The sequence below is a fragment of the Gorilla gorilla genome, chromosome 1 (assembly GCF_029281585.2).
Source record: "Gorilla gorilla gorilla isolate KB3781 chromosome 1, NHGRI_mGorGor1-v2.1_pri, whole genome shotgun sequence".
Lineage (NCBI taxonomy): Eukaryota > Metazoa > Chordata > Mammalia > Primates > Hominidae > Gorilla > Gorilla gorilla.
The window spans coordinates 114,323,444-114,467,622 of record NC_073224.2 but is presented as its reverse complement, the minus strand read 5'-3'; the positions used below and the strand labels follow the sequence as shown (position 1 = coordinate 114,467,622).

General features: G+C 44.3%; 1 long non-coding RNA gene and 7 other non-coding genes across 8 annotated transcripts; 4 read left to right on the top strand and 4 right to left on the bottom strand.

Annotated features, from left to right (window-relative positions):
- Positions 1-13,280: 13,280 nt before the first annotated feature.
- On the top strand, positions 13,281-13,352 carry TRNAH-GUG (transfer RNA histidin (anticodon GUG)). The gene has a single exon. It is a non-coding gene; the product is annotated as a tRNA-His (tRNA).
- A 21,288-nt stretch (positions 13,353-34,640) lies between these two features.
- TRNAH-GUG (transfer RNA histidin (anticodon GUG)) lies at positions 34,641-34,712 on the bottom strand. Its single transcript has one exon. It is a non-coding gene; the product is annotated as a tRNA-His (tRNA).
- Positions 34,713-60,685: 25,973 nt separating this feature from the next.
- Positions 60,686-60,757, top strand: TRNAQ-CUG (transfer RNA glutamine (anticodon CUG)). Its single transcript has one exon. It is a non-coding gene; the product is annotated as a tRNA-Gln (tRNA).
- An 89-nt stretch (positions 60,758-60,846) lies between these two features.
- On the top strand, positions 60,847-61,967 carry LOC109023167 (uncharacterized). The gene is made up of 2 exons (XR_008670225.2): positions 60,847-61,236; positions 61,400-61,967. It is a non-coding gene; the product is annotated as an uncharacterized lncRNA (long non-coding RNA).
- Positions 61,968-66,513: 4,546 nt separating this feature from the next.
- On the bottom strand, positions 66,514-66,669 carry LOC115932682 (U1 spliceosomal RNA). The gene has a single exon (XR_004068896.2). It is a non-coding gene; the product is annotated as a U1 spliceosomal RNA (small nuclear RNA).
- A 27,518-nt stretch (positions 66,670-94,187) lies between these two features.
- LOC115932636 (U1 spliceosomal RNA) lies at positions 94,188-94,350 on the bottom strand. Its single transcript, XR_004068865.1, has one exon. It is a non-coding gene; the product is annotated as a U1 spliceosomal RNA (small nuclear RNA).
- A 26,032-nt stretch (positions 94,351-120,382) lies between these two features.
- LOC115932640 (U1 spliceosomal RNA) lies at positions 120,383-120,543 on the bottom strand. Its single transcript, XR_004068868.1, has one exon. It is a non-coding gene; the product is annotated as a U1 spliceosomal RNA (small nuclear RNA).
- A 16,147-nt stretch (positions 120,544-136,690) lies between these two features.
- On the top strand, positions 136,691-136,854 carry LOC115932676 (U1 spliceosomal RNA). The gene has a single exon (XR_004068893.2). It is a non-coding gene; the product is annotated as a U1 spliceosomal RNA (small nuclear RNA).
- Positions 136,855-144,179: the final 7,325 nt, after the last annotated feature.

Here is a 144,179-nt window from a genome sequence, read left to right as displayed (position 1 = left end):
AAAAACAGCTAAAATCAGTATAGTCCTTTATGTGATTTCTACAAGAAGCAAAAGTATACCACAGAGATAGAAATCAAATAGTGATTGCCTAAGTGGGGATGGGGTGAGGATTGACCAAAAAGGGGCTCTCAAGACTTCTCGGTCTGTTGAAAATGTCCCATAACTTGACCTAGGTGATGGTTTCTTTTGTCAAAGTGCACTGGGCCATGCACTTAAGATTGGTGCACTTTGGTCTCTGTGGATTATAATTCAGTCATTTACTGATAGCAAAAGTAAATAAATAAATAAATAAATAAAAACAAAATTAAAAATTGGGGTTGGAGAATGTCATTGACTTTAGATTTTATTGTATTCTATAGGTTTTACTTAAAATATCCAGTTGGAGTGTGAACTCTCATCTTCTCTTGTTCATTTCTGATTTGGCCTGAAAAGGCCCCAGGGATTCTTGAAATATCTGAGCCAGAAAAACGGGTACAGCCACATCATGTCAACAGTAAAACATTCCAATAAGGCTGACTGAGAGGGAGCACCTCATCTTTTGGGTGTTGTACTTGCTCAGAGAGGAGGCAAAAGTCTTTCAAGATAACCGGACCCCTAGGCGTGCAGGGTAGAGGTTCCTTCTATTCTCACCACTACAGAGAGTTCCTAAGTCACAGGAAAGTTGTGACCTCTCTAGTCTCAGGTCAACGACACAGCCTAGGCTGAGGTTGGAGGCGAAAGGGAAAGAAGAGCACTACACCTTAGAATGGACGTTGCCATGACTGGGATTCCAGCCAAGGCTGCTGCGGCCACAGCGTAGAGTACTAACCGAGATACGATCACCGCAAGCCACAGGAGCTGAAGCGCGCCGGGCTCCTTCTTTGAACTTAATGCAGGGCTGCTTCCATTTTGTAGACCTAAGGGTCCGCGTAGATTTCGTTCGTTCTTAGTGTTGCTCCGTTTTTCCTCCCTTTCTTCCCCATTCTGCTACAATAAAAACAAAACAAAACAAAAAAATTTCCATAGTGTAGAGAGCATTTCTGTAAGTGTAGAGAACAGGATGTGCCATTTTTACATTACAGCATTTATTTAATGCTTCTAATTTGAGTACATTCTGCAAAATTATCTTCTGTGGGAGCGATACCAAATCATATTCCAATTTGTTTCCCAATTCTATCAATGTCCCTTTTGTCATTTACTTGCCGGCACAACAGACTTTCTACACATCGATGTATGATACTCCACCGAGGGTAGACGCATCCTCCTGGCTTAACTGAGGGGGTGTACAACAGAAGGACATGGTGGACATCACACACAGATATTCCGTGGCATAGGATGAGCTGCTAAACTTCTAGGATGTTTTAAAGTCCTCCAACATCTGTAATTGTTTTCTGTGGTGACCAAGTCACGTGGGTCTGGAGAAGATGGGCCACAGTGACCTCTTTGACAGCTTTCTCTCAAGTCGCTTACATAAGGACAGCAAAATCACAAAGGTTTCAGATGATTTTTTTCTTCTCCCCTTTCCTCTTTTCTTCATAAATCTTGATTTTGCTTTTATTTGACCAAACCAATCTAATGCCCGTTCTCCCTCCTATACAATGGTAAATCAACCTGCAAATAGCTATCCCTTTATTATTCTTTGATAGATTTCTGCAGTGGCTATGTCCATAAAAATTAGCCCATTTGCGATACATCATTGGAGCCAACAGAACCCCGCACCCAACAGGCACCTTGTGCAGACCTGGACCCTTAGAGGTATTGCTTCATGTTCCTTCATTCTTCTATTGAAAATCATCAGTAGAAACTGAGCTCTTTGGCTTTTACCCACTACTATGGCTATAGTACATTTTCTCTCTCATCTTTCTCATTTTTGTATTATGATTTTCTGCCATCAGTGGCTCCAGTGTGGGTTTCTGGTTTTGATGTTATCAAGTGAACTTCTGGGATCATTTTATGACCACGTAACAGTTGGTATTAAATTATTCTCTTGATGAAGATTTATGTTGTTACCAGTTTTTCCTTAGTATAAAAATGAGTTTAACAAGAACATTTTTGGTAGAAGCCTTGTTGGATGTATTGTTCATTTAACGGGGGTAATCAATAAATGTAAGTGTGCTTCCTTCTCAGGTAGGCTTAACTCGATGAGAAACTGCCAATTATTAGAAAAACTGTTGTGCTAAATTGCAGTCCAACTAACATCACACAGCAATATCTTACACACTCTGTATGAGGAAGTGGGAGAGGCAACAACTTTCAAAATCAGCTTTTCTATGTTTCTTTTCATTTTCTTGTGAACCCTTAATGGCATCTTTGAAGGTGGCTATGGTCACACCAAGTGTCACCACCAGCCTATTCAAGTTCTGCCGCAGAGCCATGGAGTGATACACAAGGGCAGCCCAGCCAAGTCTCAGGCTCATAAACACCAGGCAGGAATAGATGCCTATGAAATGAGAAGGGTCAGATGATTCTTCCTCTCCTGCCATGTCTGTGCCTCTCTTTGCAGCTGCTGTGTTGCTAAAAACAATTACTCTCACTTATTTTGACAAAGATAAAGTCAGACATTCGTCAAAGCTGCGAAAACAGATTTTATTCAGTAACTACTGACCATAGGGGAAGGGGCTGAGCTCCATCACATTTGTGCAGAGGTGATGGCATTCTAATTGGAGAATGAGGCAGGGGAGAGGGCAGGGGCCAGGGCACAAGTGAAACATTACAAAAGATTGGTCATTGTAAGCTTCTGCCTCATCAGGGCAGCTGTGTCTGCCAGCTGGCAATATTAGACGTTAGGATTCTAACCTCCCACAAAAACCGGAAGACAGAGATTCAATCCTTCCTGAGGACTACACCTCAAAGGAATGGCTTTCAAATCTGGCAGAAAGACACACTGGAGTCCCTAGGAGATACATGCATATCTCAAAGGGATTCCCTTCTTAGTAAGCGATATTAGAAAGAAAGATCCTGAACCTACCATCATCAGCAGGTACTGGTTAGAACTAAAGTATGTTGCCACAGTACCAGGACATTGACATTGATACAAGCAAGGTACAGAACATTTCCATCAACACTGGGATTCATCATGTTGCCCTTTTACAGCCATGAACCTGTCTCTTGAGTGCTGCTCCTCCTTCCCTCCTTAACCCCTGGCCACTACTAATCTATTCCCCATTCGTATAATTTATTCATTTCAAGAATGTTACGTAAGTGGAATCCTACATGTCACCTTTGGGATTACCCTTTGTCCACTCAGCATAATTCTGTGGAGATTCATCCAGGTTATTGTGGCTATCAATAGTTTGTTGTTTTTTAAAAAAAGTATTGAGGACTATTTGATGCTATGGATATATAACACAATTTGTTTAACCATTCACCTCATGAAAGTTGTCTATACATTTTTTCCCCAATTTGGCTATTAAAAACAAGGCTGCTATAAACTTTAAGTACATGGATTTTGTGTGAACATAAGATTATATTCCTCTGTGATAAATGCAGGGAATACAATTCCTAGGTGGTATGGTAGTTGCACATATAGTTTTAAAAGTAAAAACTATACAGATATTCTCCAGAGTGGGCTGTAACCATTTAGATTTCCACCAGCAATGTATGAGTGATCCAGCTTTCTCTGAATCCTTGACAGCACTTGATGTGGTTACGCTTTTCTTTTGGCCATTCTGATAGGTATGTAGCAATTTCTCATTGTGATTTTAATTGGCATATACCAATTTAAACTAGTTGCTACTAATGTTCTGATTTTAACATATGAATTTGGGGTGGCTGGGCACAATGCATCTCATAACAATGTGTATTCTGGTGTGGTTGAATGTTCTAAAATTGTCAATGGAAGTCCCACTGGTTGATCATGCTGTTGGGTTCTTCTATATTCTTGTTGATTTTCTGTCTGGTTATTGTATAAATTGTTGAGAAAGGGGGACATTGAAGCATATAGCTATATTTGTGGATTTGTCTAGTTCACTGTTCAGTACTTTCAGTTGTTGTTGCATAGACATTTATGACTTTTGTCAGGGGAGGAGTTGGTGGATTGGTTGTTTCCTCATTATATATTTTCCCTCTCTGTCTCTGATTAGTTTCTTTATTCTGAAATATACTATATCTGACATTAAGATAACCAGTCTTGCTCTCCTTTGTCTAAGGTTTGCATGATACATCTTTTCCCATCCTTTTGATTTCAACTTGCCTGTATCATCATATTTGAAAGTAGTCTCTTTTTAGCCAGGATGTAGTTGTGTCATGTCCATTAACCTACTCTGCCAATCTGTGTCTTGTAATTGGTATATTTAGGCCATTGATATTTAATATGATGATTGATAGGGTAGGGCTTAAGTCTGCCATTATATTTTTCCTTTTGTGTTTGTTCTCTCTGGTGTCGTTTTCTGGATATGCTTTCTTTTTCTTACCTTCCTGTGGTGACTTGAACATCTTTGAGAATGGTGTTTTGCCTTACCCATAGTGTTTTTTGAGTATATCTGTTTGCATATCTCTCAGTTTCCCAGATAGTCATATGTCCGTACATCTATATCTTACCACACAGTATACTGGTGTCATTGTTGTACCAGTTTGAATGAATGATAGATGAGTTACCTCCCTTGTGGGCCTCTTTACCCTCCCAGTTTATAATTGTTTCAAAGATTTTTCTTTTTACGGAGAGTTAGAACCACATCAAATGATGCTATGATTTATTCTGAAGACGTCAACCATAGTTTAGAAAACTCAAGAGAAGAAGGAAGGCCTATTTTGCTGTTTGTTTTTTTTTTTAATTTTCTTTCTGATGTCCCAAGGTTCCTTCTTTAATCATTTCCTTTCTGTATAGAGAACTCCCTTTAGCCTTTCTTTTAAGGCAGAACTGCTGGTCAGAGATTCCCTTAGCTTTTCTTAATCTGAAACAGTTTTGATCTTCCCCTTAATCCCTGAAAGATGTTTCTACTGGAGAGAGGAGTCTGGGCTGACAATCGTTTTCTTTCATGGCTTGAAAAGCACCTGGCAACTTCATTCTGCCTCCATGGTTTCTCATGAGAAATCCATCTTCACCAGAATTGTTTTTCCTTTTTAGGTAAGATGTCACCTTTCTCTGTTGCTTACAAGATATTTTCTCTGTCTTTCATTGCCAACATTTTATTTTTTCACCTGTCTTGCTGTATATCTCTTTTGATTTTATCCTGTTTGCGGTTCTCACAGCTTCTTGAACCTGTAGGTTTATATCTCTTGCCAACTCGGGGAAGCTTTTAGCCATTTACTTCCTTATGTTTTCAGCCTTGTCCTCTTCCTCTTCCCCTTCCAGACACAGATAACAACATGAAAGTGAGACCTTTTGAGGTAGTTTCACAGGTCCCTGAGGTTCTATTCACTTTCTCACCCAGTCTATTTTTTCCCTGTTAAGATTGTGTAATTTCTATTTTTTCATGTGCAGTGGATGTATTTCTTTGCTCTGCACCATTCATTCTGCTGTTGAGCCTATGTGCTGGACTTTTTATTTTGGTTGTTGTATTTTCCACTTCTAATACTTCCATTTGGTTCTCCTTTAAGTCTTGTATTTATTTGCTAAGGCTATTTGTCCATTTGTTTCGAATGTGCTCATAATTACTAAATCATTTTCATCAGGCTTGCTGGCTTTAAAATCTTTGTCAGACAATCCCAACACCTCTCTCATCTTATTGCCGGTGTGTATCGGCTGTCTATTTTCATTCAGCGTAAGATTTTCCTGGTACTTGGTATGATGAACGATTTTCAATTGAAACCTGGACTTTTGGGTATTATGTTATCAGACTCTCGATTTTATTGAAACCTTCTGTTTTAACTACCTTTTCCTGAGTCTGCTTCGGCAGGGGAAGGGGAGTGGCGCCATCTCATTGTAGCCAGGTGTGTGTAGAAATCCAGGTTTCTCACCTGACCTACCTCTGTTGACACCCTGAGTGGAGGGCCCTCGAGGAAAGAGCGCTGCGGATGAGGCTCCTTGGCTTGGGCGAAGGGCGGGCAGGGAGGGTCCTGCGGCTCCTGGGAGGAACAGAAGGGTCGATAAACTGTCAAAGCCAGGAGCCCTGATTGCCGGCGCCAGGGAAAAGGCCCCGAGGCGGTGTCCACAGCCCTGGAGGGATGGCGTCCACACTCCTGCCCGCCTGGGACTCGGACGCTCAAAACCCGCCTGTTGCTGCAGCTTCTGGGAGCCGGAGAGTGTTAGCCTCGCGAATCCCGCACACGGGCGGGAACTGGATACCCCGCGGGAAGAATCGGGATCCCGTAGCCCTGTTATGGGTCTCCAGGGTCTTCATTTCGGGAGCAGGCGGGGAACCCTCAGCCTGGGCCTATTGCGATCCGCAGTCTTCTTACCTGAGGGATCGCAGGTGCTTCCCGGGGCCTTTTGCTAGAACTTTCCTGGGGCCGCGGGAATGTCCAGATGCAGTCGAATTTCATCTGTCACAGGCAGCAATACGCAGTTGCCCAAGGCGGCGCCTAAGATTTTCGTGGGTATGTCCTCAATGGGCGGTGCTCGGGTCGTTTAGCTAGAGTAGGGTCAGCAGGTTCGCCTCACACACGAAAGGTGGCTTTCATAATGACCTTTTCTTTTTCTTTTTCTTTTTTTTTAAGGGAAGGGAGGGGAGCTGAGGGGTGGGATGGGGGAACCTAGCTGCATCTTTGATCACAAGAAGCACGGGAGGAGTTCCATTACTACCTGAAACCCCGCTGAGCACTAGGAACCAGACCTGGTTTGTCCGCCGTGAGTTGGATCGGGAGATGAGGGCGCCAGATGAGGTGGACTTCATGTTAGCTTTAGATCCAGAAATTTCCAGTCTTCTCATCTACCACCAAAATCTTCTTTCTGAAGATTTCAAGCTGACAGCTACAATGTCTCTGAAACCAAGGAGGTCTTTCTTGTGAAGCCCACTTGGCTTCCTCGCGCCCCGAGGACAGTGGCGGAACCGGTCGAATTGTGTGGCGGAACAAAAGAAAATGAACGTAAATCTGCACCTGGAGCTCGATCCAAAGACCCATCCATTCAGTTTCATGCTCTACTAATTGAGCTAGTTGGGGGCGAAAGGGGACTCCTACACATGTCTTTATTGGTAGAGCCCCTTGCGCCAGTTCAGAGATCAGGAAGCAGAGGGATTCGGCTCACACTCACTGAGAGCCAGGTCCGCACTTCGGTGGCCAAGAAACTGAGGCTCGGAAAGAGAGCAAGTTCTTGGCTCTGCCTCACACCTTGCTACAGCTAGGCTAGAATGGAACACCTGCTCAGTTTCCTTGTGGCCTGTCCTCAATACAGCCCAAGGCAGCGGCCAGGCTGGCAGAGGTGAGAGGTGTTGAGCAGCTGCGCAGTGACTGCCTGGAGCCCTGCAGTCCTGCAGCCCGCTTGGGTCACAGACAGCCACTTTCAGTTGGCCTCTCCTCCTCTTACAAAGTTAATCTTTACCTTCTCTTTTTTCCTCTGAAAAGGAGATGGTTTTGTGTATCAGCTTCCTTGGTGGTCTAGTGGCTAGGATTCGGCGCTTTCACCCGTGCGGCCCGGGCTCAATTCCCGATGAGGGAATACATTTTGTAACATCCCCACATTGTGTGTGAAGATTTGATAGAGAAACACACAGGTGATGATTAAAATGCAGAAATATGTTCCCAGCAGCAATATTTGTAATAAAGAATAGCAATATTGTAATAATAAATGTTCATCAATTAGGAAATGTTATATGTTGCGATCACTCCATACCCTAAAAGGATATGCAATTATTTCAAAGATGGATGTAGATAATAATGGCCATGATGAGGCCACCGATGATAATGGCTAATGCTCTTGGAGCATTTACTATGCCTCAGGGCATGGGTTCAATGTTTTACTGCCCTGTCTTATTTAAACTTGGAACAACCCACTCAGAAACGCATTCCTATTGGGCCCATTTTAGAATGCAGAAATGGAGGCACAGGAAACCTGAGTGACTTCAGAGTCACACCACCATGGAATGAGGCTATCTGATCGTGTCTATGGCTTCATGGACAGAAGTGTCCAAGGTTCTCTTGTTCTTCTGCTAGGGATTGTCATCTTCTCAGAGATGTGCAGCCTGAAGAATCAGCGAAGGCAGGTGCAACGAGGAGGGAGGTACAGAAAAGAGGCGTATATTGGGGTTGGGGTAGGTAGATTCTGGAGCTCCAGAACTGAGCTTTTGCCTAAAATGCACCTTTTGCGAACAGCATTTATTTTTCTAAAATACCCTTAAGCCTTCAAGCAGGATTTTCATCATCTAACTTGAAGCAGATGGGCAACAAAGACCCCATATATCTGGATGTGGAAGAATGAAGGTCAGAAAAGAATAGTTACAAGGTTAACTACGCTCCTGCATGGAACAGGATGAGTAGTCTTTAGTTTTTTGCCAATGACTGCCCTGATTGCTCCACAATGAGGCACGTCGTGCCTGGAAGTCTGACGACATCTGCCTCAGACACCTGTCTATTATTAAATGCCCCCATCCCCAGGCTGCGCATCTAGATGCCTGAGGGCGTAGTGGCATGGAGGCCAGAAGTTGTGTGGTTGGGCACATTGTTACCAGGCTGTGTGAGTGGGGGCAAGATGCAGGAATGCCAGATCCAGGATATTCTCCCCGGCCCACACTACCTCCTGCACTTCCCCTATCAGAAGCGGCCCCACGATAACCTCTTGGTCTGAAGTCACCCACTTCCCCATCCTTCGCTATGCTTCATTTGTTGTGCTCACCGCTCATGTTCCCTGTGCCCGAATAGGGAAACGCTCATGGGAAGGACATGAGCTGGTTGTGTTCCCACTGCCCGGTCCGTTCTTGATGCCTCCAGATGTGGGCTTTGTGGGGCAAGACTTGGTCACCATGCAGCTACTCGCCTAGAGTGAGGCTTGACACCTCGTGAGCACCCAATATATGCTCAGTGAATGAAGGCATTCCAATGCAGTTTTCTGAGAGACATCAGGAATTCTACTGGATTTCTCCCTTTTAGTCCTTTGAATAATTCGGGTAATGGGAAGATAGAAAAAGCTTTTCAAACCTGGGTGTTCTTTGTAAGGTTTATTCCAAGTCTAGAGGGCACCTTCTGGAATGAGCTCCCCTCTCTGTAAGGGGACACCCCCTCAGCCTGTGGGACTCTGTAGGCAGAGGAGAAGGTGAACCCTGAACATTGAAGAGGAGGAGAAGAAAGTGGGTAATACTGGGGGCAGCCTGGGGTATGAGAGACAGACAGACAGACATACAGACAAGACACAGGCACACACACACAGATGGAGAGGTTGGAAAGGCAGGGCTGCGTCAAGGAGGAGTCGGGAAATGAAAGGACCTATATGTCCAAGAGCCAGATTTAGGGTGTAAAAGTTGGAGTTCAGTTTTGCTGAAGAGAGTCAACAAAAGAACCAAGGCAAGGGGAGCCAATAACTCCAAGGATCCAAGTCTGCATAAGAAGCATGGTCAGGTGCAGGATCCTATGGCTCCAGAGATTTGTCTCCAGTGGATGAGTTTTACAGAAAAACAAAACAAAACAAACACGGTCAAGGAACGAATAAGACAGAGGTAGTTATTAGCATGCTAATTCACCCTTGTCTAGGAGGGAGAACAGTCCGTAGATCGTTTGCATTCAACAAAAGCAGGATGCAATTCATAAAGAAAAGAGAGGAGGAACAAATGTCTAGAAGGAGCCATTATTTCCCCTCCTATTTGATAAGCCTCTTGACAGGAAGCAGTTCAGGGTCCCTCCAGCCAGTTTTCTCTGGACTTAGTTAGGTCACCAGAGAACACAATTACAATTATTGGAAGACTGTCTAAACATCTTGGAGGTTTAGCTGTGGAACACGTGCCAGACAGTATCTCTGGGGAGTGTCCACCATGTCTTTCTGCTGCCCCTCCTGGTTAGGTAAGTCAGGCAGGGCACCACCCCGTCACTGGTACATCAGACTGGTGTATGGAAACTTTACTGTGCTGGCGAGAGCACGAAGGAAAAGGCTCTCTCATTGAGTTGGAAAAATATATTGGAAGATAAATTGGCACACCTCCTGTTGAAGTCAAACTAAGAACACGTAAAGAGATGACTTCGGCTCCCAGCAAAGTTCGAGTAACAGATGCCTGATTTACTCTCCTGCCTGAAATCTGCCCACTGCTCCTCTCTGTAAACAAACAGGTGCCTGTAATCCCAGCAGTTTGGGAGGCCGAGGTGGGCTGATCCCTTGAGCTCAGGAGTTTCAGACTAGACTGGGCAAGATGAGGAAAACTCATCTCTTCCAAAAAAATTCAAAGAATTCGCCAGGACTATAGGTGTGCCTGTAGTCCCAGCTACTCAGGAGGTTGCAGTGGGAGGATTGCTTGAGCCTGGGAGGCAGAGGTTGCAGTGAGCTAAGATTACACCACTGAAGTCCAGCTTGGGCTACAGGGTGAGACCCTGTCTCAAGGAAGGAAGGAAGGGAGGGAGGGATGGTGGGTCCGGGTGCGGTGATTTACCACTGTAATCCCAGCACTTTGGGAGTCTGAGTCCAGTGGATCACAAAGTCAGGAGATGAAGATGATCCTGGCTAACACAGTGAAACCCCCATTTCTACTCAAAATACAAAAAATGAGCTGGGCGGCATGGCACATGCCTGTAGTCCCAACTACTTGGGAGGCTGAAGCAGGAGAATCACTTGAACCTGGGAGGTGGAGGTTGTAGTGAGCCGATATCACGCCAAAACCACACTATCAGAGATGATAAATTCGCTGGATGGGATTAACAGCAGATTAGATGTTGCAGAAGAAACGATCAGGGAACATGGAACCATGAATAATTGAAAATATGCAAAATGAAACTCACAGATAAAAGAGATTTTTTTAATGAAAAGATTATCAGTGAACTGTAGGGCAGACTTAAGAGGTCTAATTTTTGAGTAATGGGAGTCCCTGAGAAGGAGCAGGGAGGAAAGGAAACATTTATTTTCTTTCTTTGTTATTTTTATTAGGAATGGGGTCTCAGTATGTTGCCCAGGCTGGTCTTGAATTTCAGGCCTCACTCAACACCTCCCAACTTGGCCTCCCAAAGGTGTGAGCCACTGTGCCCAGCCAATTTCTGAAGAAAAATAGCTGGAAAGTTCCCAATCATAACAAAAATTATAAATCCAGTGACCCAAGGAACTGAGGAAACCAAAGCGCAAGAAACATGAATAAAACCACTCCTAGATACAGCATAATAACATTGCTCAAATCCAGCCAGAAGAAAAAGACATTGTACATACACAGGAGCAAAGATGAGGATTGCATCAGCTTCCTTTCTGCTCTTGCCGGCCTCTACCAGGAGCAGCAATGCACGCGAGCAGACAGAGAAGCAACATCTTTAAGGTACTGAGGGCAGGGGAAGTTAATCTAGAATACTATGCCAGAAAAAATAAATTCCCAAAAGTGGAAGTGAAATAAGGACATTTAGAGATGTACAAAAGCTGACCGAATTCACTACCAGCCAACCCACACTACAAGAAACATCAAATGAGTCCTCCAGGCAGAAGGAATCCAATACCAGATGAAAATCCAGATCTCCACAAGGAAATGAAGAACACCAGAAATGGGTAACTATACTAGGTATTTTTTTATTTTGTAAATTTCTTTTGTAAAATTTGACCATTTAAACAAAAGCAATAACAATGGGTTGTGGGGTTTATAACATGCGTAAAAGCAAAGTGCATGTCAGCAATAGCGTCAAGGCCAGAAGGCGAGGTATAATATCACTTGAAGGTTGACTGTGATAAGTTAAAAAGGTTTGCTATAAGCCCTAAGGGAATTACTAAAATAACAAAAGAAAGAGTTATAGCTAATAAGCCAACAGAAGAGAGAGAATAGAATGATATAAAAACTTTATGAACAGTATGATAGAGTAATTGTTCTTCCTGTAGTAATTGCACCTCTATCCTAAAGAAATATTTAGACCAGTGGCTGAAAATGCCCGTACAAGAATGACTAGAGCATTATATGTAATTGTAAAAAATCACAGAACCAATTTAACCTCAAAAGCATATGGAAAGGGCTAAATGAATGACAGTTAAAAAGAGAGAGAGAGAGAGAGAAAGCGAGAGCAAGGCGCGGTGGCTCACTCCTGTAATCCAGCACTTTGGGTGGCTGAGGCGGGCGGGTCACAAGGTCAGGAGATTGAGACCACCCTGGCCAACATGGTGAAACCCCGTCTCTACTAAAAATACAAAAATTAGCTGGGTGTGGTGGTGCGCGCCTATAATCCCAGCTACTCGGGGAGCTGAGGCAGGAGAATTGCTTGAATCAGAGAGTCAGAGGTTACAGTGAGGCGAGATATCTTGCCACTGCACTCCAGCCTGGCCACAGAGCGAGACTCCATCTCAAAAAAAAAAAAAAAAAAAAAAGAGAGAGAGAGGGTTCCCAGAATCCTAGCGGACCTTGATTTACGTCCTCATGTCGTACGCGACACACGGAGGAGAGGAGGGTAAAGTTAGTCTCCCTCTGCCTTTCCATGATACCATGTGCTGGATAGAAGAAAGTTGCCAGCGGTTTAACCATTTTTAAAATGCAAGAAGCGCTCCATAGAACAGGCTCGAACCACCCACCTCCGGGCTTGGAAACAAGCACACCACCCGACTGAGACACACAGACAGACGACTCTCACTCTGGTATCACCATGCAGAGCAAGCGCCCATTCAACGTTAGGAGGAGCCACCGCCTTTTTTAGAACAACTGTGCAGGCTCCAAAGCCTCGGAAAACCTGAGAGGCGCATCTTGCCGGCTACGGTTGAAACCCGTGCTTTGGATGATTCCGAAGCTGGAAGGGCAGCGGAATGGCCTTCGCCCCGTCCTGACCCTCGCAGGCGTCAGACCCAGCATCCCAGGAAACTCCCGGGTCCGCGACTCCCTGGTCCTGAGCCGCGTGGGTCCAAGGGAAGCAAGCAGAACGCCCCGTGGACTCTAGTGATGGCTCTTCCCCTTCTTGGCTCCGCCTTCACCCGATTCTCTACTGCTGCTTGCGCTCCCCTCGCTCACCTCGGCCTCCGTCGGTGGGGCGGGAGAGAGGAGGGGTGAAAAGCAGAAATACGGAGAGGCCCCAGAGAAGCAGAGGAGGTGCGGACCAGGACAGAGAGACCTCCCGAGAGAGGCTGGTGCAGGGAGGCCCAGGCTGGAGTGGAGGAGATGAGAATTGTTCTCATCACCTGTGAAGATTGGGAGGAAGGGAGGGAAAAGCAGAGCGGGCATGAAAGAAAAGCGCGAGTCCTCTGTGGCTGTCTGGGAACGAATCCGCCTAATAATCGAAATCTATTGACGTCAAAATGGCTAGAGCAAGCTCCACCACCGCGGCTTAGCCTGTGGCTCGCCGTGATCGTATAGTGGTTAGTACTCTGCGTTGTGGCCGCAGCAACCTCGGTTCGAATCCGAGTCACGGCAATGTCGTTAGTCTAGGCTGTCAGCTGCTTCGTTTTGCTCCCGCAACCTTCAGGGTAAGGAAAAGAGACCTCACGAGACCTAACACCTTACTAACTTGGCGTCGAATCCAAGGGAAACCCTGGACGTGCTCCGTCCTGTTTCTGAACCTCACGCAGCAAATAACCCAGTCGGCCCTGTTGGTGGCTTACACGAAGGCAATGGTGTGCTCAGAACCGTTTTTCCGGTCACTGGGGGCACGTCGGGGTAAGGAAAAGAGACCTCACAGCTCACTAACCTGGGGAGGAGTCCAAGGGAAACTCTAGACGTGCACCGTCCTGTCTCTGAGCCTCACAGAGCAAATAACCCAGTCAGCCCTGTTGGTGGTGGCTTACACGAAGGCAATGGTGTGCTCACAATCTGTTTTCCAGTCACTGGGGCTGTTACACACGAAACGACAACAAGCTTTTAATGACTTTAAACTCCAGACTCTTTGTTGTGGCCTACAATGGCTTGTCTCCGTGCCCGTCACCAAGTTTGTATGCCAACAGCAAAGTGTGGGGAAAGGCAATCTGGTGCCAGGGGTCTTTCCACCTCCACTCTGCCAGGTAGGAATGGGCCTTGGGCCTAGAGCACTTCCTTCCCAAGAGATAAGGAGTCCTCACAGCCTGTGCTAGACTCACCTCCTTGTGTGGGAGTATCTTTCCCCCGATCAGACTTAGTGTGTACCCCTTTGTTCCACTTAAGCATGTGCATCAACTGGCACTTGGCCAGCTGCTTTATCTGCCCCCCACTAAGGGGAGGAAGCGGGGGTCCTTTCTTCTGCTTCTCAAGAGGCTGTGTGTGCAGGCCAAATGGAGGGACCTGCTGGCCATGGGGGACCAACGCCTACGACTGAAGCGGAGCCCACACCCTGCTCTGTCTCCTCTCTGTATGAATAATGTGTTGTTCTTCCGTCCAGTCTTTGACTGCCTTGTATTTCCTTGGCGACTCTGATACCAAGAGGCTAGGGCCAGAAGTGTTCAGACTCCTGCTGATAGGAAACAGATGCCACTTGCTGGACAAGATGAATGAAGATTGTTCTTGTGTAGGTCTTTTTGTGGACACGTGCATTCATTTCCCTTGAGGAATACCAAGTACTGGAATTGTTGGGTCATAGGGTAGGTGTAATATTAACTTATTAGAAATGACCAAATGGTTTCTTCCAGAATGCTTTCTCACCAGCAAGGAGAGTTCCACTGGCTGAACATCATTGACAGCATGTGATGTTTACTGTCTTTTAAATACACCTGTTCTGGTGGATGTAAAACGGTACCACATCGTGGCTTCCATTTGTGTTTCCTTTAATGAGTAATGCTGTTGAGTGTATTTACTAATGTCTTTTCACCGTTTAGCAATCCTTCTTTCCGAAGAAAGGCTATTGAAGCATTTTCCCTAATTGGCTTTGCTTTTTATTACTGATTTGTAAAAAGTACTCTCTGTATTCAAGATTTTTTTTTTTCAGGTAAACACAGTGCAATTATCTTCTCCCAGTCTGTGGCTCACCTTCTCACTTTTTCATGGTGATTCTTGATGAGCAGAAGTTGATAACTTTGGTGAAATTCTACTTTGCTTTATTTGTTCCTGTTATCTCTTAAGGCAGAAATATATTCTGCTACATTCTCTTCCAATAACTTTAGGGTTTCGTTTTAATTTCTAAATCTATGGCATATCAAATTCATCTCCTGACCACAGCAAACTTAGCATCTGCTAATGTCCTGATCACCAGAAAACTTCTGTATACTGTCAATACACTGGCAAGTGTTAATTCTCTGCTGTTTGACAGCTATGGGCCCTGTGCCTCCCTCCATTTCTTCCCTACTCCTCTCTCCCTCCATCTCCTTCTCTGTCCTTCTCTCTCTTCTCCAGTGCAGCTGAGAATCCCAGAGACACCTGAAACAGAGAAGTGGACAGGTCCAGTGTAATCTATGTCCAAGAACCCAGGTTCTGTGTTGGAAATCTATGTCAGCCCTTGCTTGACCTTGGTTAACTATATTAAATTTTATGTGCCTCAACATTTTTCTATGGAAGGTTGGGCTACTTTGCAAACTCTGCCTGACACTGCTGTTGTCAGACGTGCCTGGATTTAGTGACTGCTCAATCAATAATGTAATCACTAGAATTATAAAAATCATTATTATTGTCCTCTGCCTTATTTGTGAACAATCACTCTCCAGATTGTTTTCACTTTACCTTTGCTTCTAGAACTTCACGCGGATGGAATCACGGTGCATCTACTCTGTTCTACATGCTTCTTTCTCTCTGCATAATGTCTCTGGCTCTATCCATTGCTGAGTGTAGCAGAAGTTCATTCCTCTTTCACTAATGAGTAGTATTCCATTGCAAAGAGACAGCACAGTTTGTTTGTCATTCTCGCCCCACCTCCACCCCGATAATGAGCGTCTGGGTATTGGCTATTCTGAATAAACCAGTATTGGGTATTCTGAATAAGCCGGCTTTGAACTTTCTTCCCACAAGAGATTTTGAGGGCATCTGTTTTCATGTCTCTTGGGGAAAACCTAGTTGCCTAATTGCTGGTACCAAAGAGTGGGATATGTGCAAGTTCATAAAAACTGACAAAACTTGTCCTGAAGTAGTTGTGTCATTTTACATTTCCAGCAATGACGTGTGAGAGTTGTGGTTGTTCTTCATCTTCTCCAAGATTGGGTGTTTCCTCTTCTTATAAATTTAGCCATGCTACTGGAAGTTATAGTGGTGTCTCAATGTGCTTTTAATTTCTATTTTCCTGATAGCTAAACATATTGTATGTGCTTTATTGACCATGTGTGTACCTTTTATTCTTATGTATCTGTTCAAGTCTTTTACCCATCTAGCATACTTGGGGTGATTGGTTTTTGTTGTCATTGTTTTTGTTTTTGTTGTTTTAATTACCAGGTAAGAAGATCTCACCATACTTTATAGTTACAGGGTTTGGGGGTCAGATAGGTTTCATGATTATTTTCTCCCTGTCTGAGGCTGTCTCATTTCTTCACTTTCTTTGTTGCCTCTTTTGATGAGAAGATATGGCTAATATTGATGAAGTCTAATGTATCAAGTCTTTCCTTTACACATTTTTTTTCAGTGCCCCATTTAATAAATCTCTGTCTACCAACAAGTCACAAAGTATCCATGAAATGCTTTATAACCTTAGCTTTTAAGTTTTGGTCTATAATGTGTCTCAAGTTACTTTCAAGTGTAGTGTGAGGGAGAAATAACCTTGTTTGTCTCCCCCTTCTCCTTTATGAAAGGCAATTAATTGAAACTATTTCCTTTGCCCCATTGAACTGCTTTTATTGAAAACCTATGGCTGGTCATGGTGGCTCATGCCTGTAATCCCAGCACTGTGAGAGACTCAGACAGGTGGATCACTTGAGCCCAGGAGTTGGAGACGAGTCTGGGCAATGTGGCAAAACCTCATGTCTACTAAAATGCACCTGTAGTATGAACTACCCGGGAGGCTGAAGCAGGAGGATCGCTTCAGCCTGGGAAGCGGAGATTACAGTGAGCTGAGATTGGGCCACTGCATGCCAGCCTGGATGACACAGTGAGACCCTGTCTCAGAAAACAAAAAGGAATTAACAAACAAGCAAAAAACCTATGTACTGTATAGCTGTGGGTCAGTTTCAGGTCTACCAAGTCAGTCTGTTGATGTATTTGTGTCTCCCAATGCCACTTGCACACTGCCTTGTTTATAACAGCTTAGAGTGAGTCTGAAACTCAGGTTGTGCAAGTCCTCTGGTTTTGTTCTTTTTCACACAGCATAATAAGCTTTGAAATAGGTCATAATTCATGTAACCATCACATAGATCAAGATATGCTGTCACTTCATACCTCTCATTTCAGCGTGGGACACAAGCCCGTGCACATCTATGCTAATTGCCCCCTTGGGGACAAGGATCACTGTTATGGGAAGTCAGGGTCCCCGAATGGAGGGACCAGCTGGAGCCAAGGCAGAGGAACATAAATTGCAAAGATTTCATCTTAATATGGACATTTATCAGTTCTCAAATAATACTTTTATAATTTCTTTTGCCTCTCTTGAATTTCTTAATCCTGTTATCTTTGTAAACTGAGGATATACCTCACCTCAGGACCACTGTGATAATTGTGTTAACTGTACAAATTGATTGTACAACATGTGTTTGAACAATATGAAATCAGTGAACCTTGAAAAAGAACAGAATAATAGCGATTTTTATGGAACAAGGGAAGACAACCATAAGTTCTGACTGCCTGTGGGGTTGGGCAAAAAGAGTCATATTTTTCTTCTTGCAGAGGGCCTATAAATGAACATGCAAGTAGTAAACATATCACTAAATTCTTTTCCTAGCAAGGAATATTAATATTAATACCCTGGGAAGAGAATGCATCTCTGGGGGGAGGTCTATGAGTGGCCACTCTGGGAATGTCTGTCTTGTGCAGTTGAGATAAGGACTGAGATAAGCCCTGGTCTCCTGCAGAACTCTTAGGCTTACTAGGGTTGGGAAAACTCGGCCCTGGTAAATTTGTGTTCAGACCAGTTCTCTGCTCTCAACCCTGTTTTCTGTTGTTTAAGATGTTAATCAAGACAATACACGCACCGCTGAACATTGACCCTTATCAGTGGTTCTGCTTTTGCCCTTTGCCCTGTGATCTTTGTTGGACCCTTATCAGTGGTTCTGCTTTTGCCCTTTGCCCTGTTCCCTCAGAAGCATGTGATCTTTGTTAGACCCTTATCAGTGGTTCTGCTTTTTGCTCTTTGAAGCATGTCATCTTTGTACGTACTCTCTGTTCTTACACATCCTCTCCTTTTGAAACCCTTAATGAAAACTTGCGGGTCTGAGACTCAGGTGGGCACCACGGTCCTACTGATATGTGATGTCACCCCTGGCACCCCACCTGTAAAATTCCTCTCTTTGTACTGTCTGTCTTTATTTCTCAGCTGGCCGACACTTACGGAAAATAGAAACAACCTACATTGAAATATTGGGGGTGGGTTCTCCCAATAGATCCTCCCTTCTACCCTCTGGAGAGAATAAATCTTCAGTTGTCTGCAGGGAGGATGAACACACAAAAAGTCCACAACACTCAGCACAGAGTCCAGATTTTGGTGGTGGGTTTGGTGGGGAGGAAGCTAACATTTCAGGCCTTTCAAAATCTTAGGAAAAGTTTTGTTTATTTCTAACTGTGAAATGTACAAAGCTTTGGGTGACTTATAATTTCTTTTTCTTCTCGAAAGATCACAGGAGACCTAATATTTGTGTCCCCCCAAAATGCCTTGGTTGAAACCCTAACCTTCCCCTGTCCACCCCTGGAAAGTGTTAAAATTAGGAGGAGGGGCCTTTGGGAGGTAATTAGATCCAGAGGGTGGAGTCCTCCTGAGTGGGATTAGTGCCCCTATGAAAGGGACACTAGAGAGCTCTCTCAGCCTCTTTCAGGCCCCTGCAGATATAGTGGGAAGATGGCAGTCTATAACCAGGAAGAGGTTCCTCACCATAACCCTACCATGCTGGCACCTTGATCTTAGACTTCCAAACTCCAGAACTGTGAGAAATGTCTGTTGTAGATGAGCCACCTAGTTTATGTTACATTATTATAGAAGCTCCAACTAAGACAGAGATGGAGTCCCATGGAGCGTGTCTAATTTTTGATGCTGGTCATTGCGTTCTTCAAGTGGGATGTTGCAAATTAGAAACTGAGGGACAGCTGACCTTTCCTGCATATGAAAGAAGAGAGTGGAGGGGCAGAGATACAGAATGCGGAAGAACAAGCTGGAACCAGAAAACTTATTTCAGGTTCTGGCACTTGAATGTCTGATTTTAGAAAAACAGAAGATACTGGTAGGTGTATCCAGAGAAGAAGACCTTCAGTGGAAATGGCAGATATTTAAAAGCCATTCAATTACATCTTTCACTTGTTTGTATGTAGTCCCTCTTCTCTCATCTTTGTAAGTGTGGCACAGGTGAACTGGATGTGTTTGTCCAATGTGTTTTTGGAATGCATGTGTAAATAAAAATGACTGTGTCATACTTCACATATTCATCCCGGAACCTCCTAGAGTTCCCTTAGGTTCCATCAACTGTACATTGAAAGTACAACAGGCCGATCGTCGGGATTAATTTTCACTGGACATTTCTAGGAAGAGGGAGGAGGAGGAGGGGGAATGTGACAGTCTCAGCAGCAGTTACTATATACTCTTACCGAAGTGGTTTTCCTATGTGCTTCCCAACAGATTGGCCTTTTCTTCAAATAAGAGCAGTTGGAATAACAAAGCTGTTCAGTTGTACCCTTGGAATCCACGGAAATCCTGGGTAGGGAAGCTCCAGTACCACCAACTGGAAAGACTGGGAATGCCTAATAGCTGGTACTGGCCATTGTCGTAGGCTTTGTCCACTTTGACAAACTGAAGACGGGGACTCGACTCACCTTTGCCAGCCACGGGAGGACCTTTAGACGAGGTTAGGTCGACTTCCTGGTAACTTTAGATCCTGAAACCTCACAGGATTTTTCTTCTCTTCCCCTTGATCTCTCTTCCGCCTACTCAACAAGACAGGACTCGCCGCCTTTCTTTCCCATCAGAAAGGGATCCCTTGCGGACAGGACCGAAGTGAGTAGCTGGTTTTCCCTACTTGTCCTTCCGGGCCTGGGTGTCTCGGGAGCTCAGGCTGACAGGAGACCTAACTACCGGCGAGTGAGAGCAGCAGGAGCCTGGAGGGGCCCAAGCACCGGGGTGGAGGTTTGGTGCCGGGGGTTGAGAACAACAGTTAAACTCTCTTCTTCCCCTGGCACCACGCACCTGCCCCCCGGGATGCCGAACGAAGTGGTCCCTAAAGCTCCTCTGCAGGCCCAACCGAAACAAGCCTGAAGCTCCAGGATGGGCGAGAGGATCCTCTTTGAGTGAAACCAGCCTTCTGCCTGGCTGGCCCTGGTCAACACCCTGGGAAGAGGCCGATTTGGCGGACAGAACGGAGGAAAAGACCTAAAGGTAGAATCTCATGATGTCGAGATGTTAAAACCCTCCAATTTTAAGGTCCGACTGTGAGGGGAAGCTAGGGGGTCTCGAGCTGGATCGACCCCTGAGCCTTCATCTGGAGAGTCCTCTGCACAAGCTCAGAGGACAGGACTATGTGCACCAATGGTTCTCATCAGGCGGCAACTTCACCCTCACACGCCTCCCCCATCCCTGCTGGGCCACAAGACCACGACTAGGGGAAGCCCGGAGGGAGAATGTTAACCCCTGGCATCTATCTAGTCAGCAGAGGTGAGGGATGCTGCTAAACACCTTACAATCCACCGGAGGACACCCCCCCCCCCCACCCACGCCACCCGGAAGTAGCCATTCCCTGGAGGTGGAGAAACTCGCCGGTAGATCAATGCCCACGCACTTGGCCGACAGGAAATCACGAATTGGCAACCAATTGGATCTTGGATCTGAGGAAAAAACTCCAGCGTCAGAGGGAACTCTCGGAGCTTTGCCCAGAGCATAAGGAAGGAACGTACTCCTTCCCTCAGTGATGGATCCTCACATCTGGGGGAAATCATAGACAATTTCTTTTGTAGGGCGAACTCTGCTATACAGTTTATGATGTCAGGGTGAATACTTTCTTTGGGTTGCAGTCAGAAACTGTAGATTTTTAAAAATTTAAAATTCATTATTGTCTGTCAGTATTCCAAAGTGTATACAGAAAGCTATTGCACTGTTCAGGAGATGGCTCTTAACATTTTGGAAATTCAAGGTGATGAATGTCCAGATAAGACTATCTCTCCTGGTACAAAGTTTGACAATGCTGAACATTTTTAAAGGTTCTTTTTGATATACAAAGTGCACCAATGAGTGCTTTTTAATTCTTACAATAATTCTGGGTGAGGTAGGTATTTTTCCAATTCCCATTTTATGCTTCGGTAGCCCTTTGTATTTATACTTCAAAACACTTGGCTCACTTGTAATTATGTAAGAAATTAGTTGTGATTATTTGTTTAATGTGCGGGAGTTACAAAAGGCAAGCTTTAGAACAAGACAGACCTGGTTATGATTCCTGGCTCTGAAAGCTGTACACCCTGTGACCCTAGACAGGTGTTTTAATGCCTTGCTGCCTCTGTTTCTTGCTCTGTAAAATGTGAACAATAACAGTATTGGCCTCATGCTTTTTTTGAGTTTTAAAAGTAATAATGTGGACAAAGATCAGTGGAGTGCCTGGCATGCTGAACCCATCCCATGACTGTTAGACGTAGTTGTTATGATTTGTATCAATCCATTTTCACACTGCTATAAGGAACTACCTGAGACTGGGTAATCTATGAAGAAAAGAGGTTTAATTGACTCACAGTTCTGCATGGCTGGGAGGCCTCAGGAAACTTACAATCATGGCGGAAGGGGAAGCAAGACACTTCTTATATGGCGGCAGGACAGAAAGAGAGAGAGTGATGGGGGGAAGTGCCACACACTTCCAAACAACCATATCTTGTGGTTAATTAAAAGGTACTCATTGGTGTGCCTTGTATAGAAAAAAACATACACTCACTATCATGAGAACAGCAAGGAGGTAGTCTGCCCCCAAGATTCAATCACCTCCCAGTAGACCCCTCCCCTGACATGTGGAGATTACAATTCAAGATGAGATTTGGGTGGGAACACAGAGTCAAACCATATCATGATTGTTCTATAATAAAGAGATGCCCACATGTGTTTCATCAGGGACAGTGCTCATTAACCAGTTGTCCTGCCGTAATTATTAATAGTATCCCCTTTGCTTTCAAAAGTGTCCTAGTTTACAAAAAGTATAGAAATGGAGGACTGAATAGTGGTTGCCCAATATTGGAAAAGGGTAAGGGTAAAGGGTGCAGAGGTGGATGTGGTTATAAAAGGCAACATGGGAGATCCTCGTAGTGAAGGAACTGTTTAGTATCTCCACTGTGGTGGTAGATACCCGAACTTAAACATGTGAAAAATTGCATGAAACTAAACACACACACAAACAAGTACAAGTTAAGTTAGGAAAATCCAAATAAGATTTCTACATTGTATCAATAGGTATATCTTGATTATGATATTGCAAGATGGTACTATTCAAGGAAACTGGGTAGAGGGTACATGAGATTTCCCTGTATTATTTCGTATAACTCCATGTGAATGTACAAGGATCTCAGGATTAAGAAAGGTATCCTAGTTTGGAAGATAAAAAATATATCCCAGTAGTAATATCCACTGTCCCACCAGGACCTGACTACCTTCTATAAAAAGAAGTGCCTTTGTTCCCCTCAAGTTCCTTTATTTGGTTTTATTCTTCTTCACTGTACCTGACTCCACTTGGCAGATTACATTTATTTTTTCATCTTTCAACAGCTATTTACTGAATGCCTACTAGATGCCAGGCTTGAGATCTAGCAATGAACAAGATCTCTGTGAAACTTACATTCCAGTAGGAGAAATAAATAATAAACCAAAAATATAATCGGTAAATTATTTAATGTGCTGGGAAACAATATGTGTAATGGAAGAAATATGTAAAGTGATGGATTAGGGTTCTCCAGAGAAACAGAATCAACAATTGACTCATGTGATTATGGAGGCTGAGAAATCTCAAGATCACAGTTGGCAAGCTTGAGACATAGGAGAGCCCATGGTGTGTTTCTGATTTGAGTCCAAAGGCCTGAGAACCAGGAGAGATGATGGTGTGGTTACAGTTCAAAAGCTGGCAGGCTTGAGGCCCAGGAAGAGCCAGTGTTGCAGTTCAATTCCAAAGGCAGGAAAAGGCTGATATCTCAGCTGAAGCAATCAGGCAGAAGGAGCTCTCTCTTACTCATGGGCAGGTCAGACTTTTGGTTCTATTCAGGCCTTTAAGTGATTGGATGAGGATCATCTACTGGGGAAAGAAATAAGCTTTATTCAGTGTACTGATTCAAATGTTAATCTCATCCAAAACCATGCTCACAGACACACCCAGCATAATGTTTGACCAAGTATCTGGGCACCTTGTGGTTCAGTCAAATTAACACATATTAACTACCTTAGCAAGATGAAAAGCAATGAATGCAGGATGGTGGTTGAAATTTTAAACGTTGGTTATATAGTCTCATTGAAAAAGGAACATTTGAGTGAAGACTTGAAGGGGTGGTAGAATAAACCATTTATTTGCTTATTGGCTGTCTCCCTCTATCAGAATGAAAGCTTCATGAAGCGAGAGACTTAATTTTTATCTGTTATATCCCTAGTGCCTGGTGCAGGGTAAGTACTCAAAAATATTTGTTGAGTGAATGAGTAATGATTGAGGATGGGGACTGGTTTGTATCTGGTTATATCTCTTGTCCTTAGCACAGTACCTGGCACATCCTAAGCCATCAAAAAGGGTTGGTTATATGATTGTCTTTGAATTCTATGATTGTTTATAATATGCAGTAAACTTCACTGAAGACACTGACTCACTTGTTTTGTTTGATATTGTGGCCCCAGCACTGCAGCACTTAGAACAGTGCCTAGAAAATACATAATAGTTAGTGAAAAATTGTTATTGACCAAATGGGCACAGATAAGGAGACTGAGGCTCAGAAGTGTTAAATGAGTTGAAAATAGTCTCACAGCCAGGAAGCAACAAAGCATGGGGCCTAACTTTGTCTTTTTAATTCTCAAATTACAATATTTCATCTATATCAAACTGCTTTAAAAATTGTCCTGGGGTCTCTCGTTTGGCCATGGCCTTTCTTTCACCTACACCATCTCTCTTCCTTGTCCACTCCAGGCTGTGTTGTGTGGTCATGTCTCCCTGAGTGACAAGCAGGCTGGTTATGTGGAGTTGTCAGCACACAAGCCTCCCAGAGGATGGCCTTCTCCTCCAGGTGCCACAGTGTCAGGGGACACTCTCTTACATTAGCACAAGCAGAAGGTAATGCAACCTTTTGGTGGCCATCGACTTTGTCAGACAATAGTGCTGTTCAGTTTGAAAGACTCCACTGGGAAGTTGCAGACTTTTAAACTAATTTGGTGTTTATTCAACTTTGCAATCACTTCTATGTACTATCTGTGTTTCACACACCACAAAACGGTGCTATACTGTGCAACTGAATTAGTTGTACAGTGACTCAAAGGCATTAAACAATGACTTTGATATTTTAAGTACTGACTGGGAGGGATTTTTAATTCCTTCCTCATAATGAAAACAGCAAAAAAATCCAGTTACACAACCCTGGAACACTTACTCTCTTTTCTATTCTGGGTGGACCCCAGTGAGACAGAAAAAAACCTCTGAGCACTTAATTTGCTTCATGGCAGAAGAAAAATTAAACAAGCATAGACGTGCAACCTTAATGACACCCAGCAACACTAGAATAACCGTTCCCAGCTTCTAAAACCTGATATTTAGTATAATGGGTAAATCTGGTGGGAGCTTTTCAGTGCTGCTGAGTCTGAAAAAACAGCTACTTTGTGAGGAGGGGTGGGGGTAGAGGCAGGGAGAGTGTCTTGCTTGTGCTCTCTTGTTAGGAGGGTCTCAGTGCAGAAGCCAAGCCAGAGGGGTGCAGGCAAAATACAGCACTGGCAGGAGAGTCCCTGAAGGCTGTGACCCTTCTGCAGACAACAGCATCACTATGCTAGGCACAAATGTGTCAGTTCTGCCAGAAACAATATGGGATTTTTCATACAGTGCCTTTCTGGAGATGGTACTGACAGAAAGGAAGAAGAGAGGGGGAAAAACAATGCAACAAAAAACAAAAACCATAGCAAGTGAATTAGTACCATGAAACTATGAGCATTAACTGGTTATAGTTCAGGGCAAAGCACCTCAGTGATGATTCACATCTGACAATAAATACAGGAGTAGCTGTTGAAAGCTTGTTTGATTTTCACAAAGAGGTTTAAACAAACTTTCACTTGTTCATTAGTCTTAAGCCACACATTTATGGCAGGGGATGCATTAAACCTAACATATGTCTGTGACCAAGGTATTTGGTGGTTTTAAAGATGAAGACACAAAGCCGTGCATATAGTTTATGCAGAGCGGCCTTGAACTACCCGTAATGGAGTGAGATACAGTTATTATGTATTAATGCTGTGAATCTTCATCCAGAGAGAGAAAACAAACAGGCGAGAAGGAATGCAGCATCTTTGAAGATAAAGACTTAGCGGGCCCCATTCTGCAATTGGTATTGAGTTTGCATAAACTCATTTTGTTGTTGTTGTTGTTGCATAATTTTTTAAAACGCAACTGGTTTAAATCTGTTCCCTGAGGTAATTTACGCTAAAGCAGCATTCTAACACCATAAATTCCCTGCTTATGGCAATCTCTGGTTGGGTGTCAGGTCGGTGTAAGTTACTGAGCAAATGGCCGCTTCAAAATTTTTAGGGTAATTGCCTCTATAACTCGTTTAGCATAGGCCTTGTCAGGAAATCTCTAATTGTAATTGATGCCTCTGCTTCCTTTTCTCCTCCTCCTTTTTAACCACATTGTTGTACTAAAAGCTTCACTCTCCAGTGCAGAAGAGCACGGGGCTTTTCATCTTTGTAGCACTCGGATTTTGTTATTATTAAAGCCTTCCCTCATGAAAACGTGATGTCACCCCCGATGGGGTCCAGTAGGTGGTGGTTGGTTGGGTGTACCTCTGCCCCAGCCCAATCTCTACCCTTGCCTAGGAAACCTTCATGACAGAGAAGGTAGATCTTGATGGGGTTGGGATAAAATGAAGAGCAAGTTACCACTACTCCAATTCTAAGTTTTGCATGAATGCTGGGTTGGCTGTTGATTTCTACCAGAATGGTGTGAGCAAAGTCAACAGCATATTTTTCTCTCTTCTCTCATCTCATGTGTATGGGTACGATGCCTTGGTAGGAAGGGTATCATTGGGATTGTATATTACAATATTCATGGCCAGGAGCTTCTGTTGATTTGTGTCTACATACGGGGATTTTTCATGAAATTGCATAAAGCATGTTAAAGAATCAACTCCAAAATCCAATTTGTTAATTATCTTGCTTAAAATATACTTCAAATATATCACATTTGACATCATATGTCATTGATAGTAGAGGGAAATAACACTTAAAATCAATAAGTGTTTTTAATTTATTTTGCTTATTATGCTTGTCATAATATTTTGACATGGAGGGCTGACATGTCAACGATGCTGTTATCAGGAGGCAAGGCAATGGCATTAAACTGTCTCACCATCTGTGCTACTGTTTCAGCATAAAGTGGGCCCATGGGGAAAATATAGCTAAAATCTCCAATGAAGTGTCTGCTTATGAAGTAAATACAGGTCATCACTGAATAAAGCAGCCTGAGCTCAAAACAAAAGCTGAGGGAAAGAAATCTACACTCTAATCTATTATCTTTTCTCCCAAAGGATTCAACAATAAGAGCACTAAAAATATGCGACTGCTGTCTGTCTGCCAGACTTGTGAAAAGTGTTCCACATATTTTATCTCGTCTCCTCTAAGAGGTGAGGTACTTTCACATGGCAAAACCCAGCTCTGAATGAAAGTCTGTGTGATTCCATGCCTGGCTCTATTCTCAGACACCAAAGCCATCACTATTCTGGATGGTTTGGAACGAAAATGGATTCTGATTTCTGGATCCTCTCCTGGCTATTACAATCCACATCGCAGGGGGCTGAGGCACCCCTCGCGATATGGGGAGTCATAGCAACCCCCTCTCCCCCCCTGGCTATCACAATCCACATCGCAGGTGTGTGAGGCAACCCCTGCAATATGGGGAGTAATAGGAACCCCTCCACCTGCCCCGGCTATCACCATCCACATCGCAGGGGCGTGAGGCACCCCCAGCGAGAAGGGGAGTAATAGCAACCATCTCTCCCCCCCTAGCTATTACGATCCACGGTGGACTCATAGCCTGTTTACGATTTTGTGAGTATATATCAACTCCCCCTCTGGAAATTATGAACTATTTCACAGACCTGTGTACACCCGTCTGTATTGGGAGTAATATCAACCTCTTTCTCCCTGAATATTGAGAACAGTATCACAGGAGTGTTTCTACTCCCTGCGATGTTGGGTGTCATGTCCTCCTCTCCCACGTTGAAATTAGAAACAATATCACTGGGGGCGTGTACACCTTCTGTGATACTTAAAGAAATATCATCCTCTTCCCTCCAGGATCATGGGAATAATATCCCTGGGGGGTGTACACTTTCTGCGATATATGTAGTAACATCATCCCCTCCGCCTTGGAATATTATTAAGGACCATTTCACGCGGGGCTGTATAACTCTTGCAATATTGGGAATATTATTATCCTCTTTCCCCCCTGCGTATTTGGAAAAATTTGAGGGTTTTAACATCTCGACATCATGAGATTCTACCTTTAGGTCTTTTCTTCCGTTCTGTCCTCCAAATCAGCCTCTTCCGAGTGTGTTGACCAGAGCCAGCCAGGCAGAAGGCTGGTTTCGCTCAAAGAGGATCCTCTCGCCCATCCTGGAACTTCAGGCCTGTTTCGGTTGGACCTGCAGAGAAGCCTTAGGGGCCACTTCGTTCGGCATCCCAGGGGGCAGGTGCGCAGTGCAGGGAAGAAGAGGGTTTGACTGTTGTTCTCAACCCCCGGCGCCAAACCTCCACCCTGGTGCGCACGCCCCGCCAGGCTCCTGCTGGTCTCACTCACCGGTAGTTAGGTCTCCTGTCAGCCTGAGCTCCCGAGACACCCAGGCCCGGAAGGACAAGTAGGGGAAACCAGCTACTCACTTCGGTCCTGTCCGCAAGGGATCCCTTTCTGACGGGAAAGAAAGGCGGCGAGTCCGGTCCTGTTGAGTAGGCGGAAGAGAGATCAAGGGGAAGAGAAGAAAAATCCTGTGAGGTTTCAAGATCTAAAGTTACCAGGAAGTCGACCTAACCTCGTCTGGAGGTCCTCCTGTGGCTGGCCAAGGTGAGTCGAGTCCCCGTCTTCAGTTTGTCAAAGTGAACAAAGCCTACGACAATGGCCAGTACCAGCTACTAGGCATCCCCAGTCTTTCCAGTTGGTGGTACCGGAGCTTCCCTACCCAGGATTTCCGTGGATTCCAAGGGTACAACTGAACAGCTTTTGTTGTTCCAACTACTCTTATTTGAAGAAAGGGCCGATCTGTTGAGAAGCACATAGGAAAACCACTTCGGTAAGAGTAGTATAGCAACTGTTGTTGAGACTGTCACATTCCCCCCACCTCCTCCTCCCTCCTCCTAGAAATGTGCAATGAAAATTAATCCCGACGATCGGCCTGTTGTACTTTCAATGTACAGTTGATGGAACCTAAGGGAACTCTAGGAGGTTCCGGGATGAATATGTGAAGTATGACACAGTCATTTTTATTTACACATGCATTCCAAAAACACATTGAACAAACACATCCAGTTCACCTGTGCCACACTTACAAAGATGGGAAAAGAGGAACTACATACAAATGAGTGAAGATGTAATTGAATGGCTTTTAAATATCTGCTGAAGGTTTCCACTGAAGGTCTTCTACCGGTGTCTTCTCTTTCTCTAAAATGAGACATTCAAGTGCCAGATCCTGAAATAAGTTTTCTGGTTCCAGCTTGTTCTTCTGCATTTTGTATCTCTGCCCCTCCACTCTCTTCTTACATATGCAGGAAAGGTCAGCTGTCCCTCAATTTCTAATTTGCAACATCCCACATGAAGAATGCAATGACCAGCATCAAAATTTAGACAACCTCCATGGGACTCCATCTCTGTCTTAGTTGGAGCTAATGTACCATAAACTGGGTAGCTGATCCAGAACAGACATTTCTCACAGTTCTGGTGTTTGGAAGTCTAAGATCAAGGTGCCAGCATGGTAGGGTTATGGTGAGGAACCTCTTCCTGGTCATAGACTGCCATCTTCCCACGGTATCTGCAGGGGGCTGAAAGAGGCTGAGAGAGCTCTCTAGTGTCCCTTTTATAGGGGCACTAATCCCACTCAGGAGGACTCCGCCCTCTGGATCTAATTACCTCCCAAAGGCCCCTCCTCCTAATTTTAACACTTTCCAGGGGTGGACAGGGGAGGGTTAGGGTTTCAACTGAGGCATTTTGGGGGGACACAAATATTAGGTCTCCTGTGATCTTTCAAGAAGATAAAGAAATTATAAATCACCCAAAGCTTTGTACATTTCACAGTTAGAAATAAACAAAACTTTTCCTAAGATTTTGAAAGGCCTGAAATGTTAGCTTCCTCCCCATCAACCCCACTACCAAAATCTGGACTCTGTGCTGAGTGTTGTGGACTTTTTGTGTGTTCATCCTCCCTGCAGACAACTGAAGATTTATTCTCTCCAGAGGGTAGAAGAGAGGATCTATTGGGAGAACCCACCCCCAATATTTCAATGTAGGTTCTTCCTATTTTCCATAAGTGTCAGCCAGCTGAGAAATAGAGACAGACAGTACAAAGAGAGGAATTTTACAGGTGGGGTGCCAGGGGTGACATCACATATTAGTAGGACTGTGATGTCCGCCTGAGTCTCAGACCAGCAAGTTTTCATTAAGGGTTTCAAAAGGAGAGGGTGTGTAAGAACAGAGAGTAGGTACAAAGATGACATGCTTCAAAGAGCAAAAAGCAGAACCACTGATAAGGGTCTAACAAAGATCACATGCTTCTGAGGGAACAGGGCAAAGGGCAAAAGCAGAACCACTGATAAGGGTCCAACAAAGATCACAGGGCAAAGGGCAAAAGCAGAACCACTGATAAGGGTCAATGTTCAGCGGTGCGTGTATTGTCTTGATTAACATCTTAAACAACAGAAAACAGGGTTGAGAGCAGAGAACTGGTCTGAACACAAATTTACCAGGGCCGAGTTTTCCCAACCCTAGTAAGCCTAAGAGTTCTGCAGGAGACCAGGGCTTATCTCAGTCCTTATCTCAACTGCACAAGACAGACATTCCCAGAGTGGCCATTCATAGACCTCCCCCTAGAGATGCATTCTCTTCCCAGGGTATTAATATTAATATTCCTTGCTAGGAAAAGAATTTAGTGATATGTTTACTACTTGCAGGTTCGTTTATAGGCCCTCTGCAAGAAGAAAAATATGACTCTTTTTGCCCGACCCCACAGGCAGTCAGAAATTATGGTTGTCTTCCTTTGTTTCACAGAAATCGCTATTATTCTGTTCTTTTTCAAGGTTCACTGATTTCATGTTGTTCAAACACATGTTTTACAATCAATTTGTACAGTTAACACAATTATCACAGTGGTCCTGAGGTGAGGTATATCCTCAGTTTTTGAAGATAACAGGATTAAGAGATTAAATTAAAGAGAGGCAAAAGAAATTATAAAAGTATTACTTGAGAACTGATAAATGTCCATATTAAGATGAAATCTTTACAATTTATGTTCCTCTGCTGCAGCTCCAGCCGGTCCCTCCATTTGGGGTCCCTGACTTCCTGTAACAATGATCCTTGGCCCCAAGGGGGCAATCAGCATAGATGTGCAAGTACTTGTATCTCACACTGAAATGAGAGGTATGAAGTGACAGCATATCTTGATCTATGTGATGGTTACATGAATTATGACCTATTTCAAAGCTTATTATGCTGTGTGAAAAAGAACAAAACCAGAGGACTTGCACAACCTGAGTTTCAGACTCACTCTAAGCTGTTATAATCAAGGCAGTGTGCAAGTGGCATTGGGAGACACAAATACATCAACAGACTGACTTTGGAGACCTGAAACTGACCCACAGCTATAAGGTTCATAGGTTTTTTGTTTGTTTGTTAATTTCTTTTTGTTTTCTGAGACAGGGTCTCACTGTGTCATCCAGGCTGGAGTGCAGTGGCGTGATCTTGGCTCACTGCAATCTCTGCTACCCGGGCTGAAGTGATCCCCCTGCCTCAGCCTCCCAGGTAGCTCACACTACAGGCACATATTAGTAGACATGAGGTTTCTCCATGTTGCCCAGACTGGTCTCCAACTCCTGGGCTCAAGTGATCCACAGGCCTCAGTCTCTCATAGTGTTGGGATTACAGGCATGAGCCACCATGACCGGCCATATGTTTTCAATAAAAGCAGTTTAATGGGGCAAAGGAAATAGTTTCAATTAATTGCCTTTCATAAAGGAGAAGGGGTAGACGAACAAGGTTATTTCTCCCTCACACTACACTTGAAAGTAACTTGAGACACATTATAGACCAAAACATAAAAGCCAAAGATATAAAGCATTTCGAGGATACTTTGTGACTTGTTGGTAGACAGAGATTTATTAAATAGGGCACAGAAAAAAATGTATAAAGGAAAGGCTTGATAAATTAGGCTTCATCAATATTAGCCATATCTTCTCATCAAAAGAGGCAACAAAGAAAATGAAGAAATGAGACAGCCTCAGACAGGGAGAAAATAGTCACGAAACTTATCTGACCCCCAAACCCTGTAACTATAAAGTATGGTGAGATCTTCTTACCTGGTAATTAAAACAAGAAGAAGAAGAACAACAACAACAACAACAAGAACAACAACAACAAAAAAACCAATCAACCCAAGTATGCTAGATGGGTAAAAGACTTGAACAGATAGATAAGAATAAAAGGTACACACATGGTCAACAAAACATATACAATATATTTAGCTATCAGGAAAACGGAAATCAAAACCACATTGAGACACCACTATAACTCCCAGTAGCATGGCTAAATTTATAAGGAGAGGAAACACCCAATCTTGGAGAAGATGAAGAACAACCACAACTTTCACACGTCATTGCTGGAAATGCGAAATGACACAATTACTTTGGGACAAGTTTTGTCAGTTTTTATGAACTTGCACATATCTCACTCTTTGGTACCAGCAATTAGGCAACTAGGTTTTCCCCAAGAGACAGGAAAACAGGTGCCCTCAAAATCTCTTGTGGGAAGAAAGTTCAAAGCCGGCTTATTCAGAATACCCAATACTGGTTTGTTCAGAATAGCCAGTACGCAGACGCTCATTATCGGGGTGGAGGTGGGGCGAGAATGGCAAACAAACTGTGCTGTCTCTTTGCAATGGAATACTATTCAGCAATGAAAGAGGAATGAATTGCTACACTCAGCAATGGATAGAGCCAGAGACATTATGCAGAGAGAAAGAAGCATGTAGAACAGAGTAGATGCACCGTGATTCCATCTTCATGAAGTTCTAGAAGCAAAGGTAAAATGAAAACTGTCTGGAGAGTGATTGTTCACAAATAAGGCAGAGGACAATGATAATGATTTTTATAATTCTAGTGATTACATTATTGATTGAGTAGTCACTAAATCCAGGCACGTCTGACAACAGCAGTGTCAGGCTGAGTTCCCAAAGAGGCCCAACCTTCCACAGAAAAATGTTGAGGCACATAAAATTTAAGATAGTTAACCAAGGTGAAGCAAGGGCTGACATAGATTTCCAACACAGACCCGGGTTCTTGGACATATATTACACTGGACCTGTCCACTTCTCTGTTTCAGGTGTCTCTGGGATTCTCAGCTGCACCAGAGGAGAGACAGAAGGACAGAGAAGGAGACAGAGGGAGAGAGGAGTAGGGAAGAAATGGAGGGAGGCACAGGGCCCATAGCTGTCAAACAGCAGAGAATTAACACTTGCCAGTGTATTGACAGTATACAGAAGTTTTCTGGTGATCAGGACATTAGCAGATGCTAAGTTTGCTGTGGTCAGGAGATGAATTTGATATGCCATAGATTTAGAAATTAAAACGAAACCCTAAAGTTATTGGAAGAGAGTGTAGCAGAATACATTTCTGCCTTAAGAGATAACAGGAAAAAATAAAGCAAAGTAGAATTTCACCAAAGTTATCAACTTCTGCTCATCAAGAATCACCATGAGAGGGTGAGAAGGTGAGCCACAGACTGGGAGAAGATAATTGCACTGTGTTTACCTGAAAAAAAAAGGCTCAAATTTTCAATATAGAGAGTACTTTTTACAAATCAGTAATAAAAAGCAAAGCCAATTGAATTAGGGAAAATGCTTCAAAGCCTGTCTTCGCAAAGAAGGATTGCTAAACGGCGAAAAGGCATTAGAAAATATGCTCAACAGCATTACTCATTAAAGGAAACACAAATGGAAGCCACGATGTGGTACCGTTTTACATCCAGCAGAACAGGTGTATTTAAAGAACAGTAAACACCACGTGCTGTCAAGGATGTTCAGCCAGTGGAACTCTCCTTGCTGGTGAGAAAGCATTCTGGAAGAAACCATTTGGCCGTTTCTAATAAAGTTAATATTACACCTACCCTATGATCCAACAATTCCAGTACTTGGTATTCCTCAAGGGAAATGAATGCACGTATCCACAAAAAGACCTACACAAGAAGAATCTTCATTCGTCTTGTCCAGCAAGTGGCATCTGTTTCCTATCGGCAGGAGTCTGAACACTTCTGGCCCTAGCCTCTTGGTATCAGAGTCGCCAAGGAAATACAAGGCAGCCAAGCACTGGATGGAAGAACAACACATTATTAACACAGAGAGGAGACAGAGCGGGGTGTGGGCTCCACTTCAGTCGTGGGCGTTGGTCCCCCATGGCCAGCAGGTCCCTCCATTTGGCCTGCACACACAGCCTCTTGAGAAGCAGAAGAAAGGGCCCCACCCCCTCCCCTCAGTGGGGGGCAGATAAAGCAGCTGGCCAAGTGCCAGTTGATGCACATGCTTAAGTGGAACAAAGGGGTACACACTAAGTCTGATCGGGGGAAAGATACTCCCACACAAGGAGGTGAGTCCAGCACAGGCTGTGAGGACTCCTTATCTCTCAGGAAGGAAGTGCTCCAGGCCCAAGGCCCATTCCTACCCGGCAGAGTGGAGGTGGAAAGACCCCTGGCACCAGATTGCCTTTCCCCACACTTTGCTGTTGGCATACAAACTTGGTGACAGGCACAGAGACAAGCCATTGTAGGCCACAACAAAGAGTCTGGAGTTTAAAGTCATTAAAAGCTTGTTGTCGTTTCGTGTGTAACAGCCCCAGTGACTGGAAAACAGATTGTGAGCACACCATTGCCTTCGTGTAAGCCACCACCAACAGGGCTGACTGGGTTATTTGCTCTGTGAGGCTGAGACAGGACGGTGCACGTCCAGAGATTCCCTTGGACTCCTCCCCAGGTTAGTGAGCTGTGAGGTCTCTTTTCCTTACCCCGACGTGCCCCCAGTGACCGGAAAAACGGTTCTGAGCACACCATTGCCTTCGTGTAAGCCACCAACAGGGCCGACTGGGTTATTTGCTGCGTGAGGCTCAGAAACAGGACGGAGCACGTCCAGGGTTTCCCTTGAATTCCTCGCCAAGTTAGTAAGGTGTGAAGTCTCTTTTTCTTCCCCTGACGCCCCTGGTTGCGAGAGCAAAAGGGAACAGCTGATAGCCTAGACTAACGACATTGCCGTAACTCGGATTCGAACCGAGGTTGCTGCGGCCACAACGCAGAGTACTAACCACTATACGATCACGGCGAGCTACAGGCTAAGCCGCGGTGGTGGGGCTTGCTCTAGCCATTTTGACGTCAATAGATTTCGATTATTAGGCGGATTCGTTCCCAGACAGCCACAGAGGACTCGCGCTTTTCTTTCATGCCCGCTCTGCTTTTCCCTCCCTTCCTCCCAATCTTCACAGGTGATGAGAACAATTCTCATCTCCTCCACTCCAGCCTGGGCCTCCCTGCACCAGCCTCTCTCGGGAGGTCTCTCTGTCCTGGTCCGCACCTCCTCTGCTTCTCTGGGGCCTCTCCGTATTTCTGCTTTTCACCCCTCCTCTCTCCCGCCCCACCGACGGAGGCGGAGGTGAGCGAGGGGAGGGCAAGCAGCTTAGAGACTCCGGTGAAGGCGGAGCCAAGAAGGGGAAGAGCCATCACTAGAGTCCACGGGGCGTTCTGCTTGCTTCCCTTGGGAACCACGCGGCTCAGGCCCAGGGAGTCGCGGACCCGGGCGTTTCCTGGGATGCTGGGTCTGACACCTGCGAGGGTCAGGACGGGGCGAAGGCCATTCCGCTGCCCTTCCAGCTTCGGAATCACCCAGTGCACGGGTTTCAACCGTAGCCGGCAAGATGTGCCTCTCAGGTTTTCCGAGGCTTTGGAGCCTGCACAATTGTTCTACAAAAGGCAGTAGCTCCGCCGAACGTTGGATCGTCCCTTGGTCTGGTGATACCAGAACGAGAGTTGACTGTCTGTGTGTCTCAGTCGGGTGGTATGCTTGCTTCCAAGTCTGGAGGTGGGTGGTTCGAGCCTGTTCTATGGAGCGTTTCTTGCATTTTAAAAATGCTTAAACAGCTGGCAACTTTCTTCTATCGAGCACATGGTGTCATGGAAAGGCAGAGCGAGACCAACTTTACCCTCCGCTCCTCCTTGTCTCGCGTAGGACAAGAGGAAGTAAATCAAGGTCCACTAGGATTCTGGGAACTCTCTCTCTCTCTCACCTTTTTTTTTTTTTTTTTTGAGACGGGGTCTCCCTCTGTTGCATAGCTGCAGTGCCCTGGCGCGATCTCGCCTTACTGCAACCTCCAACCCTCTGGTTCAAGCAATTCTCCTGCCTCAGCCCCCCGAGTAGCTGGGATTATAGGCATGGGCCACCACGCCCAGCTAAGTTTTATATTTTTAGTAGAGACGGGGTTTCACCACGTTGGCCAGGGTGGTCTCGGTCTCCTGACCTCGTGACCCGCCCGCCTCAGCCTTCCAAAGTGCTGGGATTACAGGAGTGAGCCACCGCGCCTGGCGCCCTCTGTCTCTCTAACTGTCATTCATTTAGCCCTTTCCATATGCTTTTGAGGTTAAATTGGTTCTGTGATTTTACAATTACATATAATGCTCTAGTCATTCTTGTACGGGCATTCTCATCCACTGGTGTATAAGTATTTCTATAGGATAGAGGTGCAATTACTATAGAAAGAGCAATTACTCTATCATAGTGTCCACGCGGTTTTTATATCATTCCATTCTCTCTCCTCTGTTGGCTTATTAGCTATAACTCTTTCATTTGTTATTTTAGTAATTGCCTTAGGGCTTATTGCAAACCTTTTTAACTTATCGCAGTCAACCTTCAAGTGATATACCTCGCCTTCTGGCCTTGACGCTATTGCTGACATGCACTTTAACTTTGGGCATGTTATAAACCCCACAACCCATTGCTGCTTTTGTTTAAATGGTCAAATTTTCACAAAAGAAATTTACAAAATAAGAAAATACCTATCATAGTTACCCATTTCTGGTGTTCTTCATTTCCAGAGGAAATGAAGATCTGGATTTTTGTCTGGTATTGGGTTCCTTCTGCCTGGAGGACTCCTTTCACGGTTTTTGTAGTGTGGCTCAGCTGGCTGGTAGTGAATTCGGTCAGCTTTTGCACATCTCTAAATGTCCTTTTTTTTTTTTTTTTTTTTTTTTTTTTGAGATGGAGTCTCGCTCTGTGTCGCCCAGGCTGGAGTGCAGTGTCGTGATATCGGCTCACTGCAAACTCCACCTCCCAGGTTCACACCATTCTCCTGCCTCAGCCTCTCCAGTAGCTGGGATTACAGGCACCCGCCACCACGCCCGGCTATTTTTTTTGTATTTTTAGTAGAGATGGGGTTTCACCGTGTTAGCCAGGGTGGTCTCTATCTCCTGACCTTATGATCCATCCGCCTCGGCCTCCCTAAGTGCTGGGGATTACAGGCTTGAGCCACCGTGCCCGGCCTAAATGTCCTTATTTCACTTCCAGTTTTGGGAATTTATTTTTTCTGGCATAGTATTCTAGGTTAACTTCCCCTGCCCTCAGTACCTTAAAGATGTTGCTTTTCTGTCTGCTCGTGTGCATTGCTGCTCCTGGTAGGGGCCGGCAAGAGCAGAAAGGAAGCTGATGCAATCCTCATCTTTGCTCCTGTGTATGTACAATATCTTTTTCTTCTGGCCAGATTTGAGCAATGTTATTATGAGGTATCTAGGAGTGGTTTTCTTCATGTTTCTTGTGCTTTTGTTTCCTCGGTTCGTTGGGTCACTGGATTTATAATTTTTGTTATGATTGGGAACTTTCCAGCTACTGTTTCTTCAGAAATTGGCTGGGCACAATGGCTCACACCTTCAGGAGGCCAAGTCGGGAGGTGTTGAGTGAGGCCTGAAATTCAAGACCAGCCTGGGTCTCAACATACTGAGACCCCATTCCTAATAAAAATAACAAAGAAAGAAAATAAATGTTTCCTTTCCTCCCTGCTCCTTCTCAGGGACTCCCATTACTCATAAATTAGACCTCTTAAGTCTGCCCTACAGTTCACTGATAATCTTTTCATTTAAAAAAATTTCTTTTTTCTGTGAATTTCATTTTGCATATTTTCAATTATTCATGGTTCCATGTTCCCTGATCATTTCTTCTGCAAAATCTAATCTGCTGCTAATCCCATCCAACGACTTTACCATCTCTGATAGTGTGGTTTTGGAGTGATATCGGCTCACTGAAACCTCTGCCTGCCTGGCTCAAGTGATTCTCCTGCTTCAGCCTCCCAAGTAGTTGAGACTACAGGCATGTGCCACGATACCCGGCTAATTTTTTGTATTTTGAGTAGAGACAGGGGTTTCACCATGTTAGCCAGGATCATCTTCATCTCCTGACTTTGTGATCCACCAGACTCAGACTCCCAAAGTCCTAGGATTACAGTTGTGAGCTAGTGCACCTGGCCCCTTCCTTCCTTCCTTCCCTCCTTCCTTTCATGAGACAGGGTCTCACCCTGTAGCCCAAGCTGGACTTCAGCGATGTAATCTTGGCTCACTGCAACCTCTGCCTCTCAGGGTGAAATGATCATCCCACTGCAACCTCCTGAGTAGCTGGGACTACAGGCACACACCACCATGCCTGGCTAATTATTTGAAATTTTTTTGGTAGAGATGAGGTTTCATCATGTTGCCCAGTCTGGTCTGAAACTCCTGAGCTCAAGGGATCAGCCCACCCCGGCCTCCCAAACTGCTGGGATTACAGGTGCCTGTTTGTTTGTGGAGAGGAGCAGTGGGGAGATTTCAGGCAGGAGAGTAAATCGGGCATCTGTTACTCGAAATTTGCTGGGAGCTGAAGGCATCTGTTTACGTGTTCTTAGTTTGACTTCAACAGGAGGTGTGCCAATTTATCTTCGAACATATTTTTCCAACTCAGTGAGAGAGCCTTTTCTTTCGTGCTCTTGGCAGCTCAGCAAAGTTTCCATACACCAGTCTGATGTACCAGTGATGGGGTGGTGCCCTGCCTGACTTACCTAAGCAGGAGGCGCTGCAGAAAAACATGGTGGACACTGCCCAGAGATACTCTCTGACAAGTGTTCCACAGCTAAACCTCCAAGATGTTTAGAAAGTCTTCCAATAATTGTAGTTGTTTTCTCTGGTGATCTACCTAACTAAGTCCAGAGAAAACTGGCTGGAGGGACCCTGAGCTGCTTCCTGTCAAGAGGCTTATCAAATAGGAGGGGAAAGAATGGCTTCTTCTAGAAATTTTTTCCTCTTCTCATTTCTTTATGAATTGCATTCTGCTTTTGTTGAATGCAAACGATCTATGGACTGATCTCCTTCCTAGACAAGGGTGAATTAGCATGCTAAAAACTACCTCTGTGTTATTCCTTCCTTGACGGTGTTGGTTTTGTTTTGATTTTTTGTAAGACTCATCTCACTGGAGACAAATCTCTGGAGCCACAGGATCCTGCACCTGACCATGCTTCTTATGCAGACCTGGATCCTTGGACTTATTGGCTCCCTTTGCCTTGGTTCTTTTGTTGATTGTCTTCAGCAAAACTGAACTCTGATTTTTATACCCTAAATCTGGCTCTTGGACATATAGGTCCTTTTGCTTCCCAACTCCTCCTTGACCCAGCCCTGCCTTTCCAACCTCTCCATCTGTCTCTGTGTGCCTGTGTCTTGTCTGTCTGTCTCTCATACCCCAGGCTGCCCCCAGTATTACTCACTTTCTTCTCCTCCTCTTCAATGTTCAGGGTTCACCTTCCTCTCTACCTACAGAGTCTCACAGACTGAAGGTGTTTCCCCTTACAGAGAGGGGAGCTCATTCCAGAAGGTGCCCTCTAGACTTGGAATAAACCTTACAAAGAACACCCAGGTTTGAAAAGCTTTTTCTATCTTCCCATTACCCGAATTATTCAAAGGACTAAAAGTGGGAAGTCCAGTAGAATTCTTGATGTCTCTCAGAAACCGACATTGGAATGCCTTTATTCACTGAGCATATATTGGGTGCTTATGAGGTGTGAAGCCTTTCTCTAGGTGAGTAGCTGCATGGTGTGCCAATCCTGCCTTATAGAGCCCACATCTAGAGGCCTCAAGAAGAGACTTGGCAGTGGGAACACAACCGGCTTGTGTCCTCCCAACTAGCGTTTCCCTGTTCAGGGAAAGGGAACATGAGCGATGAGCATGACAAATGAAGCACAGTGAAGGATGGGGAAGTGGGTGACTTCAGACCAAGAGGCTACTGTGGTCATGTGCAGTGGGGCCGCTTCTGATAGGGGCAGCGCAAGAGGCAGTGTGGGCCGGGGAGAATGTCCTGGATCTGGCATTCCTGCATCTTGCCCCCACTCACACGGCCTGGTAACAACGTGCCCAACCACACAACTTCTGGCCTCCATGCCACTACACCCTCAGGCATCTAGATGTGCAGCCTGGGGATGGGGGCATTTAATAATAGACAGGTGTCTGAGGCAGATGTCGTCAGACTTCCAGGCACGATGTGCCTCATTGTGGAGCAATCAGGGCAGTCATTGGCAAAAAACTAAAGACTACTCATCCTGTTCCATGCAGGAACGTAGTTAACCTTGTAACTATTCTTTTCTGACCTTCATTCTTCCACGTCCAGATATATGGGGTCTTTGTTGCCCATCTGCTTCAAGTTAGATGATGAAAATCCTGCCTGAAGGCTTAGGGGTTTGTTAGAAAAATAAATGCTGTTCGCAAAAGGTGCATTTTAGGCAAAAGCTCAGTTCTGGAGCTCCAGAATCTACCTACCCCAACCCCAATATACACCTCCTTTCTGTACCTACCTCCTCGTTGCACCTTCCTTCGCTGATTCTTCAGGCTGCACATCTCTGAGAAGACAACAATCCCTAGCAGAAGAACAAGAGAACCTTGGACACTTCTGTCCATGAAGCCGTAGACGCGATCAGATAGCCTCATTCCGTGGCGGTGTGACTCTGAAGTCACTCAGGTTTTCTGTGCCTCCATTTCTGCATTCTAAAATGGGCCCAATAGGAATGCGTTTCTGAATGGGTTGTTCCAAGTTTAAATAAGACAGGGCAGTAAAACATTGAACCCATGCCCTGAGGCACAGTAAATGCTCCAAGAGCATTAGCCATTATCATCGGTGGCCTCATCATGGCTATTATTATCTACATCCATCTTTGAAATAATTGCATATCCTTTTAGGGTATGGAGTGATCACAACATATAACATTTCCTAATTGATGAACATTTATTATTACAATATTGCTGTTCTTTATTACAAATATTGCTGCTGGGAACATATTTCTGCATTTTAATCATCACCTGTGTGTTTCTCTATCAAATCTTCACACACAGTTTGGGGATGTTGCAAAACGTGTTCCCTCATCGCGAATAGAACCCGGGCGGCAGGGGTGAAAGCTCCGAGTCCTAGCCACTAGACCACCATGGAAGCTGACAGACACAACTATCTCCTTTTCAGAGGAAAAAAAGAGAAGGTAAAGATTAACTTTGTAAGAGGAGGAGAGCCCAACTGAAAGTGGCTCTCTGTGACCCAAGCGGGCTGCAGGACTGCAGGGCTCTAGGCAGTCACTGCGCAGCTGCTCAACACCTCTGGCCTCTGCCAGCCTGGCCGCTGCCTTGGGCTGTATTGAGGACAGGCCACAAGGAAACTGAGCAGGCGTTCCATTCTAGCCTAGCTGTAGCAAGGTGTGAGGCAGAGCCAAGCACTTGCTCTGTTTCCGAGCCTCAGTTTCCTTGCCACCGAAGTGCGGACTTGGCTCTCAGTGAGTGATGAGCCGAATCCTTCTGGTTCCTGATGTCTAAACCGGCGCAAGGGGCTCTACCAATAAAGACATGTGTAGGGGTCCCCTTTCACCCCCAACTAGCTCAATTAGTAGAGCATGAAACTCTGAATGGATGGGTCTTTGGCTTGAGCTCCAGGTGCAGATTTATGTTCATTTTCTTTTGTTCCGCCACACAATTCGACCGGTTCCGCCACTGTCCTCGGGGCGCGAGCAAGCCAAGTGGGCTTCACAGGAAAGACCTCCTTGGTTTCAGAGACATTGTAGCTGTCAGCTTGAAATCTTCAGAAAGAAGATTTTGGCGATAGATGAGAAGACTGGAAATTTCTGGATCTAAAGCTAACATGAAGTCCACCTCATCTGGCGCCCTTGTCTCCCGATCCAACTCACGGATACAACTCATGGCGGGCAAACCAGGCCTGGTTCCTTGGGCTCAGCGGGGTTTCAGGTAGTAATGGAACTCCTCCCGTACTTCTTGAGATCAAAGATGCAGCTAGGCTCCTCCATCCCACCCCTCAGCTCCCCTCCCCTCCCTTAAAAAAAACAGAAAAAGAAAAGGTCATTATGAAAGCCACCTTTCGTGTGAGAGGCGAACCTGCTGACCCTACTCTAGCTAAACGACCCGAGCACCGCCCATTGAGGACATACCCACGAAAATCTTAGGCGCCGCCTTGGGCAACTGCGTATTGCTGCCTGTGACAGATGAAATTCGACTGCATCTGGACATTCCCGCGGCCCCAGGAAAGTGCTAGCAAAAGGCCCCGGAAAGCACCTGCGATCCCTCAGGTAAGAAGACTGCTGATCGCAATAGGCCCGGGCTGAGGGTTCCCCGCTTGCTCCCGAAATGAAGACACTGGAGACCCATAACCGGGCTACAGGATCCCGATTCTTCCCGCGGGGTATCCAGTTCCAGAACTAAGCGCCCATGTGCGGGATTCGCCTGGCTGACACTCTCCGGCTCGCAGAAGCGGCAGCAGCCGGCGGGTTTTGAGCTTCCGAGTCCCGGGTGCGCAGGAGTGTGGACGCCACCCCACCAGGGCTGCCAAGCCTCCAGGGCTGCCAAGCCAAGAGGCCCCAAGCCAAGGGGCCTCATCCGCAGCGCTCTTTCCTCGAGGGCCCTCCACTCACGGTGGTCAACAGAGGTAGGTCAGGTGAGAAACCTGGATTTCTACACACACCTGGCTACAACGAGATGGCGCCACTCCCCTTCCCCTGCAGAAGCAGACTCAGAAAAAAGGTAGTTAAAACAGAAGGTTTCAATAAAATTGAGAGTCTGATAACATAATACCCAAAAGTCCAAGTTTCAATTGAAAATCATTCATCATACCAAGAACCAGGAAAATCTTACGCCGAATGAAAATAGACAGCCGATACACACCGGCAATAAGATGAGAGAGGTGTTGGGATTGTCTGACAAAGATTTTAAAGCCAGCAAGCCTGATGAAAATGATTTAGTAATTATCAGCACATTCAAAACAATGGACAAATAGAAAGCCTTAGCAAATAAATACAAGACTTAAAGGAGAACCAAATGGAAGTATTAGAGGTGGAAAATACAACAACCAAAATAAAAAGTCCAACACATAGGCTTAATTGCAGAATGGATGGTGCAGAGCAAAGAAATCCATCCACTACAGATGAAAAAAATAGATATTACACAATCTTAACAAGGAAAAAACAGACTGGGTGAGAAGGTAAGCAGAACCTCAGGGACCTGTGAAACTACCTCAGAAGGTCTCACTTTCATGTTGTTATTTATGTCTGGAAGGGGAAGAGGAAGAGGAAGAGGACAAGGCTGAAAACATAAAGAAGTAAATGGCTAAAAGCTTCCCTGAGTTGGCAAGAGACAGAAACCTACAGGTTAGAGAAGCTGTGAGAACCCCAAATAGAATAAAACCCAAAGAGGTCTATGGCAAGCCACATGAAAAAATAAAATGTTGGAAATGAAAGACAAAGAAAATATCTTGAAAGCAACACAGAAAGGTCACACCTTACCTAGAAAGGAAAAACAACTCTAGGGATGATCGATTTCTCATGAGAAACCATGGAGGTGGAATGAAGTTGCCAGGTGCTTTTCAAGCCATGAAAGAAAACAATTGTCAACTCAGACTCCTCTCTCCAGCAGAAACATCTTTCAGGGATTAAGGGGAAGATCAAAACAGTTTCAGATTAAGAAAAGCTAAGGGAATCTCTGACCAGCAGTTCTGCCTTAAAAGAAAGGCTAAAGGGAGTTCTCTAGACAGAAAGGAAATGATTAAAGAAGGAACCTTGGGACATCAGAAAGAAAATTAAAAAAAACAAACAGCAAGCAAAATAGGCCTTCCTTCTTCTCTTGAGTTTTCTAAACTACGATTGACGGCTTCAGAAAAAAATCATACCATCATTTGATGTGGTTCTAACTCTCTGTAAAAAAAAATCTTTGAAATAATTATAAACTGGGAGGGTAAAGAGACCTACAAGGGAGGTAACTCATCTATCATTCATTCAAACTGGTACAACAATGACACCAGTATACTGTGTGGTAAGATAGAGATTCACAGACATATGAATGTCTGGAAAAACCAAGAGGGCTATGCAAACAGATATACTAAAAAACACTATGGGTAAGGCAAAACACCATTCTCAAAAATGTTCAAGTCACCGCAGGAAGGTAAAGAAAAGAAAGCATATCCAGAAAACGACACCAGAGAGAACAAACACAAAAGGAAAAATATAATGGCAGACTTAAGCCCTACCCCATCAATCATCGTATTAAATATCAGTGATCTAAATATACCAATTACAAGACACAGATTGGCAGAGTAGGTTAATGGACATGACACAACTACATCCTGGCTACAAAGAGACTACCTTCAAATATGATGATACAGGCAAGTTGAAATCCAAAGGATGGGAAAAGATGTATCATGCAAACCTTAGACAAAGGAAAGCAAGACTGGTTATATTAATGTCAGTTATAGTATATTTCAGAATAAAGAAACTAATCAGAGACAGAGAGGGACAATATATAACAAGGAAACAACCAATCCACCAACTCCTCCCCTGACAAAAGTCATAAATGTCTATGCAACAACAACTGAAAGTACTGAACAGTGAACTAGACAAATCCACAAATATAGCTATATGCTTCAATGTCCCCCTTTCTCAACAATTTATACAATAACCAGACAGAAAATCAACAAGAATATAGAAGAACCCAACAGCATGATCAACCAGTGGGACTTCCATTGACAATTTTAGAACACTCAACCACACCAGAATACACATTGTTATGGGATGCATTGTGCCCAGCCACCCCAAATTCATATGTTAAAATCAGAACATTAGTAGCAACTAGTGATATACCAATTAAAATCACAATGAGAAATTGCTACATACCTATCAGAATGACCAAAAGAAAAGCGTAACCACATCAAGTGCTGTCAAGGATTCAGAGAAAGCTGGATCACTCATACATTGCTGGTGGAAATCTAAATTGTTACAGCCCACTCTGGAGAATATCTGTATAGTTTTTACTTTTAAAACTATATGTGCAACTACCATACCACCTAGGAATTGTATTCCCTGCATTTATCACAGAGGAATAGAATCTTATGTTCACACAAAATCCATGTACTTAAAGTTTATAGCAGCCTTGTTTTTAATAGCCAAAATTGAGGAAAAAATGTATAGACAACTTTCATGAGGTGAATGGTTAAACAAATTGTGTTATATATCCATAGCATCGGATAGTCCTCAATAATTTTTTTTAAAAAACAACAAATTACTGATAGCCACAATAACCTGGATGAATCTCCACAGAATTATGCTGAGTGGACAAAGGGTAATCCCAAAGGTGACATGTAGGATTCCACTTATGTAACATTCTTGAAATGAATAAATTATATGAATGGGGAATAGACTAATAGCAGCCAGGAATTAAGGAGGGAAGGAGGAGCAGCACTGAAGAGACAGGTTCATGGCTATAAAAGGGCAACATGATGAATTGCAGTGTTGATGGAAATGTTCTGTACCTTGCTTGTATCAATGTCAATCTCCTGGTACTGTGGCATTTGCAATACATTTGCAGTATTTGCAAAAATTACCATTTTGGAAATATTACCAAGATGTTACCATTGGAGGAAACTGGGTAAAGGGTACAAGGACCTCTCTTTTTCTCTCTGAGTTCTTAAGATTGTGTGTGAATTATTAAAACGTAAAAATTAACTTAAAAAATCCTAAGTATATTTCTCCTTGACTGATCATGCCTTTGCTTAAAAACATTAAGGCAACAATATTTTTCCCAACACCCTTTATTTTCTTGAAGACAGTTTTAACAAAAGCTGTTCTTACGGCTTTTCCTAAAAGTTTAAAACTTCTAGTAATCCTTACTGTTCTTCTTTGAGAACCGTCCAGGGTTTTGTTTTATTTATTTATTTTACACCTTTCAAAAGAATAAAGACAAAAACTGGCAACTGGCATATAATACTATATTAGTCTTAGTCCTCCAGAGAAAGAAATGAGCAGGATACACACACACACACACACACACACACACACACACACACACACACACACACACACACACACAGAAGCAGAGAAGCCCAAGTTCTACTCTGAGTAAGCTCTAGACTTAGGAGAGTCAAATATAGTTCAAGACCAAGTCCAAGACTTAAGGCAGAAGACTGATGTCCCAGCTCAAAGACAGTGGAGAAGAAAAACTTCCTTCTTAACCCTTCATCCTATTAAAGCCGTCCATGGGTTGGATGAGGCCCACTCACACCCAGGAGGGAAATCTGCTTCACTGAGTTTACTGATTCAAATGTCAATCTCTTCCAGAAACACCCTCAGAGACACAGTGAGAAATCATGTCTAACCAAATATCTGGGCACCCTCTGGCCCAGTCAAATTGCCACAAAAATTAACCTTCACAAAAACTCTCAATAGAAGTGACTAATAAATGTAGCATCATGTCCTGCCTGTTTATCCCATGACAATTAATATATTCCAGTGTAACATTGGCTTCTGTTCCCTTACTGTAGCAACACATAGGAGTTTCATTAAAATGAGTATAATTTTTACCTTATGAAGTCTCTCCCTACCCATACATACCATTGCCACTTGTGGATTGTCATTTTGCCATGGCTTTGTTATACAAAATATCAACAGGCTATATACTTTGAAAATGTAAGTTTGAATTTCATCTTGGCTGCATAAGTCACTTTCCATTTTGACAAAGCCAAGATATATTTTTATCTCCTGAATATGGGTAATGCGTACCTATTTTGGGGCCCACTCTCAATCTCACAGTTTTCTTTGTTTTCATTTAGATCTCAATAGATATGCATAGGCTGCTGGAATGTCACTGAAAATGGCCCGTGGCCTTGTCCATCTATCAGAGTCCAGTAAAATCTTGACCATGGAATGGGGGAATGGAAAATGAGAACAACGAAACTCAGCACACAAAGACTCAGTTTAAACCTCTGTGCTAAGAGATGATCAGACTCTATCATGACTTCTAATAGCATAAGACCATATCCTGTGTATGACCCTAGGCTCCCATGGCAATGCCTGCCTAAGAAAGCTCAAGGCTGCCAGGGGAACTTACTTTAGTTCTAGCCAATACCTGCCGATGATGGTAGGTTCTTTCTTATAGCACTTACTAAGAAGGGAATCCTTCCTCCATCCCTTTGAGATATGTGTGTATCTCCTAGGGACTCCAGTGTGTCTTTCCCCAGGATCTGAAAGCCATTCCTTTGAGGTATAGTCCTCAGGAAGGACTGAGTCTCTGTCTTCCGGTCTCTGTGGGAGGTTAGAATCCTATTGTCTAATATTGCCAGCTGGCAGACACAGCTGTCTTGATGAGGCAGAAGCTTAAAATGACTAATCTTTTGTAATGTTTCACTTGTGCTGTGCCCTCTACCCTGCCTCACTGTCTGTTTAGAATGCCATCACCTCTGCATAAATGCGATGGAGCTCAGCCCCTTCCTCTATGGTCAGTAGTTACTGAAGAAAATCTGTTTTCACAGCTTTGACTAATGTCTGACTTTATCTTTGACAAAATAAGTGTGACCAATTGTTTTTAGCGGCATGGCAGCTGCAAAGAGAGGCACAGACATGGTGGGAGAGGGAGGAATCATCTGACCCTTCTCATTTCATAGGCATCTATTACTGCCTGGTATTTATGAGCCCGAGACTTGGCTGGGCTGCCCTGGTGTATCACTCCATGGCTGTGAGGCGGGACTTGAATAGGCTGGGGGTGACACTTGGTGTGACCACAGCCACCTTCAAAGATGCCATTAAGGGTTCACAAGAAAATGAAAGGAAACATAGAAAAACTGATTTTGAAAGTTGTTGCCTCTCCCACTTCCTCATACAGAGTGTGTATGATATTGCTGTGTGATGTTAGTTGAACTGCAATTTAGCACAGCAGCTTTTCTAATAATTGGCAGTTTCTCATTGAGTTAAGCCTACCTGAAAAGGAAGCACACTTACCTTTATTGATTACCCCCATTAAATGAACAATACATCCAACAAGGCTTCTACCAAAAATGTTCTTATTAACCTCATTTTTCTACTAAGGAAAAACTGGGAATAACACAAATCTTCATCAACAGAAGGATTTAATACTGACTGTTATACAGCTATAAAACAATCCCAGAAGTTCACTCGATAACATCAAAACCAGAAATCCATACTGATGCCACTGATGGCAGAAAATCATGATACAAAAATGAGAAAGAGGAGAGAGAAAAAATGTACTATAGCCAGGGTAGTGGGTAAAAGCCAAAGAGCTCAGTTTCTACTCATGATATTCAGTAGAAGAACCGAAGGAACATCAGCCAATACCTCTAAGGGTCCAGGTCTGCACAAGGTGCCTGTTGGGTGCAGGGTTCTGTTGGCTCCAATGATGTATTGCAAATGGGCTAATTTTTATGGACATAGCCACTGCAGAAATCTATCAAAGAATAATAAAGGGATAGCTATTTGCATGTTAATTTACCACTGTATAGGAGGGAGAACGGGCATTACATTGGTTTGGTCAAACAAAAGCAAAACGAAGATTTATGAAGAAAAGAGGAAAGGGGAGAAGAAAAGATTATCTGGGACCTTTGTGATTTTACTCCCCTTGTATAAGCGACTTGACAGAAAGCTGACAAAGAGGTCACTGTGGCCCATCTTCTCCGGACCTACGTGACTCGGTCACCACAGAAAACAATTACAGATATTGGAGGACTTTAAAACATCCTAGAAGTTTAGCAGCTCATCCTAAGCCACAGAATATCTGTGCGTAATGTCCACCATTTCCTTCAGTTGTGCACCCCCTCAGTTAAGCCAGGAGGATGCCTCTCTTCTCAGTGGAATATCATACATCGATGTGTAGAAAGTTTGTTGTGCCGGCAAGTAAATGACGAAAGGGACATTGATAGAATTGGGAAACAAATTGGAATATGATTTGGTATCGCTCCCACGGAAGATAAATTTGCAGAATGTACTCAAATTAGAAGCGTTAAATAAATGCTGTAACGTAAAAATGGCACATCCTCCTCTCTACACTATAGAAATATCTGCACGAGTGTCCAAAGATATGTGTACAAGAATAGTGGAGATTGCAGCATCATTTGTAATCCTAAAGCCATGAAACCCACCTCATTTCAAAAACATCTTGAAAAGGGTTAAATCATGCACAAACAGAGGAAGAAATGCTGTTTTCACAAACAATGGCGAGGATCACCATGAGGATGACTGATTCCACTGGTCACATTATTGATAGAGGAATTACTTAAACCCAGGCTCATCCGGGGACAATACTACTGTAATAGGTCTCCTATTATTAAACATGAAAAACTCGAGGCACTTTACTCCCCCAAGCCTTCTGTGGGAGCAAAGAACATTTTTCTCACACCAGAAGTGAGTTCCTGTCTAAGGTCTCTGGGATTCTTGAGTTTGACAGGTACAAGGCACCATGGGCCTTGCCAAGCCTCAGACCTAAGAAGGTGGGGAAGAGGACATGTGTGTCTCCTGATTAGGCTGGAGTTGATTGTATATCAACAGAAACGGGTTAAAACAACAAAGCGAGGAGTCCCTGGTTGGACTCGGACCACCAGCCTTTCTGTTAACAGACTAACGCGCTGATTGCGCAACAGAGACCGCTGCTACTGATTCTACCGGGCGCTACATGCAGGGCACACTCACCAAACTCTCCCCATCCCTTTTGTCCTGAGGGCCTGCCCCTCAGGAGAGAAAACCGGAGAGATTAGAGCGGTGAGTCGCGCTGATCACGTTGCACACCCGCGGGTTGGGAGATTCTGGAGCCAGAAGGACAGCCGAATGGCCTTCGCCCGCCCTGCCCCTCGCCTGCTTCAGAAGCCCCCGGAAACGCCCCAGTCTGCGACCCGGGCCCGAGCCGCCTGGGGGCCCAAGGGAAGCTGAATGCCTGGTGGGCTCCCACGATGGCTCTTCCAGTTCTTTGCGCCGCCTTCACCCCGTGAGGGAGCCTGTGCCCACACTGCCCAGTTGCTTTAGGGGCCGCTTCAGAGCTTCCGCTGCCATCTTCGGATCCTGTGTCCGCAGGCGGGCTCCACCAGGGCAGGGATGGTGGTGAGAGTTCCTTGTGGTCCCCTCCCGGGGAGCAGGGTCTGCCATTCACCAGGGCGCAGGACTAAGACTCGTCGAGTGAATCCATTGTCGCCTTTAACTTTTAGTCCTTTGAAGAGTCCTGAGAATGTAAATCATGAACTATTTTTCTGTGGGGAAGTTTTGTTTTGTTTTGTTTTGCGACAGGGTCTCACTTGGTCCCCCAGGCTGGAGTGCAGTGGTGCAAACAAGGCTCACTGCAGCCTCGACCTCCTGGGGCCAAGTGATCTTCTTGCCTCAGCCCCCAAGTAGCTGAGACGACAGGCGAGCGCCACTACGCCCGGCTAATTTTTGTATTTTTTGTAGAGACAGGATTTCGACATGTTGCCGGGGCTCGTCACGAAGGGGAAGTAGGTTCTTTTTAAAAAGCATTTATTCCGATTGCTTTATCGGGCATCCTGTGGGGCGCGCAAGCGGCGAGGCCTCCAGTGGCCTCTCTTGCCACTCTTAGGCAGGGAGCTGCGGAGACTCAGCTGCACTGTTTTTGGGTGCCTGTCTTGCGCAGGAGGCCGGAGCCGGGCAAGGGGTGAATCCAACAGGGAATTGCGAGGAGGAGGGCAAGGAAGTCGGTAGAGGCGTGGACCAGGAAGACGAAACTTTCCAGTAGCTTTGTGCAGCGGTAAGGACTGCACAAGGGAGAGATGAGAAGTGTTTTTTTAATTGTAGCAGAATGGGGAAGAAAGGGAGGAAAAACGGAGAGACACCAAGAACGAACGAAATCTACGCGGACCCTTAGGTCTCCAAAAAGGAAGCAGCCCTGCATTAAGTTTTAAAAAAGAGCCCGGCGCCCTTCAGCTCCTGTGGCTTGCGGTGATCGTATTGTTGTTAGTACTCTGCGCTGTGGCCCCAGCAGCCTTGTCTCCAATCCGAGTCATGGCCACATCCATTCTAGGGTGTAGTGCTCTTCTTTCCCTTTCGCCTCCAATCTCAGCCTAGGCTGAGCTTCTGACCTGCGGCTAGAGAGGTCACAACTTTCCTGTGGCTTAGGAACTCTCGGTAGTGTTGAGAATAGAAGGAACCCCTACCCTGCATGCCTAGGGGTCCGGTTATCTTGAAAGACTTTTGCCTCCTCTCTGAGCAAGTACAACACCCAAAAGATGAGATGCTCCCTCTCAGTCAGCCTTATTGGAATCTTTTACTGTTGACATGATATGGCTGTACCCGCTGTTCTGACTCAGATATTTCAAGAATCCGTGGGGCCTTTTCAGGCCAAATCAGAAATGAAAAAGAGAAGATGAGAGTTCGCACTCCAACTGGATATTTTAAGTGAAACCTAACGAATACAGTAAAATCTAAAGTTAATGACATTCTCCAACCCCAATTTTTAATTTCGTTTTTATTTATTTATGTTTTGCTACCAATAAATGACTGAAGTATAATCCACAGAGACCAAAGTGCACCAATCTTAAGTGCGTGGCCCAGTACATTTTGACAAAAAAAACCATCACCTAGATCAAGTTACAGCACATTTTCAACAGACCAAAAAGTCGTGAGAGCCCCTTTTCAGTCAATCTTCACCCCATCCCCACTTAGGCAATCACTATTTGATTTCTATCTCTGTGGTATACTTTTACTTCTTGTAGAAATCACGTAAAGGACTATACTGATTTTGCCTGTGTTTTTCTTTTTTTTAAATGCAACAATTGTTATGAGATGCTTCCATTTTATGACATGTATGTCAGCTCTTTGCTGTTATTAAAGAGTGTTATTCCAACATGTGAGTATACTACAGTTGATGGACAATTGGGATATTTCTAATTTGGGCTATTGTGAATAAGGTGTTTACAAATATTCTATTATGGGTCTTTTTATGGGTCTGTGCCTTCAATTCTGTTGAGCATGAACCCAGCAATGGAATGGCTGGGTCATGAAGTGGGTGTATTTTTAACTGTATTAGAAACTATCAGACAGTATTTTAGAATGGTGGCACTATTGTATTCTCTTTTATTTTGTTTTGTTTTATTTTATTTTATTTTTGAGACAGTCTCACTTTGTCACCCAGGCTGGAGTGCAATTGTACAGTCTCTGCTCACTACAACCTCTGCCTCCCAGGTTCAAGCAATTCTCCTACTTCAACCTCAACCTCCCAAGTAACTGGGATTACAGGTGCCTGTCACCACACCCAGCTAATTTTTGTATTTTTAGTAGAGATGGGGTTGCACCACATTGGCCAGGCTGATCTCAAACTCCTGACCTCCAGTGATCCACCTAGCTCGGCCTCCTAAAGTGCTGGGATCTCAGGTGTGAGCCACCACTCCCACCAATACTATTGTATTCTCTTGCCAGCAACAAGAGTTACAGTTGCTCTGCATTTTTATAAGCCAGGGGCTTTCCCTGTCTCTTAAATGTTATCTATTCTGATGGGTGTGTAATGGTGTATCATGGCATTTTAAATTTGTGTTTCCTGAATTAGTAATGATGCCAAGAATCTTTTCTTATGCGATTTAGCCATTAAGAAATTCTCTTTGGTAAACAAACACCGTTCAAGTGTTTTGCCCATTTTACATTGGCTTGACTCTTTTCTTCCTCCCCACATTTATACACAAACTTTTCTGTTTGAATAGAAAAGTTGAGAAGATAGTACACAGAATGGAGTAAAGAGGATGGAATGGGTTTTTGGAAACCAATTCACACTTTAAAGTTGTTTTAACATCCTCCATCCCCAAAGAACAATGTATGTTTTCCGAAGACATCTCCTTATTGAAATATGCAGAGAAAGTGTGAGATAAAAGAGCATATACTAAACTCCTCAGACCGTATTTCTGAAAGTGGACAGGGAAATGGGAGTGGGATAAACAAAGAAAAGAAGGAAAGACAGTAAGGGCCTTGCTCAGAGCAGCCACCATAATGTGCCCTGAGCTAAGGTACATGATAACCTTCTCCCTGTGCACCTGAGATCTAAGAAAACATATTAACTAATCAGGGACATGGAATTTCAAAAACACTACAGGAAAACAGAAAATTTACCCAGACAGACCAGTCTAGTTAAGAAAGGCAGGAAGAGATTTTATAAACAAAGCAAAAACGCAGAAATCATACAATGAGGTGGTGGGAATGAGACGTCATCTCCAATATAATACTAATTGCTGCGAATTACAATGCACTTAAGTCTCTCAGATGGGATAGAAAAGGAAATGTCAGCTCTAATGGTTTAATGGGCAGAAAAGGGTTAAATATTCAAAGTAGTGCTCATTATTTTATATATATATATATATATATATAATTTTTTTTTGAGATGCAGCCTAGCTCTGTCACCAGGCTGGAGTGTAGTGGCACGTTTTCAGCTTGCTGCAACCTCCACCTCCTACGTTCAAGTGATTCTTCTGCCTCAGCCTCCTGAGTTGCTGGGACTACAGTCACATGCCACCATGCCCAGCTAATTTTTGTATTTTTAGTAGAGACAGGGTTTCACCATATTGGCCAGGCTGGTCTCGAACTCTTGACCTCATGATCCACCCGCCTCAGCCTCCCAAAGTGCTGAGATCAGACATGTGAACAACTGTGCCAGGTCAAAAGCAGTGCACATTATCTTAGCAAGCTAATGCAGAAACAGGAAACCAAACACTGAGGTTTTTATCATTTCTTAAAGGCCAAGTGTGAACTATTGTGACAGCTTAGTCTGAGAGTTCCAGATACATAGCATGTTTTTTGCCCATTTGCTGGGTTTTCCTCTCATATCCTAAGTGCTGAATAGACACATGTGGCAGGGAAAGAGAATTTCTTGAGCTTGCCACAGTGGTGGAGGCATATAGGTCATGATTGGCCACCACTAGAGTACAGGCACAAAATCTGGTTGCTTCTCTCACATGAAACAAAAGGCATCTACCACTGATGTTGGAGCAAGGAACCCTTCCAACCCTGGCCTATAGCTGGCCCCAGGTATAGGCCAGCTGCTGAGGTAGAGTTAGACACAAAAGCTGTCTATACTGGACAAGGGAAGCCTTGCAATCAATCATTTGAGTTGGTTGCAGACCCTTTCCTTTAATGAGGAAAAACTGATGTGGGTACAAAGTTCCAACATCCAGAAAGATTGGCCTTGTCCTTAAGGATATTATGTTGACTGGATTTCTCTCAACCTCCTTCAGTTGTGTTTAGCATTATTAAAATTAAGTGACATTCACTTGGATGAAGTGGTAATAAAAACAAGCTGTGAGAATTTCTAGTGATTTTTGATCCCAAGGCTTGTATCACTGTTGGGCCTTCATGTGTGTACCTGAAAACAAAACATGTACAATTGTTGCACTGGTTTGAAGATTTTAATGGTGAAAGCAACCTAATCGGTAATCAGTACCACATCGAGAAACCAAACTTGGAAATATGTGATTATGCTCTTTTAAAATAGCTGAAAAGAAAGCTGGGTGTGGTGGCTCATTCTTATAATTTCAGCACTTTGGGAGGCTGAGTCAGGCAGATCACTGAAGGTAAGGAGTTCAAGGCCAGAAGCCTGGCCAACATGGCAAAACATCTTTACTAAAAACACAAAAATCAGCTAGGCATGGTGATACACAGCTGTAATTCCAGTTACTCAGGAGGCTGAGGCAGGAGAATCCTTTGAACCTGGAACTTGAAGGCAGAGGTTGCAGTGAGCTGAGATCCTGCCACTGTACCCCAACCTGGGTGACAGAGGGAGATTCTGTCTCAAAATAAATAAATAAAATAGCCAAAAAAAAAATGACTGTGTGTTTATTCTCACTTTGTTCTTGTTTTGTTGTATAATATTTAAATAAAAGGAGATTATTTATCCTCATACTGAATTTCCAAAACTGATATTTGCATTTAGTATTTTGTTAAATGATGGAGAGAAAATTTAATTGTCTTACTTTGAAAAGTTTGGCATAGGTTCTGTCACATTTTTGATGCTTTTGGTCACAGTTCTGTCATTAGAATGCTGGCAATTAGTTACATGCAAGGAGTATCCTAACCACTTTAACACGATGGTTTGAAGTGCTGCAGGCAGTAACTACTGGACAGCAGATCATAGTGTTTTTATTGGTGACATGTTAGAGAGAAATAGAACTTTCTGCAGTACAAATGTCCTATTAACTAATCCTTATGCTATTAGCTTACTGGGCTTTGTCTCCTGGGTCTGAAAAAGGCACCTTCTCCTGCTAAATCCTGAATATTGACACCAATTAATGCCTTGTCTTCAGACCCTGGGGAAGATGACAAACAAAATGAACTGCTTTCACGAGACACAGAACCAGAAATTGAAACCATTCAATCCCTTTAGGTCCAACAATCCCACATGTCCCGTTTTCCACCTCATGCCCCCTCTTCCTCTAGACAGAAGAGGTGGGCACGTGAGAATTGTAAGGCTGGAGTTTGAGGGATAAGTTTAGTTCAGAGACTTTCTTTTCTTTCCCTTTCTTTCTTTCTTTTTTTTTTTTTTTTTTTTTTGTATTTTTGGTAGACACAATGTTTCACCATATTGCACAGGCTAGACTCAAACTCCTAAGTTCAAGTGATCCACGCACTCTGGCCTCTCAAATTCAGAGATTTTCTATAAATTAGACATTACAGTCAGGAGCACACTGATGCAAGGCCAACATCTGGGCTCGTGTATTGCAATATCAGGGTTTTCTAGATAGGTTATGAAAGGTTTTTGGAACTCTTACCTCATGGTCAAATTGACTTTTTTTTTAATGCCTCCTTATAATCTTTTTACCAAAGGTATATTTTACTTTTCTTATACACCTTGCACATAAACTGTTTCTTTACTAGTACTCAGGAGGCCTTATTACTTTTAAATTATACAACTTTTTTGCATAAAATTTTTTTATAACTTTTTTTCTTTCACGACTTCCGCAGACAATTTTTCAACATGTCTCAACTTTCTGACTTATTACAAACACTTTTTTCTTTAAACAACCAGTTAATTTATTTCAGGACAAGAATTTACCATATAACTTTTTTTTTGTATAAATTCTGCTTCCCCCTTTTTTTTCCTTTTTAAAGTGAACTTTCTTTATGTCTTTGGATAGACTGTCTAAGGCCACAAGATTAGAAGTTACCATAATACATGTTACACTGTTAACTTTTAGCAAACTTCACTTTTGTTGAAAACCTTGTAAGTTTGGGATTTCAATTGTCCTTTGCTATTAATAAGACCTTGTTTAGTCTAAATTAACTTAGAATTGGTATAGATGGCCTCTTTTTCTCTCTGATGGTCTTTACTTGCCTCTGCCAGCTGCTTATGCTGCTGTTCTCTTAACTACTGTGGGCAGGGAAAGGGGGTCTAAAACCAGCTGTAACTGTCTATGTACGGAAACTGGTCTGGGTGCCTTGGCTTAGAGGTTACCTTATGCCATACCTTTGAAACAAGGGACCTGTCCAGGCTTCCTTCTGATGGCCAACCTACATCTAATGCTGGCCAGTCTATTTCACATAAAGTTCTAAGTTTTCCTGAAGTCATAGTGACTCCATAGTCTCCATTGAATCCTTTCTTGAAATTTTTTAACATAGTTCCTAGTGGGGTGGGCTTATTTGTGCCTGACCCATGTTTCTTCAAGACAAAACACCACGCTCACACCACACGCCACACACCACAAAACAAAAAACAGGTAAAAAGGGCAAACACACACTTCTGCAGTTTACACCAAACCAAAATCAAAACCAAAATCAGAGTATCCAGAAATCCAAGCCAGGTCAAAACCAAAACTGAAGTATCAGGCAATCTAAGTCAAGTCAAAAACAAAAACCAAAGTGCCGGTACAGGCACACTGTGGGTGATCAGGCCACGCTTCCACTCAAATGGAGTAGGCAAGTTCCCAAGACCAGTCCTGTCAAGCAATTTAAACCAAGTCAAAACCAAATCCAAAGTGCCAATAAAGGCACGCTGTGGGTGATCAGGCCACGCTTCTACTCAGATGGAATGGGCAAGTTCCCAAGACCAGTCCTGTCAAGCAATTCAAACCAAGTCAAAACCAAAACCAAACTGCCAATAAAGGCATGCCATGGTTCCACTCAAATGGAGTGGGCAAGTTCCAAAGACTAGTCTTACCAAGTTTCAGATGTCCGGACTCCAAGTGCCGGTTCCTTCCCGGTGTTCAGCCACTGTGTTAATCCTCTGCGGGGGCCTGCTACGCATTGCTCTGGCAAGGCGTTCCACTGGGGCAATTGCCTACCCTGAAGCGCTCTTTGGATCATGTCACTCGGGCTGGCCAAAGTCTCCCGCAGAGACGCTGCACAGCGCAGGCTTAAGCCGCCTAAGGGGCTGCCTTGGCAGTCTGTCAGTCACCTCGCTTCCCGGTCAGGGAACCAAGAAATGTAGCAGGATGAGTCGCAAACAAAACCTCTCAGACACGGAGTTGTAGAAGGAAGGGCTTTATTCAGCTGGGAGCATCAGCAAGCTACTGCCTTAAAATCCGAGCTCCGGTCAAACTGATTATAATTAAACTTGTGTATAAGGTTTTATTAAAATTAGCTTTAACATTTTAATACACCACACAAAGGTAAAATTTGGTTTTCTCTTTTGATCAAAATGTTTGTGTAGTATTAATAATAGATAAAATGTTTTTGTTTACTTTCAAAGTAAACTGCAGGGCAAAAGAAGGAAGTGGAGAGACAGATACACATGGCCTCATGTTGTCTTCATTAGCTCTTACTGTTTAGAAAACTCAGCCTCTTTTCTAGTAAAGGGTGAACATTTTTGTTTTATCATTTTGGCTAAATGATTGACTATTCTAAGGTGACATGTGATCCTATTTTGTGATGTCAAGTGTCTCAAAACTTTGATATCTGGCAAACTTTCTAAGAGTAAAGTTTCTAAATTCAACCCTTTGGGCCTCAAATTAACTTTTTGGATATTAGGTTCTTGAAGTCCAAGAGAGATATATTAGGCTTCTTAGACTTATTTGTTATGTAGAATTATGCAAGAAGCATTGTCAAATCTGAGGTGGTGTTTCACTTCCTTTGGGTTCTATTGACACAGATGTGTTGTTAATGTGTGTTCCAGGATTGTATGAGATTCCTAGAGTCCTGCTATGCTGTCAGTAATAATTATGATTATTATGTTAAATTGTTGTGTGCCACAGAAACAGCCAAATTCCCTTGTCAATTGTATCTATAACCATGGCTGTCTTAAGGCTTTTGTCATCCACAATTGTTGTTTTGCTTTGATTCTTCTTAAAAAGTGACTTATAATCAGTTACAGTCCAGGCCTTTCTTCTTTGGGGAAGTCCATGAAAAGGACTCTTGGATGCAGGACTCTTCTGATAACTTTGGAGATTGTGCCATTGAAGTAAAGAGAAAATTTCCAGGGCACTAATAGAAAGACGGATGTGTTCATAGAGATTGCTAGCCCAATGTGACGCAGAGCAGGAGTTGATTGCATGGATTGAACTAATAGAGGACTGAAATAAGTTTTTATGGCCTTTGTTTGTTTCAAACATTGTTGATTCTTCAGAGTCTGGAGAACTTGTTTCCTTTTGAGCTATTTATAGACTGCAACAATTGAGTAGAATAGTCTTCTAAATAGAATTTGAGGCGTATTTTTCTCTCTCTGCTGAATTTCTACAGAATTTGTAAACTGAATATTCTTAACTCATGACAATGTGTTTGTTTGCATGAGTTCAATAAGATTCTGTTTTCTTTTATAATGGGACACAAGTGGAGGAACTGGTAATTTTCCCAGGGCTTTGCCTGAAATGGCGTTGTGAAATATTCCAGCAAAGCCTATTTAGGAGAGCCTATATGAACAAGGATTCTTGCTGCACTTTGTGTGGGTAATCAGGCCAAGTATATGGGACTGAAGCTTCTTTTGCAGGTAGGTTGGTCCTGCTGTGTTTTGTCTTTAGTGGAAGTGGGGGACTAGAGAGAGGAAGATTGTGTTTCAGGAGAAACTACGGTATTAGATGAATGTTTGATTCCTGGGTGGCCATGCAGTCACCCCTGGTGTGAAGCTGCTCAGGATGCTGCTCCTCCACATGATGCAGCCAGAAAGATGGATGATCAGATTCCCCATGATTGAGGAACTGACAAATAGAAAGTGGGGACTGAAATCAACCCAAGAGTCCCACAGACAGTGTTTTTGGATAGACATAGAAATGGACCCTTCTGGTCTTAAAGCTTGAAACTTACATTTGTTTTATCTGAGTTCCTTCCTCAGCAAATGCCTCTCAGGCCTCTCAAAAAGCATCACAGACCTGAAACTCAGCAGATCACAGCATCCAGACAATGAGATGCCAGACCCCTCACTCATCATGAGTGCTTCCTCACCCTTCCCTAGTTCCTCTTTTCCCACCCACAGTTAACATTTCTTCCCTGCTACATAAACCCCTCATTTTAGTTGATCAGGGAGATTGATTTGAAACTGATCTCCCATCTCCTCAGCTGCAGCACCCAATTAAAGCCTTCTTCCTCAGCAATACTCAATGTCTTAATGATTGGCTTTCTGTGAGCTGAGCAGCAGGGCCTAGACCGAACTCCTGGGCTTTCAGTAGCAATACATGTACACTTTTAAAGACTGTAATTAATGGGTCATGATATATTGACAAATTGTAATGGTATCAACTTGGCCAATTCTGAGAAAATACACTGTGCTTCAATATCAGGGCCCTGCTCCTGACCTCGACAGTTTATGGCTGATTTTGAGTCATAGTAGGAGAGTATGGCCTGGTTTGAGTGTTTTATAGAAATGTAAACATGGCTGATTGCTTTTATTTTAAATCCAACAAATCTCCATTTCTGGTGAGAAAATTTTGTTAAAACCAACCAACCAACCAAACATAGAAGAATATGGATAAAAAAATAAACGATTCCCTGCTTCCCAATCTCACTTGATTGCTGTCTTCTATTATATGCTACAGGGAGGAAGGGGGCAAAGTGCCCAGGAAGTCCCATGTCCTGTTTTGACAATCATCTGGCCTCCTTGGTCAAATGGAAAAGAGGGAAAGCATCAAGAAAATAACAGAAATTTTGCAGATATTTCATCTCCGGGCTGGGTGCAGCGGCTCACACCTGTAATCTGAGCACTTCAGGAGGCCAAGGCAGGCAAATCACTTGAGGTCAAGAGTTCAAAACCAGCCTGGCCAACATGGCAAAACCTCATCTCTACTAAACATACAAAAATTAGCTGGACATGGTGGCCCACACTTGTAATCCCAGCCACTGGGGATTACAATCACTTGAACCCGACAGATGGAGGTTGCAGTGAGGTGAGATTGCCCACTGCCACTGCACTGCGCTCCAGCCTGAGCAACAGAAGGAGACTCTATCTTAATGAAAAGAAAGAAGAAAAGAAAGAAAGGAAGGAAGGAAGGAAAGAAAGAAAGAAAATGAAAGAAAGGAAGGAAGGAAGGAAAGAAAGAGAAATTTCATCTCGGCACAGGAAACTCCGACCGAGGCTTTAAGGAAAGAAAAGAAAGAAAGAAAGACAGAAAGAGAGACAAAGAAAGAAAGAAAGAAAGAAAGAAAGACAGAAAGAGAGACAAAGAAAGAAAGAAAGAAAGAAAGAAAGAAAGAAAGAAAGAAAGAGAAAGGGAGGGAGGGAAAGGAAGGAGGGAAGGAAGGAAGGAAGGAAGGAAGGAAGGAAGGAAGGAAGGAAGGAATTTCACCTCAAAACAGGACCCAGACTGTGTCGGTCCTGAAGCCTCTGTGACCGAGGCTTCAAGGGCTCTTCTCTGGCCCTAAATCCACAGTGGATTTTGCCTTATTTTCCAAGGTGCACATAAAATGATAGAAGTCGATCAAAGGAGAGGGCAGAGAGAAAGCAAGAGGACTGGGTCCTTCCTGCAGGTCCACCTTCCTCAGGTATTGCTTGTGGGATCAAAAGAAATGCCTTGACATGGGTGGGTGGGAACTATTGATACTTATTAGGAATCCACACACCTGCAGAAAACTTGCATTATGAGGTTCCATGGTGTAATGCTAAGCACTCTGGACTCTGAATCCAGCCATCCGAGTTCGAGTCTCGGTGGAACCTTTCTGTGTAATTGGGACGATAATGCTGTCTTTTACTCCCTAAATGGAATGGAGATTCCGCTGACGTTCTTCAGAAGCTCTGCGCTGCGGGCCTCCGTGTCCCTTCTACTCCCGCTGTCTGAACCCCGCGATGTCCCCCGCGCTGTTCGTCCCCTCTTCGTCTCCCTCTTCGATGTTCCGGGTCCCAGAAACCGGGTTATCACAGTGGCCCGGACCATAGGGAAATTGCCGAATCATCCAGTTGGGATCACCGAGCCTGCAGGGTCCCCTTCCTGGGCGAGCCTCCTGGCCCCGTGCTATCGGAGGCCTGGACACCCCCGCCAGGGACCCAGCGACCCAGCAAGTCCCTACCCCCTCTAAGGGCGACCTGGGCCTCGGGGTGAGAGGTCTCCTACACTAAAAAGGCTGCCGCCCTTCAATCCTAGACCCCGAGATTCCTTTCACTCGGGAAATCTCGTAATGGCACCCATTGTCATTTTGGTAAGTAAATGGCGTGAGAAAATTTGATGGGGTTAGCTCAGTCATTGGAGATTGTGTCTCAGTTTACGATCGATGGTTCGAGACCTAACTTGGGAGTAGCACTGTTTTATTCAGATGGCCCATCCTATTCCGAATGTTAATTTATTCTCTTCTTCATATTCAGATCTTTATGCCAAATTTCTAGCTCCTACGTCTCCATTGCCGGTCCTAAAAGTCGCTGTTTCACTAAGCTTCGGAACCTGACTCCGAGAAATCTATTCGTTCGTCCCAAGATCTCAGCCAGAAAGAGAAATCCACGCGGCGGCCTCTTCTAGCTCGGGGGCTGGGAGGCCCCGTCCTGATCCTCTGTCGCCCAGGCCGACCTCCCTCAGGGCCACGGGGAAGAGGAACCTGAGCAGCTCTGAGGGGCGGGTCTCTGACGGTGGGGCTCCCCCTCGTCCTGCCAGGACCCTGCCCCAAGGAGAAGACCCCTTAGGACGTTACCAGAGTTAAACAATGTTTTCTCTTGCTCTTCAGAGCACCTGGGATAAGGTTCCTGATGGGTCTTGGGAGCAAACTAACATGTCGCTCCAGGCGCTCAGGACCATTCCTCTGATTTTCACATTTTGGGGCTGAGAGTGTTTAAGAAGGACTGAAAAACGCTGCAGTCTTTGAGGGGCTAAGTTTGGAGGATGAGGGAGTGGGAGAGGATGCCTTCTTGGCTCCTTGGAGTGGACTGGCAGGTAAGGAAAGGGCCTGGGATGGAAAATTGGACAGTCAAAGAGTAACAGTATTTATGTAGAGGTTGGCCGCATTCATTAAAAATTGTTATCCCTACAGATAAGTGTAGGAAGGGACCAGGGCACTGCTGTTCACCACCAGCTTTGCAGCATATGTGACTTTGAAAACAGTGTATAGTGCATAAAAATTCATCCCTTTTTACAAATAATTGATCACAACCAGTTACAGATTTTTTTGTTCCTTCTCCACTTCTACTGCTTCACTTGACTAGCCTTATAGGAAAAAAGTTATTTGTAAATATGATATTGTTTCAGTTGATCCTCAGCCCGCCTGTTCCCCACCCCCTGAAAGTAGCTGGAACAACAGGTGTGCACCACGTGCTGGGCTCATTTTTGTATTTTTAGTAAGGATGGCCTTTTGCCATATTGTCCAGGCAGCTCTCCAATGCCTGGACTCAAGTGATCCGCCTGCCTGGGCCTTCCTGCTCCTCCCTGCTGGGATTACAGCCGTGAGCCACCCCACTTGGCCATCAATTGTATTTTGAATTTAAATGTTTTATAGTCATCATTCTTCAAATATTCTGGGTTTTGTTGCATGTGCATGATGGGGTTCAGGACATGCTACCCCAAAATATAACATCTTGGGGTATTGAATATTTTATGTTAAGGGAATTTGAATAAACAATAGAAGCAGGAAGGTCACTGTCACCCTCCCCCTGCCCTTCTTTCCTGAAGTCGATTATAGACCCTTATGTGAGATGTGCCCTCTCTGTACCCAGAGGAAAGGTGCATCCTGGAGTCTGAAGACACAGGGACACAGAGAAGAGACTGAACACAGAGGCCTGGCCACGTTTTCCCCAGTTTGTTACTGTTAGATCATACTTTTATTGTCTTATCATACTTCTCCATGACTATCCATTCTTCAATAAAACTACTCTTAAAAAACAAACAAACAAACAAAAAACTGAGGTTCAGCTGTTTCCATGGGCCTTCATTTCCTTTGGAAGGCATTCCTGTCATGTAAAACTTACATTAAATAAATACATCTGCTCTTCTCTTATTAGTCTGTCATTTGCTGTAAGAGTCTCAGCAGTGAGCCTAGGCTGGGTGAGGAAAAGTCATATTTCCTCCTTTATATGTACAAATGTCTTCGACTGTAAAACTATAAAAATTTTATTGGGGCAGATTTGAAGCAACAAATTGCATCATTATTCCCCTTTGGATGAGCTGAACAGATGAGCTAATAAACTCCCAGTTCCCCCCAGATAGAAATACTTCTCTAGCTCATTCCCTGAAGCTCCTAGAGGGTCAAACCTGCTGGAGATTGAGGGGCCTTCCTGGGATCTCCCAGCCCAGGAGGTTACTGCTGGTGAGAGGATTGCTGCAGTCTCCCTGGGAGGGTGCATGGCCATTGGAAAGTATCACTGCTGTAACTTCAGTACAACTGGTTTTCATCACATCTGCTCTTTGTGCATGCAGTGTTGCAGGCAAAATACAAGAGCTCACATGCACATGAGTAACACATGCACATCATCAACTGTGCCTGCAACACAAAGTGCCACATGTCAGGCACAGTTGATGAGTGTGCATATGTTTACTCATTTAGTCCTTACCTCAGACCGAGGTCACATCATCACCTTCATCTTCCATATGAGAAAACTGAGATGCACAAAGACGTTAAGTGACCTGTCCAGGGTCACTCAGCCAGCAAAGAAGAATTTGAAAGCAGGAATTTGAAGTGAAGGCAGCCTGGCTCCAGAAGACATTCTCAGAACCACTGCGTTTATACTGCTCCTAACAAAATCACCCTTGCAAAAATTATGACAGTGAGAAAAACCTGACATAGGAAAACTATGACTGTGAAAGAAATCTGACCTAACTGACTGCATCTTGCTTCTAATCTCTGAGCTGCCCTTGTCCATTCCTGGGAATAGGCCAGGCTAACTATGAGAGGAGTTTAGTTTAGTCTAAGTCTGAAACAAAGATGATTGTCGCTCCTGAGACAAACCCTTCCTTTCTTGGGGATCAGACCTCCTTAGCAAAGCTAACAAATTAGGCACGAGATTGGAATTTATGGCTCAGGAGCCGTGCAGCCAGAAGTCACATGATTCCTAAGCTCCCCAGTTGTGCCTATATATAGTATTATTAGTGTCAAACCTAATATTGGTGTTTAAGATATTTTTCAGACCCTGCCTTGTGATGGACTAGCTGGTACCACTCAGACTGGTAAACTGGCTCATCTGGTCCTGTGGCCCCATCCAGGGACTGACTCAGTGCAAGTAAACAAGCTCTTACACCCTGTGATTTCCAACCAATCAGCTTTGTACATTCCCTTAGCCCCCTGCCTGCCAAACTGTCCTTAAAAAACAAAAAACAAAAAACAAAAAACCAAAACCAAAACCAAAACCAAAGCAAAACAAAAACCCTAGTCTCTGAATTTTTGGGGAGGCAGATTTGAGTAATAATAAACCCCTGTCCTGGTCCCTCAGCTGCCTCTGCATTTGTTAAATTCTTTCTCTATTGTGGAAAGCCTGCTGTTCTGAGCTCCATTGGCTTATCTGGGCAATGGGCAAAATAAACTTACCAGACAGTTACACTAATAAAAGAGAAACACAAATTGTAAGCATGCTTGAAAAGAAATGTTAAGTCTGTGTATTTCTTTTGAAGAAACACAAAAGGAGGAAGAATGATAAGACAGGCAATACACTGTCCTAAATATTTTCCTGATTCTCCTGCCTCCTTCATATCCTTCTTATCCCAACAACTTCTCCCCAGAAACCTTCAACTTGAACATGGTCCTGCCAGAGCTGGGTTTGTCCTTCCCTTTACATTTTCCTCTCACCTGCCCCACACCCCTTCCAAATCTAATCTGTTCTTTCACTTCCAGGTCATTGAGGATTTTCCATTTAAAAATATAAAAAATTCATAAAGAGGAAGACAACTGGTCATCCATATTCACACCTCCTGGAATTAACTACTGTTAACATACCTACATATTTTTCTTCCGAATCATTTTTAAGCTATTGTCTTTTTTTAAAAAATTTATACATGCTAAGCATAGACCGTACCAACAGTAGAGAAAATGTAAACATATGTAAAATTTTTGATCACCTTAAGTTCAAAAATAACTTCTCATAACATTTGGGCAACACTGGAGTCATGGTATTGTGTCATATCTACAGAGAGAAGAATGTATATTTTAGCTAGACTGTTCCCCCCAGGCCCCACAAAAGAAAAAAGAAGAAAAAAAATAAAGAAGGATATATATATATATATATATATATATACCTGAAAAAATTATAAAATTATAAAAATATATAAAATATATATTTAATATATAAAATTATATATTATATATAATTCTATATTTAAAAATATATAAAAACATATATATGTATGCTTTTATAAAATTGAGCTTAGACTCTATTTTTATTTTACAAATATTCCACTTAATAATGCATGAACTTAACTGCAGACAAAGGGACAGAAACAGAAATGAAGGAATTCCTGAACTCCCTAGCACAGTTAGAAAGACATTTTTCTAAACGACTCTTCTAAGGGTAAACATACATTAAATTAAGGAGAAGACATTAAGATTTGGAGTGGTTTTCTTATTCCTTTTTACAACCAAGTTAAGGTGTGAGTTGACTATGGTACAATGCATCCATTTCAAGTTTGATGACTATTACTCTGAAAGGTCCTCTTGTGCCCTTTGCAGCCAGTCCCGCCCTCCCCCTGGCCCCAGCAATTAATGATGTATTTTCTGTCACTATACAGGTTAGTTTTACCTGTTCTAGAAATTCACCTTGATGGCGCCACACAGGATGCCCTCTTTTCATCACTCGGCATGATGTTTTTGAGATAATCCATGCTATCTCATGTTTTTGTAATGTGTCCCATTTTATTGCTGGGTAGTTCCGGTAGATCGCCGACACATTCTGCCGACAAGTGAGACTGCGGTTCTGACCTGAGGGCCTCGGTGAACATGAGCAAGGGCACCTGGGCGCGGGGAGAGCCGTTCCCCTACAGAAAGCAAGCGTGTTGTGTCTACAACCGAACAGGGACACTGCTTTCATCCCAAAGAACAGCACCCGTCTGCCTAGAATTTCTACCTGGCTCTAGGAGGTGAGAACACATTCCCCGCTAGCACAGAAATCCTACAAACTTCTGTGGGGGCTGCGGTTAGAAGCACAGGCTGTGTGAAAGGTGACTCCGGGGGCTACGAAAAAAAGGCTGTGTGAAAGGTGACTCCGGGGGCTACGAAAAAGCACGAAGGTTTTCACAGAGGGTGAGAACCCAAGACACTGGAGACCATGAAGCAATCTTGAAAAAGCAGCCCCACGTAAAAGGGAAGAGAAGAGCACTGGGGCCACTTAGCTTGTGTTAAGCAAGCTCACGACAGGGGCGGAGAGTACAGTAACACAATACTTTCTCTTTCTTATGCTTGCGACCGTAGGACAACACTTAACATGCCGGTAAAGCTACAAACCCGTAAAAAGTTAAGTAGAAACTAAGAGTAGCCCTTCCCGCAGAATTCACTTTTTGCACTACAAGATTTCAGCGGAAAGCACTAACGCAGTTCTCCACTATTATTGTGCAGCCAAATTTTTCCCATTTGGGTTAATCGCGGGATCAGTACATCCACAGTGCAATGGAAAAGCAACACCCTGGGAGAACAACCTTCATAACATCCTCTCCTATGCCAGGTAATTATGAGATTACACGCTTCCGTCTTGCTACTGCTCCACACGCCTCACCCTTTTTGCACACACGGTCACTTGCCCCGCGCACCCCGGAGCCCTTCTAGCCTTGACACACAGCTGGGACTTTCAGGTCTGAACAGCGGTCCTGGACTTGCTCCCACAGCACGGGAACTCCTTCGTAGCGAAGCAGCCGGTGGCGAAGCAGCAGCCCCTGCGCTGCCTCATCTACATAGAAGTCGCCCTATCCGTGATGTCACCGACAGCGCCTTTCCCGTCCGGCTCTGCTTTTCCGCCCCACCTTCCGCCACTCAGCCGACCAACATGCTGCCAGAGACTGCGGGGACAGTGACGTCTGCCTCTCCTTCCTTTCCCTCCCTTCCCCACCCCGATCTTTCCAAAGAAGCAGGTGTTTCTGTTGTAGTTTTTTGTTTTGAGCCGCAGTCTCGCTCTGTCGCCCAGGCTGGAGTGCAGTCGCATGATCTCTGCTTCCTGCAACCTCCCCCTCCAGGGTTGAAGCGATTCTCCTGCCTCAGGCTTCTGCGTAGCTGGGATTACAGGAGCACACCACCAAGCCCTGCTAATTTTTGTATTTTTAGTAGAGACGGGGTTTCACCATGTTGGCCAGGCTGATCTCGAACTCCTGACCTCAGGTGATCCGCCGGCCTCGGCCTCCCAAAGTGCTGGGATTACAGGCTGAGCTATCACGCCTGCCCAGAAGCCGGTTCTTAGCCTGTGTTGCCGATGACCTCTTTGGCAGACAGCTGGAGCCTGTCCACCCTTCTTCAAATAATGGTTTGTAATGCGCAGACTAAAACATGTAGGATTACACAGGAAACTGGTTCTCTTCCCATCGTTATTCTTCTGATGTAGCATTCTACTTGAAATTGGAAGCCGTTCAATATCAGAGAGAAACCATATCTATGAAACTAGAGATGCTGCTCAGATGACTGCAAACCAGCCATCCTTACTTGTTTTACCATTAGTAGTGCTATAAAGACGGTGGTCCAATTTCAGGAATCTTGTAGGATTTTTTCAAATACAGCAATGTACAAATATGCTGCCCCAGCAGAGCACACTGGACACTCAGGCATGGTGCTGGAGTTTGTCATCTCTTCCATGGCCTTCTCTAGACCGTAGCACTTACCTCATGTTAGCACTTTATATTCTGCAAAGAGAGAAACAAGGTGGTCCAAATTTGGAGAAAAAAAATTGGGGGGAAATTTTATTTGAGGTGCTTAACTGATTACTTTTAATTTGTAGAATACAATCCCAAACTCTGACAATACTCCACAGACTCCAAATCTATCAGGCGAGTTTTTCCTGTCCTTTGCTTTCATGTAAATCAAATCATAAAGTGTGTAGTGGGTTTTGGGGGAGTATAACTGCGCAGTGGGTTCCTGTTGCCTGCTGCCTAGACAGAACCAATTTATCAAGACAGGGGAATTGCAATAAAGAAAGTTGTTTACCCAGAGTCGGCTGTGTGGGAGACCAGAGTTTTATTATTACTCAAATCAGTCTTCCTGAGCATTCTGGGACCAGAGTTTTTAGGGATAATTTGGTGGGTGGGGGACAGTGAGTTGGGAGTTCTGATTGGACAGGTCAGAGATGAACTCATAGGGAGCTAAAGCATGCTCTTGAGCTGGGTCAGTTCCTGGGTGGGGGCCACAAGATCAGATGAGCTGGTTTATCCATCTGGGTGGTGCCAGCTGATGCATCAAGTGCAGGGCTACAAAATATCTCACAAACCAATCTTAGGTTTTACAATGGTGATGTGATCCCCAGGAACAACCTGGGGAGGTTTAGAATCTTGTAAGCTAGAGGCTGCATGTTCCTAAACCATCATTTCTAATCTTGTGGCTAATTTGTTAGTCCTGCAAAGGCAGCCTAGTCCCCAGGTAGGAAGGGGGTTTGTTTTGGGAAAGAGCTGTTATCATCTTTGTTTCACAGCTAAACCATAAACTAAGTTCCTCTCAAAGTTATTTTGGCCTGTGCCCAGGAAAGAACAAAGACAGCTTGGATGTTAGAAGCAAGACGGAAGCAGTTAGGTCAGATCTCTTTTGCTGTGATAATTGTCCCAGTTATAATTTTTTCAAAGTCGGTCTCAGGAGCAGAGGCATAGGTTTGACTTCTTTCACTCAGTCTTACGTCTATGAATTTTTCATGTTATTCATGTGGTTATTTGTTTCTGTGTGTATTCCTTTGTATGAATATAGGCCAACTTATGTATTTATTCTACCGTTGCTGAATATGTTGACCTAAAAGAAAGACACTGAAGCACAAAATATAATTTAGAGTTTACTTGAGCCAAAGTAAAGGCAGCTGCCTGGAAGACTCACACCAAAAGAACCTTGGATCTGAGCTCCCTTTGGCCTTTGTCACAAGCAGGTTTTTAAAAGTCAAAAGGGGGGATGCACAATGGGTTGATAAAAAGGTGCCCGTCAGGAATTCTCATTGGCTTTCAGAAATAGCATTGATGAGAGCTTGGCTATCCCTTGTTATAGGGTGTCGGATACAGTTTTTGGTGTGGCATTATTAGATTAATTTACAGCTACCTGGGGTGATAGCAAGCAGTTTCAACAGATGAATACATAGCTCAAAAAGAAGGAAGCAGAAAGTGGTTGCTGTCTTGATTTAATGTCTCTCTGATCATGTGAAGTGGCTCACATTCCTCAGATAAAAATTCTTTAAAAAATCTTTCTTCTTGAAAGCATTGATGATCAAAAGCTCAGCCAAGGTGTCCCTCTTTGCCAGGAAAGCTCATTCCCAGATAGTCTTTCCCACGCTGAGGGCAGAGGAGGAAAGGAGCTGCCTCACTGAGGAATTTTTAAGAGCGCCCAAAAGCCCAATTGAAAGGGTGACACAGAGTAGAAAAAAAAGAAAAAGAGAAGAAAAGAAAAAAAAGAGGAGAGAAAGACCTCAGTTAAGTCTGCAGCTATCACTTGTTGAATCATTTCTAGTCTTCAGATACCATAAAATCAGTTTTCTCAGAAGTAAAGCAGTAAATATATAACATTAATTATTTGAATAGTACACATATAATTCACACAAGAATGAGAATCACAAAGAGAATCCATATGCCAGAACAGTAAGGGAACCTATTCCATTAGGGAGCCAACTAAAAACATCAGGGAAAACATCACATCCCAGTTCTTCTTTCATGATTTCTTGTAGCCAAATGACTTCTAATTTTTTCTAGATGAGGTTCTACTTCATGGGAAGTATTTATTTATGTATCTGCAACAAGAGGTTGTAAACACCACACATCCACCTCCCTGCTCAGCTAAATCTATCATCTAAAGCGGGCTGCGGAGGCTGCTGTTGCTGGGGCTCTCCCCTTGGTGTTCTGGGCTGCATTGTACTAAGTGGAGAAGGTGGTTGTGGTCAAGCATTGTGCAGAGATCACAACCAGGTGGGCAGGGGGCTGCTCTCTCCATACTATCAGTTGACAATGTACAATTCCTTTTATGAACTCTTGTAAGTGCTGCTGTATCTACCCATTGTTTTTGTTTTGTTTTTATTTTTTTGAGACAGACTCTCTCTCTGTCTCCCACGCTGGAGTGCAGTGGCACGATCTCGGCTCACTGCAGCCTCTGCCTCCTGGGTTCAAGCGATTCTCCTGCCACAGCCTCTCAAGTTGCTAGGACTACAGGCAGACGCCACTGTGCCCAGCTAATTTTTGTATTTTTAGTAGGGACGGGGTTTCACCATGTTGGACAGGTTGATCTCAAACTCCTGACCTCAGGTGATCTACCCACCTCAGCTGCCCAAAATGCTGGGATTACAGGCATGAGCCACCTAGCCCAGGTTTTACCCATTTTTAAATAAGGCTAATAGTGTCTTTGAAAATATATATCATCTAAAGTGATGCGATTATCTAGTACAACCTTAGCCAGTGAATGAATACCTTTTTGATGAGCTGTGAAAGAGGCTACAGTTTCATCAGCAATACCTTTCTTTCTTTCTTTCTTTCTTCCTTTCTCTTTCTTTCTTTCTTTCTTCCTTTCTCTTTCTTTCTTTCTTTCTTTTTTTCTTTCTTTCTTTTTTCCTTTTCTTTTCTTTCTTTCTTTTTTTTTAGGACATGATCTCGCTATGTTGCCCAGGCTAGATTGAAGTGATGCATCTCGGCTCACTGCAGCCTCAACCTCCCTCGCTCATGCAATCCTCCCACTTCAGCCTCCCAAGTAGCTGGGATTACACTGACGCACCACTACCGCCGGTTAATTTTTGTATTTTTTTAGTAGAGACGGGGTTTCACCATGTTGGCCAGGGTGTTGAATTCCTGACCTCAGGTACTCTGCCCTCCTTGGCCTCCCGAAGTGCTGGGATTACAAGCGTGAGCCACCGCGCCCGATTCTTTTTTGAATGTTTGGAAGAGTTCGGCTGTGAGGCCATTTGGTCCCGGGCTTCTCTTTGTTGGGAGTTTCTTCAGTCCTTTTATTTGTTATTGGTCGTTCAGGCTTTCAGTTTCTTCTTGATTCAATCCTAGTCGGTTGTGTGTTTCTAAGAATTTATCCATTTACTGTAGGTCATCCAATTTGTTGGTATAGAGCTGTTAATGATAGTTTCTTATGATCCTTTTAACTTGTGAGGCTTCTGTTGTAATACCTCCACTTTCATTTCGGATGTTATTTATTTGAGTCTTCTCTATTTTTTTCTGAATTTAGCCAAGTGTTTGTTAATTTTACTTTTTCCAGAAAAACAACTCGGGTGTGAGAGGCCTACGTTGCATCACCACTGGAGGCCAGTAGTTCCCAATCAGCCTGGGAAGAATAGTAAGACGTTGTCTCTCCTAAAAAGAGAGAGAAAGAGAAAGGAAAAGAAAAAAAAAAAAAACCCAACATCTCTGTTTTGTTTATTTTTCTGTAGTATTTCTATTCTTCAGTTGATTGACTTCTGCACTGATATGTTGTTTCCTTTCTTCACTGAACTTTGGATTTATTTTGTTGTTTTTTTCCTGGTTTCTTGAGGTGTAATGTTTATTTGAAGTCTTTCTTCTTTTTTAATGTATGCATTTATGGTTATAAACTTGACTCTTAGAGCTGTTTTTGCTGTTTCCAAAGATTATGTTGTTTGTTTTCACTTTTGTTTGCCTCAATCAAATTTCCCTTTTGATTTGTTCTTTGATCAATCAGTTATTCAGAGTTATGTTGTTTAATTTCCACGTATTTTTGAATTTTCCAGTTTTCCTTATGTAGTTAATTTTTAGTTTCATACCATTGTGGTCAGAAAAGATAATTGATCGGATTGGAATCATTGTTAATTTGTCTAAGATGTACTTTTCATTATTTTAATTAATGTATAATAGTTGTACACATTTTGGGGATACACATGATATTTTGATAAACATATACAATTTGTAATGATCAAATCAGTGTAAGTAGTATATCTGTCACCTCAAAACTTTATCTTTTCTTTATGTTAGGGATATCCCAATTCCTCTCTTCTAGTTATTTTAAAATATACAAGAAGTTATTTTTGTATATACTATCAAATACTAGAACTTATTCCTTCTATTTAACTATATTTTATATGCATTAACCAATATCTTTTCTTCCTTCTCCCCTATCTCCTTCTCAGCCCATCTCCTTCTCTCAGCCTATCCCCTATCTCCTTCTCAGCCTCTTGTAACCACTAATTTTAATATATGATATGACACATGAATTCAATTTTTTCTACTTGTTTATTTTTATATGGTTACAAATATGTTACATCAATTGCTTAGAAAGAAAATCCTCAATCATTTGTTGAAATATTATGTATTTTTAAATACATTGCTTTTTTAAGATTGTCAAAAATCTGTTCTCAATATATGTATTGGTTTATATTTGGACTCTATTTTCTTTTGATCCATTTAATTGATCACATACCAAAGCTCTGTTGTGGCCATTACAACTCTGTGATTGTTCTTTAAATCAGGTGGAGCTAGCCCTCCAATTTTGCTCTTCGTTATACAGCCATTTTTGTTATGCTAGTTCATGTTAATTTTAGAATCAGCTGCCATTTTCTACCAACGATGCATGCTGAAATTTTGAGTCAGATTGCATTGAATTCATAGATCAAATTAGGGGAAATGGACATCTCAACAATATTCTTACACATGAACAAACAATATCTTTCCAGTTATTAGGCCTGCACTATGTTCTCTGTGAAATATGCTCTAATTTTCAGTCATATTCATATTTATGGATTTTATACACTTGACATTATTGTAAATGGTATTCCTTTTACATTTAAATTCTGCCATGCAATTCCATAAATAAAATTTATTTTTGCATATTGACCTTATATCCTGCTAGAAACAAATGCTTTTTGGATTCAGGTTTGATCGGCCAGTGGCGATATCTTTGGAAACTTTCATATTTACCAGGCATGAAGAATCTTTCTCATTTCAATTGGAGCTTTATCACCAGCCCAAGGGAGAGGAAAGTCCTAACGCATATCAAGTTCTGAGGTTGGGAAGAGTTGTACTTTGTAGATAAATGCATGTGAAATGTTCTGTATGTTTGCCAATAAGTTTTCATTAAGATTACTCATGCAGTTATAAGGCTGCCCATTTGCACTTGTGTTTAGCTGCAATACTATAGTTGTAAAATTTAGAAGCCAATGTTCTCCCTTAGTTTAAAATTTAATATTCAAGAATTTACTCCAGTATTATGTAGTGCCAGAAACTTTGGGATGATATGCAATGATATGTCCAGCAAATATGAGTTTGTACCTGATCCATATTAGTTTTATTTCTGATGTGATCTATTATAAAATGAGACCTTAAAGAGTTTTAAAATAATTAATAATGGCATGCTGAGGAGATTAGTTTGTGGGATATTCAGTAGCCATAGGAAACAATAGTTCCTACTCTGTATCTCAAGTGAGAGTCCACTCTTCAGTATGTCAGCTTCAAGACCCTGATCTGCAGTGGAATTTGAAGCCCCCTGCTGTGTCAACTTCATTACTTCAAGGGAGGGTGAATGCCTTCAGTTACTTAGGTCACAACTGACACATGTAGCATATTTTGGTACCTCTTCAGTTACTGACCTTTATGCCCACTCATGTCAGGCTTGCTCACCTGAGTGATTCACAAGATCACATTCCCAATGCATCAGATCACTGTGTCACAAAAAAACAAAAGCATTTATTTGTCATTATGTATCTCTCCTGAATTTCAACCTTGATAGGCTAACATGGCTCACAAACAGCTTTAAATTTGGCTTCTCAAATGTCTGTCTAATGGTTTACAAAAGTCCTGTTACTCAAATGAATTTATCTTACAGTCCGGTTTCTATTGTTCCATGCTGTGCCTCTGTGACATAAACCAAGAGTCAGTATATAAAAAGATTTATTCCCACTGGTTTATAACCAACCAATAAATAGTATGCCTGTTATATATAGTTCTGTGCATTGAGTTGCCAGTCTTCTTCCTCCTTTTACCTGATTTTTACTGGAAGTGGAGATGATGTAATGTTATGGGTCACTTCTATTAGCGTCCCTGGACTACAGTTCTACCATCTATTTTTTAAGCTGTTTTACCTTATTATAAGATCTGCATATTTAGTAGCATCATTTATGTTATTAATAGTTAACATCTATGGTAGTCACTTCTTTGGTTAGGTCAGAGGCTAAAATCTGAAAATTAGAAATCCATTCTTTATTTCAGGTGTGTGCATGCTGTTGTGTTGATCCCTCTCCTCTCCCAGAAAAGTCACTGTAGGCCCAAGTCGATGAAGGGACAGACTGTGAAAGAATGGATGCAGAGCATGGACTAAGTATGCAGTGCCCACTGAGTCAAAAATGTTGCTAAAGTTGCTTTTCTGCGATTGTCTAACATTCCTCTGAGTCACCTCGTCTGCTGCTTAAGAACCCCAAAGCATTTTCTTCACTGTCTTGTGGCCATTGCTATAAACTCCACTCTGCTCTTCCTGTGTCAACTACCACACAGTCTGTTTCATTCCATGGCCCTAAAGGCAGAGCCATTTTTCCAATTTTAGGTACACTAAGGGTATCCTGTTTCTGCAAAACCAATGGATGTTAGTGGTTCTCTTAGTTGTTGTTGTTGTTGCTGTTTTTTTTTTTTTGACATATGAGGCCATAATTGGAGTAATGTGAAAAACATTTTTTCCTCCAGAAGTTATTAGATGCTGCTATATCCAATATTTGTTCTATCAGTACACTATAATGTATCCCAGCTATGCATTTTATATTTCCTAAAACTTCACTTCTGAGAAGGCCCTTCTCGAGTTTTTTAGAAATTCATGGCCCACCCAGCAGCATTACTAAGTCTTTTGGAGTCTAGCCTCATGGTCTTTCTGTTGATTTTCCTGCTGTCAACATGTAATCTGTGAAATGAAAAAAGGGAGGGGATCCAGGCCAAGACTTGGTGACATTCACTTATGACAGTCGGCAGTCAGACACTATGTGCAGAGATCCTCCAGATCCTGTTTGACCAGCATCTTTGGGAGGTTAAGAGCCCAGCCCTGTCAGAACCACTATTCATTATCATCGACCCTTTCACCAGAATGCACCTGTGTGTGTCGGCTACTGATTTTCTCACCTCCAGGCAACTCAGGCTGAGCTGGGAGCAGAAATCTTAAGCTCTTGTCACTAAGGACTCTTCTGTGCTTCCTCTATATCACCCGCCATAACTAGCATAATGCTTTACTCACAGGGGCTCAGGAAATGCACTTGTTGAGCTCAGCAAATTGAGAATCCAAGTTGCCTGATAAGCAGAGATGTTATGGTGTAGAGAATTGGATAGGGTAAGCAGAGGAACAAAACAGTATGTCATTTTGTTGTTGTTGTTGTTTCTTAGAGTACAAAAATTGTGACTGGCAACTGCTGGGGAATCCTAAGGCAGGACTTTAGTCCCTGACCCCCCTACATTCTCACTACATTCATGGAAGCTGCTTTACTCCTTTCCACCTTAGGTATTTCATCTATAATTAGAGGATAAAACACACAACTTCTAAATGCTAGTACTATTACTGATACAGAATTTATTTTGGACACAGGTGAATCTTGAAGTCTGCAAAGCATTTCAATTACCAAACAGAGGCCAGGCACGGTGGCTCATACCTGTAATCCCAGCACTTTGGGAGGCTGAGGTGGGTGGATCACCTGAGGTCAAGATTTTGAAACCAGCCTGGCTAACATGGTGAAAGCCCATCTCTACTGAAAATATAGAAAATTAGCCGGGCATGGTGGCATATGCTTGTAATCCCAGCCACTCAGGAGGTTGAGGCAGAAGAATCACTTGAACCCGGAGGCAGAGGTTGCAGTGAGCTGAGATCATGCCATTGCACTCCAGCCTGGGCAAAAGGAGCAAAACTCCATCACAAATATATATATATATATATAAAAGTAGACAGAAGATAGATCATCTGTGATTACTATGTCAAGGACAATTTTAGAATTCTTGTTAAACTCACCTCTTTCTTTTCACAGCTGGCCAGGACTTAGTCAGTATCTACTGACACCTTGAATATCTTGGCTGTGTTAACTGTTTTGACCCAACATGGAGCAAAAATGTTGGTTGTACCTTGAGATTCTGACATCTGGTTGAAGTCCAGGGTCACTGGCCCAGGACAGGTCATTCAGCTGTTTGAAAAAAAACAGAAGAGAAACCAGGCCATCCACTGAGATAATCTCCATGCAGCATGGACCACTGGTTCTAATGAACCCACCATCACTATACTTCTCAGGAATCGCTGGTCACTAGACTGAGAGTTCTGTGAAAGCTTAGATCATATCTTACTAATCTCTGTGTTCATGGTTCCCAGCTCAGGGTCTAGCACTGAGGGAGTTCTCAGGAGAGTGTTCATCAATTATTGAATAAAAGCAATTGCAAACCTCCTCTCACCTGTATTCGTGTCCCAAATGTCCTTTCGGGGGTGTGGAGATTTCTCCCAGGATGCAGCAAATCCCTTTCCTTAGACTGGCCCTTGCCTTACACCATTCATGCCCCAGGATCCCTCTCTGTGGGACATTAGAGGAAAATGAGTCTGTTCTGAAGAAGTCCTCTTATGGTTCCCCCTGTCGTTAGGAGCAATGTCTTCACCTAAACTCCCACTCTCTGGGTTGCCACAGCACCCCAAGGTGGGGGAACTTCCATATTTTCTTAAAAAGCTATGTTTCTGTTCTTTCTCTCATGGGCTTGAGTTCCTTTGGGGAGACATTAATATCTGAATCCCAAGTGTTTAACACAGCGTAAAGAAAATTAAACACCAATAAATATTTATGAGATATCATTTGGAAACCTCCTTCAACTGTAAGTACAAAAGAATATTATAAGTATCACTGCTTTGTATACTAGCAAGGGACGCTTACTCTAGCACCTGACCTAGGGCAGAGCTTTTTATGTAAGAATGGATGTCTCCAACCCTTCTCCCAGCATGGTTATTCCCTCTAACCCACACTGACCTGAAGAGCATCCACTGCTATGGCAACCCCAAGGTCAAGGCTCCTGGGTCTGGGGCGGGGCTTATGGTCGCATCTTCCCCCTCTTGGAGTTGCTGCTGCCCCTCACTATAAACCAGATGTCATCCAGCCTGTGGCTCTCCCTGGCCAGGGGCAGGAGACTCCTGTGGAGTAAATTTCTCTCTCAGTCCCCACTGCTCAGCTCACGCTACTCCTTGAGGGCTTGGATGATGATAGGCATTGCCCATTTCCCCTGAGGCTTCTGTCCCAGTGTGTCCTTATTTCCCCCTTCTTTGGTTTTCATTTACCAATGGCTTGTCCTTTGTGGGTTGTTCTCATCCCCTAAACCTGCTGACTTTCTTTCTTTCATCTGTTCCCTCAGTTCTGGGCTTCCAGTGTGGGGACTCAGCTCAGGCTCCTGCAGGAGACACACAGAGTCAGGTCTCAGCTGCAGGTCCTGGGTGGCATTAAAAACCATCTCAGTTCCTCAGAGACTCAGAGAAAACACAGTAGGAAGGGACCTCAGAGAGGAACAATAAGCCCCTACCTCACTGAGGAGGAAAGTGAAGCCAAGAAAGACTAAGACTCTCCCAGGCTCCCTCACCACATGGTGGCAGCAGATCGACCACACAAACCTTGGCCTCAGCCTCCAGGTCCAAAGCACCTAACTCACCCTCCAGGAACTCACTGCTGTGTTTCAGAAAACTTTGGATCAAAAACAGCAATTTCCACTGTGAAAACAAATAAAGTAAAAAGGCTTTTCCTTGGACAAACGCTTTATAACCGTTCTGCAGTCCTAGTATTTATGCTCAGTCAGTTGTCATTCACTGGCTGGTAGATTGGGGCAGGGAGCACATAAAGATTAAGTAATGCTTAACACAAGCCTGCTTTCCCAGCCTGGGATCTCAGCTCCTCCATTCTTCAGGGAGTTTCCTCTGCTGAAACTGCTGGAGAGTCTCAGCCCTCATGTGGGTCATTTCTCCATGATGATACCTGTTATTTTCTTCCTCTCTTGGAGATAAAACAGGGCAGAGATTGGTTCTGGGTCTCCACAATTCTAGGTTTTCTCCTAAACCAGCCAGGTCAGCTGAAAGCAGTCTTGACAGAGAGGTCAGGTCAGTGACGAGGGTCCCAGGGGAGCAGGGGGTCACAAGGACAGCCCCTCATGGAGATGGTCAGGACCGTGACATGGGCAACATTTGACCAATTCTGCTGGGGATGATGTGCCAAGGATTAAGGGGAGGATGCTGCCATAAGTAGAAAGGGGAAGAACCAAAGGAGTAGCAGAAGAAGGAAAATAAAATGATTTCTACAAAGATAGAAAGGAAGGCAGAGCCCAGAGGCAAGCCCCATGTCACAGACGGTTAGTTCCAGGTTGTGGATCCTAACCAAGAAATTCCTGCTGGACTTTGCTCAGCCCAATTTCAAAACAGTTTTGGATCAGTGACTTCTTTGTTACTTCCATGTTCCCCCTTTGTGAACAAGAATCGCTAGAATTGTTTTTCTATGTCTGTCCCACCATTGCACACTGAGGGCAGATAAGCCGTTTGTTCAGTTTCACAGGTTGATAGAGGGAAGGGAATTATGTCAAGGATCTGGACTTAATGGACACCCTCAGAAGCCTCATTCGCACTTGGTATAGATGACTAAGATAAGATTTTAAACTTTTGATCTGGTGTGGTCTACATAACATTTTTCACTTTGAGCTAATGCTTTAATGACATGAAATTTGGAAACCTTAGAGGAGAGGGTGAATGTATTTTGCAAACGGGGGAATGTGAGTGTCCGACTGTGGTAGATGGAATTTCTGAAATGGCCCCCAAACATGCCACACCCTTGTCTCTAAAGCCTGTTAAGGTAATGAGACATCACTCCTGTGATTATGTTGTTATATGCCAGTTATATGACTTTAAGATGGTGAGGTTACCTGTGTAAACTGGATTTAACCACATCACTGCACACATGCCAGTGGTTTCTCTAGCTGTCAGGAGAGGGTGATGTCAGAAAGAATGGGAGCTTGAGAAGGACTCCATGAGCTGTTATTGGTTGGAAAATGGAAAAGGCCAGGTGAGAAGGAATGCAGGTGGCCTCTGGAGTTAGAGCGTCTCCTGCCTGACAGCCAGCACACAAAAAGAAAACCCAGTCTTTCAACCCCCCAAAAATGAATTCCTCCTACACCTGAAGTGAACTTGGAGAAGTAGCCTGAGCTCCACATAATTACATAGCCAGACACACCTGGATTCAGCTTCCTAAAACCCTTATCAGAGAACCCAGCCTCTGTTCCAGACTTCTGTGGTTTCAATCCACTAGTTTGTTGCCTGTGTTAATAGGCAGCAATAGAAAACTGGAACAGATGCCTATCTCTACTCTTGATTTATTATTTCAGATATATGGATGCTAATCCCTCTAAGAGAGAAAAAAAAAGCAAAGAACTACAGCAAAAATCTTGCACTCACCTTTATGTCACTATTCTGGAGCCCTTGCAACCTGAAGAAGATAATGAGAGGCATTCCAAGCACATGAGGAGTATCTGTAATGTTACCAACCAAATTTCTGAAAGAATAAAGATGGTACAATACTAACTCCACATAATCTTATGTGCAAATTCATCATCTATCTCTATTTCTTATAGCAGATTTCTTTTTCTTTTTTAGCTCATTCATTTAGGCTTGCAAGATGAGGTTTGGTAGCAACTATCAGTTATCAGTAACAATGAAACAACTCATGAAGAGCAATGAACAGGACTATCATGTCCCTCAAAAAAGTCCCTAAAATGCAATATTTCCTCTAAATGTCACAAAAGTAAGATAATGATTCACTATTAAAAATCCTAATCTAAGAAAGGTTGAAATTTAATGATGTTGGTTTTCCAAATTTTTATTTTGTTGGGGCCCAGTCATGGGCACCAGAGATTAGGAAATGACTGTGCAGAGACTTGAGGGAATTTGGGGAAAGACAAAAATATTCTAAAATGTGACACTGCTGATGGCTGCACAATTGGTGAGCTTTATTACAAGTAAACTTTTTTGTTTGTTTGCTTGTTTTTTTGTTTTTGGGGGGGAATAGAGTGTCACTCTGTTGCCCAGGCTGGAGTGCAATGGTGTGATCTTGGCTTACTGCAACCTCTGCCTCCTGGGTTCAAGTGATTCTCCTGCCTCAGCCTCCTGAGTAGCTGGGATTACAGGGACATGCTACCATGCCTGGATAATTTTTGTATTTTTAGTAGAGACGGGGTTTCACCATGTTGGTCAGGCTGGTGTTGAACTCCTTACCCTGTGATCCACCCACCTCAGCCTCCCAAAGTGCTGGGATTACAGGCATGAGCCACTGCGCCTGGCAACAAGTAACTTTTTATATGAAATTTCTGGTTTCAATTCTGACATATAAAGAGGTGGGAAGTCACCATTTGTCCTCACAACAAGAATAAAGCTGAACAAACTGAAAACCAACAACTCTTCTTAGACGGCCAGAGAATTGAGGTCACTGCCAACCTGAAAACCAGAAAGACAGGCAAACGCAGGGAGTCACAGCTTACCAGGAACGGAAGCTGCTGGAGCCAGCACCTGGGAGGAGAACTTAAATAGTATTGACAGATTACTAGAGGCTGAGGGTGGCCTGGCTTGAGCATTAAAAACGCTCTGAGAACCAGTCATGGAGGGAATCTCACACTTTCCTAAATCTGACCACTAGAAACGCAACAAAGTTCTCATGGTGAAGATCAGAAAAAATCCCCGAGGACTGGCACTGCCAACTTCAGGACATATTGTAAAGCTACAGGAACCAAAACAGTATGGAGTTGGTGAAAAAATGTAAAACAGACTCATAGATCAATGGAAAAGAAAACAGAGCCCAGAAATAGACCTACATAAATATAATAAACTGATCTTTGATAAAGGTGCAAAGGCAATTTAACAGAGCAAGGTTGGCCTTTTCAACAAATGGTGCGAGAACACCTGGACAACCACATGAAAAAATAAATAAATGTACACACAGATCTTATAACTTTCACAAGTGGATCTTATAACTACCTGTAAGGTTCAAAACCACAGGACTCCTAGGAGATAACATGGGAGAAAAGCTAGGTGACCTTGGGTTTGGTGATGATTTCTTAGAAACAGCATTAAAAGCGCAATCCATGGAAGAAACAAAATTGAAAAGTTGAACTTCATTACAATTAAAACCTCCTGCTCTGTGAAAGACACTGTTAAGAGCATGAAAAAACAAGTCACAGACTGAGAGAAAATATTTGCAAAATACAGATCTGATGAAGGGCTGGTGTCCAAAATAAATGAAGAACTCTTCAAACTCAATAATAAGAAAGTGAACAACCCAATTTAAAAGTAGGCAAAAGATCTGAACACCTCACTGAAAAGATATACAGATAGCAAATAAGTATATGAAAGAGATACTCAAAGTCATTTGTCATTAGAAAATTGCACATGAAAACAATGAGATAACAGAACACACCTATTAGAGTGGCTAAAATCTGTAAAAAGTGACAATCCCAAAAGCTGTCAAACAAACAGAGCTACAGGAACTCTCATTCATTGTTGGTGGAAATGCAAAATGGTACAATCACTTTGGAAAATTGTTTGGGAGTTTTTTTTTCTTTTACAAAGCTAAACATAATCTTACCCTATAATCTTGCAATGGCAGTTTGACTTATTTAGCCAAATGAGAGGAAAGCTTATGTTCACCCGAAAACCTGCACACAGGTATTTACAGCAGTTTTATTTATTATTGTCAAAAACTGGAAGCAACCAAGACACCCTTCTCAACAAGTGAATGGATAAACAAATTGTGGTGTATCCATACAATGGAATATTAATCAGTGATGAAAAGAAATGAGCTATCAAGCTATGAAAAGACATAAAGGAACATTCAATTCATAACGCCTGAAAGAAGCCAGTCTGAAAACCTACATACTGTATCATTCCAACTGTAGGACATTCTGAGAAAGTCAAAAAGATAGAGATAGTAAAATGATCAGTGGTTGCCAAGGGTGAAGGAGGGAAAGGAGGGATGAATTAGTGAGGCACAGGGAGTTTTCAGCAGTGAAACTATTACATGAGACTGTATTTGGGAGTCATGACACTGTAATTTTCAAAACCCAAAGAATTGTTTTAAACAAATAAGATAAAAGACAAAACACTTAATGTGAACTATAGACTTTGGTTGATGATAATTATCAGTATTGGTTCATCCAGTGTAAGAAATGTACCACAGTACTGCAAGATACTAATGGGGGAAATTGTGTATTGAAGGACAGGGAGGCACATGGGAACTCTCTATAGTAGCTGCTCAATTTATCTGTAAGCCTAGAACTGTTCTATAAAGTAATATATATTAATTTTTCTAAGTTAGAATGTGAAAGCTCCAAATTCAATTTTGGTGGCATCCTGATATCGTGTGGTTAATACTTGAGATGCACCAAACTGGAGTCAGAGCAGTTGAAGATTTCAACGTCTGTGCCTTCACCCTCTGTGCCTGGGGATGCCCCTGGAATCCAGATGGCAGATCAGTTAGGTCGTAGTGGCATCAGCACTCCAGACAGTGTAGGTTCCAGTAAGGACAGGGTGAAATCACCTTGGAGGGCAGAACTTGCTAAATACTTGGAACCACAGATCAAAGGAGAAGGAGACATGGAGGAACTGTAGGCTACAGAATGAGCTCCCTGACTGAAAGACAAAGGCAGCTTCAGAGATTTTGGCAAATTTAGTGAGAGAATTAAATGTCAGAAAAAGAACTTAGATTTCAGTGCAAAGTGGTCTATTTAAAAAGAAAGAGAAGGAAGGAAGGAAAGGAGGGAAAGAGGGAGGGAGGGAACTTAGATGAAGACTAGAATATCTGGGAATGGGCTTAAACCATCAATGGTTTCCATTAATGACCACATGCTAACCAATTATAGCACAGAGATACCATACTGTAACATCAAATGCAGTTAGCATGGGGTGAGAAAGTGTTCCCCAACCTCTCCATTCTCCTCTGAAGGCACATTTTCTTCTGAAGAACAGAGATATTGAATCTTGCCTTTGGGTAACTTTGGGCATCCACATGAATGAGCTGGGGCACCTGACACCAGATTACACCAGGCCACGACCTTCCCTGCTGCCCCTTGCCTGCTTCAGAGGCTGCCCCGCTGCAGGTGGGGGCCTCAGCCCCAGGTCTGATGTTGTCCATTTGCTTTCTCACTGGGCTTCTTTCCTTGCACTGACTTCCACTCCCCAGGACTCAGTGAGTGGCCACATGGGAAAGACACAAACTGGCCATGCCCCTTTCTCTCTGACACCTCTTGATGCCTGCAGAGGTGAGCTGCAGACCCGCTCCATGAGTAGTGACTTGAGACTTGCTCACAATGATGTCCCTGTCCAAGAGCAGGGACTGGCACTTAATAGCCACACCATGAAAGCTCAGTGAAAGAAGGCATCCACCACACGGTCCTGGAGGACAAAGAATTCCACTATGGTCCATAACGTTTTAGTCCCAAAAGATCGCAGATTAGGAGATGTGAAAGGCTTTTGAAAGTGGCCATTCTTTTAAAGCATTATGCTGGCAGCTGCACTATGTTTCCCCATCCTGGACATGTCTGGAGGGCACCGTCTACAGCCATACCCACCTCCCCACCCAGGACAGTGCAGCAGCGTTAATTTGGGGGATGCCAGTGGGCAAGGAAGGGGTGAACCATGAAAGCTGAACAGGAGAAAGCAGGTGGAAGAGGGGCAACAGGGTGGAAATAGAGAGAGAAAATAAAGGTGGGTAGAGAATGGGGGGACTCGGGGAGAGAGAGAGAGAGAGAGAGAGAGAGAGAGAGAGAGAGAGAGAGGGAGAGAGAGATCTAGCCACTAAAGAAGGAAAATGTCCAGAAGAGAACACTTGTCTGCTTCAGTAAAATAATTTACACCTAACCAGGTGCAAGGGCACTGCAGGTCGTGGGTGGCATGCCCTGGTCATGCTGTGATGTTTAGAGGCCATAACATCTACCCTTTGAATCCAAATCATCAAATAGAGAGGGGACTCTGTCCCTATCTAGCTGGCAATGCCTTGCGATTTTACCTTTTAGATCTGGCAGCTCTCCACATCTGCTCACTTTGTGGGAGGCAGCTCTTGACGCACCAAATCAGGATGATTCAAAAATCAGAGCCTTGGAGACTTCACTGGAAGCCTTGGACAGTGGGAGCTGGTGGCATCCGGAGGGTGGAGTCCAAGAGGTAGCAGCGCTGAGGCTCCACACACCCTCAGGAGGATGGTAAGGGGCAATCTCTTGGTGAGCACCTACTTCCCCAGGAACCTCTGCCTAGGTGGAAATGGGCCCCACGCCTAGCTTTTCTCTGGACAGGCCCTAGCCAGGGATCCAGGGTACCGGTTGAGTCCTAGGCAATGCAAATGCCTGTGTGCTGACCTTGTGGTGACTGGAAGGAAGCACCATGATCCTTCTACTTGGAACTGGACTTGCAAAGACGATGGCTCCTACTGCTTTCAATTTCCTTGGACTTTGGCAATCAGATTTAGCCTTTTGGAATGTGAACATGACTCTTTTGGGTCATCCCAGGTATGGGGTGGCCTTGGATCTGCTGGTCCTCCCCAGGCCTCAAGGACTGGCTGATATTCATCATCTTGGTTGGTGTCACCACACTCACACTCCCCAGCAAAGATCCCCCAAAGTGTCCTGACTAGAAACATATTCCTCAACTTCCTCTCAGCTCATGGTAGCCATTCTTCTGTTAGTGTAGGCTGCGTGTGGGAGGCTGGTGGTGGGTAGGGTGGGAGCCTAGAGAAGGAAGAGGAACGGTAGCCAAAAAGGAGCAGAGAAGGAGGAGGAGGCAGGAAGTATGGAAAGCTGGAGGGAGCTGGGGAAAATGGGTGTGGGGGTAGTGTGAGGAAGACAGGGAGCAGGAGAGAGAGGGGACTGGAAACAGAAGGAGAGGAGGAGGAGAAAGAGGAGAAGAAGGCAGAATAAGAAGAGCAGAAATTCCAGCATATCCCAAATCTTGTTCCGGAAATGGTTATCAGTGCCCCATGGATAAAGGGAAAAGGAAATTTGCAAAGAAAAAGAAAGAAACCCCAGCGGGTAGAGGGTCTCGGCAGAATGTGTATTTCAGAGCAGGAAACTCTGGCAACCCAGGCAGAACTGTTGGCTTTAGTGGAGGCCTAAATATAGCTCTTCTCTGTCCCCAATCCCGAAAGGTGCTTAATCTCATTCTCTGAGATAGAAACCTGAAGAGAAGGGCAGAGAGAGGTAAGTCTGGGGCGACTCCTCCTATTGTAGATTAAAGGTACTCAAGTCCTGTGTGACAAAGAGAAAAAAATACCTGAAAAGGAAATTCTGGTGACTATGGAGGCTGAGAATTCACTTGTCAAATGCCCATAACTGAGAATATTCTCAACAGCTGGTTCCATGGGTTAATGGTGAGCACCCTGGACTCCAAATCAAGCGATCCCAGTTCAAATCTCGGTGGTACCTTGTTGTCTGCTGGCCTTTTACTCTGGAGCCAGAAGCCACTTTGGGAAGCAAACTCCACCCTCAAAGACAAAGTGAAAGGGATGTGGTTTACATTTGCCCTTCGTACCAAGTCCCGGGTTAGAGAAGAGAAAGGAAGGTTTGGGTCCCGGGGAAGGAAGCTCTGCTGCTGCAAATCCCCTAGTCCCTCCTGCTCTGGCCTCGCAATGCGTCCCCTACGATGTCCCTCCTCCTCTCCCTTTTCCTCCTCAGTGGTCCGGGTCCCAGAAACCGGCTTCTTGCAGTGGCCTGGTCCACAGGGAAATTGCCCAAACATCCCATCGGAGTCACCAATCCTGGTCCCAGTCCTGGGCGAGCCTTCCGGCCCCCTGCAATGGGAGGCCCGGACCCCGCAGCCAGCGTCCCAGCAACCGAACAAGTCCCCATCCCCTCTCAGGGCGACCCTGGGCCTCGGGGTGAGAGGTTTCCTACACTAAAAGGGCTGCGGCCCCTCAGTGCTAGACCCCGAGATTCCTTTCACTCGGGAAATCTCGTAATCGCATCCATTGTCTTTTTGGTAAGTAAACGGTGACGTGAGAAATTTTGATGGGGTTAGCTCAGTCATTGGTGATTATGTCTCAGTTTAGGGTAGATGGTTTGAGACCTAACTTAGAAGTAACACTGTTTTATTCGGATGGCCCATCCTCTTCCGAATGTTAATTTACTCTGTTCTTCATATTCAGATTTCCATGCCGAATTTCTAGCTCCTACGTCTCTATTGCCAGCCCTAAAAGTCGCTGTTTCACTAAGCTTTGGAACCCGACTCCAGGAAATCTCATTCTTTCGTCCCAAAATTTCAACCGGAAAGAGAAATCCGCGCGGCGGCCTCTTCAAGCGCCCGGGCCGGGAGCGCGGGTTCTGACCCTCGGTCGCCGGTCGCCGGGCCGGGCTCCCGCAGCACCACGGGTAAGAGGAGCCTGAGCAGCTCGGAGGGATGAGTGCGGGACGGTGGGGGCTCCCCCTCTTCCTGCCAGTACCTTGCCCCAAGGAGAAGATGCCTTAGGACGCGACAGATGAAAAATCTTTTCTTCTGCTTGGCAGAACACTTTGGATGCGGCTTATGGTGGGTCTTGAGAGCAAGCTAAGATGTCCCGCCAGATGCTCAGGACCATTGCTCTGATTTTCATATTTTGCAAATATGAAAATTTTCAGCGGTTACGAAGGACCGAAAAACACCGCAGTCTTTGAGGGGCTCAGTTTGGAGGGCGTGCGGAGGTGTGGGGGTGGGAGACGGGAGAGAGGTGCCTTGTTGGCTCCTTGGAGTGGACTGATAGGAAGGAAAACACACAAATTCCATTTCCCCCTGCAGGCTGGACTGCAGGGCCTAGGATGGAAAACTGGGCAGTCAAAGAGCAACAATATGTAGAGGTTGACTGCATGCATTGAAAATTGTTATCCCTCACACCTGTAATACCGCATTTTGGGAGGCCGAGGCGGTCGGATCACGAGGTCGGGAGATGATCATCTTGGCCAACATGGTGAAACCCCGTCTCTACTAAAATACAAAAATTAGCCGGGCGTCTTGGCGCGTGCCTGTAATCCCAGCTACTCGGGAGGCTGAGACAGGGCAATCGTTTGAACCTGGGAGGCGGAGGTTGCAGTGAGCTGAAGCTGAGATCGCGCCACTGCACTCCAGCCTGGCGACAGAACAAGACTCCGTCGCAAAAAAAAAAAACAAAAGAAAAGAAAGAAGGAAAGAAAGGAAGGAAGGAAGAAGGAAGGAAGGAAGAAAACAAAATTGTTATCCCTAGAAAGAAGTGTAGGGGGGACCAGAACACTGCTGTTGTTGCTGTTCACCACCAGCTTTAGAGCATATGTAACTGGTAACTGTACAGTGCATCAAAAATCCTTCCTGTTTACAACCAATTATCACAACTAGCTACAGATTTCTTTGTTCCTTCTCCACTCCCACTGCTTCACTTGACTAAACTTAAAGGAAAAAAAATTGTTTTTACATATGATATTGTTTAAATTGATCCTCAGCCCATCCTCCTCAAGTAGCTGGGACAACAAGTGTACAACACGGTGCCTAGCTAATTTTGTAGAGACAGGGGTTTTGCCATGTTGGCCAGGCTGGTCTCGAACTCCTGGACTCAAGTGATCTGCCTGCCTGGGCCTCCCAAATTGCTGGGATTACGTGCTGGCCTCCATGCCCAGCCATCATTTGTATTTTGAATTTAAATATTTTATAGTCATAAGTATCACTCTTCAAAGATTCTGAGTTTTGTAGCATGTATATGGTGAGGTTCAGGACACACTACTCCAAAATATAACACCTTGGGGTATTGAATATTTTATGCTAAAGGAATTTGAGAAAACAACAGAAGTAGGAAGGTCACTGTCACCCTCCCCCTGCCCTTCTTCCCCAAAGCAGATCATAAGGCTCTCATGTGAGAGGTGCTCTCTCTGTACCCAGAGGAAAGATGCATTGCTGTGTCTGAAGACACAGCGACACAGAGTCTGAGCATACAGGCCTGGCTACATTTCCCCCCGTTTATTACCATTAGATCATACTCCTTTCATCATATCTCACTTCTCTATGACTATCCACTAGTCATCAAACCTACCGTTAAAAAAAAAAACAACTTGAAGTTTAGCTGTTTCTTCAGGTCTTCATTTCTTTAGGAAGGCTCTTCTTCTATCATGTAAAACTTACATTAAATAACTAGATATGCTCTTCTCTTGTTATCTGTCTTTTGCTATAAGGTTCTCAGCAGTGAACCTAGGCTGGGTGAGGAAAAGTCATATCTCCTCCCTTACATGTACAAAATGTCTTCCACTGTAAAACTGTAAAAATTTTATTGAGGCAGGTTTGAAGCAAGAAATTGAATCATTATTCCCCTTTGGATGAACTGAACAGATGAGCTACAAACCCCCAGTTCCTCCCAGATAGAAATACTTCTCTAGCTCATTCCCTGAATCTCCTTGAGGGTCAAACCTGCTGGAGATTGAGGGGCCTTCCTGGGACCTCCCAGCCCAGGAGATTACTGCTGGTGAGAAGATTGCTGCAGTCTCCCTGGGAGGGTGCACAGCTGCTGGAAAGTATCACTGCTGTAACTTCAATGCAACAAATTGTCATATCTGCTCTTTTTGTTTATTTATTTTTTTGGAGATGGAGTCTCGCTCTATCACCCGGGTTAGACTGCAGTGGCACAATCGCAGCTCACTGCAACCTCTGCCTCCTGGTTCAAGTGATTCTTCTGCCTCAGCCTCCCAAGCAATTGGGATTACAGGTGCACTGCTATGCCCAGCTAATTTTTGTATTTTTAGTAGAGACGGAGTTTCTCCATGATGGCCAGGCTAGTCTCGAACTGCTGTCCTCAGGTGCTCTGCCCACTCGACCTCCCAAAGTGCTGGGATTATAGGCATGAGCCCTTGCACCTGGTCACATCTGCTCTTTGTGCAGTGTTGCAGGCATAATACAAGAGCTAACATGGAAATAAGTAACATATGAACACTCATCAACTGTGCCTGACATGCCAAGTGCCACATGTCAGGCACAGTCAATGAGTGTGCATAATTACTTATTTAGTCTTTACCACAGGCCAAGATCACACCATCATCTTTATCTTCCATATGAGACAACTGAGATGCAGAGATGTTAAGTTACCTGCCCAGGGTCACTCTGGTCAGATTTCTTTCACTGTCATACTTTTTCTATGTCAAGTTTTTCTCACTGTCATAATTTTTGCCAGGGCACTTTCGTTAGGAGCAATATAAACACAGTGGTTCTGAGAATGTCTTCTGGAGCCACGCTGTCTTCACTTCAAATTCCTGCTTTCACATCCTCCTTCCCTGGCTAAGTGACCCTGAGCACTGCATCTTGCTTCCAACCTCCAAGCTTCCCTTGTCCATTCCTGGACATAAGCGAGGCTAAATATGAGAGGAGTTTAGTTCCAAGTCTAAGTGTGAAACAAAGATGATAGCCCTTTCCCGAGACAAACCTCTTCCTTTCTTGGGGATCAGACCTCCTTAGCAAAGTTAACAAATTAGGCACGAGATTGGAAATTATGGCTCAGGAGCTATGAAGCCAGAAGCCACAAGATTCCTAAGCTCCCCAATTGTGCCTATAGATAACATCATTAGTGTCAAACCTAAGATTGGTGTTCAAGGTATTTTCCAGACCCTGCCTTATGATGGACTAGCTGGCACACCCAGACCGGTAAACTGGCTCATCTGGTCCTGTGGCCCCCACTCAGGGACTGACTCAGCGCAGAAAGACAAGCTCTGACTCCCTGTGATTTTTATCCCCAACCCAACCAATCAGCTTTCCCCATTCCCTAGCCGCTTGCCTGCCAAACTATCCTAAAAAAAAAAAAAAAAAAAAAAAAAAAAAGTGTCCTCTGAATTTGGGGGGAGACAGATTTGAGTAATAATAAACCTCTGTCCTGGTCACTTAGCTGTCTCTGCATTTATTAGATTCTTTCTCTATTGCAGGAAGCCTGCTTTTCTCAGCTCCATTGGCTTTTCTGGGCAACCAGCAAGATAAACTCACCAGTTACATTAATAAAAGAGAAACATAAATAGTACATATGCTTGAAAAGAAGTGTAAGTCTGTATATTTCTTTTGAAGAAACAGGAAAGGAGGAGGAATAATATGACAGGCAACACACTGTCCTAAATATTTTCATGATTCTCCTGCCTCCCCATATCCTTCTTATCCCAACAACTGCTCCCTAGAAACCTCCAACTTAAACACAGTCCTGCCAGAACTAGGTTTGTCCTTCCCTTGCATTTTCCTCTCACTTGCCCCACACCCCTTCCACATCTGTTCTTTCACTTCCAGGTCATTGAGTTTTTCCATTTAAAAATATGAAAGATACAGAAAGAAGAAGATAACCAGTCATCCATATTCCCACCACCTGGAATTAAGTACTGTTCACATATGTACATATTTTTCTTCCAAATCATTTTAAAGTTACTCTCATTTTTTTAAAATTATACATGCTTAGCATAAACCATAACACTAATACAGAAAAAGTACAGATATGTAAAATTTCTGATCACCATAAGTTCAAAATAACTTTTGTTAACATTAGGGCAACACTGATTGAATCATGTTCTTCAGGTATATCTACAGAGAGAAGAATGTATATTTTAGCTAGACTGTCCCCCCAACCCCCCTGCAAAAGAAAAAACAGAATAATAAATAAAGATACATATATATATAAGCTATATATTATATATATACATATATATAGGAGCTATTATATAGATACATATATATAGGAGCTATCTATTATATATATACTTATATATAGGAGCTATATATTATATATATACATATACATATATATATATATGCTTTTGTAATATTGAGCTTAGACTCTATTTTTATTTTACAAATATTCCATTTGGGCCCGGCGCGGTGGCTCACGCCTGTAATCCCAGCACTTCGGGAAGCCAAGGTGGGTGGATCACGAGGTCAGGAGATCGAGACCATCCTGGCTAACACAGTGAAACCTCATCTCTATTAAAAATAAAAAAAATTAGCCGGGCGCGGTGGCATGCACCTGTTGTCCCAGCTACTCAGAAGGCTGAGGCGAGAGAATGGCTTGAACCCGGGAGGCTGAGCTTGCAGTAAGCCGAGATGGCGCCGCTGCACTCCAGCCTGGGCAACAGAGCGAGACTCCGTCCCAAAAAAACAAAAACAAAAACAAAAAAAAACCAAAAACAAAAACGAAAAAACAAAAAACAAAAACGAAAAAACAAAAAACAAAAAACAAATATTCCATTTAATAGTGCATGAATTTAACTGAAGACAAAGAGACAGAAACGGAAACGAAGGAATTCCTGAACTCTCAATCACATTTAGAGAGACGCTTTTCTAAAGGAATCCTCTAAAGCTAAACATAAATTAAGTAGAATGCATTATGATTTGCAGTGTTTTTTTGTTTGTTTTTGAGATGGAGTTCTTGTTTTGTTTTGTTTTGTTTTTCTCTGTTGCCCAGGCTGGAGTGCAGTGGCTCGATCTCAGCTCACTGCAACCTCCGCCTCCCAGGTTCAAGCAATTCTCCTGCCTCAGCCTCCCAAGTAGCTGGGACTACAGGCGTGTGCCACCATACCCAGCTAATTTTTGTATTTTTAGTAGAGATGGGGTTTCACTATGTTGGCCAGGATGGACTCGATCTCTTGACCTTGTGATCTGCCTGCCTCAGCCTCCCAAAGTGCTAGGATTACAGGCATGAAGCACTGTGCCCGGCCTTTTTCTTTTTCTTTTGTTTTCTTTTTCTTTTTCTTTCTTTTTTTTTTTTTTTAGAGCAGCATCACTCGCTCTGTCACCCAGACTGGAGTGTAGTGGCGCGATCTCCACATGCTACAACCTCCACTCCCAGGTTCAAGAGATTCTCCTGCCTCAGCCTCCTGAGTAGCTGGGATTACAGGAGTCTACATCACACCCAGCTAATTTTTTTTTGTATTTTTAGTAGAGATGGGGTTTCTCCATGTTGGCCAGGCTGGTTTCAAACTCCTGACCTCAGGTGATCCGCCTGCCTCAGCCTCCCAAAGTGCAAGGATTACAGGCGTGAGCCACCACATCTGGCCTGCAGTGGTTTTCTTACTACTTTTTACAATCAAATTGATTAAGGCATTGGTTGAATATGGTACAATACATCCATTTCAAGTTTCATGACATGTCTACTACTCCAGAAGGTCCTCTTGTGCCCTTTGCAGTCAGTCCCCTCAACTCCCTGACCCCAGCAATTAATGATGTATTTTCTGTCACTATACAGGTTAGTTTCACCTGCTCTAGAAATTCACCTTGATGGCACCACACAGAATGCACTCTTTTGAGATTCACCCATGTTATCTCATGTTTCCATAATTTGTCCCATCTTACTGAGGGTGGTATTCCATTGGATGAATATATCACAAAAGGTCCATTCACCTCTTGATACATATGAACTGTTTCCAGTTTGGGGACTATTGTAAACAAAGCTGCTAAGAACAAGTTCTTTTTGTTAATATTTGTTTTGTAAATTCTGTTTGTCATTCTTTAGTATTAACTTATTTTGTAAAAGGACTAACCTTCATAAGTGCAAAATTCATTCAGATTTTACAGAGGCCTGAATCAGAAGCCTACACAATTTCCTTTGTTATATTTCATAATTAAGGGGAAAAAACTTTATCTGGGATATTGTTTCCTATCAGCAAATCCTTAATGTAAGCCACACATGATGCTAGCTGTAGTATTAGACTATCTTCTGTAATCTGTGCAATAACTCTAAGAAGTACTTCAAATTATTATTTTCCTGTAACACTTTCCAACTTGAAGCCTAGCAAATTTAAAGACCTGGCCCCAGGTCAAACAAAAGGCAAGCGGCAGCGCCCGTACTGGAAGAAGGCCTTCCCAAAGGCAGACAGAAGCTCACGTTTTTGTCAGAACCTCAGTATTTCTGATGCGCCTGGAAGCCAATATCCAAGCCGTTCTCAACCACTGGATTGGTGGGCTGCTTTGCTCAGAAACTCCTCGATCAGGAATCCCAAGCATACGTTAGTGATGACGGTCCCGAAACAAGGGACATTTCTTAAACATTCTAAAAACCCGTTTGCTCATCAGTAACGCAATGAAAGTTGCTTTCGTCTTGGTTCATATATTTTATATTTGAGCAAGGCAATGTCCGCTGCTGGGGTTAGAAGTAAATGGCTCGTCTTCATCAAACTAGATCAGTCCGTAGGACGTACGGCTTCCACTCGCAGTGTCCTGAACACTGGCTGGGCGTCTTGTTCGTTCTAGCCGATTTTCTTTGGAGCCGCGGGTTTCTGCACGGCTCCGGGGTCGGGATGGCAGAGGCTTCTCGGAACACGCGGATCTATGAGTGCAGTCCCCGGGGCAGCCACCAGGGAACGCCATAGGCCTTCCTGCTGTGGTCCTCCTTGCCTTTTCCAGGTAGTTTCTATTGACCAGGACATCACAGATCAGAAGTGGGTGGGGTCAGAAAACACACCCTGGGAGAGGCTGGCAAAATGCCCAGAACCGCCATCACTAGGACTGGGGTTTTCTGTAGTGGAATTCTCGTGTTCATGTAGTGCAGGGAGGATCGCAGCGCATTTCCGCCAAGACAGGTGAGACTGCGGTTCTGACCTGCGGGCCTCGATGAATTGCGTTAGGGCCCCTGGGCGTTGGCAGAGCCGTTCTCCTACACAAAGCGAGCGTGTTATGTCTACAACCGAACGGGGCCACTAAGAGCCCCAAAGGCCCTGCTTTCATCCCAAAGAGCAGTGCCTGTCTGCGTAGTTTCCACCTGGCTCTATGAGGTGAGAACTGATTCCTCGCTAGCACAGAAATCCTGAAACAGAGGCTGTGTAAAAGGTGACAGGGGCCTAGGGAAAAACACGAAGATTTTCACAGAGCGTGAGACCCCAAGAGACTGGAGACCATGGATGAATTTTTGCAATAAGCAGCCTTATGTTCAAAGGGAAGAGCTATGCAGCCTTTGCGCTAGTTAACTTGTGATAAACAGGCTCACAACGGCTGAGGCTTGTTCCTTCTCCAGCGAGAAGGACAACGACATGCCACTTCCTGTTCCCCAGCCATCCAACTGTAAAAATAACATGACGCCACCCATATTATGCACTACTAAAAGTATCCCTTCACATACAATCTGCTTTTTCCAGCACAAAATTCAGAGGAAAGCGCGAACGCAGTCCCCCACTACCACAAATTATGCAGTCGAGTTTCCCACATTTGGGGTAATGGCAGGGGTCAGCACATCCGGAGTGCAATGGATAAGCCTTGCCTGGGAAAACCACCTTCGTGATCATCGTATCTCCCCTGCCAGGTAAGTATGAGATCATACACCTCCGCCCTGCCACAGCTTCATACGTCTCACCCTTTACAAGCACGGTCAGTTCCCACACGCAACCCCCCACCGCCCCCACCCCCACCCCCAGCCCTCTTAGCCCTGACACACAGCTGGGACTATCACGTCCAACCGGCGGTCCTGGACTTGCTCCCACAGCAGGAGAAATCCTTCGTGGCGAAGCAGCAGCCCCTGAGATGCCTCATCTACACAGGAATCACCCTATCGGTGATGTCACCGACAGCGCCTTTCCCGGTCCGGCTCTGCTCTTCCGCCCCACCCTCTGCCACCTCAGCCGATCAACCCGCTGCGGGAGCCGGCGGAGGAAGTGACGCCTGCCTCTCCCTCTTTTCCCTCCCATCCACGCCCCTGGTCTCTCCCAGAGAAGTAGGTTCTTAGTCTGTGATGCCAAGGACCCCTTTGGCGGCCAGCTGGAGCCTGTGCGCTCTTCTTCAAATAATGTCTTTTAATGCGCAAACTAGAAAGTTCAGGATTACAAAGAAAACTGGTTCTTTTCACACACGGTTATCCTTGCCTTGTGATGTAGCATTCCGCTTGACATTGGAAGTCGTTTGATATCAGAGAGAAACCATATCTATGAAACTATAGAGGCTGCTCAGATGACTACAAACCAGCCATTCTTACTTGTTTTATCACTGGGAGTGTTATAAAGATGGTCGTCCAGTTTCATGAATCTTGCAGGGTTTTTTCAAATACAGCAATGTACAAAAATGTGCTGCTCCAGCAGAGCACACTGGACACGCAGACGTGGTGCCGGAGTTTGTCATCTCTTCCACTGCCTTCTCTAGACCTTGGCGCTTACCTCATGTTAACAGTTTATATGCTGCAAAGACAGAAACAAAGTCATCCAAATTTGGCAAAAATATTTGGGGGAAATTTTATTTCAGGTGTTTAATTGATTACTTTTAATATGTAGACTACAACACCAAACTCTGAGAATACTCCACAGACTTATTAATGGTTTCCACCCCCGTCTCTGCAAATCTATCAGGCAAGTTTTTCCTGCCCTTTACTTTCATATAAGCTGAGTCATACAGTGTGTAGTGGGTTTTGGGGGGAGTGTTACTGCCCAACATGTTCACCTTGCCTGCTGCCTAGACAGAGCCAATTTTTCGACACAAGGGAATTGCAATAAAGACCTGCACTTTTTATTTGGTGGTTGGGGGCCAGTGAGTTGAGAGTTGTGATTGGTCAGGTCGGAGATGAAGTCACAGGGAGCTGAAGCTGTGGTCTTGTGCTGGGTCAGTTCCTGCGTGGGGGCCACAAGACCAGATGAGCCAGGTTATCAGTCTAGCTGGTGCCAGCTGATCCACTGAGTGCAGGGTCGGCAAAATATCTCAAGCACTGATCTTAGGTTTTCCAATAACGATGTGATCTCCAGGAACAATTTGGGGAGGTTTAGAATCTTGCAGCCAGAGGCTACATGACTCCTAAACCATAATTTCTAATCTCAGGGCTAATTTGTTAGTCCTGCAAAGGCAGTCTAGTCCCCAGGCAGGAAGGGGGTTTGCTTTGGGAAAGGGATATTATCATCTTTGTTTCACAGCTAAACCATAAACTAATTTCCTCCCAAAGTTATTTCAGCCTGTGCCCAGCAATCAACAAGGAAAGCTTGGACGTTAGAAACAAGATGGAATCGGTTAGGTCAGATCTCTTTCACTGTGATAATTGTCCCAGTTGTAACTTTTGCAAAGGCGGTTTCAGAAGCAGAGGCATAGGTTTGACTTCTTTCACTCAGTCTTATGTCTATGAATTTTTCATGTTATTCATATGGTTATTTGTTTCTATGTGTATTGCTTTGTAGGAATATACACTAACTTATTTATTTCTTCTGCTATTGTTGAGCATGTTGACCTAAAAGAAAGAGGCTGAAGCACAAAATATAATTTAGAGTTTACCTGAGCCAACATGAAGAGAGCTGCCTGGAAGACTCACACTGAAGGAACCTTGGATCTGAGCTCCCTTTGATCTTTGTCACAAGCAGGTATTTAAAGGTCGAAAGCAGGGACAGACAGTGGGCTGACAGAAAGGTGCCTGTCAGGAGTTCTCATTGGTTTACAGAAATAACATTGATTGGTGATTGGCTATATGTTGTTAAGTTATAGGGTATGGGGGTACAGGGATTGATGTGGCATTATTAGGTTAATTTACAGCTACTTGAGGCAATAGCAAGCAGTTTCAACAGATGAATACATAGCTCAGCGCAGCTCAAAAGGAAGGAGCAGAAAGTGGTTGCTGTCTCGATTTAACCTCTCTCTGGGCGTGATCATTTGAGAGGGCTCACATTCCTCAGATAAAACATTTTTAAAAAACTTTCTTCTTGAAAGCATTGATGATCAAAAGCTCATTCAAGGTGTCCCTCTTTGCCAGAAAGGCTTATTCCCGGATAGTCCTGTCCGAGGCAGGGGACAGGGGAGGAAAGAAGCCACCTCACTGAGGAATTTTTAAGAATGCCCAAAAGTCCAATTGAAAGGGCATTACAACCAGGCACGGTGGCTCACACCTGTAATCCCAGCACTTCAGGAGGACAAGATGTGTGGATTGCTTGAGTCCAGGAGTTCGAGACCAGCCTGGGCAACATGGCAAAACCCCATCTCTGCAAAAAACACAAAAAATAGCTAGATGTAGTGGCACACACCTTAGTCCCAGCTACCCGGGAGGCTGAGGTAGGAGGATTGCTTGAGCCTGGGAGTTCAAGGCTGCACTGAGCTAAGATCACACCACTGCACTCCAGCCCAGATGACAGAGTGAGACTCGGTCTCAAAAAAAAAAAAAAAAAAAAGAGAGAGACAGAGAGGCCTCAGTTAAGTCTGCAGCTTCTGTCACTTGTTGAATCATCTCTAGTCTTCAGAATACCATGAAATTAGTTTCCTCAGAAGTAAAACGATGAGAAATACATAACAATAATGACATTGCACTTCATCATTCCATGCCCTAAGACATTTATAGGGCCATGGATGGTGATCTTTTCAAGAGACAAAAATAAACGCTGGTGCAGAACAGGTAAGTGCGCTATAATTTGAGTACATCAGCTTTTGGGCATTAAAATCGTGGGTCAGAAATTTAGAGCGAGAGGGCAGGCTGGATCCTGATAGCAGGAGTGTGTGTGTGTGTGTGTGTGTGTGTGTGTGTGTGTTTGAGACGGAATCTCGCTCTGTCGCCCATGCTGGAGTGCAGTGGCACAATCTCGGCTCACTGCAAGCTCCGCCTCCCGGGTTGACGCCATACTCAGATTCCCTAGTAGCTGGGACTACAGGCGCCCGCCACCATGCCCGGCTAATTTTTTGTATTTTTAGTAGAGACGGGGTTTCACCGTGTTAGCCAGGATGGTCGCGATCTCCTGACCTTGTGATCTGCCCGCCTCTGCCTCCCAAAGTGCTGGGATTACAGGCTTGAGCCAGCGCGACTGTCCGAGTGTTTTTCTTTTAACTTTCCAGTAGCATCATGGTGTTTACCACTGTTATTTCAGAGTGAAGTGACAATTTTGTTGTTTGGTTGGTTTCGTACTTTTTATTTTTATTATAATTACTTTTTAAGACAAGGACTCTGTCTCCCAGGCTGGAGTGCAGTGGCAAGATCACAGCTCAGTGCAGCCTTGACCTCTAGACCTCCAAGGCTCAATGGCTCGGCCTCCCAAGCAGCTGGGACTACAGGCACACATCACCACACCCAACTTATTTATTTTTTGAGACAGGGTCTCACTCTGTTGTCCAGGCTGGAGTGCAGTGACATCATCAGGGTTCACTGCAGGCTCGAACTCCTGAGCTCAAGTCATCCTCTCACCTCATGCTCCTGAGTAGCTGGACTACAGGTGGACACCACCACACCCAGCTAATTTGTATATATTTTACAGAGTCAGTGTTTCACCATTTTGCCCAGGCTAGTCTCAAACTCCTGGGCTCAAGTAACCCTCCTGCCTTGGCCTCCCAAAGTGCTGGGATTACAGGCAGTTATTTTGACAATACTATTATGATGGTTAAACTGAGCTGTGAGGCAGGAAGGTTAGGGTGAGTCAGACAGATTAGATAAACCGGTTTTGCTTGATACGACCCTGAGTTGCATCGTGAGTGCAATCAGGAGGAATACAGGTGAAATTTAGCACAGGATGTACCAATGGGTCATTATGGTCAAAAGTGGTTTGTGGTTCTGAGTGGCAAACCTGGAACCTTGTCAAATTTCCCACAGCAGTAGTGGTTTGTGAGATTCTGATCAGAGAATTATCCCCTCCCTGCTGTAATCAAATTAGTCAGGGACAGTAAAACAGAAATCTGATCATAAGTATTTTGCTATGTATGTATGTATATGTATATACACATACACACAATAGGACTAGTGTGTCATATCTTAAGATAATATGCATATATTGGTGGTTTACCGAAACCACCAAGAGACAACCCCTACAACTTAAAGGAGCCCTAATGGTGTATGTATTCCAGTCAACAGAAAAAGAGACTAGCTCTTTCAGGTGCAGTGAGCACTGGAATTGTAACTGATTATACAGGCCAGTATCTTGGGTGAAAGCGGACTACCACAGATGTCAGCTACTTGCCATCTCTATCAGGAAGATTGAGTTACCTTTAAGTGAAAATCTCCTGACAGATGTCCACTCTGGCAGGGTTGCCTTTTACAAGAGAAACATGAATCCGTGTGTCAACGCACTGAAGTTTAATGGCACAGATTGGTCAGTAATACCTGTTGTGAGTCAGGTGCAGTGGCCCATGCCTGTGGTCCCAACTATTTGGAAGGTTGAGGCAGAAGGATGGCTTGAACCCAGGAGTTCAAGGCTACATTGAGTCACGATTGTGCCACTGCATTCTGGCTTGGGGAATAGAATGGGATCCCATCTCAAAAAAAGGTATAAAATAATAATAATACCTGATGTGGTCCCTTCCAACAGTCTTGGGGGGAATATTTTATTTGGTGTTGTTTCTAGTAAACAACATCTCCAGGTTATAGGCCGTGATTTTTAGTATTTTCATCTCCCAGGAGTGCATTATGGAAGGAATCCTTTATTAATGTGGAGTTCTTAGTAAGTTTTGAGAGATCTTAGCAGTAATGGAGAATGTCACCTTTGAGAAGTGCAGATTCATAAGCGCCTTCATCTAACCACTGCATGGGTCTTCCTGTTATTATTTCAAAGACAGACAGTGTGGACATTTTCCACAACCAGTGGGAGATCCTTGGCCAAGAAAGGTTAAAAACTTCTGTTAGCTTTGCCAACTGAGTTTTTATTGTGTCATTAGTACTTTCCATCGGCCCAAAGGATTATGGGTGACAGGCACAATGGAAATGTTGGGACGTAGGCAAAACATTACAAATGGATCCAATTACCTGACCAATGAAGTGTGTTCCTCAGTTGCTATGGCATTCAGATGGCACTCCCCATGAGGAATTACCTTTTCTTTTCTTTTTTTTTTTTTTTTAAGATGGAGACTAGCTCTACTGGAAGGCTGGAGTGCAGTGGCGCGATCTCAGCTCTCTGCAACTTCCGCCTCCCAGATTCAAGCAATTCTCCTGCCTCAGCCTCCTGAGTAGCTGGGACTACAGGTGTGCACCACCACGCCTGGCTAATTTTTGTATTTTTAGTAGAGACGGGGTTTCACCATGTTGGCCAGGATGGTCTCGATCTCTTGACCTCGTCATCTGCCCACCTTGGCCTCCCAAAGTGCTGGGATTACAGGGGTGAGCCACTACGCCCAGCCAGGAATTAACTTTTCTAATCACAATCTACCTACTACTTGCGCTGTGGCTCATTGGCATGGAAATGCTCACCCCAGTGAGCACGTACAAATTAGCACCAGAAAGTATCTGTGACCCTGAGATGGAGACAGCTGGATAGTCTAACTGCCATGTCTCGAAGGGTCCTAAAGTTAAAATGTCCCTGTGACCCATGAAGGGGCTTTCCAGGGTGATGTTTGGGACAAACAGTACCACAAGAATAAACCTTTTCTGCAATCATAGGCAATGATTTTCAATACCATTGCTTTCCCCATGCTAACATTTTATCTGATTTCCAACGAGTCAGCTTATGAAGTACTGTATTCAGGGTAATTGAAGGCTAAGGGGTGGATCAGTGTATCATTGGGCCCATACCATAAGCCTGTTTCTGGAAGAAACTTGTTCCCTTTATCCTTCCAGAGATCCCTCTCCTGCTTAGGAGCTCCCACTTACGCTTCTTTTTTTTTTTTTTTTTGCTAGAATCTCGCTCTGTTACCCAGGCTGGAGCGCAGTGGTGCAATCTCGGCTCACTGCAATCTCTGCCTCCCAGGTTCAAGCGATTCTCGTGCCTCTGCCTCTCAAGTAGCAGGAATTGTAGGCATGTGTCACCACACCAGCTAATTTTTGTATTTTTAGTAGAAACAGGGTTTCATCATGTTGGCCAGGCTGGTCTCAAACTCCTCACCTCAAGTGATCCGCCAGCCTCGGCCGCCCAAAGTGCTGGGATTACAGGCATGAGCCACCATGTCCAGCCCACTTTTACTTCTAATGAAGTCTTCAATGGGTCATAAGTCAGCAAGGTCATTTCGAGAAGTTCTGTGTCTGATGCCACCTTCAGAACTGCATTCTTAGCTGCAGCATCAGCAAAATGATTGCCCTTGCTCTCTGGAATATCTAGTTTTGAATGACCAGGAATTTTGATGATGGCCAAAGATTTGGGTTTTCAAATTGCTTCTAAGAGATCAGAGATTTATTGGTCATTTTTGATGGCTTGACCTGATGAAATCAGATACCTATGTTGCTTCTAAAGCATTCCAAAATCATCACCTACTCCAAATGCATCTCTGCTCCCAGTGTAAATGTTAGGCTGAGGTGGAAGGATTGATTGAGCCCAGGAGTTCATTCAGGTCCAGCCCGGAAAACACAGCAAGATGTCCTCTCTACAAAAAAAAAAAAAAATCAAAGAATTAGCTGGGCATTGTGACATGCACCTGCGGTCCCAGCTACTCGGGAGGCTGAGGTGGGAGGATTGCTAGAGCTGAGAGGTTGAGGATGTGGTGGGACATGATGGAGCCACTGCATTCCAGCCTGGGTGACAGAGTGAGACCCTGTCTCAATCAATCAATAAATAAATCTTAACCATTTAAAATATCAATGACAGATTTGTTTGGCCTTTTAAGTGCATTGCTGAATTCTCCAATCTACATATTGGGGAACAACCTGGGTAATGGCAACATGGAGGTATTTGGCAAAAATGCAGACCCTTTCATTGTCTGCTTCTGTCTGTTTTTAAAAACCCTCTAAAGGATTATTCCAATTCACCCTTTCCAACCATTTAGTGGCCCTGCCTTCTTACACCAACATGTGAATTAATTGATAAAGGTCAGAATATCCAGGCTCAAAAGTTTGGACAATTAAGTCAAATTTTCTCCTAAACCCTATAGGATATTGGAGGCTGCTTTTGAATTAGAAAGGGAAAATTCAGCCGGGTGCAGTGGCTCACGCCTGTAATCCCAGCAGTTTGGGAGGCCAAGGCAGGTGGATCACAAGGTCAGGAGTTCAAGACCAGTCTGGCCAAGATGGTGAAACCCCCTCTCTACTAAAAATACAAAAAAATTAGCCAGGCATGATGGTGGGCACCTGTAATCCCAGCCACTTGGGAGGCTGAGGCAGAGAATTGCTTGAACCCGGGAGGTGGAGGTTGCAGTGAGCCGAGAAAAAAAAAAAAGAAAGAAAGAAAGAAGGGGAAAATTCATGTAAATTTTCATCAGGGAAGTCTTTTTTTTTTTTTTTTTTTTTTTGATACAGAGTCTTGCTGTGTCACCCAGGCTGAGTGCAATGGCATAGTCTTGGCTCACTGCAACCTCCACTTCCCAAGTTCAAGAGATTCTCCTGCCTCAGCCTCCCGAGTAGCTGGGATTGCAGTCATGTGCCACCATGACTGGCTAATTTTTGTATTTTTAGTATAGACGGGATTTCACCATGTTGTCCAGGCTGGTCTCGAACTCCTGACCTCATGATCCGCCTGCCTAGTCCTCCCAATGTGCTGGGATTACATGCAAGAGCCACTGCGCCCAGCCCAGGGAAGTCTTTTTATAGTATTCTTAATTCACATTTTGGCGAAGCAGTATACAGAATAGTAGGCTCCCCTCTTCCTGTGGGTTTTACCTTGAAAGGGGCTGTCAGAACAGAAGTTTCAGGGAAGGGGCCAGAGCCCTGGGGACTTTCCTCAGGTGATGGTGATGGAAGAAGAGGCAAGGCAGGACCAGAGGGCTCAGGTAAGGGAGACTATGCAGGTGCAGGGGCAGGAGGAGAAGCAGCAGTTGGAGGCGAAAGAGACAAAGCCTCCTCAATATTTCTCAATTCAGAAAACGTGTCAGATGACTTCCTTCAGCTTACTTCCTCACTGGAGGCAATTTTCTCAGTTCTTTTAGAAATTTCTAGGTATCATTGGAAGTAAGTCTCCCATTTAATTTGGTTCTAAAACCAAATTTTTTGGCCAGGCGCGGTGGCTCACGCCTGTAATTCCAGCACTTTGGGAGGCTGAGGTGGGCGGATCACGAGGTCATGAGATGGAGACCATCTTGGCCAACATGGTGAAACCCTGCCTCTACTAAAAATACAAAAATTAGCTGGGCATGCTGGCGTGTCCCTTTAGTCCCAGCTATTTGGGAGGCTGAGGCAGGAGAATCGCTTGAACCTGGGAGGTGGAGGTTGCAGTGAGCCGAGATCACGCCACTGCCCTCCAGCCTGGGCGACACAGCAAGACTCCATCAAAAAAACAAAAAACAAAAAAACAAAAACAAAAATTTTCCAATTGTGCACACTAATAAATTATTTTAAGCATTTCAAAAGATCCCAATTTTCTTCATTCTGCTTATGACTTAGGAAATGACCAGGAAATGCTTAGGTGGGTTCAGTTTCTTGGATATTTACAAGAGGATGCTTCATAAATGTTATACATAAACCCAGCTGGTGTTTCTAAAGGTGGTTGTTTCTTCACAGTGTGCTGAATTTTGAAGCTTGATTTCCCATAATTCAGGAGCTTTTCAGATGACCAAGGCCTGCGATGTGTTTTGGGTCACAGTGTGGTGCTTATGAAGTCACTACTACAGATAACACCGGAGTTGTGTATCGCTGTCTCAGTGGTTCCACTGTTTCTAACCACCAGGTGGCCACAGAGTGCACGTGCTATGGGAGACTCGTCCCACATATATCCTCCCAGAAGAGCAGGAAAGGGGGTTGATAAAAGTGTTCTTCTGATGGGAAGTGTCCTACAAGGCCACCTTCACATGGTGAGTAATGACCCCAACACCTCTGCAACATCCCCGATCACTTGAAGCACCTGAATGGATCAGCGGGAGCAGATCGCTTCTTTTCTTCAGGGCAGGGGAACACACCTCCATGCACTTTCCAGTTAAGAACTAACAGGAATTAGTCACAAATGAAAACCTAAGTCCGAATGTTCAAAACAACATGCTACATAAAACAAAACCACCAGGGCCTACCTGCCAATACCTTGACCCAGAACTTCCTGCTGAGGAATAGAGGCAGAAACGGCAGAAGCTCTCTGGGGAGCTCTTTGCCTGACTGTGACCCAAACCTTCTGTCCTGATGCAGAGGTGGAAAAGGCAGTTATTTCCCCCTGAAACACAAATCTCTTACTCACAGGGTAAAGAGAGAAAACCTCTGTTCTAGAAAGGGAGAGCTGAAAAGGACACTCAAGCAAACTCCAAGACTTCAACCAACCAGTGTTTCTCTCAGAGTCAGTACTCGAAGGCTTCAGAGCTGGCCAGGCACCCAGTCCAGGAGGAATGTGGTGTGATCTGAGAGATGAAAATACATGCGCCCTTATAGACTAAGACAGACTGTAAGGTTAAGGAAACAAAAGTTAGCTACAGGTCCAGGGTTCAGGGCTCATCTGGCATGGCAACTTCCTGAATTCCTATGGCTACAGGAAAAACCACACTCTTGCTAAACTCCTTAACAATAGGAGCTGGCAAGCAAATTGTCAAAATCTTCCCAGCCCTTCTCAACTGGATTTACAACCCAGATCACTAGAGCTCTGATGGGACAGAGGAGTGGCCTTCCATTCTTTCCCGATAAGCAACTGCAGATATCAAGCCAGTTTCAGCCATGTTACAGGGACTGCACACAAACCAACTTCGTGTCCAGTAGTTCACCTTTTGATATAAAGAGCCAATTTCTGCCTTATTTTATGCTAAAATCCCTTCCCCATCTGTGAAGATGGGGTGCATGTTACATATATGTTTACCCATTGCACATGAGCTCAATACTCCTCAGAAATGGTGTTTCCCCAAACCTGCTGAATATGTATAACTCCACTGTGTGATACACACCCTGTGAGGCACAAAAACCAACCTGCCCTCTCTCTCTCTCTCTGAAGAGAAAGTGCCTCTTCAAAGACACACACCGGATACTGTCACTTCCTGGACTGCAAACTTATATCACCAATAAAATTCTTACTACTATTTAGCCACCCTGGAGGCCTTTGAGAGGACAGTCAGATGGTCAGAGATGAGTCAGTCTGAATCCTGCTCCCAGGGCCAAAAACATTGACATAGAAGGAAGGCGCTTAAGCACAAAATATGATTTAAAGAGTTTGTTTGAGCCAATGTGAGTGTAGTTGCCCGGAAGGCTCAGACCCAAACAATATTGGATATCAGTTCTATTTGGCCTTTGTTACAAGTAGGTTTGTAAAGACCAAAAAGGGAGTCAGGGAGTTGGCTGGTAAAAAGTTGCTTGTCAGGAACTCCCAGTGGTTTACAGAAATAACATTGATTAGCTATACATTGTTCAGCTACAGGGAGTGAGAGATGGTGTCCAGAGCAGCGTGTTTAGGTTACTTTATAGCTAACTGTGGCAATAGCAAGCAGTTTCAGTGGATGCATACATAGCTCAAAAGTGGGGAAGTGGCCAGTGGTGGTGGCTCATGCCTGTAATTTCAACACTTTGGGAGGCCGAGGTGGGCGGATCACCTGAGGTTAGGAGTTTGAGACCAGCCTGGCCAACATGAGGAAACCCCATCTCTACTAAAAAAAAAAAAAAAAAAAAAAAGGCAGGCGTGGTGGTTCGCGACGTTAGTCCCAGCAACTCGGGAGGCTGTGGCAGGAGAATTGCTTGAACCCGGCTGGAGGAGGTTGCAGTGGGCCAAGATCCTGCCACTGAACTCCAACCTGGGCAACAGAGTGAGACTCCATCTCAATACAATAAAAAAATTTTTTTAAACTTAAAAAAATTTAGAAAGCAGGAAGGAGGATGTGGTTGCTGTCTCATTTTAATGCCCAGCTTTAGGCATGCTAAGTTGAAAGCACTCATTTTCCTCACATGAAAAATTCTTTTCTTTTCTTTTTCTTTTTTTTTTTTGGAGACACACTCTCACTGTGCCACCCATGCTAAAGTGAAGTGGCATGATCTCTGCTCACTGCAACCTCCACCTCCAGGGATCAAGCAATTCTCATGCCTCAGCCTCCTGAGTAGCTGGGATTACAGGTGCTAGGCACCATGCCTGGCTAATTTTTGAATTTTAGTAGAGATGGGGTTTCACCATGTTGGCCAGGCTGGTCTCGAACTCCTGACCTCAGATGATCCACCCGCCTCAGCATCGCAAAGTGCTGGGATTACAGGTGTGAGCCACCATGCCCAGCCAAGACCATTAATTTAATCTATAGCTAAATCTATTCATTTTTCATGTTACAAATTCAACAAGAAAAATTTTCCCTAATGAAACATCACATTTAAAGCTAAGTAGAAAAAAAAAATGTAATAGACAGTGTCTTGCTGTGTCATCCAGGTGAGAGTGCACTGATGTAACCACAGCTGACCAGCCTGGAACTCTGGGCTCAGGCAGTCCTCCCAGCTCAGCCCGCCTTCTAATTTTTTAGAGATGGCATCTTGCCCTGTTGCCCAGGCTGGTCTCCAACTCCTTGCCTAAAGCATTCCTCCCACCTCAGCCTCCTGATTTTCTGGGATTACAGGTGTGAGTCAACCAGCCTGGCATTGCAGGAAAAAAAAAAGCCCATAAATTATTCTTTATTTTATTTTATTTTGAGTTGAGGTCTTACTCTGTCACCCAGGCTGGAGTGCGGTGTTACAATCATAGTTCACTGCAGCCTGGATCTCCTGGGCTTAAGCGATCCTCCTGCCTCAGCCTCCCAAGCAGCTGGGACTACAGACATGAGCCACTGTGCTGGCTAGTTGTTTAAAATCAGCTCGTTTTTTAAAATTTGTAGAGACAGGGGTCTCACCATGTTTCCCAGGCTGGTATCGAACTCCTGGCTTCAATCCTTCTTCTCTCCTCAGCTGCCTAAAGTGCTAAGATTACAGGTGTGAGCACCACACCCTGCTTAATTTTCATATTTTAATTTTATATACGTAATTATTACTGTCCTTAAGATAACTGGGGCAGTAATCTCTTTAAAGTTTTAGAGACTTAATTTATCTGTTCACTCCACTGGAAGAGTATGCCAATTGGTTTCATAAGAAAAAAATTTATAAATTAGAAAATTTCTTTCCACCAATCTAGGGGGCATTCAAAAGCAAATAACTGTGTTAAGTAACATCATTTAAGGTGAAAACAGATGCAATGGTGTCTATTAATGCTTATCAGTAAGGGAAACAAACTGAAAAAATGAACATCATTAGATCCTTGGAAAACCCTCATTGCTGAAAATCTGAGTGATTCTGGGATACCCTTCTGAGTCTGGCAGGGCATTCTCTTTCCGGAGCATATAAAAGTGAGTAAATCATTTTTTTAATCCATTGTCATTAAGAGCTGAACTTCCTTAATTTTCTGGAGATTATTAAATTTGATTCGTGGCCAGGAGCAGTGGCTTATGCATGTAATCCTAGCACTTTGGGAGGCCAAGGTGGGCAGTTCAGGAGTTCAAGGCCAGCCTGGCCAACGTGGCGAAACCCCATCTCTACTAAAAATACAAAAATTAGCCAGGCATGGTGTTGCATCCCTGTAATCCCAGCTACTCAGGAGGCTGATGCACAAGAATCACTTGAACCCGGGAGGCCAAGGCTGCAGTGAGCCAAGATCGTGCCACTGCACTCCAGCCTTGGTGACAGAGCGTGACTCTGTCTTAAGCAAAAAAAATTTTGATTTGTAGAGTTTAGAGAAGTGCTTATGTTGCTGACTCCATTGCTTATTTGTGACCATATAAATCTCTTTTCTCCTTTCTGTAGTGTGATTTAAACTTAATCCTTAAAGGATATATATTTCAGCTGGTTAGAGTTTTTTAGCTGGTAGAAACCTGAGTGTATGAATCAAAGAAAACTGCTCCTTTCATGCCACAGACTTAGTTTTATTTCTGTACTAAGATTTCTTTTAGGTATAGTAATCTGTTAAAGCCAAGAGCTCCTATGGATTGAAGTTTGGTGGCGGGTTAGTGGGGGCATTGAGTAGTAAGATCATCTTTATAATAGAGATGCCACTCTTGCAAGTATTGACAGCTATTGGGCCCAAAAAATTGTTACCAAACATTGGAAAGACAAGATATGAGCAACTTCTCATTGCTGCAGTCTCAAATATCAGGAAATACCATTATCCTCAGGACAATGAACAGACAATCAAAAGAGACTCACAGACCAGATCAGCTCTCATGTATCACCAAACAGGGACTGGATCCTTGTCAAACACCACCTAACAGAGATTGTCCCCAGAACTTCACTTCATAACATCAAAACCAGAAACCCACACTGATGCCACTGATGGCAGAAAACAGTGATGGAAGAAAGAGAGAGAGGGAGATAGAGAAAGGAAGGACTTGCTAAATGACCATACTTAGTATATAAAAGCAAAACAGCTCAATTTCTGCTCATGAAAACAAGAACCAAGGGAACAAGAGCCAATATCTCTAAGGATCCAGGTCTGCACCAGGGGCCTGTTAGGTGCAGGATTCTGTTGGCTCCAATGATGGGTGTCAGATGGATTAATTTTTATGGACATAGCCTCTGAAAGAAATCCATCAAGGCTAATAATACAGAGACACTTGTCTGCATGCTCATTCTCCATTAATATAGAAGGAAACTGGCATTAGATTGTTTTCATCAAATAAAAGTAAAATCAAGATTTATAAAGAAAAGAGGAAAGGGGAGGAGAAAAAAAATGACTGGGACCATTGTGATTTTGCTCCCTTTGGATAAGCAACTTGGCAGAAAGCTATCAAAGAGGTCACTGTGACCTGTCTTCTCTGGACCAATGTGACTTGGTCATCACAGGAAACAATTACAGGCTGGGCACAGTGGCTCATGCCTGTAATATCAACACTTTGGGAGGCTGAGGTGGGTGGATCTCTTGAGCTCACAAGTTGGAGAGCAGCCTGGGCAACATGATGAAACTCTGTCTGTACAAAAAATACAAAATTTAGCCAGGCATGGTGGTGTATGCTAGTAGTCCCAGCTACTCAGGAGTCTGAGGTGGGAGGATCACCTGAGCCTGGGGAGGTTGAAGCTGCAGTGAACCATGATTACACCACTGCACTCCAGCCTGGATGACGGAGTAAGACCATGTCTCTAAATAAATTAATTAAATTTGAAAAAGAAACAGGGCCAGGCATGGTGGCTCACACATATAATCCCAGCACTCTGGGAGGCCAAGATGAGAGTATCACTTGAGCTCAGGAGTTCAATACCAGCCTAGGCAACATAGTGAGAACTCATCTCTAAAAAATACATATTTCTTAATAAATATATACAATAAAATATATACCATATTTTATTATACATAATATATAATTGTATGTATTTATTATCTTAATAATATATATATTTATTAAATATATAAAATAAAATAAAAAAGAAACAATTACAGACGTTGGAGGACTTTAAAATATCTCAGCCAGGTGCAGTGGTTCAGGCTGGTAATCCCAGCACTTTGGGAGACTGAGCCAGGAGGATCACTTGAGCCCAGGAGGCTGAGGCTACAGTGAACTATGATCGTGCCATTGCACTGCAACCTGGGCAACAGAACAAGACCCTATCTCAAAAAATAAAATAAAATGTCTTAGAAGTTTAGCTGTCCATCCTATGCAACTGAATATCTGTGTGTAATGTCCACCATGTCCTTCTGTTTAACCTCCCCCTTACTTAAGCCAGAAAGGCATTTGTCCCCTTATTAGAATATCACTGGCACATGGCCGGGGGTGGTGGCTCATGACTGTAATACCAGCATGTTGGGAGGCTGGTCAGGAGTTTGAGACCAGCCTGGCCGACATGATGACACCTTGTCTCTACTAAAATTACAAAAATTAGCCAGGCTTGGTGGCGCAGGCTTGTAAGCTGAGATCATGCCACTACACTCCAGCCTGGGTGACAGAGCAAGACTTTGTCTCAAAAAAAAAAAGGGGGGGGGGGAAGAAAAGAATATCATGGGCACATGTATAGAAAGTTTGTTAGGCTGGGTGCAGTGGTTCACACCTGAAATCCCAGCACTTTGGGAGGACGAGGCAGGTGAATCTCTTCAGCCCAGAAGTTGGAGCTCCTGGGGCCAACCTAGGCAACATAGCAAGACCCTATCTCTAAAAAAAAAAAAAAAGTTGGATTTGATGGTGCACACCTGTAGTTCCAGCTCTTCTGGAGGATCACTAGTGCCATGGTTGCAGGGGTGGTGAGTTTGCAGTGACATGAGATCATGCCACTGCACTCCATCTTGGGTGACAGAGTGACACCTAGTCTCGAAACAAAAAGTACGGGAGGGGAGAAAATTTGTTGTGTCAGCAAGCAAATGAAGAAAGGGACATTATTAGAGTTGAGAAATAAACTGGAATGTGATTTGGTACCTCTCCCACAGAAGATAAGTTTGCTAAATGTGCTGAAATTAGAAGCATTATATAAGGCCCTGTGCAGTGGCTCATGCCTGTAATCCTAGCACTTTGGGAGACCTCGGAGGTGCCTGAGCCCAGGAGTTTGGGGACCAGCATGGGCAACATAATGAAACCCTTTCTCTACAAAAAATACAAAAGTTAGCTAGGCCTTTCGGATGCGACAACTGATTGTGCCACAGAGACACAACCCTAGTGGCTTAGGACTCTGGGAAGATATGATCTCCGCCGTTTATCTAGTGATTGATAATGCATGAACGCTTTAAAAGCTGGAGCAGGCAGCCGGGCCGGGCGCGGTTGCTTACACCTGTAATCCCAGCACTTTGGGAGGCCAAGGCGGGCGGATCACGAGGTCAGCTGATCGAGACCATCCTGGCCAATAAGGTGAAACCTCTGTCTCTACTAAAATACAAAACATTAGCCGGGCGGGGTGGCCCTCGCCTGTATTCTCAGCTACTCGGGAGGCTGAGGCAGGGGAATCGCTTGAACCAGGGAGGCGGAGGTTGCAGTGAGCCGAGATCGCGCCACTGCACTCCAGCCTGGCGACAGAGCAAGACTCTGTCTCAGGAAAAAAAAAAAAAAAAATCTGGAGGAGGCGTCCCTCAGTGGGCTCTAACCACCAACCTCTAGATTAACAGCCGAAAGCGCTAACCGATTGTGCCACAGAGACGGGTAGTGTACCTTCTTCTGGGCACTATAGGAAGGGTGCACTCACCAAACACTCCCCAACCGTCCCAACCTCAGAGCCCACCAGACAGTACAACTGTGCAAGGCTTTGGAAAACTGAAGAGATTAGAGTGGTGAATCGTGTTTAGTCTCATTGGAGACCCGCAGGTTGGGAGATTCTGGAACCAGGACGACCTTGCCCCTCGCCTGCATCAAAAGCTGCCGGAAACGCCCGGGCCCCGACCCATACCTGAACCGCCTGGGGGCCCAAGGGAAACTGAAAGGCCGGTGGGCTCCCGGGATGGCTCTTTGCGTTCTTTGCGCCTCCTTCACCCAGTGAGGGAGCCTGTGCCCACTCTGCCCAGTCACTTTTGAGGCCGCTGCGGAAATTCCCCTGCCATCTTCGGATCCTGTGTCCCGCACGGGGGCTCCACCAGGGCAGGGATCGTGGTGAGGGTCGCTCATGGGTCCCCTCGCGGGGAGCAGGGTCTGGCACTCACCAGGGCGCACGACTAGGACTTGTTGAATTAATCCATCCTCGCCTTTAGCTTTTAGTCCTTTGAAGAGCCCTGAAAATGGAAATCATGAAATATTTTACCATGGGGAACTTTTGATTTGCTTTTTGTTGTTGTTGTTTGTTTGTTGTTTTGTTTGTTTTTGAGACAGGGTCTCGCTTGGTCGCCCAGGCTGGAGTGCAGTGGTGCAAACACGGCTCACTGCAGCCTCGACCTCCTGGGGCCATCGTCGCCTTTAGCTTTTAGTCCCTTGAAGAACCCCAAGAATAGAAATCATGAGATTTTTCCATGGGGAAGTTCTTTTTTCAAAGCGTCTATTCACGTTGATTTCTAGGCATCCCCCGGGGAGGGCAATGGGCAGGGCCTCCAGTGCACCTTCTGCGCGGTGGAGCCGCGGGGGCTCAGTTGGGCAGTAGTAGGGATCTTGGGGAGGGAGGGCAGGAGCGGGGGAAGGGAAAAGCAAAAGCAAGGAAAGAAGCCGGGGAGCGGTGGAACACACATCCGGATCTCCTGAGAGGCTCGTGCAGAGGCACAGGCTAGATCTGGAGGTGAGAATTGTTTTGTTGTTGTTGTTGAAGCAGAATGGGGAGGAACTGAGGGGAAAATTCAGAGATAACATAGAAGAGCTCCAAACGCGAGGACCTATAACTCCCCAAGAATAACATCTTCCAGGGACACTAGACAGAAAACTAGGCATCTGGGAACCCTGAAATCCCTGGGGGAGTAGCATCATCATGACCCTCTGTGTTCCTTTTGGCAAAAGGACTTGCTTCCCTTGTTTGTACAATTGTTTGTGTTTGTTAAATAAATAAAACCCTTTTCATATATGTTTGAAAGTATATTGGCTCTATTATTTTAAGATTACAAATAATGCTGCAGTCATCATTCTTGTACACTTCTCATTGGCCACTGGGGTGTTTCTATAGGGTAGAGGCTTGGAGAGCAGTTGCTCCAGCATAGTGTTTACATATTTTTTATTTCATTCAATTTTCTTTCCTTTTTTGGCTTATTAGCTGTAACTCTTTCTTTCTTCTTGTCCACCGCTCCCCGACTTCTTTTCCTGCTTTTGCTTTTTCAGTGATGGCTTTAGGGTTTTCAGAATACATCTTTATCAGTGCCGTCTAGTGACATTCTACCTCCCCTTCTGGCTGTTATGTTAGTGTTGTCATGTAATTTGATTTTAGACATGTTATAAACCCCAGAATCCATTATTATTTCTTTTGTTTAATTGGTCAAATTATTTTAAAAGATTTAAATAGTAAGAACATATATATTTAACTATGTACATACCAATTTCCAGTAGTCTCCATTTCTTTTTGTAGATCCAGATTTCTGTATGGTTTCCTTATCTTTAGGCCTGGAGGAATCCTTTTGCATTTCTTGTAGTGTGGGTTGCTGAATTCTTTTTTTGTTTGTTTGTTTGTTTTTTTGTTTTGAGATGGAGTCTCACCCTGTCACCCGGATTGGAGTGCAATGGTGCAATCTCGGCTCACTGCAACCTCTACCTCCCGATTTCAAGTGATTCTCCTGCCTCAGCCTCCTGAGTAGCTGGAATTACAGACACACCCCACCACACCCGGCCAATTTTTGTATCTTTAGTAGAGACGGGGTTGCACCATGTTGGCCACGCTGGGTTGGCCAGGCTGGTCTCGAACTGCTGACCTCATCATCCGCCTGCCTCAGCCTCCCACAGTGCTGGGATTACAGGCATGAGCCACTGCGCCCAGCTCGAATTCTTTCATTTTTTTCTATGTATTTAAATGTCCTAATTTTAGTCACACTCTTGAAAGAATTTTCATTTTGGCATAGAATTCTAGGAAAACTTTATTTCTTTCAACACTTTAGGATGTTGCCACTTTGTTTTTGTAAAACTGGCATAAAGTGGGCTTCCTGTACTTGTTATATAATTTTTGGAATGTGTATTTAAATTAATAACATAAAATGGGGTGGACTGCTGGGCGCGGTGGATCACGCCTGTAATCCCAGCACTTTGGGAGGCCAAGGTGAGCGGATCACGAGGCCAGGAGATTGAGACCATCCTGCTAACACAGTGAAACCCCGTCTCTACTAAAAATACAAAAAACTTAGCCGGGCGTGGTGGCTGGCGCCTATAGTCCCAGCTACTCCGGAGGCTGAGGCAGGAGAATGGCGTGAACCCGGGAGGCGGAGCTTGCAGTGAGTGGAGATTGCACCACTGCACTCCAGCCTGGGCGACAGAGCGAGACTCTGTCTCAAAAACAAAACAAAACAAAACAAAACAAAACAAAACAAAACGGCTGGAGGAGGTGGTGCACGCCTATAGTCCCAGTACTTTGGAAGGGGGAGGCAGGAGGATCGCTTGAGGCTCAGAGTTGGAGACCAGTGTGGGCAAGATAGCAAGACCCTGTTCTCTGTCTCATGTATATATATATATATATATATATATACACACACATATACACATACACACACACACACATACATAAATCGTGAATGTCCTAGATTCATCTTAAGTTCCACCAACAGTGCACTTAAAGTAAAATGTGCCCAACCTGAGGGTCAAACCTACCTGCTGACGTGCAGTTTGTGTTTGAGACATTCTCAACAGCATTTGCTTTCCCCTAGCATAGTGGTTTTCGTGTTTTCCTCACACCTGAATGTCTTAAGTGCAAAACTTGTCAGAAATCATTTCCTTTGCCAAAAGATTCTAAAATACTTTTTTTTTTGAGATCAGCTCACTGCGACTTCCACTTCCCATGTTCACAGGATTCTCCTGCCTCAGCCTCATGAGTAGCTGGGACTGCAGGCCTGTGCCAACACACCCAGCTAATTTTTGTATTTTTAGTAGAGATGGAGTTACATCATGTTGGCCAGGCTGGTCTCAAACTCCTTACCTCAAGTAGTGTGCCCACCTCAGCCTCCCAAAGTGTTGGGATTATAGGCGTGAGCCACCACACCTGGCCTAAAATACTCTTACTTCAAGTAAAAGTGCATTAAAAACAAACTTCTCAGTTGCATCCCTGGAATCTATAGAAAGCCCGGGGAGACAATCAAGTGCTACAGGATCAAGCGCTAAAGAGGGGAGGACAAAGTGTGGCTTCCTCACTAGGAGTCAGGGCAAAGTTAACTGCCTTGGTTTCCAATGGAGACCAGAACTCGGTTCCCCTGTGACGGGAGGACGCAGCCCAGAGGAGGCAGACTTTCTCTTCATGGTGCCTTCAGACAGGAAATCTCCTAGGATTTCTTTCTTTCCCTTTGATCTACTCCCAATACTCCCTTTCTGTTTCTTCAAGGTCTTTTTTGGATCCCTACTGCACAGGACCTAAGGGGCTGGTGCCCTTCCCTACCCTCTCTGCCTGGGTGTCTTCAGCACCCAAGCTCACCCAGAATGTTACTGCCTGCCAGAGACAGCGAGAGGACCAAGAAGGGTGGTGGGTGCAGTGGAACCACAGCGTCACCATGTACCTGTGCCTCGTGGGATCTGAGCAAATTGAATAAATGCCCCCTGAAGCTTTTCTGCAGGTCACAGGGAAGGGAAGGGTGGCTGCTGACCCGGCAAGAGAAGCATCAGGAAGCATCAGGGGACCTCACCGTACCCCTGTACCTTGAAGACAGGCCTGGCTAGGCTGATTTTAATGGGTAGGCCGAAGGAAAAGCCTCAATGGCAACCCAAACCCCGACCCTGAGATTACGGCTTTCAAATGTCTGATCATTTTGATGCTGGTCAGTAGAATCCATCCCACCTTTATCAGGAGACTCCTTTGCCAAAATTCTGAGATCTGGGATTCCTGCTAGTTGCCGCACAGAAAGCCAATCACGAAGATGATTATTGCCAAGGAAGGCACTTTAATAGGGTTCTGCAGTGGGGGAGATGAGAGCTCAAGTCTCACATCTATCTCCCTGACCAGCCAAAACCAAAGGTTTAGATGGCAGGAAAGAAATGTAACAATGTGTAAGAAAACAGGAACTAGGGAGCAGCAAGGAAGTAATCATGATGAATGAGGGGTCCCAGCATCTCGCTGTCTGGATGAATTTCAGTTCTTTGATAGCTTTTTTGACAGGCCTGAAGGTCATTTCCTGAGGAAGGAACTCAGATAAAACAAATATTAAGTTTCAAGCTTTAAGACCAGAAGGGTCCATTTCTAGGTTTATCCAAAAAAGCTACATGTGGGACTGTTGGGTGGTTTTCAGATCAAGAAAGAAAAAGATTGTGCAGACCAAAGTCTGAAGTTAACCAAAGAAAAAGCAATTTTCTGACCAATAGGATGTATAGGATCAGAGAATGACAAGCCTATAGAAGAACTGTTTTTTTTTTTGTCCTGAGCATAGGGGAAGGATGAAGCTGCACCAGCTAGGGTGGAATTAAGCTGCAGATGGGCAAAAATCTGAATTTTGGTTCAGAACCCTGGGGTCTTCCTCAAAAGTCTCCTTCCTTGAAAGAGGAACCCTGTCTTGGTTTCTGCATCTCTCTGAGTCATTTTGGAGGTTGAGGATGCTGAGTTCTTGGTGCTTGGCCCCCTCTAACCCTGAGTACTTCCCCTCCTGCAGGGCAACCTGGCCAAGTACCCAGGCCCCAGCTCCAGCGACCATTTCCCCCTACTTTGCTCCTAGAAAAGGCTATTCCTAGGTCAGTGGTGAGGCACAGGCAGGACAGGGCAACTCGTTCTGAGATGTTTTGCCCTGGAAGGCCTTGAGCACTGCGGTCCTGCAGAACCACTGTCTCCCTCTTTTGGAGAAAGCAGGGAGGAAATGACCTGTGTGGAGGGAATCGAGGGCTGCACCTGCATGGAGGAGCTGAGGCAAGCAGGGCAGTTCCAGACTGTAAATGTAAAGGACATTTGTCATCCAAGAGGTTGGGCTGTTATTATTAATTTTGAATTTTGTCAAAACAAGCTGCAGGGAAATTAGTCTTCTTACTTGTAAGAACCTTACAAGACCTCCCATCTTATATTCCAGGGAGAATTGCTGCGTATTACATGAACACATAGGTGAGACTGCTGTTCTGACCTGCAGGACTTGATGTCCTGGTGCAGGGGCACCAGGGCACCGGCAAAGCCCTTCCCATACAAAGAGCAAGCATGTTATGTCTACAACCCATCGGCACCAGTTCCAAGTACAATTTCTACTTGGCTCTATGGACTGAGTACACATTCCCCACAGCACAGAAATTCTACAAACTCCCATGAATGCTATAGTGAAAAGCAGGGGCTGGCTAGGTGTGATGGATCACACCTGTAATCCCAGCAGTTTCTAAACCTGAGTCCAGGAGTTGGAGACCAACCCGGGCAACATGGCAAAACTTCAACTCTTAAAAAAACAACACAAAAAAAAAAACAACAAAACAAGCACAGAAATTAGCTGGCTGTGGTGGCTTGTGCCTGTGCTACTCCAAGGGCTGAGGTGGGAGGATTGCTTGAGTCAAAATGCCACCAGATACAGTGAGACCCTGTCTCAGGGAAAAAAACAAACAAACAAACAAAAAAGAGGCTGTGTAAGAGGTGACTCTGGGGACAACAGAAAAACACTAAGGTTTTCAAGTGGTGTTAAAAGCCAGTGGGCCTTGAGGACCACTGAGCAATCTACAAAGCAGGGAAGCCTAGATCCCTGAGCTCCACCTGCCAAGTACCACCACAGCTAATGTGAGAGACCTCCCCCACAGAGACTGAAATTTGCCTCCCGAGGAAACAAGTGACTACAGACATCTGTCCCAGGATAATAAAAAAGAAAACAAGGTCTCACAAAAACAAAAACAGCTGACCACACCATACAATCACTGAGACTGAGCCTGTGACTATAGGTGAAGAAAAAAAGGCTGTCTATTATTCATACCATGAAGGACCAGGGGAAAGTGTGAACACAGTCCCCTACTACTGTTGTGGGAATCAGGAGAACAGAGAGACCAATGGGTGGAACAGGAGGATTTTATTGAGTGTACTCAGGCCCAGCAGATTAAAATCCAAAGGCTGAGCCCTGAACAAAGACAAGGCTTGGCTTTTATACACACTTCTGAAAAGGGGTTGGCTAGTTTGAATGGCGCAGTGGGAATTTGAAGGTGCAAAACTCATGGGGCAGGCAAGAGGGCTTACAGAAGCAGAACAAAGGTAGCTAATCAAACTGTGACAGGTCTTGCCAAGCAAGCATAGCTGGTGACCTTGCAGGTGCACTGACGGGAAATCAGGAACTTAAAAATTGAATAATAAGAAATGGTAAGGGGAAAAGAGAAGGTAGTAAAGGGATTTGTTGTTTTTTCCTCTTATCCTTGCTGGGGGCAGACTGTGTTGAGAGAGTCTCTGGAACTAATTCCTCAGGGCTCTGGCTTTTCAGACAGTGTTATCAAGGATCTGCTAGGGCTCTATCTATTGCTGGCCTTGGAGTCAGTCAAGTACTGTGAAGCTCAGTATGCAGCTGAGCTTCACACATTAGGGGAGATAACAGAGAACAGCACATCTGGAATGCTGGAATGGATGAGCCTCAACCTTAAGATGAACCACTATTGGTGACCATAGGATTTCCCCTGCCAGGTAAGTGGCAGTCCACATACCTCTGCCCCACCACAGCTCCATATGCCTCACCTTTACACGCATGGTCACTTGCTCTGAGAACCACCCCCACCAATCCCCAACCACCCTGAGCCCTCCTAGCCCTAACACACAGCTGGGACTCTCACGTCCACCCAGCAGTCCTGGACTTGCTCCTACAGCACGGGAAATCCTCCATGGTGAAGAAGCAGCCCTGTGCTACCTCATCTACATAGAAATGCCCTATCGATGATGTCACCGACAATGCCTTTCTTAATGTTCTGGAGATTATTAAATTAGATTTGTATAGTTGTGAAAAGTGCTTATATTGCTGATTCCATTGCTTATATGTGATCATATAAATCTTTTCTCTCCTTTCTGTAGTGTGGTTTAAACTTAATCCTTAAAGGACATGTATTTGAATTTTTCAGCTTGTTAGAAACCTGAATATACCAATCAAAGAAACCTGCTCCTTACATGCTACAGATTTGGTTTTCTTCCTGTGCTAAGATGTCTTTTAGATACAGTAAATTTGTTAAAGCCAAGACTTCCTATGGAACGAAGTTTGATGGGAGGGGGGACATTGAGTAGTAAGATCACTCTTGTAACAGGGATGCCACTCTTGCAGATATTGACAACTATTGGGCCCATAAAATTTTTACCAAACATTGGAAAGACAAGATATGAACAACTTATCATTGCTGCAGTCTCAAATATCAGGAAATACCATTATTCTCAGGACAATAAATAGACAATAAAAAAATACAGAGCAGATTAGCTGTCATGTATTACCAAACAGGGATTGGATCCTTGTCAACACCACCCAACAGAAATTGTCCATAGAAATTCACTTCATAACATCAAAACCAAAAGCCCACACTGATGGCAAAAAATAATGATGCAATAATGAGAGAGAGAGAGTGAGAGAGAGAGAGAGAGAGAGAGACCTGTCCTATAGCCATACTTAGTGTGTAAAAGCCAAAGAGCTCAATTTCTGCTCATGATACTTAATAAAACAGACGGAACATGAGCCAATAACTCAGTGGGTTCAGATCTGCACCAAGTGCCTGTTGGATGCAGGATTCTACTGTCTCCAATAATATGTCTCAGATGGACTAGTTTTTTTTTGTTGTTTTGTTTTGTTTTGTTTTGAGACAGAGTCTCGCTCTGTCGCTCAGGCTGAGGTACAATGGCATGATCTCAGCTCACTGCAACCTCTGCCTCCTGGGTTCAAGCGATTCTCCTGCCTCAGCCTCCCCAGTAGTTAGGATTACAGACACACACCACCACATCCAGCTTTTTTTGCTTTTTTTTTTTTTTTTTTTGTATTTTTAGTAGAGACGGAGTTTCGCCATGTTGGTCAGGCTGGTCTCGAACTCCTGACCTCAGTTGATCAGAAGTAGGTGAGGTCAGAAAACATACCCTGGGAAATGCTGGCACAATGCCCAGAACCGCCATCGCTAGGCCTGGGGTTTTCTTTTGTAGTGGAATACTAGTATTCATGCAATGCAGGGACAAGACCAATTAGATACTTCTGGGAGTTAAAAAGAGATGAATTTACAGTGCCATTTGAGAAGGGGTATTAAGGAATTTGCCAGGGTACTGACGCGTGTCAGGTGCAAACCGCAGGTTGAGAGAGAGCTAAGTATTTTCTGTCCATGAAGGTGATAAGGGAGGGCCTGAAGAAAGACGGACCGGGAAGGACACTGGCGCCAGAAGTAGGAAAGGGCTGCTTGGGGGTGGGAAGGATGGGTCGGGGTGCTGTCTAAAAAGTTGCCTGGCAATGGATGTAGGATATGGAAGCGAGACATCAAACAAGAAGCTGTCATTTAAATAAAGTCTGAAGAAAGACTAGATATGTAAACAGCAGGAGATAATAGGGAAACTGGACCCCGCTGCTCATAAAACTTCCCGCCTTATATTTCAGGGAGGATCGCAGCGCATTTCCGCCAAGACAGGTAAGACTGCGGTTCTCACCTGCGGGCCTCCACGAATTGCATTAGGGCACCTGGGCTCCGGGAAAGCCGTTCCCCTACACAAAGTAAGCGTGTTATGTCTGCAAACGAACGGGGACACTAAGAGCCCCAAAGGCCCTGCTTTCATCCCAAAGAACAGCGCCCGTCTGCGTAGTTTGTACCTGGCTCTATGAGGTGAGAACACATTCCCCGCTAGCACAGAAATCCTACAAACTCCTGAGGGGGCTGCGGTTAGAAGCAGGGGCTGTGTAAAAGGTGACTCTGGGGGCTAGAGAAAACCACGAAGATTTTCACAGAGCGTGAGAACCCAAGACACTGGAGACCATGGACCAATCTCTGCAAAAAGCAGCCCTGCGTAGAAAGGGAAGAGCTGTGCGGCCTTCGCGCTAGTTTGTTTGTGTTAAGGCTGACGCTTCCTATTTCTCCTCAGTGGGAGAAGCGACATCTTAATTCCTATTCCCCAGCCTTCCACTGTAAGAATAACACGTCCAAGACACAAATCAATGAAAGAAAAAAGTAACCCTTAGAGTACAGCGTATTCTTGAAACTACAAAAAATCAGGGGAAAGCGCGAACGCAGTCCCACTACCACAAATTATGCAATCGAGTTTCCCACATTTGGGGCAATCGCAGGGGTCAGCACATCTGGAGTGCAACGGATAAGCCTCGCCCTGGGAAAAGCACCTTCATGATCATGTTATCTTCCCTGCCAAGTAAATATGAGCTCCTGCACCTCCGCCCCGTACGCTTCACCCTTTACACGCACGGTCGCTTGCCCCGCGCACCCCCCAGCCCTCCTAGCCCTGACACACAGCTGGGACTCTCCGGCCGGACCAGCGGTCCTGAACCCGCTCCCAAGGCTCGGGAACTCCTTCGAGGCGAAGCAGCAGGTGGGGAAGCAGCAGCTCCTGCACTGCCTCATCTACATAGAAGTCGCCCTATCCGTGATGTCACCGACAGTGCCTTTCCCAGGCCCCATCTGCCTTTCTGCCAGTCAGCCGACCAACCCGCTGCCTGAACCAGCAAAAGGAAGTGACATCTGCCTCTCCCTTTTTCCCTCCCGCCCTGGCATCTGTTTTCGCCCAAAGAAGCTGGTCCTTAGCCTGCCTTGCGAAGCAAACTTTCGGTGGCCAGATGGAGCCTGGGTACTCTTCTTCACATAATGACTTTTAATTCGCAGACTAGAACATTTAGGACTACAAAAGAAACCGGTTTTCTTCACATACTTATCCTTGTGATGTAGCATTCTGCTTGAAATTGGAAGCCGTTCAATGTCACAGAGAAACCATATTTATGAAAGTAAAGAGGCTTCTCAGATGACTGCAAACCAGCCTTCCTTACTGATTTTATCACTGGTAATGTTATAAAAACAGTTGTCAAGTTTAATGAATCTTGTAGTTTTTTTTTATTTTTATTTTTTTCCAAATTCAGTATTGTGGAAAAATATGCTGCCACAGAAGAAATGACTGGACACTCTCAAATGTGGTGTTGCACTTTGTCATCTTTTGGACAGCCATCTCCAGACCTTATTGCTTACCTCGTGTTAGTTTTTATATTCTGCAAAGACAAAACCAAAATAATCCAAATTTGACAAAAATACCTGGGATACATCTTATTTGTGATGCTTAACAAATGTCTGGATCATATTTTCTTATATGGGATTATAATGCAGGAAACACTGTGAAGTAAGCAAAGTTGGAATTCCCAAGTCAAAGACCATTTGAATATTTACAAGTAGATTTGAGACAGGAATAATACAGGGTGGTCACAGGATAACAAATTCTAGGCAGCAGATTTACATGACTTGAGGCTATGGGCTGATAAGATGCTGAAAAACCAGGGTGTGGACCAAGCTGGCTAAGACTGACTGGACCCAATGTGGTGCTGGATTTGACGTAGGTTTTACCTAGGCCCTCATTATATGCTTATTAACATACTAAATCAAACACCCACCAGTGCCATGACAATTCTGAGACCAATATTTGATGTAAAAATGGATGGCACCACAGTTCCGAGAAATCTCCACCTTTACCCAGGAATTTTCATCAATATTCTACTCCTTGGTTAAAGAAACCCATTGAGATGAAACCCCAGAACCCATTGTTCTCTCTCAGGTATGCCCAAACTCCCGTTTCTTGAGTGTGTACTTTTTGCTTTGCAATAAATCTCTTCTTTCACTATTTGCTAACTCATCCTTGACCTCATTCTTGAGATGGTGTCAAGAGCCTGGACACCACGGCTGGGGTTCAGATCCCACCAGTGTCTGGGGACCTTCCCCAGCCCACCAGTATCAGGTTCTATTCCATTGCTCAAATCACAAAACATCAAATGGAGAATTCTTCTTTGGAGACCACAAAGTAAAGATTCTGTGGCATGGTGGCCAGTTAGGCCACTGGAAGACATGGCAAAATATTGAAAATGAGGGATTAGGTGACAGTGTAGTAGCTGCTGAATGTGAAATACTTGATCCAGGCCCCATTCCCTGTAGACTGACTGGGAGACACATTGTCCAGGTAGTAGTGGAGAAATACTTTCTGGGTATCTGACCAGCCTTTGTGGAAAGAACTGGCACCATCCTGCAGATGTAACCACCTGATGGGTTCTTCCTGCCCACTGTACACACAAAATCAATTCATGGAGACCATGGCATTGCAGTAAAGAGTTTAACTGACACAGGCTAGCCATGACATGTGGGGGACAGAGTTATTACTCAAATCAATCTCACTGAAGGCTTGGAGGTAAGGGGTTTTTCAAAGACAGTTTGGTGGGGAGGGGGCTAGGGCTTGGGCGGTGCTGATTGTTGGGGATGAAATCACAGGGGTGTGGAAAATGGCCCTCTTGCACTGAGCCAGCTTCTGGGTGGGGGCTAAGGGACTGATTGATTTTTGGGCCAAATGGTGCCATCCAGTAGTCAGAAATGCAAAAGCCTGAAAAGACATCTCAAGAGGCCAATCTTAGGTTCTACAATAGTGATGTTCTTCACAGCAGTAACTGGGGAAGCTGCAAATCTTGTGACCTCTGGAATAATGGCTGGTAATTATTTAATGAGGCATACATCTTAGTAGAATTCAGGTCCCTTTCATCCTCCTAACTTGGTGGCCTTTCATTAGTTTTACAGGGGTAATTTAACTTTGGGGAAGGTTATCATTTTAACCAAACTTTTTGGCTGTCCCCAGTGTTTTTGGCACCAGGGACTGGCTTCATGGAAGACAGTTTTTCCATGCAAGGGGGTGGTGGATAGTTTCCGGATGAAACCGTTCCACTTCAGGTCATCAGGCATTAGTTAGAGTCTCATAAGGAGTGCACAATCTGGATCCCTCACACGCACAGTTCCCAATAGGGTTCAAGGTAATATGAGCATCTAATGCTGATGCTGATCTGACAAGAGGCGGAGCTCAGGTGGTAATGCTGGAAAGCCTGCAGCTCACCTCCTGCTGTTTGGCTGGGTTCCAAACAGGCCATGGACCAATACCTGTCTTGTGGCCCTGGGGGTTTGGGACCCCTGATTTAAACTATAAACTCAATTTTTCCCAAAAATAGCTTGGGAGAAATTGTGCAGGAATGAACAAAGACAGCTAGCCTGTCAGGCTAGAACCAAAATGGAGTCAGCCATGTCAGATTTCTCTTATTGTCATAATTTTGCAAAAGTAGTTTCAGAGGGACTACACAGACACTTGTTAAAAGCATGAGATGGATTTTATTGTATGTACTACAGTAGGCAAGAGAGACCAGCAGAGAACTGAGCTCAACTCCAAATACAGCAAGAAGAGTTGAAGATTTATAGCCAATCGGCAAGATAAGAAAGTCAGTGGATGGAAAATTACTAAGAGGAACTTGATTAGCTATCAAAAGTGGTTGGGAGGACTCTTGCTAAACTAGGCTCAACAGTATTCTTTTCTAAAACTGGACTTGGCAGGCCAAGAGCTAATAGAGAAAAGGGCTCAGAGGAAACTGACTAAGGTTTGGTCAAAGATGGAGTCCTTGTCAACTCTACATTGAAGTTTCTGCAAATAAACGAAGACCAACCAAATGAAAAAAAGCAAAGGCTATTTATTCTGAGCTTGCTATAGCAGGGAGTCAGCCACTGTTACTTGTGTTTTGGCAGAGACTTGAAGGCAGTCAGAAAAGTGGGAAAGCTTTTTAAAAAGAAAGGCTTCAGGTATGCTTCAACTGGAGGCTGTCAGCATGATGAAGCTAGATAGATGAAAAAATCAAAATATTTTACCCCAGAATATATTTCTTTGGCATATTTTAAGATGGCTGTCAGAGAGCCAGCAACAGAAGTAACTCTGCAAAACTGTCTTTTATAGGGGAAATTTACACCTACAGAGAATCTGCATTAATCCAGCCTTCCCTTGTCAGGATTGAGAAATAAAAATAAGCCCTAGGCCCTACAGCCAACTGAACAGACTCCCTCTTGGCTGACAGGACTGTAGAGAAACCTTGAAAGCTGTTTCTGGCTGTGGCAGGATAGAAGGCTGGACATGCCCCCCTTAAATCCCCTCCCTCACTAACCATGTTTATGAGGCAGGAGAACAGCAGAGGGAGTTGGAAGTTGGATAAAAGGCAGAATGAGTAAAAGCAGAAACAGAAGCAAGGTGATGGGGTGGGAGAGCAAGAAGCAAGATAAAAGGCATAAACTGAGCAACCAAAACAGAAAGTAAGATTAAAAAAAGCAAGCAAAGCCAGGCGCAGCTGCTCACATCTGTAATGCCAGCAGTTTGGGAGGCCAAGGCAGGTGGATCGCCTGAGGTCAGGAGTTCGAGACCAGCCTGACCAACATAGTGAAACCCCTTCTCTACTAAAAATACAAAAAAAAAAAAAAAATAGCTGGGCATGGTGGTGCGCTCCTGTGCTCCCAGCTACTCAGGAGGCTGAGACAGGAGAATTGCTTGAACCCAGGAGGCAGAGGTTGCAGTGAGCCAAGATCATGCCACTGCACTCAAGACTGGGCAACAGAGCAAGACCCTGTCTTAAAAAATAAATAAATAAAACAAGCAAGCAAGGACCCCATGGCCAGCAAGATCCAAACCAATAAAGGGGCAGCTCTTCAGAGATAGGCATGTGCATTAGAGAGAAAAAGTATCCTTAACATGACTTAATATGATAATCAGCTCATTAAAGCTCATGCATATGGACTGCATATCATGCATGTACTTAAAATTATGGGATGGAGGAAACATTCAAGCACACAAGGGCCAAAGTAACTAAGCAACCCATCTATCAATCAAATGGCAAACCCTGGCTAAAGATTAGGCATCCTTGGCCGGGCACGGTGGCTCAGGCCTGTAATCCCAGCACTTTGCAAGGCCAAGGCTGGCAGATCATGAGATCAGGAGATCGAGACCACCCTGGCTAACACGGTGAAACCCCGTCTCTACTAAAAATACAAAAAAATTAGCCGGGCGTGGTGGCGGGCGCCTGTAGTCCCAGCTGCTGGGGAGGCTGACACAGGAGAATGGTTTGAACCCGGTAGGCAGAGCTTGCGGTGAGCCAGGATTGTGCCACTGCACTCCAGCCTGGGTGACAGAGCAAGACTCTGTCTCAAAAAAAAAAAAAAAAAAAAAAAAAGATTAGGCATCCTTGTGAAGAAAAAAAACCACACATCAAAAGACCCAATGTACACCAAACTAATACTGATTTCATCTCCCAGAGGTCAGCCCACCCTCCCCACTCCGAGAGTGTTAATGTGCTTAATAAACTTTTGCTTTGCTTTGCTGCTGTGTGTGTGTCATGTACACTTCTTTGTTTGGGACACCAACAGCCTGGAACTGCACGGTACCATCTTGGTAAGAATTAGGCTTTTTTGGCCGGGTGCGGTGGCTCACGCCTGTAATCCCAGCACTTTGCGAGGCCGAGGCGGGCGGATCACGAGGTCAGGAAATCGAGACCATCCTGGCTAACACGGTAAAACCCCATCTTTAATAAAAACACAAAAAATTAGCCCGGCGTGGTGGGGGGCGCCTGTAGTCCCAGCTACCCAGGAGGCTGAGGCAGGAGAATGGCGTGAACCCGGGAGGCGGAGCTTGCAGTGAGCCGAGATCGCGCACCCCTGAGCCCTCCTACCCCTGACACACAGCTGGGACTCTCAGTTCCGACTAGCGGTCCTGAACCCCCTCCCACGGCACGGGAACTCCTTAGTGGCGAAGCAGCACCCCCTGCACTGCCTCATCTACATAGAAATCGCCCTATCCGTGATGTCACCAACAGCGCCTTTCCCAGTCCCCGTCTGCTTTTCCGCCCCACCCTCCGCCAACTCAGCCGATCAACCCGCTGCCAGAGCTGGCAGAGGAAGTCACTTCTGCTTCTTCCTCCTTTTCCTCCTGCCATTGTCCTTTGGGGAGGTGCACAGAGACCCCACATCTGGTCTCCCACAAAGAGTGTGGTACTTTATCTGTGTCCTGCAGAGAGCCCTTCTGGCGGCCAACAGGAAGCTTGTGCACCGTTCTTCAGATAATGTCTTTTAATGCGCGGACTTGAATGTTTAGGCTTACAAAGGAAAACGGTTGCTTTCAAACCTGTTTATTTTTGTGATGTAGCATTCCGCTTAAAGTTGAAAGCCCTTCAATGTCGGAGAGAAAACATCTGTGAAACCAGAGAGGCTGCTCAGATGGGTTGTTACAAAGACAGTTACAAAGACAGTTGTCCAATTTTATGAATCTTGAAGGGTTTTTTGTTGTGGTTATTTCAAATACAGTGTCATACAAAAATATGTGGCCCCCGCAGAGATGACTGGACACTCTCAGGCATGGTGATGGACTTTGTCATCTCTTCCACGACCATCTCAGAACCTTAGTGCTTACCTCATATTAGTATTTTATATTCTCCAAAGACACAAAATAATCCCAATTTGACAAAGCAAGCAAACAAACAAAAAAACATCTAGGGTATGTCTTACTTGAGGTGCTTAACAAATGACTGGATCATCTCCCTTGTATATAACCCAGAAAACACTGTGAAGTAAAGCAAAATTGGAAAGCCCAAGTCAAAGACCATTTGAAAATTTCAAGTAGATTCTAGTCTGTTGCTCAAATCACAAAACATGAAATGGAGGGATCTCCTTTGGAGACCATAAAGTCTGTGACATGGTGGCCAGTTAGGTTACTGGAAAACATGGCAAAATATTAAAAATGAGGGATTAGGTGAGAGTGTAGCAACTGAATTCTAAATGCTTGATCCAAGTGCCATTCCCTGGATACTGACAGGGAGACACATTGTCCAGGTAATACTGGAAAGATACCTTCTATAGTGTAAACCACAAATAAAATTCCAAGTCCCTGAACTATTTGAATGCACCCCTCCTCTCAGCCAGGATCATTCCAAAGTTAACCTGAAAAACTAGTTAAGACCATGATGGGAAGTAAGGGTCAGATATGCCTCATTATACCCTCCTTCCTTTGGAATTCAGGCACAACTGACCAGCACATCTGACCAGGCACAACTGGCATTACAACAGAGATCTTAAGACTTTTTGTAGCAATAAGACACCAAATTCCAGCCTGACTCTAGTGGAGCATTGCATGACAGATAGCAGGCCCTGAAAGAAATAAAAATATTTTACCCTAAAATATATTTTTTATCATATTTTGAAATGTCCCTACAAAGTTGTCTCTTGTGGGGAAAGTCTACATGCTACAGGGAATCCCTTTCCAGGTCTTTTCCCTAATCTAGGCACCTTTTTAAGTCTGATAAGAAACATTTACAATCAATTCTCTCTGAAGCCTGCTACCTGGAGGCTTCATCTGCATAATAAGAGCAACCCCTTAACACAGAGACTGCCTTCTATGGATTCCAGTTCTTTAGATAAACTCTTTCAACCAATTGCCAAAGTATCAGAAAATGATGGCTGGTAACTATTTAATTATGCATATATATTAGTAGAATTTGGGGGGTGGGCACAGTGGCTCATGCCTGTAATCCCAGCACTCCTTCAGGAGGCTGGCAGATTGCCTGAGTCCAAGAGTTTGAGACCAGCCTGGGAAACATGGTGAAGCCCCATTTCTACCAAAAAAAAAAAAAAAAAAAAAAAATTAGCCAGGCATGGTGGTGAGCACTTGTGGTCCCAGCTACTCAGGAGGCTGAGGTGGGAGGATTACTTGAGCCTGGGAGGTGAAGGTTGCAGTGACCCAAGTTTGCAACACTGCACTTCAGCCTGGGTGACAGAGGAATGGGCCTTCACTAGACACTGAACCTGCTGGCAACTTGATCTTAGACTGACCATCCTCCATAACTGTGAGCAATAAATTTTTGTTGTTTATAAGTTACTCACTCTGTGGTATTTTGTTATAGCAGCACAACTGGATTAAGACATTAACCTGACGTTAAGAAATCATCTCAAATCAGTCTTGGCTTTGATGAGAAACAAAGGGCACACTCGAATGTGTGATTTAAAGAGATTTTTTTTTTTTTTTTTTGAGATGGAGTCTCGCTCTGTCCCCCAGGCTGGAGTGCAGTGGCATGATCTCGGCTGACTGCAAGCTCCGACTCCTGGGTTCACGCCATTCTCCTGCCTCAGCCTCTGGAGTAGCTGGGACTACAGGTGCCCGCCACCACACCTGGCTAATTTTTTGTATTTTTAGTAGAGACGGGGTTTCACTGTGTTGGCCAGGATGGTCTCGATCTCTTGACCTCAGGATCTGCCCGCCTCGGCCTCCCAAAGTGCTGGGATTGCAGGCATGAGCCACTGCACCCGGCCTACAGAGAATTTTATGAAGAGAATATTTATAAATATATGGACAGGATCAGAATAACCCAGCAAAGGACTGAGAGGCGCTCAGAATCTGGAATCAGCAGAGAAGTTGTATTGCCTCTAGGACTTAATGTTGTATAAGTCTGTTCAGGTTGCCATAACAAAATACCATATACCAAGTGGCTTAAACTATAGAAATGTGTTTCTCACACTTCTAGAAGTTGGGAAGTCCCAGATAAAGGTGCTAGCAAAGCGGATTTCTTTCTAAGATCTCTTCCTACGGCCTGTAAGTGGCTGTAGTTTCACTGTGTGCCCATGTGACCATTTCTTTGTGCACCATGGGGAAGGCAGATGAGCAAGCTTTCTAGTGTCTCTTCTTATAACAGCATTAATCTCAGCATGAGGACCCCACTCTCATAACCTCTTTTAAACCTGATTACCTCTCAAAGGCCCCAGCTGCATAAACCATCACACTGGGGGTTAGGGCTTCAACATTTAAGTGTGGGAGTTGGTGTTCACAATTCAGTCAATTGGAGTGGAAATTGAAATGGGAAAGGAAAACTATAGTTACCAGAGAGAGCTATTGTCTTGGGGAGGATCACTGGACAGGACTATGGTCTTTGGAGAAATAAGTGAGTGACAACTGACAAAGATTCTTTCTGTGAAAATAAGTAATTTAAAATGTAAGTTGTTGGAATTCCAAATTACTTTGAGCCTTAAAAAAATGCGAGTATGGGCCAGGCACCATGGCTCACACCTGTAATCCCAGTACTTTGGGAGGCCCAAGGCAGGCAGATCACCTAAGATCAGGAGTTCGAGACCAGCCTAACATGGAGAAAGCCCATCCCTACTAAAAATACAAAATTAACTGGGTGTGGTGGCGCATGCCTGTAATCCCAGCTACTCGGGAGGCTGAGGCAGGAGAATCACTTGAACCTGGGAGGCAGAGGCTGCGGTGAGCTGAGATCACGCCATTGCACTCCAGCCTGGGCAACAAGAGCAAAACTCTGTCTCAAAAAAAAAAAAAAAAGAAAAAAGAAAATGTGAGTATGGAGCCTAAGTCACATGAGAGGCACCTGTAAACTAGGCAGTTGTAACCTTTGTTTCTCTGATTATAGATTGGCCTTCTTCCTTACATACATTGTTGTTGTTTTTTTTTTTTTTTTTTTTGAGATGGAGTCTTGCTCTGTGGGCCAGGCTGGAGTGCAGTGGCATGATCTCGGCTCACTGCAACCTTGGCCTCCTGGGTTCATGCCATTCTCCTGCCTCAGCCTCCCAAGTAGCTGGGAGTATAGGCACACACCACCACGCCCAGGTAATTTTTTGTATTTTAGTAGAGACGGGGTTTCACCATGTTAGCCAGGATGGTCTCCATCTCCTGACCTCATGATCCACCTGCCTCAGCCTCCCAAAGTGCTGGGATTACAGGCATGAGCCACTGCACCCAGCCACACGCATTGTTTTCTAACATGTTATATAAATTATTGAAGGGTGCCAGGGAAGATTGCTTCCCTCTTCACTGCTGACTTTCATTATAGATTAACTTCCTTCTTACCTTGCTCTCATAAAGACTTCGTGGCTATTGCATTGTCTTAAGATGCAATGTTAAATACACTCCTGTAAATTGGAAAGGAAATGTGAGCCAGCTATAAAGAAAGAAAACAAGTAGTATGGAAAGAGAAAAAGGTTGGGCACAGTGGGGCTCATGCCTGTAATCCCAGCACTTTGGGAGGCCGAGGTGGGTGGATCACTTGAGGTCAGGAGTTTGAGACCAGCCTGGTTCACATGGTGAAATCCCATCTCTAGTAAAAATACAAAAAATTACCTGGGCATGGTGGTGGGCACCTGTAATCCCAGATATTCAGGAGGCTGAGACAGGAGAATCACTTGAAACCAAGAGGCAGAGGTTGCAGTGAGCCAAGATCATGCCATTGCACTCCAGCCTTAGCAACAGAGTGAGACTCCATCTCAGAACAACAACAACAACAACAAAAAACCAAAAAAAAGAAAAAATTCTGCAACTAATTAATTTGTTGCAACTCTTAAAGCAGCCTTATATAGAAAATGTTGTGATCCTATTAATTTTTTTTCTTTCTATGTAAGCAAGAACTTCACTTTTGACTTTGCAGCACCGACCCCATTTCTCTGGAGTCTGTGTGCCCTGATTGGCTATTCCCAGATTTTTGTTTGAATAAACTCTTTTTTAATTTTTACCATTAGTTCCCACAAGCAGAATGAATAAACATTTTAACACTGAATTCTGAACCTTTCAATTATTTCAAATTGACATCTCCTTGGCCAAACTCTAATCAGGCTCTTCTGAGTCCTCTTCTCAGTAGGCCTCAACTATTGAGCTTCTGTGTTCCTCTCTGCATTGTTCAATCTCAGCAAGAATCCTTCTCAGTCAATTTAGCCAGAATTCCCCATCTTCAATAGCTGATCACTCATAATATCTAATAGGGCTCCTCATCCTTCACCATCTGCTAGGTGATGTCTGATCACCCTGCGTTCAGCAAGAATGCTATATGTTGGCTTAGCCATGTGGGAAGCCCAAAATATGCCACCCCAAAATACACTCCTTTGGTATAATTTGAGATGGCTATTTAGAGGGGCTGCAGATGTTACTGAGGGGTCTCACCCTGAAAAGGGACTCTTTCCTGTTTATTATTGCAAAGCCAATGTATGAAACCAAGAGTGAGCATCAAGCAGTGCAGGCTCTATTCAATGGCATTGGAGAAGTAGGAGCATAGCATGGAATTGGAGAAGTAGCATAGCTTGCAAATCACCTTCTCAGCTACTGAGAACCAGGAAGTTACAAATATAGAGGATCTTTAATGAAGGGAATGAGCAAGGTGAGGAATATTCATGCTTTTCTTAGGAAGGGATGGAGATTTTCCTAGAATCAAGGAGTCACCTCATTTCTGTACTTTCTTGGTCTCTTCCGTTCATTGTCACAGTGATTGTCAACCGTCATGCACTGATGGGAGTGCTATTTAGCATGGAAATTGGATTATAATAAAGCTAGATGTTTTCCAGAGGTTGCGTAAGCTGCCATCATGGATTTCACCAGCTTCAGCTGGTTTAGTCCCAAGAAGAAACTTCTGACCACAGACATCCTGTTTCTTAAAAATAAGCAGAGTTAAAGGTGAGTAAGAATTCAGCCATATCACATAGGCACTGCAATGGCCAACAACATCTGGGTAGGGGTCCAGGTAAGTCATGTAGGCAGTGCAATAGGTAACACAGTCACAGAAATACCTATGAAAAGCTGTCCTTTTGTCAGGGAGATTAGCATGTGTAGAGGAAGTAAACATCAACTGCAAATGGCTTTCTCTGAGACCTTCTTGTCTGCTTTATCCGGATCCAGGTAAGATCAACTCACAGGAAAAGGAAACAAAAGATCTCATGCTTTTAAAGGTCTGACAGAGAAACTTTTTTTTTTTGAAACAGGGTCTTACTCTGACACCGAGGCTGGAGTGTGCAGTGGTGCAATCTTGGCTCACTGCAACCTCTGCCTCCCAGGTTCAAGCCATTCTCATGCCTCAGCCTCCTGAGCAGCTGGGATTACAGGTGCCCACCACCACACCAGGTTAATTAATTAATTTATTATCTATTTATTTATTTATTTATTTATTTTAGACAGAGTCTTGCTCTTTCGCCCAGGCTGGAGTGCAGTGGTGCCATCTCAGCTCACTGCAAGCTCTGCCTCCCAGGTTCATGCCATTCTCCTGCCTCAGCCTTCCTAGTAGCTGGGACTACAGGTGCCCGCCACCACGCCTGGCTAATTTTTTTGTATTTTTAGTAGAGACGGGGTTTCACTGTGTTAGCCAGGATGGTCTCGATCTCTTGACCTCATGATCCACCTGCCTTGGCCTCCCAAAGTGCTGGGATTACAGGCATGAGCCACCAAGCCTGGCCTGTATTTTTAGTAGAGATGGGGTTTGCCATGTTGGCCAGGCTGGTCTTGAACTCCTGACCTCAAATAATCTGCCCACCTCAGCCTCCCAAAGTGCTGGGATTGCAGGCATGAGCCACCACATCTGGTGGAGGGCTGCTTCTTGAGAGACTTCATCTGCATCACATCTGCATCACAACACAGCCTTTGCTCACCATGTCTTTCCTCCCCTCAACCTCCCATAACCTGTGGCCACCACCCCCTAAGAACTCCAAGCCTAGTTAGTCCTTTATGTGCTGCATATAAACTTCAACCATACGGCCTTCTTTGAGGCTTTTTTTTTTTTTTTTTTGAGACAGAGTTTTGCTTTTGTTGCCCAGGCTGGAGTGCAATGGCGTGATCTCAGCTCACTGCAACCTCTGCCTCCCAGGTTCAAGTGATTCTCCTGCCTCAGTCTTCCAAGTAGCTGGGATTACAGGCATGTGCCACCACACCTGGTTAATTGTGTATTTTTAGTAGAGACGGGGTTTCTCCATGTTGGTCAGGCTGGTCTCGAACTCCTAACCTCAGGTGATCGGGATCCACCTGCTTTGGCCTCCCAAAGTGCTGGGATTACAGGCATGACCCACTGTGCCCGGCCTGAGGCTCATATTTTTATGTGACTCTGTATTAGTCAGGGTTCTCTAGAGAGACAGAATTAATAGGATAGATATACAAAGGAGTTTATTAAGTATTACACTTACTTTTTTTTGTCTTTTTTTTCTTACTTTTTGTGGAAAACAGGGTCTTGCTATATTGCCCAGGCAGGTCTCCAACTCCTGGGCTCAAGCTATCCTCCCGCCTCTGCGTCTCTGAGAGCTGGGATTACAGGTGTGAACCACCACACCCGGCCAGGAGTTTATTAACTTACACAATCACAAGGTCCCACAATAGGCTGTCTGCAAGCTTAAGGAGCAGGAAAGTCAGTTCAAGTCTCAAAACTGAAGAACCTGGAGTCTGATGTTCCAGGGCAGGAAGCATCCAGCACAGGAGAAAGACGTAGGCTGGCAGGATAGGCCAGTCTTGCCTTTTCATGTTTTTCTGCCTGCTTTATATTCACGGGCAGTGGATTATATTGTGCCCACCAGATTTAGGGTGGGTCTGCTTTCCCCAGCCCATTGACTCAAATGTTAATCTCCTTTGGCAACACCCTCACAGATACGCCCAGGATCAATACTTTTATCCTTCTATCCAATCAAATTTGTGAGAAACAAATTCACCCGTCTAAACCCAAACAATGAACTCAGAGACCCAGAGAACAGCGAAAGTGAGACTTTTAATGACGGTCTTGCAAGATCGGGTGTCTGGCATGCAGGCACACCCAGCACAGTTTCAACAAGCAATTTACGCCCTAGTGCACAGGTCCCTCCCTCAGTTCCTCATAGGCTGAGTACTAGCCTTCCACAATCTTCCTAGACATCACCTATTGATTGTTCTTCAAGTACATTCTTTAGGGTCTTTCTGCTACATTTTATTGCAGCACACGATGCATGATGACTCTCAGGATTTTTCAAACATTTGACTTACGGCTCTAGTGGCTGCACTTAGCTGATAAGAAAGGGTACAATTATCTATGTTGCAAGCTAGCTTAAACTAAATTTCTTGGTGGAGTGGGGAAGGGGTAGATGAGGGGGCCCCCACCGATAGATGCCTGGCCACTGGGTGAAAGGGAAAGAAGGAAGGTGGAGGGGGTGGCTCAGTACATTCTGCTTCTTTATTTCTTTATTTCCAGGTAGCCTGCCTAAACCTATACCAAGCCACTTAGAATTGAAAATAGATAATCACATATAGGTTATTTCCTACAATTCCCTCCTTTTTCTTTTTACCCTTTTTGGTTTCATTTTCACTTAAATTGCTTTTTCAAACTGTTCCAGAATTGTTTACTTTTTTTTTTTTTTTTAGATGGAGTTTTGCTCTGTTGCCCAGGCTGCAGTGCAGTGGGGTGATCTCGGCTCACTGCAACCTCTGCCCCCCAGGTTCAAGCGATTCTCCTGCCTCAGCCTCCCGAGTAGCTGGGATTATAGGCGCGCTGTAATTTTTGTATTTTTAATAGAGACGGGGTTTCACCATGTTGGCCAGGCTGGTCTTGAACTCCTAAACTCAGGTGATCATGAGCACCCGCTTCAGCCTCCCAAAGTGCTGGGATTACAGGCGTGAGCCACCGCGCCAAGCCGGAAGTTGTTTACTTTCTTCCTCATAGGAGGAGGAGTTTATTTGGTTTCTAATAATAGTAGGTTATTTTGTTGGAACATCAGGGGCATCTGTTTACTGAGAGTTGTTTTAATAAACCTTAGTGTTATATATATATATATATATAATATATTACATATATTATATATAGTAGTAGTGTTAAACCCCTTACACAAGTATTGATGCAACATCGTATGTCAATGACAGAATCTGATAAGTTGGAACAGTATACTGTAGAAGATACATACTTCACTTTTTTTTTTTTTTTGAGACGGAGTCTTGCTCTGTTGCCCAGGCTGGAGTGCAGTGGCGCAATCTCGGCTCACTGCAACCACCGCCTCCTGCGTTCAAGCAATTCTGCTGCCTCAGCCACCCAAATAGCTGGGATTACAGGTGCCCACCACCACACCTGGCTAATTTTTGTATTTTTAGTAGAGACAGGGTTTCACCATGTTGGCCAGGCTGATCTTGAACTCCTAACCTCAGGTGATCTACCCACTTTGGCCTCCCAAAGTGATGGGATTATAGGCATGAGCCACCACCCTGACTCATACTTCACTATTGAAACAAACTTTTTTTTGTGTACAGAAGAAAAAAATCGTACAGTTAATAGTGTCAGAGATAGTGAAAATATGAAACAAGAGCTGCTTACAAGAAAGGAGCACTCAGGAGACCAAACCTCTGCCAGAGCCAGCGGGGAAGTGACTTATGCCTCTCTCTTCTTTCCCTCCTGTCCCCGCCCCTCGTCTCCCGCAATGAAGCGGGTACTTAATCTGTGTCCTGTGGAGGTCCCCTTTGGCAGCCAGCTGGAAGCCCGTGCACCCTCCTTCAAATAATGGCTTTCAATGAGCAGACTAGAACATTTAGGATTGCAAAGGAAACCAATTCCTTTCAAACCTGATTATCTTTGTGATGTGGCACTGTTTGCATATCTCCCTTAAAACGCATTAAAGGCCACTGCACTCCACCCTGGGTGACAAGAGGTGACTGTCTCAAAAAAACCAAAAACACTCCCCCCTCACCCCAAAGCATTAGACTTCAAGGCTGGCAGGGATGTCTGTTCTCTTGAAAGTTCAATATCAATTCAATACTTTAAATTCACTGTAGTTTCAATCCATTGGTATGGAAAGTGTTTTGAATTATTGTACTGATTTTTTTCTATCCTCTTTCTGATACGCATGCTAATCGTATGGACCTTGGACATCTACCTTCCTGAACTTTTCTCTCCTGTTTTTACATTCTTATTTTGGTTTGTGGGAAATATTCTTGACATTATCTTCAACTTAATTTTTGTTCTTGCTTCTACTATTTTAGTTTAATTTCCAAGTATTTTGATATTGAACTTTCAAGAGAACAGACATCCCTGCCAGCCTTGACGTCTAATGCTTTGGGGTGAGGGGGGAGTGTTTTTGGTTTTTTTGAGACACAGTCACCTCTTGTCGCCCAGGGTGGAGTGCAGTGGCCTTCAATGCGTTTTAACGAAGATATGCACACAGTGCCACATCACAAAGATAACCAGGTTTGAAAGGAATCGTTTTCCTTTGTAATCCTAAACTTTCTAGTCTGCTCATTGAAAGCCATTATTTGAAGAAGGGTGCACGGGCTTCCAGCTGGCCGCCAAATGGGACCTCCACAGGACACAGATTAAATACCCGCTTCATTGCGGGAGACGAGGGGCGGGGACAGGAGGGAAAGAAGGGACAGGCATAAGTCACTTCCCCCGCCGGCTCCGACAGCGAGTTGGTCCGCTGAGGGGCGTTGGGTGAGGCGGAAGAGCAGACGGGGATCCGGAAGGCGTTGTCGGTGACATCACGGAGAGGGCGATTTCTATGTAGATGAGGCAGCGCAGGGGCTGCTGCTTCGCCACCTGCTGCTTCGCCACGAAAGGGTTCCCGTGCCGTGGGAGCAAGTCTGGGACCGCTGGTCGGACCGGAGAGTCGCAGCTGTGTGTTAGGGCTAGGATGGCTCCGGGATGCGCGTGAGGCAAGTGACCTTGCGTGTAAAGGGTGAGGCATATGAGGCTGTGGCGGGGCGGAGGGGTGTGAGCTTATGCTTATGTTTATCTGGCAGAAGAAATGTTATGATCACGAAGGTGGTTTTTCCAGGGCAAGGTTTAGCAATTTTATTCTGGATGTGCTGACCCCTGTGATTTCCCCAAACGTGGGAATCTCGATTACATAGTTTGTGGCAGTGGGGAACTGTGTTTGTGTTTTCCCCTGGGTTGTTGTCGTTTTAAAAGTGGATTTTGTTTGTTGTGGAAGCATATACAAGGCGTTAGTATAAACTAATAAACAGGTCTTTGTTCCCATCTGTAACTTATATTCAAAGTAAAGATTTTGCCAGGTAGTGGTTGGTTCTCACACTTGTAATCTCAGTAGTCTGTGTCAAAGTAAAGATTTTGCCAGGTAGTGGTTGGTTCTCACGCTTGTAATCTCAGTAGTCTGTGAGATGCATTGATAACTTTATGTTAATACCGCTCGAGCTCTGGAGTTTGATGTCAGTGTGGTCAAATATGGTGGACCCGTCTCTACTAATCTCTTAACTTTTTTTTTGTTCTATAGAAATAAAACTAAGCTTTTCTTTTTCCTATGGGAGACCATTGTAAACATTTATTAACAGCAAACAGTCCACTGGAGTGCATGGCGGGATCCCGGCTTACTGCAAGCTCTGCCTCCTGCCTTCAAGCTATTCTCCTGCCTCAGCCAGAGAATACTCGATCTCCTAAGTAACTGAGATTACAAGCGCAGGCCACTAAAAAATTAGGCCCGGCTAATTTTTTGAATTTTTGGTAGAGACAGGGTTTTACCATGTTGGCCAGGCTGGTCTTAAACTCCTGACCTCAAGTTATCCGCCCGCCTCGGCCACCCAAAATGTTGGGATTACAGGCCTGAGCCACCGCGCCTGGCCTGTTTACAGACAGATTTTGTTTACAAGCTTTACATGCACGGTTCAGTTGCAGTTAGTGTATATTATGTTGGGCCCAAGACAAGTGTCTTTTTTTCTTTTTTTTTTTCCCCAGTGTGGCCCAAGGAAGCCAAAATTTAGACAACCCTGCTCTAGAGGGTTTGATTCATGTTTCCACTGGGTTATGCTTATTGCCTGTAATTCCATTTGATATTTTCCAAATTTGATTTTTTAAAAAGCGTTTTCCTGAAGCACCCTAAAGCTTTCCTAATAATATGGGAACTTAAACCAGATTGGATGTAACAAAACCCAGCTGGAATCCTGCAACTTCTAACCTTAATGTTAGATCAAGAAGCAAAACACCCACCAGTCCAAGGGTCAGGGAAGACGAAGATCATGCCTGAGCTGTAACAACGCCCTTCCCAGTATACAAAAGCGTGTAACAGCCACTTGAATTCTATCTTCCAAGTGTCTCCTGTTGCCCAGGCTAACCTAGAGCTATCTAAAGATGGCAAATCTGGGAAATGTGCATTCAGCTTGGCAAAACTGATACATTACAAATCCACCACAGTCCACTTCTTCTCAAAGTGGCATCAATGTGCACCTTCCTCCTCCTCCTTCTCTTTTCCTCCTCTTCCTCATCCTCTTCTTTCTCTTCTTCTTCCTCCTTTTTCCTCCTTGTAAAGCCATACTTAAGGTTCAAATAAAGACAATAGGAAAATCATACTTTTTCTCATTCGGTGAAAATATGCCAACCCTTTCCCCAACAGGATAAAGTCTTTTATTTGTCTTTGAATGATGTTCACTCCTTTTTTAGCTAGATCACATTCCATATTTGCTATCCTGTAACCTAAATATTGAGATTTCTAAAAGTTAATTATTAATGAATATGATAGCGAGGATGATGGAAGATGAGAATTCTCAAGAAAAGTATTGGTTAATATATAACCAAATGTATTCATCTCAAAATAATGAAGAAATACTCCTGTTACAAGTCCTCATTTCTGCAACTGTCACTGGCCCTAGCTGGTATTTGTAACTATCTTCACACCTTGCTCTCACAGCCATTTCCTTTGGGCCTGGGCCGGTGGACGTGAGCGTGGGAAAGACCAGAACCCGCGGCGCCCCCCACCGCACTATCCTCGGGTCTCCAGAGGTGGGATCCACCGGGCAGGGGCCTTTGCTGGATTCTAAACCGGCTCTGGGGATACAAGAACAGCTGCCTTTGAGAAACAGTTCAGGTCTCTATATTCCAGACTTCCTAGTAGGACTAAACGCTTAATGTTCACCCGGGAATTCATGGTTCTCCTAAAACCCTGTGGTGGAATGCCTTCCTTCACCGAGCATTTATTGGGCACCTACTAGGTGCTAGGGTGGCTCTGGGCGAAGGGCTGCAGCCTGTGCAAACTCCAGGTCCCTTTCCTGTGGATCCCACCTCTGAGGGCCCGAGGGGGACGCAGTGAGGACACCACGGGTTCTGGTCCTTCCCACGCGCGCGTCCGCTGGCCCAGGCCTGGCGGAAATGACTGTGAGCGGAAGGTGTGAGCGGGGCTAAGAATGGGAAAGCAAGTGACTTTCGCCGGAGAAGCTGCAGTTGTCGCCTGTAGAGGGGCCGGCGACTTTTGAGACGGTAAAGAGCAGGTGGGGGAAGCAGTGAAGAGCAGACGGTGAGGAGCAGGTGGCCCTTTGGCCATTGGAGTCCCCCAGCTGACTCTGCCCGGGTAGAACGTCCAAAGTGCCCAAAGACTCGACTCTTGGCTTCATTGTCTCCCGTATTCTGGGTTTTTGGAGTGCGCGGGATTGGACAGGCATCAAATATATGAGATTATCTGCAGCCAGAGGTCAAAAAGCCATTTCTGGTATCAGCAAATGAGTTTAAGACACAAGCCATTAGAGTCTCTGTGGCGCAATCGGTTAGCCTGTTTGACTGTTAACTGAAAGGTTGGTGGTGCAAGCCCATCCAGGGATGGCACCTTTTGCTTAGGCAAGATTCACACTTTCTGTTTAAAGACTTTAATCCTGGGAATCCTCCGGACTTCTATTAGCTTTGAATCAGATGCCAAAATATGCTGCGTGAAGGCTCAAGTTCCATGGAAGTTTCTAAAAACAGGAATATTTCAGCAAAAGTAATTTTTCAATAGAGCCTGAGCCTGGGGCTTCAGAGCTTACACCAGAGCCACTGCACCTATTTCATCACCTCCTGAAGCTGGGTTTTTACAATTGCACATTCCTGGAAATCCAAAACTCCCAATAATTGAAAACAAGAAAACCCCAGTCTTCACTTGTGGTGAAGCCTCAATTTCTGGGTTGAAATCTTGGGTCATACATGACGTGACTTTTAAAACGTTACTGGATTTTCTGTACCTCAATTTCTTTGTCTATAAAAAAGAGCAGCCGAGCGCGGTGGCTCACGCCTGTAATCCCAGCACTTTGAGAGGCCCAGGCAGGTGGATCACCTGAGGTCAGGAGTTCGAGACCAGCCTGGCCAGCGTGGTGAAACTCCATCTTTAATAAAAATATAAAAATTAGTCAGGCATGGTGGCGGGCGCCTGTACTCCCAGCTACTTGGGAAGCTGAGGCTGGCAGGCGCCTGTAATCCCAGCTACTCGGGAAGCTGAGGCAGGAGAATCACTTGAACCCGGGAGGCAGAGGTTGCAGTGAGCCGAGATCACGCCATTGCACTCCAGCCTGGGCAAAAGAGCGAGACTCCTTCTCAAAAAATAAAAATAAATAAAAAATAAGAAAGAAAGAAAGAAAGAAATTTTTCCTGGCACATTTCTATATGTTCCATTCTGGATGACTTGCTCTTCAGGCTTATCTCACAGCTGTTATCATAATATCTCTCTTTACTGCACCATCTTGGGGATTTCCATCGCCTCTCTCTTGTTAGATCCCCTGCTTCATGGATCTCAAGGGGGTTCATTCCTCACTCACTTCTTCCTTTTGATGATGCATATCCTCCAAAACCTCCTATAAAGTGGTTACCTTAGAAATAAACTTTTTGAGACACTGCATGTCTGAAAATGTCTTTTATACCCATAAAGTTAATTGATATTTTACTAGATAGAGATACAAAAAGATAGGTGGAAATAATTTCTCTCTGAGATTTTTGAAGGCACTGCTTTTTTTTTTTTTTGTGACAGAGTCTCGCCTCGCTCTGTCGCCCAGGCTGGAGTGCGGTGGTGGGATCTTGGCTCACTGCAATCTCCACCTCCCAGGTTCAAACGATTCTCCTGCCTCAGCCTCCCCAGTAGCTGGGACTACAGGTGCCTGCCACCATGCCCGGCTAATTTTTTTATTTTTAGTAGAGATGGGTTTTCACCATGTTGTCCAAGCTGGTTTTGAGAGCGACCACTCCTCATATTGTCTTACACTTAATTTCTTGTTTGCTGAAAAAGTGGAGGTTGAAAGAATGGGCAGAAGTGAAAATCACGCTCAGACAACTGGGTGCCACATTTCGGGCCTGGTTGTTAAAATTCAACCGCTGACCTCACCAATTGTGCTGTCTATAAATTCCAGACATTGTATAAAAAAGCATTATGAAATTCCCTTTTCTGTCCTGTTTCATTCTGATTACCAGTACATGCAGCCCCGTCACGTACCCCTCGCTTGCTCAGTTGATCATGACCCCCCCCACACAGCCCCTTTAGAGTTGTGGGCCCTTAAAAGGGACAAGAATTACTTATTTGGGGAGCTCGGTTTCTAGGATGTGAGTTTCTAGGATGCTCCCAGCTGAAAAAAGCTCTTACCTTCCACAATCCGGTGTCTGAGGGATTTTGTCTAAGACTCCTGCTACAGTTTCAAACTCCTGACCTCAAGTGATCCACCTCCCTTGGCTTTGCAAAGTGCTGGGATTACAGGCCTGAGCCACGGCTCCCGGCCCTTGTTGTTTACTGTTTTCCATAGTCATTTCTGAGAAAGAAAAAGGTAAGCCTTTTCTGCTCTGAGCTAGAGCTGGTCTGACAAACACCTAGGCCATGGTGTTCTATGGTTAAAACTAAAAATTTCACAACACCAATATCAGACAAGGTTACCCTCTCACTAAACTGAAAGAAATACTATTTCACAATCATATTTGAACATAAAAGAACACTGTTCAAACCATAATATGATCAAACATCCCAGCTACTAATAGTGACGGTTAATTATTTTATTTTTTATTTTTTTGTGATGGAGTCTTGCTCTGTCACCAGGCTGGAGTGCAGTGGCACAATCTCAGCTCACTGCAACCTCTGCCTCCTGGGTTCAAGTGATTCTCCTGCCTCAACCTTCCGAGTAGCTGAGACTACAGGCACCTGCCACCACACCCAGCTAATTTTTGTATTTTTAGTAGAGACTGGGTTTCACCATATTGGCCAGGCTGGTCTTGAACTCCTGACCTTGTGATCCACCCCTACCCTGCTCAGCTTCCCAAAGTGTTGGGATTATAGACATGAGCCACTGCACCAGGCCATTTTTTTTTTTTTTTTTTTTGAGACAGTCTCTGTTGCCCAGGCTGGAGTGCAGGGGTGTCATCTCAGCTCACTGCAACCTCCACCTCCTGCGTTCAAGTGATTCTCTTCCCTCAGCCTCTTAAGTAGCTGGGATTACAGGCATGCCCAACCATGCTTGGCTAACTTTTGTATTGACTGTTGATTCTTTACCAATTATGTGTTTAGTCTTGCAACCATTTCTCCCACTTTCTAGATAAAAATATCGCGATTCCCAAAGGAAGAATTGTCCCACAATTTCCCCATAGTGTTTGCTGTCTCCTCTGTTGCAATGAGCCAATATACTCAGGCTTGACTATAGGTTTGTTCCTGATGGTTACACACTGGAACACATCAGCACCATAGAGAAGATGGATGCCGTTCTGATTCTTTGTTATTTGCCTTAAACTCTTCTCCCATCTCCCCTCCCAAAAGCCTATAGAATCTTCTACCTCTTCCTATTAGTTTGAAACTTCATGATCTATTTCCATCCACCATGCTGGGTACTCAGTGTGCTCTTTCAATATGGGAATTTGTATTTTGGAGGTATCATTCCAAAGATGTTTATGAATATACAATTAAAGGTATATATTTATTTCCTGCAACTACCATCACCCTTTTGATACACTTCTGCTGTATAATAAACCATCCCAAGCTTATTGACTTAGAATAACAATAATTGGCTGGGCACGGTGGCTCACACCTGTAATCCCAGCACTTTGGGAGGCCAAGGCGGGCAGGTCACGAGGTCAGGAGATCGAGACGATCCTGGCTAACACGGTGAAACCCCGTCTCTACTAAAAATACAAAAATTAGCCAGGCATGGTGGTGGGCACCTGTAGTCCCAGCTACTAGGGAGGCTGAGGCAGGAGAATGGCATGAACCCGGGAGGCCGAGGTTGCAGTGAGCTGAGATCATGCCACTGCACTCCAGCCTGGGCTACAGACTGAGATCTCATCTCTTAAAAAATAAAAAAAGAATAACAATAATTTATTATTTTTAGTGATTCTGTGAGTTGGCTTGGAAATTCTTCTAGTCCAAGCTGATTCATTTGGGGCTGGATGGTCTAGGATGGCCTCACACATCTGGGGTATAGGTGGATTGGTTGGAAAAAGTGGGATGCATGGATCTTTTTGTTCATGTGATCTCTCTAGCAGGCTAGCTTTGGGGGATCTTCAGATCATGGCCTCAGGATTTCAAGTGAAGAAAAAAGCAGGTAATCCTCCCATGTGCAAGCCTCTCTTCTGCCAGGTTTGCGAAGGCACCAACATTTGCCCAAAGCAAGTCATATAGCCAGTCCAAGATTCAAAGAGAGGAGAAATAGACTCTCTTGATGAGAGAAGCTGCAAAATATAACCACTTTTTTTTTCAATCTATCACAGTATACCATACTGGACTATCAGTAGCTTCCTCATTTTTCTTTCTTTCTTTCTTTTTTTTTTTCTTTCTGAGATGGAGTCTCGCTCTGTCGCCCAGGCTGGAGTGCAACGGCGACATCTCGGCTCACTGCAAGCTCTGCCTCCCGGGTTTAGCCATTGTCCTGCCTCAGCCTCCCTAGTAGCTGGGACTACAGGCACCCACCACCACGCCCTGCTACTTTTTTGTATTTTTAGTAGAGACGGGGTTTCACCGTGTTAGCCAGGATGATCTTGATCTCCTGACCTCATGATCTGCCTGCCTTGGCCTCCCAAAGTGCTAGGATTACAGGCATGAGCCACCGCGCCCGGCCATGACACAAGTTTAAAAGAATATTTTTGTTTGTTTGTTTCAGACGAGTCTCGCTCTTTTGCCAGGCTGGAGTACAGTGGCGTCATCTCAGCTCACTGCAGCCTCCGCCTCCCGGATTCCAGCGATTCTCCTGCCTCAGCCTCCTGAGTAGCTGGGATTACATGCGCCCGCCACCACGCCCGGCTAATTTTTGTATTTTTAGTAGAGAAGGGGTTTCACCAAGTTGTCCAGGATGGCCTCTATCTCTTGACCTCGTGATCCGCCCTCCTGGGCCTCCCAAAGTGCCGGGATTACAGGCGTGAGCCACCACGCCCAGCTAAAATAATAATTTTTTATTTTATTGTTTATTTTATTTATTTAATTTAATTTTAATTTTATTTTATTTTATTTTATATTTTATTTTATCTTATTTTATTTATTTTTTGAGACGGAGTTTTGCTCTT